Raw genomic sequence first — 142073 nt, 5'->3', positions numbered from 1 at the left:
CTCATGGAGCCTTATTCAGTGAGACTCAAGCCACTGCCATATCCGACCCAGTGCTGAGACCAACACAGTAACTATTGTTTGAATCAACTTTATACCTGGAGGAAGTTTCAGGAGGAACACGTGAACCCCAAAAAAGAAGTAGAGAAAGAAAGCTGACGTAAGAAGGTGGGTGAGTCCCACTGAGACATCGCAGGGAGGCAAAGGCCACCCACCGGACCCAGAACTGGCCCGCGGGAAAGGCTCCATTTCAGCCCATTACCTGCAGGTGAGTGTTTAAGAAACCAAAGAAAAACAAAACACCACTTTCACTGGGGTTCATAATAAATCTAAACGCTTCGCTAATTGCCTGTCACCACTACAAATAATTCATGTTTTCGGGGAGTTTTTATTTTTTTAAAGCCCTGGAAATAAAACAGAACTTTTAATTCATTTGAAGACATGGAGAAAACAGAGGGGGCAGTGCTCAAGGATAACCGGGAGATCTGGAGCTTTATCTGAAAAGTGCAACTGAGAGAGGTAAAGACGAAAGCACAATGGAAAGCCAGCCAGAAACAAGCCTCCCAGACGATGGAAGTGCTGATCGTTTACGTACCATCTCTTCTAATCTGAAGATCCGGGGTAGCACTTGGGCTGAGGGAAGGGAGGTTGGAGGATGAGACAAGGGGTCGGGGGCAGCGGTTCCCAGAAGGAGTGGAGGTGAGACACCCCACCTTCTCTGCAGGCCTGTGGGACCTGCAGGTGTATGTTTACACGCTGGTTTCTTCAGCACCTCCAGATGTCACTTGTGGCTTCATGACACTTCTGTTTTTTCTCAAATGTAGAATTTAATACAGTATCAAATTACATCACTCACTGTGCCTGGAAATCACCTCTTAACTTCCACCAACCGACCAACAGAGACGGCGTGGCATCACAGGGGACGTGTCGCCAGAACATGTTTGCTGCCAGTGCACTGCTGACTTCTTCCAAGAACGGTCGTATTCAAATAAAATGTTAGGAAATGTGAATGCAGAGCTTTGATCCATGTACCGATAATAATTATCACAGCAAACTTGCTGTGGTGAATCCCCTTAGGGTTTTAACAAGAAAAATATCAAACTGAGATATAAAGTTTTAGGCTAGAAATCTAGAGCAAATTATTAGGGATGACTAGATGGAGCATAGAGGATTTTTAGGGTGGAAAAAACACCCTGTGTGACACTATAATGATGAATACATGTCACTAAACATTTGTCCAATCCCACAGAACCAAGAGGGATCCCTGATGTCAGTGTGGACTCTGATGATGATGCATCCATGTAGGTTCATCAGTTGTAACACAGGGACCACCTGGTGGGGATGTTGATGGTGGGGAAGAAAGTAAAGGGAGGGGGCAGACAGAAACCTCTGCTCCTTCTGCTCAATTTTGCTGTGAATCCAAAACAGTTCTAAGAAATTATTGTGGTTATTGCTCAGTAAGTCAGACTAAGTCGTGTCTGACTCTGTGACCCCGTGGACTGCAGCATGCCAGGCTTCCCTGTCCATCACCAGCTCCCGAAGCTTGCTCAAACTCATGTCCATGGAGTTGGTGATGCCATCCAACCATTTATCCTAAAAAATAAAGTATATTAAAAAAAATCTATAGCAAATTATTGATCAAGGCTATTAAACTTCATTCAGAATCAAACTGAGACATTCTTTTTTTTTTTTTTCCAATGCGACTGTGAATTGCTTTAAACTAGAAGACCTTGTATGTTTACCTGAGAAGGAAAAAGGACGTGCAAGTCCCTGCCACGGGGAGAGAGTTCGAGAGGAAGAGGTGGAGGAAGTCTGAGTCTGCCCCAGACTGCATGTCCAGCCCTTACAGAGCGGGAAGCAGACTTCCTGCTGCCTCCCACTCCGGGGCCATAGGGACCCTGTCTCAGCTTCCCCTGGCTTTCCCACCCTCTCCTCCACCAGGTCACCACAATCAAATCTTGGTGGTGGAGGACTTCTGGGGTCAAGGACCACACTCAGCCACACGGCCATCTGGATGCTGACAGGCACAGGCATCGAATCAGGACTTCGCTGATCCTGGAGCTCTCAGATGGTATTTTTGAAACATGTCAAAGCCATGCCTTCCTGGGAACTGCAGAGAGAAATACCAGGGTCTCGAACTTGGCCCACCCCCTCTCATTCATTCCTGGATTAACAGTGTTGACGTTTTTCCACAAAGCCAAAGCCTGGAGGATTTGGGACCTTAATTATTTGTCGGTGAAAATAATTAAAGGAAGGTGACATTGCATCCTGCTGTTTCATTTACAACGTGGTTTTCCAGGATCGCTGCATCAACCCTCGCAACCACACTACCCCATAAGCAGTGCTATTACTTCCTTTATATACGAGGAGACAAAGGCTCAGAAAAGCTGAGTAACACTTGAGGTCACAGGGATAAGGGGGAGGGGGAAGGTGGGGGCCTCAGATTCGACTCCCAGGGCCTTTCTTTGGCACTAAGAGCACCCCTGTTACTCTCTTCTGTTCTAGGAGCTCTGACTGCTGGAAAACGGGAATCATCTTGTTCGTAATAGGAAAACTTTTGTTTACGTATATATATAAATATATAACACATATATATAAATATATATATAAATATATAACATATATTTTAGAAAGCTTATGCATTTTTGAATAGCTAAAAAATTTGTGACATTTTAATTCCACTTGTTTGACTTAGTATGAATAGAATGCTAGATTTCTAATTTATAATCATTCAAAATTGTGATATAGTTGAATGTATTTTGGCATCTAGGATTATTGCCAAAAGTCTAGAAAATTTATTATCTTTGTGAGTAAAAAAAAATTTGAATAAGCCTTGAAATTTCTAATCCAATTCTGAGAACACAAATAAATATTATGTTTAACAAAAACAGGAAATTAACATGATATAGTATTATTAATTAAAGTAAAATTTTAAAAAGGAATGTTGGCTCCAGGTAACTAAAGTAACATCACCAATATCACAATTAAAATGAAAAGAAGCATAAAAAAAAGAATCGTCTCTTTTCTAGATCCAATCACATCCCACAACTGAAGAACCCGTGGGACAGCACAGTCATTCCAGTATTTGAGTCCTCATTAGAGCCAATACAGGTTTAGGTTTAGCTAATAACATAATAATCAGCAGTTAACAGGCTTCCGGGGCTGATTGACCACATGTGAGTGAGTGTAACACAGATCCAGTCTGAGATTGTGTTTGTAGGTTTTGCTTACACCCACAGCCAAAAACAAAATTAATTCTCTCTTGTTATTTATTATGGAAGCATGGTAGTCATGTAAAAAAACAATAGGAAGACAGGCGGAGGCAGCAAATTTGTGGAAATAGAATTGAGGATCCACTGCCTGCATGGAAATAAAAGCCTTTCGAGCAAAACGGTGTATAAATAAAAGACAAGTAACTAGCACATGTTATAAACGATGCCTTTCCTGCCCTGTGTGTCGTAAAATGCTTCCTGAAATTTTAGAAAGTCCAGCCTGGCTAGAATGTAATGAGGAGGAAAGTAACCAGCATCAGGGGGACGTGGGGATCATGTGGCCACTGGAAATGACCAGGCTTCTGGCCTCGTGGCAGCCCTTGATCCTTAATAAATAGCATGGTAGTAAACCCAGTTAGGATATAATCTGTGCAGCAGGACGAAAATTAGTACCATGCCATCTCTCACTGCTGATTTCATCACACTGTGTATGGTGGGGGGGTGACTTTCTTACATGAGGATGAGTTTTTATGAAATATGTACTTTTCCTGACATTTTAAGGGGAGAAAAAGATGTGCCGTGAGAGGCAACGTATTTATTTAAGGAGTAAATGCCTGAATTTTTCAGTGAGATGGAGCTAAATGAGAGAAGGCTGGAGCAAGCGGGCCATTAATATGACAAGCAGCTGGGTGTCCACAACCTGAGCACCCATCGCCCGGCAGCAGCGCAGAAAGAGGAGCCTTACAGGTAGGGCCTGGGACTCACTTCTGTTCACGCTTGATGGATTTACTGATAATTCACATTAAGACTCAGGCTTCCCAAGAAAGCAGAAAAGAAAAGGAAAAGGCTTTGCCGCATTTCAATAAAGATAAATGATTCGGAGGTCAAAAAACTGGCAGAAATGGGAAATGAGAAAGCTGCTCTGTGAATTACTGGGAGACCTCTTTTAAGTACCTCCTAACTGTGTTCTCAATTTAGCCCCCATTCATTTGTCTTCCTTTCGAAAATACTGTAACAAATGCAGAATTCCTTAGGAGAATGCTTTCAACTAGAAATACAAGCAAGCACATTGGAAATTTTTAATTTTCTAAAGCACGTTGCAAAGGTAAAAGAAAACAATGAAAATAATTTTGATAACATATTTTATGTGGGTATTTTAGTTTGGGTAAACTCTGGGAGTTGGTGATATGCAGGGAGGCCTGGTGTGTGGCAGTCCATGGGGTCGAAAAGAGTCAGACACGACGGAGCAACTGAACTGAACTGAACTGATTTTATGTGGCCCAATACAACTAGAATTTTAATTCAACCAGCCATTGATACAAAAATGATGTTGATGAGGTCATCACACTCTTTTTGTGACACAGAGTCCTCAAATCCAGTGTGTGTTCCACCACACGGTGTGTGGGCCACATTCCAAGCCTCCGGTGGTTTTATGTGGCCAGGAGCTGCCCTGCTGGACAGCAGAGACTCCAGATATCTGGCTTAACCAGGTTCTAGAAATTGGATGCTCTAAATAGAATTCTAATTTTGTTATAAAACATATTCGATGCTACAGCATGATTTTCTTGGCAATTAAGACGGTTTTGAAAAGAGAACAATGTTGTGGGCATTAAGTCAGATTTAAGCATATTTAAAGAGACATTCCGTGTTCCTACGTGTCTTGACTGGATGACCTCCTACAGATGAAGTGAGTCGTAGTTTTCATCATTTAGGAGTTTGGGAAGAGCTGAAGGATTATTAGTGCAATAATTCCAATCTGCTTTTAACAAGAAATGGAAGCTTTTAAAAAGCTGAAATTCATAGTATTAATAAGACAATAATTAGTGAATATAATAAAATAAAAACAGACTCACGGACATGGAGAACAGACTAGTGGTTTCCAGTAGAGAGAGACAAGGTAAAGGTAGGGGATACAAACTACTATGTTTAAAACAAATAAGCTACAAGGATGTATTTACAGCACAGGGAATACAACCTACATTTCATGATGACTTTAAATAGAGTGTAACCTTTAAAAATTGGGAATCACTGTGGTATACACCTGAAACATATAATATTGTACATCAACTACACCACAACAAAAAGTAAGATCTAAAAAAATAATAACAACAGCATAGAGCAGACCCTAGATGTTAAATCCATGGTTGTACAGTCCTCAAAAGTCTATGAAATGAGTACTATTACTAACCTTATTTTAATACTTTTTTAATTGACCCTTGGAGAAATAAATACTCTACTTAAGGTCACAGAGTAGGAGCTGTGTGGAACCTGCAGCCCCTCGACCCCCTCAGTGGGCACATGGGGGGCCCGGGCCACCTCTAGGGCAATGCCCCAACACACTGGTGGCCACATCCCCTCCCTCCAATGTCTCCGAGGCTGTGCTGTTGCCTGGGATGTGATTCCAGGTTGCCTGTGCATCCTGATGACCTCAGAGGGAAGCATTTTCTGGCAGAACAAAGAATTCAAGAAACGTAGAAAGGAAACAAAGCTCCTAAGAATCACTTTTGATCAACTTACTAAATGTTTCCAATGGTATTCAGGTATTCACGAACCAAAACCAGCCACTGCGATTAGAATATGTAATTTGGGTCCATCATGGTGAAAGTGGGCTTGCTCCCTGAATCTCTTTGTTCCCTGGATTCACAAAGCAGGAATTCTCTTAGGAACATTTAGGAAGATTGCCAAGATGAGGGAAGATGATGCACCAGAGAGACATAGGCAAGGAGGAAGGAAGAGGCGGGAAAGGGAGAAAAAAAACAGAAGGAATCAAAAAAGGACAGGATCACAGAGAAGCTTTCGGTTTTGTGTTTGCTGTTTTCCCTCTTGCTCAAGACCTGAGGAGGCTTAGTTCAGTCCGGTGCTTCCCTCTCGTGACTGAAAGGCAGAATGCACTCGTCATGCTCTGAAAAAGATTCGAAAGTCATAAACTCAGACCCTTCCGCCTGACCTGCACAGAAGTGGGTTCTTCCTCCATCCTGTGCTAGGAGTCCAGCCCCTGGACAGCCAGGCCAGGTTCTGCTCCTTCCCTGAACCAAAGACCCCCCATTGCTTCTGAAATTCCTCAAAACAAATTATCACAAAGATCCTTGAATGCAGAATCCTTCCAGACTTTTTAAAATTTCTCAGTCATATATGGGCATCTCCATGCATCAGATTCAACCGTGTGTTTTACTCTTTTTTAAAATATATTCAAGCAAAGCTTCCTGGAGAGAAGACGTCTCACCCATTCTTTCTGATCTCATGTTTCATGGGTTTACCTACTATTTAGTGAGATGACAGCATTTTCTACTATTTAGAAACTAGGCCTTATCTAATATTTAGTAAAACTTTGAAATTGTGGATTACCTAATCCTTAGCTAAATTTTGAAATGATATCAAAACAGAAGACACCAACTTGGAACCAAGTAGTAATGAATACATTGGTTGAGGCAGCATCAATGGGTGCCCAGCGAGCCATGAGCATCGGTCAGTGCAGCTTGGGCCCTGGTTGGTGCGTCTGTGCTAAGTTGCTTCAGTTGTATTCCGACTCTTTGCAACCCCATGGACCGTAGCCCACCAGGATTCTCTGCCCATGGGATTTTCCAGGTAAGAATACTTCAGTGGGTTGCCTTGCCCTCCTCCAGGGATCTTCCCAACCCAGGGATCAAACCTGTGTCTCCCATGTCTCCTGCATTGGCAGGTGGTTCTTTACCACTGCGCCACCAGGGAAGCCCCTGACAAGTGCAGCCTATCACATAGGCAGAATCTGAGAAGACAAGGTCCCCCAGGGTCTGTTGGTACTGCCTCACCCCTCCGCCAACCCTGCAGTTCAAAGGGCCTAATGCTGCTGCTGCTGCTGCTGCTGCTGCTAAGTCGCTTCAGTTGTGTCAGACTCTGTGCGACCCCATAGACGGCAGCCCACCAGGCTCCCCCATCCCTGGGATTCTCCAGGCAAGAATACTGGAGTAGGTTGCCATTTCCTTCTCCAATGCATGAAAGTGAAAAGTGAAAGTGAAGTTGCTCAGTAGTGTCCGACCCTCAGCTACCCCCATGGACTGCAGCCTTCCAGGCTCCTCCGTCCATGGGATTTTCCAGGCAAGAGTACTGGAGTGGGGTGCCATTGCCTCCTCTGAAGAGCCTAATGGGAACCTGGCTATTAATAGTCGTGTTAACCTATGATATCCCATGACCTTACCCAGGTGAACGTTCAGGAGATGGCCATTTGAATAATAATGTTATGAATAATAATGTTAATAACCCTGAACCTCTTCCTGAGTAATGGGCAGCCCATCAGATGAATCGGAGAAGGCAATGGTACCCCACTCCAGTACTCCTGCCTGGAGAATCCCATAGATGGAGAAGCCTGGTGGGCTGCAATCCATGGGGTCGCTGAGGGTCGGACACGACTTGAGCAACTTCACTTTCACTTTTCCCTTTCATGCATTGGAGAAGGAAATTGCAACCCACTCCAGTGTTCTTGCCTGGAGAATCCCAGGGACGGGGGGAGCCTGGTGGGCCGCCATCTATGGGGTCACACAGAGTCGGACACGACTGAAGTGACTTAGCAGCAGCAGCAGCATCAGATAAATGCTCTTTTTCAAGATAGAAATAGACAGGGTTGTTTCTCACTGTGTCTTATGTCCACTGAACTTGTCAGAGTATCAGGGGAATCCACAAAATATTGAACCTCTGCTTTAGAAAAAGCAAAGATGATAGATTTCCTGAATTTCAGGAGGCAGAAGCCACAAAATAACCAGCGTTTGCCAGTTCTCAGTACCAATCATTCTACGGGCTTTTGGTCTGCACGAGGTAATATCTTCACAAGGTCCTTAGCTTAATCACCCTATGTCTACATGTTTTTATGCTGAAGACTGTTTTCAAGTGTTTGAGCATCCAGTTGAAAAAGGACTCTGAGATACATTTAATGAGCTTCAGGTTTTGCCCCGTCATTATATAAATAATAACTCTTGTTATTTTTAAAATCAACTTGGGAATAAGGATGGGAGATTCTAATCCTTTATTATTTGTTGCTGTGTCATCTCACCACATCTGCTGTCAGGCCGCCAGCCCGAGGCAATGCTTGTCACAGGACTTGGGTGTGGGGTGAAGGAATTCCTTTTCGCTGATTGCCTTTTCATCAGGAGGGCTGGCCTGGCCAAGGACACCTATGACGTCCTGGCCTCCAGGGAGCAGGGTGCAGGCTCTTCCCTTTGGGGGTGGCCTGCTGGGCAAGGAGGCGGGTCTCCTGGTGACTGGTCCTGTGTTCCAGCTCCAGGCCTTGAGCCACACCACCCACTGCCCTTCCTGGGCCCCCAGCTCGCAGATGGCAGGGCAGGGCAGGGCAGGGCAGCTCAGGGCCTGCCCAGCCTCCATGACAGCCTGCCGGCCACTCACAGTAAACCTGCCTCTGCCTCCTGTCAGTCTGTTTCTCCTGCCCCTCCCTCCTCCCAAACCCCTACCTCCCACCCCAGCCCCTTCTTGGAGTAAGAGGCTCTCAGAGCCCCTAATGTTGGAAAATTGAGCCCCTCTCTAATGTCCACCTTCTCTTTTCTCTCCTCTGACTGGTTTCACATCTAGTGTTTAATTTGCACTGTTCTCACCAACCTGTGGGGCTTCCCTGAAAGCTCAGCTGGTAAAGAATCTGCCTGCAATGCGGGAGACCTGGGTTCAATCCCTGGGTTGGGAAGATCCCCTGGAGAAGGAAAGGGCTACCCACTTCAGTATTCTGGCCTGGAGAATTCCACGGACTGTGTAATCCATGGGGTCACAAGGAGCCAGACACGACTGAGCGACTTTCACTTTCACTTTTCCCACCTCCCTGGAAAAACAAGTCATGCCACAATAGTAAAAAATAAAACCAGTAGTGGCAATTAAAAATAAAATGACCATGATCATGAAATCTCTACATTGTCACTCATTATTGCCAGGCCTTAATGGTAACTGAAGTCAGGAAACAGAAAACACATTATTACAGGTTTCTACATCTTTGCCAAGATGAAACTTGCTCTTTAAATATTGACAAAGAGCTGGTTTCCTGTGTTTAAAGACTTCTCGTGTTCTCTGAAAGGGAACTAAAATAGGGAAAGGGTAACAGAAGAGGAGGAGCGGACCTTGTAACGTGAATTACCCCCAGACCCCCTTGCGTCTGTCTCCAGCCCTCAGACGTGAAGCGGACAACTCCTCTCTGCCCATGGGGAGTGTCAGCCATTCCTAGAAGCCTTGTGTTCCTGTGTCTTCCTGGTCACAGTGTTGCTTTTGCTCTATTTTCCCTGCCGGTCCTCACCCTCCTGTGATTTTATTTTCTCCTTCCTTTTCCGGTGTCCTTTATCCTCTTCTGTAAAGTTCACCTTCGCTTTCAAGGGTAAATCCTTTTGTATGAGAAACACACACGGTAGGTTAAATGGAGCTCAGGAAGACTCCCAGCACCACTGACTAACTTCAGATTCTTCCACAACTCATCGGGACACAAAGCAGGGGGCCGCCGTCCCAGGCCCCATCATTCTGAGACGTGCACAAGCTGAGGATAGTTGTTTCCCTTTGGGATCACTACCTTTCCCGTCCCCTATCTTTCCCACCAAGTGAAGCCCACCTACCTAAAGATGAGGCAGAACCCAGAGACGGAAGGGCCGGAAGCTCTGATAGCATCAGCCCGGATCAGCTGAGCTGCATCGGAGCCACCCTGGACTTCTGGGTAGGAGTCAAAAAAAATAAACAATCAACCACCACCGTGTGTTCATCGACCTAGTTCACTGCGTTTCTGTGATGCTTGTTAAAGAGCCTTTACTAATACAGTGACACAGCCTCCTCATCCTTCCTAATTTCCTTCCTGCCATATTTCAGATGGGAACAGGCTACGTGTGGTTTATGCAACCAAGAAATCAATCGATTGCACGCAAAACTAAGTCAGTACACAACAACACTTCTCATCATGATACTTTAAAATAAAATACTGATGAAGATTTCAACCTGTATTACAGAGGACAGCAGATGCTGTATTAAAATATCTTAAATATATTTACATATTGAATTAGCTTGCTGACTCTAAATGCTATGTACATAACCTAAGGAATAGACTATGTGTAATGTTTTATTTAAAAACTATGTGATTTCAAGTCATTAAGAATATATCTAAAAAAAAAAAAAGAAAATGTCTAAACTTATCATCAATACCAGAGGTTTTTTAGACAGAGTATCATATTTCTTTAGAATTCCACTGCCAAATTGTCTAACCTTAACATGTGCATGTGAGCTCAACCACTCAGTTATGTCCAACTCTTTGTGACCCCATGGACTGTAGCCCAACCAGGGTTCTCTGTCCATGGAATTCTTCAGGCAAGAATATTGGAGCTGTTGCCATGCCCTTCTCCAGGTGATCTTACCAACCCAGAGACTGAACCCACATCTCCTGCACCTCCTTCATTGGTAGGCAGATTCTTTACCACTGAGCCAGGAAACCTTAATATGCCTTGATATACATCTGAGGGAGGCAGAGAGAGAAAGAGAGAAATTGGAACAGAAACAAACAGACAAAACATGTCACTGAGAAATACGTATCTATACAGAGGGTAAATGTTTTAATAGTTTTCATTACAATGAACATATATGGGACATACAGACTGTGAGGAAAACATAATATGTACTGAACAACAATATCAAACTTAAAAATGAAACTCTCAATATAATTTTTAATTAGCCCATCTGTATACAGGTCACCAAAACACATCTCTGTTTGGAAGAATAGCCCTCTATCACTTTCCTATGGGCTAAGAGGTGCTCCTTTCCACTAGCCTGCTGATTTCCCAGAAGAAATCAGACGCAGTCTGGGGAGTGTGATCTCATTCTAGAAATTACATTTAAGAAAACACTCGGGTTTGCCTGGGACCACCAGTCTTGCAGCTGCCAGGATGAGTGTTTACACGGAATGCGTCCTCGAGTGCCATCTGAAGCGCGCATGGCCTCCGAGTCAAACACGCTGCCTGTGGTGTCGTGGGGGAGTATTTCCTACATCCGGCAGGTGCATTTCAGTGAGTGGAGGGGGCCATTCCTAAATTTTCTGCATGCATGTAAGGCTCTCCAGGGTCCAGTGTGGCTTGCAAATGTTGATTCCAGCACAAAACAGAGCTGTTTCTACCCCAAAACAGGTTTCCATTCCTGAAATGCATCGAAAATCATGAGAAGCTCTTTAGAGTCTGTTCTGATAGATGTGTTGTTTTATCATTTGCCAAAGAGAGGCTCCTTTGTATGCTGTGAATTTTATTTGTTAAATCTTTTGAGTGATTCTGCCTTCTCTTCTCTGTTCTGTTAAAATAAAAAGAGTGGTACAGAACACTTCTGAAAGCTTATATTTTATCTACTTATCAGTTAAATGCTGCCTAGAGACTTCACATTTAAAAAAGAATTATTGGAGAATAGTTGTTTTGCCACATTTTTAAAAATCCCAATTTCTCATGAAAACTGGAAGTGGTCAGACTCGGACCCTGGTCGTCTGGACTTGAATCTGTCCCCATCTCTCTCCCTGTATTCACTGCAGATCCCAATAGCTCTGTTTTCCCAAGCTGCAAAACTGAGTCAGTGTCACGTTTATAAAAATCAGCTCGCTGTGTTTGTGAAAATCCACTTAGAGACCCTCAGTTCTAGTCTACTGATCAACCCTCGTGTCAATACTACAGTGTTCAGTCACCATTGCTTTTAAGTATGTTTTAAAATCAGGAAATGTGAATCCCCTAAATTTGTTCTTCTTCAGGATTTTTTTGGCTATTCTGGGTCCTTTGCAATTTTCATATAAATTTTAGAATCAGCCTGTCGATTTCTATAGGGCAGAGAGCTGGGGTTCTGATAGAGATTGCATTGAATCTGTAGATCATTTGCGAGTGTACTGCAGTTTCATAAAAATATGAAAATTATATTTCCATCCATTGACTGTTCTTGAAAACATGAAGAAAGTGAAAGTGTTAGCTGCTTGGTCTTATCTGACTCTTTTCGACCCCATGGACAGTAGCCCACCAGACTCCTCTGTCCATGGAGTCCTCCAGGCAAGAATACTGGAGTGTTGCCATGTCCTTCTCCAGCGGATCTTCCTGACCCAGGGATTGAACCCAGGTCTCCTGCATTATAAGTAGTTTCTTTACCGTCTGAGTCATCAGGGAAGCCCAATAAAGTAAGTCATAAAAAATGTGGGGCTTCCTAGTGCATATAAAAGTCTAGTTTATACTGTAGTCTATTAAGTGTACAATACCATTATGTCAAAAAAATAACATACATGCCTTAAACAATACGTTATTACTCAAAAAATGCTAAACATCATCTGAGACTTCAGCAAGTCACAGGAGTAACATCAAAGACCACAGATCACAGATCCCATAGCAAATACAAAAACAGTTGAAACATTGTAAGAACCACCAAAACGTGACACAGAAATATGAAGTGAGCAAATGCTGTTGGGAAAACGCTACCATTAGACTTGCTGGATGCAGAGCTGACACAAACCTTCAGTTTGTGAAAAACACAATGAAGCAAAGCTGGATAAAATGAGATATGTCCATACTTAGATTTTCTGGAGTTTCTTTCAACATTGGTAGTTTTCAAAGCACCTGCCTTGTACATCTTTTGTTAAATTTATTCCTAGTATTTTATTCTTTTTCAGGCTATTGTGAGTGGAGTTGTTTCCTTAATTTCATTTTCAGGATGTTCATTACAAGTTCATAGAAACACAATTGATTTTTAAATATTGATCTTCTATCCTGCAACCTGGCTGAACTCATTTATTACTTCTCACAATTTTTAGTGGATTCTTTGGGATTTTCAATATACAGGTCATTGATTTTCATTATTTTCTACATTGAGTAAACCTTTCTATTGTGTATACTGCTTGCCAGCCACTGTTTTAAGCCCTCTGCAAATATGAACTCACCTAATCCTCGTAACAGCTTCTGAGGTGGGATGGTTTATAGTCCCCTTGGCAGATGGGGACGCGATCCCCGGGCCATCTGAAATCAGGGCAGGGACCGTGACGATCATTCCCAGCTCATCCTACCCTCCACCCTCTGCTCACCGGGCAGCACACAGACCCTACTCCCTTTTGGTCATGATGCCGAAAGCTTGGCTTGTCTGTACAGATGCCAAATCAAATCTCAGGAACAGAGTTTTGGGTGAAGTAGGAAAGGATAGCTTTACTGCTTTGCCAGGCACAGGGAGACAGGGTGGGCTCAGGCCTTCAAAACCAAATATCCCAACTTGGGGAGATAGCAAGAAGTTTTATAGTAATTGTTTAAAGACGGCATGACCAGTCCACGGACATTCTTCTGACGGGTGGGTGGTGAGGGGGGTCAGCATGGTCAACCTTCAGGTCAGCTGCTCTGGGGTCTCCGTGCTTGTGGGCAGCCATACCATCATTAATCATTAATTTCTCCCACCTAGAGGGTTTTCAGTCTTGAGCAAAAGAGCTCAAAGACGTGGTTGTATGTATCCATTGATGGGAAACCAGGACCCTGCCCAAGGCTGCTCTTGACTGCTTCTACCTGGTCTCACCTCCCCTCCCTTTCCTAGTTAACAACTGCTTGAATCTCCCCACTGGGACTCAGGGAAGGTCGTGGAGGCTGAATAAAGGCTGTTCGCTGTAATCACAGAAAGGGGGGACACAGAGGCCTTGTGCCAGGAGCTCCGCTGGGCCCGGCTTGTTGTCAGTCACTCCATCCAGGCTTTGCTGCCCCCACCCCGCCCTCTCATGGGTGAAGCTTCTGCTCTCTGGCACCGCAGTGTTCTTGCTCCTCCAGTTTTCTCAGAGTTAGGTACCTGAGTGCTACATCATTTCTCTGGGGGTCAGCGTCAGGCAGCTCCCCGCCATCTATTGGATGCAGAAGGACACAGGCAATCCCAGGAAATCAGTGCTACCGACCACGTGGATTTGAGTCCCCAGCCTGCCCTGGAGTCCCTGTGTCGCTCAGGAAAGGCTCTAAGCTTTCCGGAGGAGATGCTAGGAGAACCCATGTGGGCAAGGAAAGAGCCACCCTCCTGCTAGACCGTCCTAGAGAAGACCCAAGAGTGTCCTCCAGAGTCCAGGAGTCCACTGGATCCCAGCCCCTTGTTTGTATAGGTTTTCTGACACATGATATCCTTATTTTTTATTCTTCTCTTTTTTTAAGCAGATAATCACCTTTCAGAGAGAGTGGTTTAGCCTGTGGGATCTAAAAAAAAAGAAAATCAAAATTCATTTTGATATTTGGCAAAACTAATACAATTTGTAAAGTTTAAAAATAAAATAAAATTAAAAAAAAAAAGAAAAGAAAATCAAACTCCAAGAGTAGAGAGTGGAGGGGTGGCGGTCAAAGGGCACTCACTTCCATCATCGGGTGCATAAGCCCCGGGGTTGAGCCACAGTTGAGACTCTAGTTAATACACTACTGATTGGAGACATATTAGCTCACAGGTTTTGGTTTCTGCAAAAATCCCATGGTCAATAGTATGCTAGCAGTAGTGCATTGTATACTTGAAATTTTCTAAAAGAGTGGAAGAGTGGATCTTAAGTGTTCTCATCACAAAAAGAAAATAAAACCATAATTATGGAAGGTTATGGATGTGTTAATGTGTGTTAATTAGCTTGATTGTGGCGATCATTTCACAATGTACGTGTATCAAGCCACCACATCATACACCTTAAATAGGCACAATTCTTACCTATCAAAAATAAATAAATAAGTAAAATTTGGAAGACAAAGAATTACACTTGGACCCAGAGAGCAAGTGACTGTGAGCGAGAGGCAGTTGGAAAGATGCCGTTTAGGGTTATGAAGACAGGGCAGGTCCAGGGCTGCCCGGCTCCGCATCCTGCCTGTGGAAGGGGGTTTCTTCCTAACCAATAACTAAACTAAGTCCCAGACTGAGTAAGAAACTTGGGAGGGTGACCCAGCCAGGGCTTCGTCCCTTGGTACTCTCAGCCCGGCTCTGTGCCCCGCTCCTGGCGAGGCCCTGACCTGCTCAGTCTGGGCTCTGTCTGAGCCCTCTTGTGTGGCTGGCATGTGGGAGGGGATGGCCTGCCCACTCAGCTCTCAGCAGGACTCACTCCGCACAGAACACATGTCCTGCGTGTCGCCCGGCCAAGGTGGGGGGACCCTCAGGGCCATGATGGACCCAACCAGCTGAGACCCAGCCAGACCTGGGTACCCAGGCTTGGGATGAGGGGAGCCATGTTCTCACTGGACCAGGTCAAGGGGTGGTAACAGGTCAGAGGAGGTCTGGTGACCCAGCGATTCCCAGCGATTCCCTGGGTGAACCCTGCGATTCCCAGCAGTGGGCAGTGGGTATGCCGTTCTCCACCCTGGGCAGCATCAACCACTGCTTCCAGGCGAGAAAAGTTTGCATTTCCATAACAATTCATGGTGTTGGTCTCTTTTGCTTCCTTGGAGAAAAGAACAATCTGTTGCTGGTGCTCCTGATTTGTGCTGGCCTGAGGGATGCTGTCAGCCCAGGAGCCTGCCCGCTTCTGTCCCTCGTTCATTTGCATTTTTCTGATTAGCCCTTCATGCTGGACACAGCTGGTGGGGTCAGAGGCTGAGCCGTGGGCATCCTCCTGTGGAGGACGGGATGAATGGGACCAGGCTGTGCGTGCGTGCGTGTGTGGTCCAGCGCCATGCTCCCTCTGGTGGTCTCGTGCAAGTCTGCGCATCCAGGAAGTGTCAGGGTGACACAAGCAGAAGTGCCCAAGGTACATTATTTATCCAACAACACTGGACATGAGGAGGCCTTCACCACAGCACGTGATTCCCTGTGCTACAGGAGTGACACGGAATAAAAGGATGCAAGGGGTCATAGTTTGCCTCCAGAGCTGCCTGCCCTCTAGCGTGAAAGGGCAAGGTCTGTATTCAGCTCAATTCAGTTTCGGTTGCTCAGTCAGGTCCAACTCTTTGCGACCCCATGGACTGCAGCACGCCAGGCTTCCCTGTCTATCACCAACTCCCAGAGCTTACTCAAACTCATGTCCACCAAGTCAGTAATGCCATCCAACCATCTCATCCTCTGTCGTCCCCTTCTCCTCCTGCCTTCGATCTTTCCCAGCATCAGGGTCTTTTCCAATGAGTCAGTTCTTCATATCAGGTGGCCAGAGTATTAGAGTTTTCGCTTCAGCATCAGTCCTTCCAATGGATATTCAGGACCGATTTCCTTTAGGATGGACTCCTTGCAGTCCAAGGGACTCTCAAGAGTTTTCTCCAACACCGCAGTTCAAAAGCATCAGTTCTTCGGCTCAGCTTTCTCTATGGTTCAACTCTCACATCCATACGTGACTACTGGTTTGCATTAGTGTGAGACTTTTAAAAGTCAACGTGGATCATATGAACCAGTTATAACCACCAATGCTACAGAGTTTCATCTACATCGGTACAAAGGGTCACAGTGCATGGAGCTCAGTACCCAGAAGGAGCTCGGGTGGGTCCAGGGCTGCACAGGGCAGGTGCTACTGGAAATCACCTCATTTGATGGAGTGAGAAGCTCACGAAGGAGCAAACTCTAGTGTTCGTCCCTCTTACCGACCGGCTGAGGGAGGTTGGGCCATGGAAAATGTGGCAGTGCCTGGGTTCCGAGCAGCCTGCTGTGACAGAACGCCGACTGGGAGGCTTACAAACTACAGACATAGACTTCTCCAGCTCTGGAGGCCGGATTCCAAGATCAAGGCTCCACCTGGAGCCTCGAGGGCTAAGCTGCCAGCCCTCTGGGGTAAGGCTGGAGTCACCAGGTCCCAGCACACAGCCCAGAAGTGCAACAGAACACAGATTCAGTATCTGAACACAGATATCAGTGAGGACCCAGAACACGGATTCAGTATCCGAAAGAAAGGATTTAATGTCTCCAAGATTAATCCACCCAGAAGTGAAGTGGAAAAGACATTCAATAACTTATTCACCAAAAATTGATTTTAGGCTTCCAAGGGTACATGAGAGTAAATAAGAGAGCCTTGCGCCCTCATGTTTAGGGTATGTGGGCAGCGTAGCGGCCAGGGCTCATGGTTCAAAACCCTAAAGCCATGCACACAGGGCTAAATGCTCAATGCTGCCTCCCTGAAACTCTGAATAAGGCCAGTATTTCTCAGGGACCATAAAACGCAACTTCGATCTAGGATTCTTAAACTTCCTGGAAAACATTCCCAGTGCACAGCTGTATTTTTAGCAGAGATAATTAACACGTTGGGAAATCGTTCTGTATAGTCAATTTATGAAGCTGCTTTCAGGAACTGAAAGTATGACGTTGTCAGAGTCTAAAAAAAAACACAACATCAGGATAAGGAGGTTAAGATTGAAAGAAATGATGTCTTTTTATTATCTTGGTAAAATATACATAACATAAAGTTTACCATTTAATCAATTTTAAGTGTGCACTCAGTGGCGTTAATTCACATTGTAAACCATCACCACTGTCATCACCAGAGCTTTCTCAGCTTCCCAAACTGAAAGTCTGTCCGTCTTACTCAATAACTCCCTGTTCCCCCTTATCCCCAGACCCTGGCTCCCACCATCCTACTTTCTGTCTCTATTTACTTGATTCTCTAGGGACCTCATGTAATGATTCCTCATGGATTCATACAGTATTTGTCTTTTTGTGACTGGCTTTTTTCACTTAACATAAAGTCTTCATCTGTGTTGTAACATGTGTCAGAATTTCCTTCTTTTTCAAAGCCGGATAATATTCCACTGTATGTTTCTACCCAGTTTTGCTTCTCTATTCATCTGCCAGTAGACACGGGGTGGCTTCCATGTTTTAGCAGGCTTCCCTGGTGGCTCAGTCAGTAAAGAATCTGCCTGCAATGCAGGAGATACAAGAGACTCAAGTTCAGTCCCTGGGTTGGAAAGATCCCCTGGAGAAGGGCATACCAATCCACTGCAGTATTCTTGTCTGGGAAATCCCATGGACAGAGGAGCCTGGTGGGTTACAGTCCATGGGACTGGAAGAGTTGGACACGGCTTAGCCACTAAACCATCCTTGTTTCAGCTATTGTGAGTAGTGCTATGAACATCTGCTTGAGTCTCCGCTTAACATTGCTTTGGATAAATACCCATAAGTGGACTTGCTGGATCATATAGTAATTGTATATTTAATTCTTGAGAAGCTATCATTCTGTCTTTATGGTGGCTGTACCCACCAAGAGTATAACTGTTCCAATCTCCACATCTTCACAACACTTGTTATTTTCTGTTTTAAGTTTTTTGTTGTTGTTGTTTGTTTTTGGTAATAGACATTCTGACATGTGTAAGTGGTATCTCACTGTGGGTTTGATTTACATTTCCCCGGTGATTAGAGATGTCCAGCATCTCTTCATGGCCTTTTTGGCCACTTGTGTCTCTTTTTTAGAGAAATGTCATCAGCTCCTTTTCCTATTTTTTATTTGGATTTATTTTTTGTGTTGAGTTAGTAATGTTAATCTCTTAACATACATTGAGACCCTATGGTAACATTCCAAGTATTCATTCATGAAAGATTTTTATTTAAAGATGTCTCTAAGGGGATTCCCTGGGAGTCCAGTGGTTAGGACTCTGTGCTCCCACTGCATGGGGCATGGATTGGATTGCTGGTTGGAAAGCCAAGATCCCACATGCCACACAGCATGCCCAAAATTAAATAAAAAGAAGTTTAATAAAATAAAAAATTCTCCAAAAAACATCTCAGCTGTGAATTATGAAAGCTTACCTTTATCCAGGAAGAATTATGAAACCTCAAGCAAGTTCACACGAGGTAATGTAACATCCAGTCCATTAAATGCTTAATTCCCTGTGTATAAGGTCAAACCTATTAAACAATTTTTTGTGACCAGAAATGCTCCTTTTTGCAATACAGTCAAGACAGGGACATTTCTACAGTGGTCTCTCCCGATTCCTCACAAAGGAATTGTGAGGAAGGAAATCACAATTCACAAAGGAACTCACAGAGGAATTCCAGCACACTTTCTAGAGCAAAGCCTGGCTGACTTTTTCCTAATTATCCTCATCATGGTGCATCTACCCAGCCGTACCTATGGTACCATGCTTGAAACAGCTCACACCACTTCACAGAGTCTGTCACACGAGCCACACACGCCCATCCAGGTGGGAAGTGACAGAGTGGACACAGCCTGGCCACCTGGCAGGAGGTCCTCTGCCCCACCCCCCACTCATCACAGCGCAGAGCCCAGTACTGACTCTGTGCTCGTCATTCCTGCCCTTCCCAGCTCAGAATGGGCCACCCCGTCCCGTCTTCAAAAGCAGGTTAAATGTTTGAGAAAAAGGCCAGGGTTCTCCAGAGAAACAGAACCAAAGAGAACCAACAGAATCTCCAATATATATATATATATATATAGAAAGAGAGATTTATTTCAAGAAATTGACTCATTTGTGATTGTGGAGTCTTGGTAAACCCCCTCAGGTTGGGGGAGGCCAGTGGGCTGGAGGCCACGGCAGCTGGAGCTCAAGGATGTCTACTGGACAATTCCCTCTTGGTCCAGGGAGCTCAGTCACTGCTCTATCCAGGCCTTCAACTGACTGGATGAGGCCCACCACATTTGGGGGGCGGAAACCTGCTTTACTCAGGGTCTGACCATTTCAACATTACCCTCACCCATAAACAGTTTCACAGAAACATCAAAAACAGTGTTTGAGCATGTTTCTGGGCACATTTATTCCATCTGTCACAGAAACTGTGACACATGGAATAAACCATCATAGCCGGCTAGGAGAACAGTTCTATCAGAGAAATCACCTGCATGAAGGGGAAAATGGGACATAAAAGCAATAGCCATACAAACATGGACACACTGAGTTGTCTTTATTTATTCACCTATTTCTGTGGCCTCTGGTTTTCTTAGCTGGACTGAATGATCACAAGGAAACAAGCAGGCAGGCATTTGAAAGGAAAGAAAGACTTGGGGTTGAGAACCACCCAAAGCCACATCCTCCAAAGTGTGAACCAAGTTGTTTTTCCATCTCGGAAATGTGTCTTCCCCCAACACACACACACAGTTCTAATGTAATTTTCCATAGACTCAGGAAGGCGGAATGAGGAAGAGAAGACAGCGCTGGCCCCTCATTCCAGCAGTGTGGGAGGAGACAGGAGAGAAACTCAGTTCTGTTCCTGAGTGCAGTGAGAAGCTGTGTGGGGACAAGAGGAACTGAGGAGTCCAGGACTGAAGGAGATGCTCCCCTAGCACGGGGTGAGGATGTCCATCTGACTTAGCGCTCATTCTTTGTGTGGCATCACTGACGGAGCAGGTGGGGTGCAGGCAGAGCAGGGAGCGAGGGGGAGCTGCTCACATGACTCTCTTCAGCCACAGAATCCACACAGCGAACCTGCATCTCACCTGTGTGAAACTTGGAAATGAGAGAAAGTCATATTCTGCCCCTCTATGGGGTGGGGCTGCCCAGAGCTGGCCAGGCTATTCTTCTGGGTGCATATCTTGGGGGCAAAGACACCCAAGCTCAGCTATTAATATATCTCACTTGAATATTTACTTTTTTAATTTCTTTCATTCTCCATCAGCTGCTCTAGCAGGAGAGGAAAATAAGAACTTAAAGTCAAAAACATAAAGCCAAAAAAAAAAAAAAACACAAGGAAATTGTGTATGAACCAACCTTGCAGAGCCTTGTAGATTTTGTGTGGACCTAAGTTACATACAAGGGCTTCCCAGGTGGTGCTGTGGTAAAGAACATGCCTGCCAGTGCAGGAGACATAAGAGATGCAGGTTCGATTCCTAGGTCGAGAAGATCCCCTGGAGGAAGGCGTGGCAGGCCCACTCCAGGATTCTTGCCTGGAGAATCCCAGGGACAGAGGAGCCTGGTGGGCTACAGTCTATGGGCTCGCAGAGTCAGACATGACTGAAGCGACTCCGAACGCTCACTCCTACACACCTTACAATGAGCAGAGTCATGCCCCGGCCCTGATCCCTGGAGCCTGTGAGCGTGAACCTAATGGCAGAAAGGACTGCATCAGCGTGATCATATTAAGGGTGGTGAGATGGCGAGGTTGTCCTGAGAAGCAGTGTGACTACAGGGGCCCTCAGGGGAGAGAAACCAGAGAGAAGGGGCTACATCCCAGCTGTGGAGAGAGAGGGGCCCGGAGCGGAGGGGAACGGGAAGGACCAGGTTCTCCAGGACCCTCAGCAGGAACCAGCCCTGCCAAGCCCTTGGTTTTAGCCCTGTAAGACCCACTCTGATGTCTAATCCCAGAACTGCAAGACTGAAATGTGTGCTGTTTGGGTTTTTTAATATTTGTTTATTTTTATTTATTTGTCTGTGCCGGGTCTTAGTTGAGGCATGTGGGATCTAGTTCCCTGACTGGGGATCAGGTCCCCTGCATTGGAAGTGCAGAGTTTTAGCCACTGGCCCACCAGGAAGTCCTTGTGTGCTGTTTTGAGGCACTGAGTTTGTGGTCATTTGTTACACTAGCAATTAGGAAACTGAGGCTCCTCTGTCCACGGGGTTCTCCAGGCAAGAATCCTGGAGTGGGTGGCCATGCCCTCCTCCAGAGGTAGCATGCTCACTCACTCACTCACTCGCCTGAGACCAGGGAGGAGTTAAACAGCTTCCCACAATCACCTGGACAAAAAACTAGACCAGAGCGAGGACCTTGAGCACTTTGGAGCAAACCTGGTGGGGACCTCCAACCACAGCAAGTGCTGCAGGTGACCTCGGGCCGGGAGTAGACTGGACACAGTCCTAGCTCCACCAGCTGCGGCGTCACAGTACCTGTAATACCTGTGCTTACCTGCCTCACTTCTGCCTGAGAGGCAATACTGTGCTGCAGTTGACATGACCAATCCAGGACCAGATCTGAGCCCAGGTGCAGCTCTTCTAGCTGTGCAACCTAGAGGCTTGTTACACAACCTCTCTGTGCCATGATTTCACCTTCTGCAAAATGAGGAAATCAGTGTGGTCTGTTGTGGGGTCCAGCTCTTAGCCAAGTGCCTGCACAAGACAGAAGGCCCGTGGGAGCTAGGTTTTATGATGACTGAGATGATGACAGAAATGTTTCAAGGAAAAGCAGTGCTATATTGATTTAGGATCTGCTGTGAGCGTTGAATGAAATCAATGGACAACTTCTCTATTTTCAAAATCAAAGTTCACTCTTTTTCGTGATTAGAGCCTAACATTCTGGTTTCGTTTCTGATAAAGAGCATGATTTACTGCATGACCTACTTTGTGTGTGTGTGTGACTCAGTTAAACAATCTCAAGAAGAAACTTACCAGGCACCCGGTTGCTTCCAAGTCAGTATTCCCAGGAACAGATTTACTGAAGACGCAAAGGCAAGTTTCCTTTTCTATCAGTCCTCCAGGACTGGGGATGTGGCCAAAGGCATCCTGGAAGCTTCCACCTCCCAGGCACCGGAAACAAAACGCAGAGTGAATGTGACACTCCTCAGATGGTGGCTTCTCTCGAAGGAACGTCTACGACCCCAGTTACGAGCTCCCCATGTCCAAACTACACCATCCCACCGTCCCACCCCCGACCAGGACCCAGGAGTGGCCAGGGTCAAAAATAATTGTAATAAAGGAAACAAAGATTTTGTTCTTGCTATCAGATCTTAGTTGGCTCTACATTGCCACTGTATTACATTTAAAGTATAAAAATGGTAAATTGTTAGAGTCAATCCAAAAAGAACCCCCTTCACATGCTTGCCATTAAGCCAGACATGTAAGGTTTAACAGGCTTCACTGTCACATTAGAACATCAGATAATACCAGTGAACAATAATGACTCAGAACACCACCATTTAAATAATTTAAAACCTAAGGGATTGTTTACAGAAGGGATAATGGTATTGATTCTTTATAGACATAAAAGAACTGCTTCTTGACTTAAAACATAATCACTGCTTTGACTCCCTTGGCGTCTTAACCATCAATTTTGAGAAGCAACGAGGACATTTACCTTACTGATTAGTTTAGAAGGACAATTCAAATTACTGAGCACACATCCTGTGGTTTGTACCAAAAAGCTAAAGACACAACCAATAAACCATTAGTACCTAAAACTCTGTGCTGGGTGATGGCAGAAAATCAAGTTTGCAATGGCCCCAACCTTAGAAAGCAACTAACAAACTAGTATCAAATATGACATGTACATGTTACAAAGTAGAATATAAAATATAACATCGAAAATGCTGCATAGATGTGAATGTAGTTCAGGAGGGGAAAAAAAGTTATGACCAACCTAGATAGCATATTGAAAAGCAGTGACATTACTTTGCCAACAAAAGTCCATCTAGTCAAGGCTATGGTTTATCCAGTGACCATGTATGGATGTGAGAGTTGGACTGTGAAGAAAGCTGAGCACCAAAGAATTGATGCTTTTGAACTGTGGAGTTGGAGAAGACTCTTGAGAGTCCCTTGGACTGCAAGGAGATCCAACCAGTCCATTCTAAAGGAGCTCAGTCCTGGGTGTTCTTTGGAAGGAATGATGCTAAAGCTGAAACTCCAGTACTTTGGCCACCTCATGCAAAGAGTTGACTCATTGGAAAAGACTCTGATGCTGGGAGGGATTGGGGGCAAGAGGAGAAGGGGACGACAGAGGATGAGATGGCTGGATGGCATCACTGACTCGATGGACATGAGTTTGAGTGAACTCCGGGAGTTGGTAATGGACAGGGAGGCCTGGCGTGCTGTGATTCATGGGATTGCAAAGAGTCGGACACGACTGAGCGACTGAACTAACTAACTAACTAAGGGGGAAGTTATTAGACTTATGTTAACTTCTAGGACTCAAGATGCAGTGTTCTTTCCTTTGAACCTGTCAGAGAGAGAAAAGATAAAATTTCTGCATCAATAGTGTATTATTCCACAAATACCTTGGAATATACTTTGAACCTGATCAAGAATATGGGACTTCCCTGATGGTACAGTGGGTGAACATCTACCTGCCAATGCAGAGGACACAGGTTCAATCCCTGGTCCAGGAAGATCCCATGTGCCGTGGAGCAACTAAGCCTGTGCACCACAGCTGCTAGGCCCATGTGCAGCAGCTACTGAAGCCTGCATGCCTAGACACGTGCTCCACAAGAGAAGCCTCGGCAAGAAGAAGCCCGCACACTGCAACTAGAGAGGAGACCCTGTTCTCTGTAACTAGATAAAACCCATGTGCAGCAATGAAGACCCAGTGCAACCATAAATAAATAAATATATACATAAATAAAAAAGTATAGGGACTGAACTTAAAAAAAAATAAAGATGTATCTGGGGAGGAAGAGGAGACCGTCAATATGGTACCATTCCTGCTCACCCACACCCGAGAGGCCTGGTACCCAGAGATGCTGCCTCTGTAACATACAAAGGCTGGTGGACTGGAAGAATGGAGATTTTGTGGCTTGATTATTTGTGTTCACAAAGGTAGTTTCCAAAATTCTTTGTTATTCAGTTCAGTTCAGTCGCTCAGTCATGTCCAACTCTTTGCGACCCCATGAATCACAGCACGCCAGGCCTCCCTGTCCATCACCAATTCCTGGAGTTCACCCAAACTCATGTCCATCGAGTCAGTGATGCCATCCAGCCATCTCATCCTCTGTTGTTCCCTTTTCCTCCTGCCCCCAATCCCTCCCAGCATCAGAGTCTTTTCCAATGAGTCAACTCTTTGCATGAGGTGGCCAAAATTTTGGAGTTTCAGCTTTAGCATCATTCCTTCCAAAGAACACCCAGGACTGAGCTCCTTTAGAATGGACTGGTTGGATCTCCTTGCAGTCCAAGGGACTCTCAAGAGTCTTCTCCAACTCCACAGTTCAAAAGCATCAATTCTTTGGCGCTCAGCTTTTTTCACAGTCCAACTCTCACATCCATACATGACCACTGGAAAAACCATAGCCTTGACTAGATGGACGTTTGTTGGCAAAGTAATGTCTCTGCTTTTCAATATGCTATCTAGGTTGGTCATAACTTTCCTTCCAAGGAGTGTCTGTTAATTTCATGGCTGCAGTCACCATCTGCAGTGATTCTGTAGCCCCCCCAAAAATAAAGTCTGACACTGTTTCCACTGTTTCCCCGTCTGTTTCCCATGAAGTGATGGGACCAGATGCCATGATCTTAGTTTTCTGAATGTTGAGCTTAGGCCAACTTTTTCACTCTCCTCTTTCACTGTCATCAAGAGGCTTCACTTTCTGCCATAGGGGTTAGCTGTACTTTTTCTATGCTTTTATGCCTTGTTGTTAATATTTAATCAATTGTTATTAATAGCTCCTTCTAAAGGGCCCAAGTGCCAGGCTGGCTGGTTAGTGCCCTATCTCTAATCAAGTCAGTAGCCTGACAGGTTGGCTTATTCTTGCTTCATAGATAAGAAGACACAGAGCAAAGGCTCACCTTGCTAGCAAGCGGCTCAGCTAGATGCCAAGCAAAGTCTGACTCCAAAGCCCAAGCTCGTTATCTGTGAATTACTGTTATATTTAAAGGTGGGTCACTGTTGTGTGAGGAGGGCCTCAAGAGCAGTGGCAGAGCGTGTGGCTGGCACTTGGGCCACACTGCCCACACCAGCCTGTCCCGGAGGTGGTCTTGAGCAAGGTCACGGATTTCCGTCACTCAGTGCCCTTGCCCGGTTAACGGGAACGAACAGGACTTTGCTCACAAGGTTATGAGGATGGTCATAGGAATCAGACATGCCTAAAGGGCTTGGCTAGCACTTGGCCTTGAGCCCCAGGATCATTGGGAAACTGATCAGCTTGATGCGCCCATTGCCAAAGAAACACTCAAGTTGACAACTTGTGACTGAGACCCAGCCCTGCTGTGCTGAGCTTCTTCAACAAAAGCTCCCCAATGGGGGCAATGCCAATCTGACTTGTATCATATTAGTATCTGCACAGTATTTGTTGGCTGTGATTTATAATCATAACCAACACAGGGGAGGGGGAAGAAAGTTTGCAAAAGACTAAACCCATGAGTTTGTTGTCTACCCTCAATGATGGATAGCCTGTGTCTCCCAGGGTTGCAGTGAAAAGGAAAAAAGAGGAATGAGTCTTCTTTTCCTGAAAACAAAGAAAATAAAGAGGACAATCAGCAGGCCTGATCGCTCCTACGTTTTACTTTAACTGAGCCTCATCTGTAGTCTGTAACAAAGTTTGCTATCGTCCTTTAGCTCTATGTTAATTACATCCTGTATCTCGTGCTCACCTTTACAGCTCTCTTCAAAGACCACCCCTCAGAGTTCTTCTCTTTTTGCATTACAGAAAGAGGGAAGCAGTACCATACACAAAAGACAATGGATCCAATTATTGGGCTACCTGACATCAGCCTATGGCCATTTTTTCTGAAACAACACAAGAGAAGAATATAAGGTCCTTATACCTTTCTTCCTCATCACCTCCCCCTGACTGTGAGGCCTCATCTTATATAATCCCCGAGACTCCTCAAGGTATGAGGGGAGGGGTGGGGAGGAGGGAAGGGAGTAGGGGGGAAGTGGGGAGGGGGGAAGGAGGGGCAGTTGAGCCAGGAGCTTGCTGTATGTCCCCCCTCTGCCGGCTGAGTATTAAAACCACCTTTTTCTTTCCTCCAAACTCTGTTTCCATAATTTTTTATTTGGCTTCAGTGGGCAAAGAAAGCCAAGATAGGGCACAGCAACACCAGCACAACATGCAGCCCTTGTGAAGACACTTTTAAGCATACAAATACTTTCCTGGGTCAGATAAGTAGAACAGATACTTAGGAAAAAAATCTCAAAGATCTCAAGGTCAAATGTATGAGGCATTAATTCTTGTTCCACAGAGTAGAAAAAAATAAGACACAGTAAAGAGTTGTAGTTGTAAGTTCCTCTTTGTTGCTGGGTAATTTTAAAATAGCTTTATTTGTTTTGATAAGAGAATTTGAGGAACCCAGAGGCATCAAGTGAGTCAAAATGACCCTTTCCCCAAGGATTAGGAAAACCAGTCCTTTGTGTATAACTCGGAATTCCATTTGGTCCCTGTGACTAAGAGAGGTGAAGCTGAGAACAAGACCTATCAGTGTGGACATTCTTAGCTTCCCCTTCTAAAAAAAATTTAAAAACTTGAAATTAATAAATCACAAAATTCCCAATGTTTTCAATGATCACATCAGAACCCAATCACTCCTGTAACCATAAGATTAATTGTTCCTAAGCCTTGGGGTGTTCTCTGTGTGTAGTAAAGTCAAGTCTTTCTTTTAGGAATCTTTCCCCTCTTCCCATTTTAATATTTAATGAATCAATTTTTCTATAAACATGGGAACTTCAGGTCCAGAAGGAGAGCTCAGCTCCAAGATGCATTCATCATGACTCAGCATCATCTTAAAAGAGACTCCACAGAGGACTCAGAGCCATAATTAATTCATGTCTCTCCAAGGCAAATATTGCTTTCATTAGGCCCAGAGAAACACTTACGGCTGAGTAATGATGCAGCATGTACACACTGCTGTATTTTAAATGGGTAGCCAACACGGACCTGCCGTGTACCACAGGGAACCCTGCTCCGTGTTATGTGGCAGCCTGGATGGGAGGGGAGTTTGGGAGAGAACAGATACATGTGTATGTATGGCTGAGTCCCTTCCCTGTTCACCTGGAATTATCACAACATTGTTAACTGGCTATACCCCAGTACAAAATAGAAAGTTCTCTTTAAAAAACAAAAAAAGAACACAGTATACTTATATAACACAACAGTCTCAGTCTGAAACCATCTTCCTAAAGCCCAGGTTCTGTGCAGGGGGATATTAGCACAATGTTCTACATTCCTTAGCACCAGATTCTTCATTGCCAACAGCCAGTGTCAACCCAGGGCATCTAGAGCAGTTTATTCAAGTGGGAGTTCCTGAAAACAAAAAGCAGCAAATCGTTCATAGTACTCAGTGGAATATGAACCATGGAGATAAGAAAGGGATTTCGGTTCTAGTCACTCACAACTTCTCAATAATTGATGATCACGTTTATCTTCCATTATTCAGGAACATTCTCTCCTGGTCAAGGACCTGGATCTCACTTAATTCTCAGACCCCATCACACTGAGATGTCTACTTCTCCTTCCAAGGCTTCTATTCCAAAATGTAGTCTGTGCCTATAAACTTGTCCAAAGTACAGTTTGTCTATCCAGTTGATTTATGCTAAACCGTGCTTCTCTCTGGCACGCTCTGGAAGACTTGGCTCATGGCTTTAGGAATGATACAGCTCTCATCGGAGTGTGTCTTCGCTTCCCGTAAGAGGATTTGTTTTCCTCTTTCCGCTATGGCAATGGGGGTGGGGTTTTAAGCTCATTTTATTAGGAAACCACTTTTTACTTAGAAGAGGGATTGAGACTGAGCCCTTTGTTTGAGTAGCACTGTGACATGTCCTGGCTTCCCAAGTGGTATATGATTAATAACTGCCTGTCAATGCAGGGAATGTCAAGAGATGTGGGTTCAATCCCTGGGTTGGGAAGATCCCCTGGAGAAGGAAATGGCAACCACTCCAGTACTCTTGCCTGGGAAATCCATGGACAGAGGAGCCTGGCAGGCTACAGTCCATGGGGTCGCAAAGAGTCGGGTGTGACTGAGGGACAGAACACACACGTGATGAGTCCTACATGTAGGACTAACACTAGACTCTCTTTCTCTCTCACACACACACTCACACCAGTACTATTCAAAAACATTGCTGTTTATTTCGAGCTCAATGTCATGCAGGTTAAACACAATTATAAAGCATCTGAGACTTGATGATTATATTTACATTTTGGCTGACCAGATGTATAATGAGAACCACCCATTCACTAGAGGACCCCATGCAACATTATTGCTTCAGCATTACAAAAGAGAGCTGCAACCTAACCATGATGAATAACTACTTTTTTAAACAGGACAACACCATCTGTGCTGAAAAGCAGTTGACTTCTGAGTCAGGGAGATTTTTCAGCAAATTTGAAATTTAAGAATCTGAAATAAAATAGTTTATCTACATTTACAAGTGACTAATGTTCTGCATTTACTATAATAAATGCATGTCTGTGTGCATTATATGCTGCTAAGGGAAAATATTTTGTACAGATACATTATCTTATAAACATTGAAGCAATAATGAGCCATTTCATCCTCAAAGCAAATCTGTTGGAGCGTAAGACACAGAATTCCATAGCTTCAGCCTAAACTGTTTCTGTTTGAATATAACACAGGATCCATATTTTCACATTGTACAGAACATATCCCTCTCTCTCTAGGCTCATTTGCACGTATTTCCCTTGGGGAGAAAGATAATTTCTGTAGAAGTGTTTTAAAATTCAGGTTTTATTATTATTCAGGGATGGTGGGGCCAACAGGTCAGGAGACATTGTCCTTGACAAGACGGTTTGCTCCTCATGGCTCCAAGAGGAGGGGGCCCCTGCCACACCATGCAGGCTCTGAGGGTTTGGCCACAGAGGGGCCAAGAGCGGGGACTGGGGAGGCAGAGGGAGTAGGGGTACATAGGTAAGAGCCTGCAGTGGAAGGGCACGTAGATTTAGGATTGGTACTTTGAATAATTTCTGTGGGTTCCGGGGGAAAGAGGCTGGTTGTCAGATGCCTGGCCCCGTAATTAAGGCAGGGGGAGAGAGACCAGGCATATAAAAGCTCAAGAAAGAGGCGGTTTGCAGGGTGGGCTCTGAGTTGATTGGTTTGCATACAAAAAGGCATACCCTCAGACAAGTCCTTCAGAGTGTCCAGGGACAGCTACCCCTGGCCAGGCCTGGGGTAGTGGTCAGTTCCTACAGGACCCTAAGGCCCCAGATGTCAACGGATCAGGAAAAAAAGGCTTGTTTAACACACTAAGAAAGCATGAGTGTCTGAATCAATGCCTGTTAAGGACTGCATGATTTCAGAGCCTTGGGGAATAAGACTTCCAGGGATTTTAGTGAAAAGCAAATGGAAACAGAATACAAGCCCACAGCCAGGGAGGTACTGGAGGGGAACACAGAACAAACTGGCACTTCAGGACAGTATGCATGCATGCATGCATGCTTAGTCCCTTCAGTCGTGTCTGACTGTTTGCAACCCCAAAGACTGTAGCCCACCAGGCTCCTCTGTCCATGGGATTTCCCATGCAAGAATACTGGAGTGGGTTGCCATTAAGTGTCCCTCTAATGGGACAGTCTAGAATCTCTTAGACTCAAGAATATTCATGTAGATTCATACCAAAGGTCAGTGCATCAGAAGCCAGAAAAATATCAAATACTGGGGAATAAAAAATTTCATTTTCTATCACTGTCTCCTAACAATAAAAGAAGTAAAGATGGGTCATGAATAAAAGACGGTAATCCAACTTGCTGTTGTCATTGTTTAGTTGCAAAGACATGTCCAACTCTTTGCAACCCCATGGACTGCAGCCCACTAAGGTCCTTTGTCCATGGGATTCTCCAGGCAAGAATACTGGAGTGGGCTGCCATTTCCTTCTCCAGGGGAAATTCCTAACCCAGGGATTGAACCCAGGTCTCCTGCTTGGCAGGAGGATTCTTTACCACTGAGCCATGAGGGAAGGACTGGTGATCAAATACCATCTGTTCAAATACAGATAACTCTGAAATTGATTTTAAGGCTTTCTTCATCAGAAACTAAATAGTGGGGAAGGACTTTTTTAGAATTGCAGCTAGACTTGTGTGGCCCAGTAACCAGCGTCAGGAAGGAGGGGCCTGGGTGGGATGGAGGGTGGAGGACGCCTGGCAGGTGAGGCCCAGCTCTTCTGTCAGACTGTGTAGACTCTGGTTCTGACTCCTGAACAGCTCCAACCTGAAAGTTGGGAGCAGCTCTGACCTTCAACTTCCACAGCAATGAAATATGGGTCCTGAGAGCCCTGCTTTATAAGACGGTGATGAGGAAAATCATACACATGCATTGCTGAAAGCAGTGTCTCGCACACATCACATGCTAAATAAGCTTCAGCTCCCTTTATACGACAATAACATAATTCTAAAACCCTGAGGAGATTGCCTGTGTCTCTCTAGCTGTCCATCTGGTGATTCTGTCCTGTGATGAGCAGATTAACTAATGAGGAAGGGGCCACGGTGAAGGTTAATGAACTGTCCCAATGTCCCAATGTCCCAATGCTGCAGGATCTGAACTAGAAAGGGGAGATCCCAGCAAGTCCGTGCCCACCGGCCCAGCAGAGCACATGGGATCTCCTCTAATGGTTCCTTCCCGCTGAAAAAAGCTGAGTATCTCCAAGAACAAGGAAGAAAAGAAAAAAGTGAAAGCTAGTCCCAAGGGCCATCTATGGATCTGGCATATAAAGGCACATTTCCTAGTTTTCATAGAGAAGCAGAAGCGGTCAGTTTCGGGGGAAGAAATTCTGTTTGTTCATGAGTTTGAGACAACTTCTGCCGTCCTGGGGAGCGTGCTGCCACCGTGAACCATCCCTTTTTGCTATCTTTCTAACAATTACTCTTTTCCCTTAGTACCATGAAGTTATTTAACATTTTACTATCTCCAAGTAGGATCTGTAGTATAACTTAAGGCTTTTCTGTTTGTTTCTGTCAGTATACAAAACGGTGCCTCATCGTAGAGCAGGTGGAATGTAACTTTCAGTGAAATGTAATTTGACTGGTGTGACCCATAAATGAACAAAACCAGTTTATGAAACTAGGAAGCTGGAACTTCCGCCAAATGTCCCCTGAAAACTTGTATCATGATGGCTTCACAACATGCTACCAGGGCTTCTCCAGTGGGTCAGTGGTTAAAGATCTGCCTGCCAATGCAGGGGACACAGGTTCAATCCTTGGTCCAGGAAGATTCAACATACTTTGGGGCAACGAAGCCTGGGTACCACGACTACTGAAGCCCCCACGCCTTGGAGTCTGGCTCTGCAATGAGAGAAGCCTGAGCCTCTCAGCTGGAGAGTAGCCTCTGCTAGTGGCAATTAGGGAAAGTCTGTGTCAGCAACAGAGACCCAAGGCAGGCAAAAAAATATAGTCTTTTAATTTAAAAAAAAGTCAACAGCTTTGATCTTCAAAGTAAAGGTTGGAAAAAATTAAGTGTGAAACATATATCTGACAAAGGACTTATACCTATAGTTGACAAACAACTCACAATGCAATAATAATAAGAAAAAAAAAAACAACCCAATTGAAAAGTGGGCAAAAGATTTGAACAGACCCTTCGCTAGAAGTGATACACAGATGGCAGATAAACAAATGAAAAGGTCCTGAAGATTATTGGTGGTTAGGGAGATGCAATTCAATACCAGTATGAGATTCCTCCACATACCCCCAGAAGGGTTACAATGTAAAAGGCTGACTCTGCCAAGTGTTGGCAAGGATGTGAGCAACTGACACTTCCCAGGCTGCTGGCAGGGATGTAAAATGGTAAAATGCGGCCAGTTGGGCAAACAATTTGGTGGTCTATTTTAAAATTAAACATACATGTCATATCCTCCCTGGTAATGACCCAAAAGAAATGATAGCAGACTCTTACACAAAGGCTTGAACACCATTGCCTATGGCAGTTTTATTTACTAACCAAAGCCTGGGAACAACCCAACACCCATCAACAAGTGATGCCCATACAACGGAAAATTGCTCAGTAATAAAAGGGAGAATTTTCAATACATGCTAAGACGTGGTTGAATCTCAAAATCAGAATGCTCAGTAAGAAAAGCCAGCAAAAATAGTGTACATAGCTCATTACTTCATTTGTATAAAATTCTAGAAAATGTAAACAAGAAAAGGCTGTTCTTTCTGTTAGGTAGGCGGGGGGAGGGGGGAAGGAGAGAGGGCTCAGGAAAAGTCTTGGGGTGATGGACACCCCACTGAGTTCTTGCTGCACACAGACCAGAACTCATCAGTACACAGTATCAATAAGTGCAGTTTGCTGTGCTTCAATTACGCCTTAATAAGGCTTAAGAAAGAAAAAAAAAGAGAGTGCTAACAGAATGGCAAAAAATCAAACATACTTTGTCCTATTTAAGCCTTAAATATTTATGATAAAGCATTACAACATTCAAATTTAAGGTAGAGTCATTTGAAATACTGAGCTCAGAGGTACTTCTATAAATTTTGGTGTCCTAAAGAAAAAGAATAAATTTATTTCAAATCTACCCTATGTCTAAGCAAGCCTTTTTATTGAATGGAGAAAGGCCATGTGATCTAACTGGAATCTATTAATCCCTGACTACATGGGGAAAAAAATCCTGGGAAATGTATCGATTTCAAGTCTATTCTTTAGGGAAATTAGTCATTCTCTTCTAACCTTTTATTGAGGTATAACTGATGCACAGTAGTAAGAAGAATACATTCTGGGGACCTAGTGTAGCGTATGGTGGCTGCAGGTAATACTGCATTGTGCACTTGAAATTTATTGAGTAGAATTAATGTGTTCTCCTAATGTTTTAATCAGGGAATCAGTATGAGGTAGGAAGGTTGGCTTAAGTCTCTGCATCTAGGGCTCTGGGGCCGTCATGTGGCGAGGAGGGTGAGGAGATGTCAGAGGCTCATGTATCTGTTCCAGGAAGAGCACGATGAAGACAGAGAATGCTGTGGGGAATGGCGGGCATCCAAAGCTTGGGGGTCTTCTGTAAGACTGGGTGGCTTCCCAGGTGGCACAGTGGCAAAGAACCCGCCTGCAGGTGCAGCAGACCAAAGAGATGCGGGTTCAATCCCTGGGCAGACCAAAGAGATGCGGGTTCAATCCCTGGGTTGGGAAGCTCCCCCGGAGGATGGCATGACAACCCACTCCAATATGCTTGCCTGGACAATCCCATGGACAGAGGAGCTTGGTGGGCAACAGTCCATGGGGTTGCAAACAGTCGGACACGATTGAGCACACACATACAAAAAATAAATAAAAGCTTAGTGATGATGCATAAAATCACTTGAAGAATGAGGTCTTAGAACCTACATCTCTATCAGGCCCTGAGGTGTGGATTCCTGGGGCACAGATCGTGCTTTGAGCAGGGGTGCAGAGGCAGTGAAGAGAGATGGAAACAAATCCCAAAGGGTTGTTTTTAATATCTTGAGACAAATCCGAAGAAGAATGTAGTATTGCATTACATCACAGGCGCGCGCCCACACACACACACACACACACACAGTTTCTCTGACTTCAGTGAACAGCTTTGGCTAAGTTTAGATCTCAGGGTTCCCAGACAGGCTGAGCTGGAGGAGGGGAAAGACTCTTGCCAATGAAATCCCGTCTGCTTGGTCAGGATTTTACCTTCTCAATATTCCAGCATGGTAACACTTATACAAAGCTTGTTTGAAATTGCTTTTCAGGTACATATATATTCTCTAAATTCCAACCTGAGCTAGGGGATGGAGCAAAGAGGGCGTGTCTAGATTCCCATTTTTCATCACAGTAAAGATGGAAATGCACAGGTAGCTCAGCTCACACTCCGGAAGGATAGTCCAAGTCCAGCACACATGGGGACCAGGGCCCTGGGACACTGAGCACTTAGGTTCCCATCCTCAAACTCCCTGTCCCCAGGCTGGGTGGAGGCCGTGAGGATGAAGGGGCATTTCCCCTGTGGACATGGATGTCCTGTCATTGTGTTCCTTGTCCTACTAAGTGGCCCTTTGGGGCCTGCCCCCAGCCTTCAGGGAGGATCAGGAAGACTTGGAGCGGGAGCGAAGGGGAGGGAGAAAGAAGATCTGCACTGTGCCCCAGATCAGCGCGCGGCTTTCAAATGATTAACAAGTCCACTGACCCAGAACACGCTCAAACCACAACCGCCAAAATCTTGGCTTTCTCTGCCCACCGCTGCCCAATAAAACATACAGAGACAGGGTTTGGAGGAAATAGAAAGAGGGCTTTAATCCTTTAAAGAAAGGGGGGCAGGCTAGCACCTCAAGAACTGTGCCCTCTCCCCACCTAGGGGAACTGGGGTCTGATGATCTTAGGGTAAATGATAAGGCTCAAAGTAAAGAAGGTCTTGCATTTTTCATGGCATCAGGCAGCCGGTAATTGGGCCCATTTGTCTCTGGGGGGTTATCTTCTTTCTGCAATGCAGACAGCTACTAGGGGTGATTTGCTGGGAGAGTGCAGGAGAGCAAATACGGGGACAGGATGTAATTTACATAGTATTAGGGAGTGCTAGGTTGGCTCCTCCTAACTGACTCTGCAAATCAGCAACAGTTAAAGCAAAAGTAGGAGTGATTAACTCTTTCAGGCCTGCTCCGTTTCTTCTTTGGCCTGTTCACTGTTCCCTTTACTTTCCTGGTTCTCAGGAGAGGAATACTGCATTTCTGCTTGTACTACAACAAAGCCATGTTTGCAAACCATGAGTCATGCCAAGAAAGGAGCCTCATCTGACCAACACACCTCTGGAAGGGTTTCACAAAGCAGCAGCTACTCTTACTAAAGGCAGAGCATTCGCGTGTCTGTCCTCCTTTGCATTAAAGGAAATACTCTGGTCACCACCACCCTCCCTCCCGCTGCCCGCCTCAAGCTGATTCCACCATCCCCTCCTCACCCCTGACACCCAGGCCCTGCCACCTGCAGCCCCTCCCCACTGCCTAAAGAGAGGCCTGAGGGACCCAGCTTTGTGACTGCAGAGACTGCAGCCCCGCCTTTTAAGAGTTCTCCTCCCGCCCACCCTGGCTCTGGAATCTGCCAACCCAACCCCAGATAGACTCCTCTGAAGGGGTCCAAGTTGCTGGCTCACAGCTCCGGGTTTGGCCCTCCTACAAGGCAGGCAGGACCGCACCCCCCCCCACCCCGGGAGGGGAGCTGGGAGGAAGCAGCAGACACAGCCTCCTTGGCAGCACTTCGCATTTTGCTCTGATGTGTTTTTCGGTGGAAAGTCACAGGCCCTCACTGAGTGACAGCCCCTATCTGCCCTGAAAAGAGTACAGGAACCCCAAGGTCTGGAAGGAGGACAGGGTGTATTAATTTCAGCACCTCACGCCCAGTACTTGCAGACCTGACAGCCCAGGTCTGTCCTGGCCCTGAGGGCAACCAGCAGGGGTGTGTGGGAACAGTTCCAGCCTTGCCAAGAAGCCCTGACTCCAGGGCACCCAGCCTAGCACAAGGACAGTCCCTCCTGTCTCCAAGGGAACCCCAGGGGCAGTTCCCTGAAGTCTAGATGCTCAGGGTCCCTCCAGGGCCAGCACCTGCCCAGTTGCCAGCCACTCTCCCTGCCTGCCCCCTCCATTTGCCCTCCCCCATCTGTCCCCCCCACCTGCTAGCTGCCTTTCCCCCAGCTCCCCGACACCCTTCCAGGCCTCCCCCTAGCACAGCACCCACACAAACCTCACTCACTTTGTTCACACTCACATCCTTCCTTCCCATGGCGTCCATCTGGCTAGAGCGTCCCCAGCCCTTACCTGTCCCCTAGTCACAGGTCACATCACCCTCCTGGGAGCCAGCTTGAAGCCCCAGAGCCCCAGCTGGACCCCCAAACTCACTACCGCTCAGCATGGTCCTCTTCCGGAGCTGCAGACCCAGAGGTGGCGGCAGAGACCAGGCAACACAGACACGGCAGGTGAGCAGGAGGCGAAGGAGGCCAAGGCCCAGGTAGAGGCCTGAGGCCAACACCTTGAACAAGGTCCCCCGATCCCAGAAAACAGGATGGAACATGGCTGGGAACAGAACAAGGGGCGACAGCTCCCCTCGTTTCAGCACCTGAAAGCTGGGGACGCAGGAAGCTTGTCGACCCTCCTGGGGGGGGGGGGGGTGTGCACGCACGTATACGTGTGTCTGCACACGCTTACACAGTACTGAAGAGTCAGGAGTCAGGAAACAGTGAACCTGAAGGAGCTCTCAGGGAACTCATAAACACAGCCTAGAACCAGCCTCCTCCAGGGAAGACTTCCAGGAGCCTGTCTCAGGGAAAGAGATCTGAGGGCCCCCTTGCTAATAAGACTGGAGTCATTCCTGGAACGTCACCAGGACATAGCTAACAAAATACGAAAACAATCTCCCGTCACAGGGCTTGCTTTCAAAATGGAGAGCGAAGAGCGGATCAATTACAGCCCGAAGGTGGAAAGTTCTAGAAAAAGAGCTGCAGCACCAGCTACACCAGCCTCTCCCCAGAATGCTGGTGGTGGGGAGGGAGTGGGGTTTGGGGGCGTCTGGTCAATCGGCCAGGGTCTCTGGGGCGGAGTGATAAATTGCTGTTTCTCTCTCCCCGCCCCACTTGTCCCTTTTCCATTTCATATTTCGGTAGAAAATTCTGCTTAGATAATCCATCATCCTTCGTACTCATTTCATTTATACCAAACAGGCTCCTAATTCTCCTGCCCACCTGGGAAAGCCCACACTGCTCACAAGAGGTCCTGTTGTCTTACTTCTATGACTCCCAGTCTCTAGAAGAAAGTCTATACACTGTTGTATGGCAGAAACCAACAAAACATTGTAAAGCAATTATCCTGCAATTAAAAATAAATATAAATAAAAAAGAAAAAGAAAGTCTGTAAGACGCATTTATCATAAAGTAGGAGCTGACAGAGAATCCTAGCATTTCCTTGTTGTTTACATTTATTTTGTTTGAGTGGTTCTCGGCGGGGAAGCTCACTGCCCTGCAAGCCCCAAGCATGTTTGTCCACGTGCATATTTCATCACCTGAAATTCCCACTCGCATCTGACTCACCTTACTTTAGATGTGTCCTTTTTTTCTTTTTTTCTAGTTGCCTGATTTAAGAAAAAAAAAAATCTGAGGATAAGTTTTAAAAAGCAAGTTTCTGAACACTACACTGAGGTTGGACTCTTAGAGGCAGAGTGGGACACTGAAGCAGGGCACCTCCTGCCCCAGAAGCGACAGCCGTAGGAACAAAGGTTTCTGTGTGCGGCTCCGGTGCAGGAACCTCGGGAAGTAAGCGTGTTCCAGCCTGAGAGTCCAGGTCAGGTGAGGCTCACTCCCGCCCACTGGGGACTGGGCGTGGGGCCCTCAGGCCCGGAAGTGAGAGCTGGGATCCCCAGGATCCCCTTCCTGGGAGGATCTGAAGCTCTGACAACTGGAGCAGGGGGGACCCTGCCCTTCACCTCTGTTCCATGAGTGCTGGCTTATTGAAGACGCTGTTTTGGGGTTATTTTAACTTTTTATTTTGTACGGGGGTACACCCAATTAATAAAGACTGTTGTGATAGTTTCAAGTGAACAGCAAGGGGACTCAGCCGTACATATACACGCATCCATTCTCCCCGCTCCCACCAGGCTGCCACCTGACATTGAGCAGAGTTCCCTGTGCTACACAGTAGGCCCTTGTTGGTTATCTATTTTAAATATGGCAGGGTGTACATGCTCTCCCCAGATGCCCTACCTAACTGTCCCTTCCTCCCAGAAGATGCTATTTTGAATACTGGTACTTAATCAAGTCCTCAGCAACCTGCAATGCAGGAGACGCCGGTTCAATTCCTGGGTCGGGAAGATCTGCTGGGGAAGGGATAGGGTATGCACTCCAGTATTCTTGGGCTTCCCTTGTGGCTCAGCTGGTAAAAGAATCCGCCCACAATGCGGGAGACCTGGGTTCGATCCCTGGGGAGGGAAGATCCCCTGGAGAAAAGAAAGGTACCCACTGCAGTATTCTGGCCTGGAGAATTCCATGGACTGTATAGTCCATGGGGTTGCAAAGAGTTGGACACAACTGAGTGACTTTAAAAAAAAAAAAATTAAAACCGAGTCCTCAGCAATGCCCCACGGCTAGATGAACTATCTTCATGTTTCTAGTGACTAGAAAAATTTTGCCTTCTTTGCTAAGGGATTCCACCTTCAGGCTGTTTTCTGCCCTTCCTTCTGGGTCTAAACTGTGAGCTGGCAGGTATTCTCAGCACCTCAGAACTTGGCAGGACAAGGAGCATCCTTGAGGGGGCCTCAAGTCCTGTGAGTCAATAATTCTGAGTCAGAATATGCTAAAGGGCATGGAACAGATTGCATGGGACTAACCAGAGTTCCCAAAGTTTCTTCCTTCCAGAATCTCTGGGACAGAGGACATAGAAGGCACCAAACCAGTATAATAAAAATTTGAAAAATGGGCCATTTGGATCCAAGGAGAAACCTTGAAATACATGCTTATCATCTGGCATTTTATCTGCCACAAAGAAAGTCTAAATGCTAAGGTCCTCGTTGTAACTGTGAGGAAAGGAGCCCCAACACTCTCCATAGGAGGAGCCCTGGAGGACAGAAATCAGTTCTACGAACAAAACATTCCTGAAGGGCTTCATCTTCTCTTCATTTACATTCACCATTGTTATCTGTGTTCTCTGTTCGAAACCAAGAAAACCCAATTTACAGAGGGTATTAGGAGGCAGTGTTAGGAAATACCACCATAGAGTTCAGAAAAATATCAAGAAAAAGTCGAGTAATTGGTTTCACAAGCTGTTTTATTCGCTGGTTGTTTGGACCGACAGTTGATGACATTCAAAAGTTTCAGAGGCGGACCTGAGGGAACGGCGACTATTTTAAACATTTTTGGTGGTTGTCACAAGCAAACACAAAGAATGTTGTATTTTTGCTTTCTCTCTCTGCCTTTCCGTATGTCTCTCTGCCTGCATCTCTCAGCTCCTTTGTCTTCACAGCACAAACTCTCTCCCCCTGATGACTCAATGACTCCAGAAAAGGTCCTTCCAAAGGGCTCCGGGGTTAAAGGCTGGAGTTGGGGAGTCTTGAGGGCTAGGCTGTGTCCTCTGCCCTCCGGTGACCTGGACAGAGGGAAGGGGTGAGCTCCCTACACGACGTGGAGCACAGCTCCTGTGACCAGCTCCCCACCAGGCCCTGGGGCGGAGGGAGGAACAGAAAAGTGGACCGCAGGGCAGAAGGGACTCAGAACAAGCCAGATGAGAAATGATCAGCCCTGTCTGCTGCAGAGGTGCCTCATTTGCTGAAATATGGCCCTAAATGGATGGCCCATTCTGGTAATAATGTTTTATAGACTCAGTAACAGTCTGCCCCAGGCAGGATCACAGGATCACATCATCAGTGGAGGGAGAGCTGGCGCTCTGAATGATGCTTTCCAAACAGCATCGTGGGATGAGGGGTGCAGGAAGACTCCTCCAGATGCAGGACTGAGACCCCAGGAACTGGTACTCAGTCCCTATCTGGCCTGGGTTTGGCTTAGGCTCTGAGATCAGATGGGGCCCAGGGCTGAACAGGGAGCTGCCAGAGGGAGCCGCTCAGGAGGACTCAACTTTCCGTCCCTGGGACCTGAGGCCAGACTCCATCCTCTGCCCTCTGTCCGCCTGAGTCACCAGGCTTGCATAAACTGTATGCAACATGCAGGGGTTGTGTGTGTACATGTGTATGCCTGGATGGAGGAAGAGGTGTGTAGTTTATATGGGAATCTCAGACGTTTTATTCACCAAAAAAGGTCAAAACCCCTGCTACAAGCCGGCACTGCCATTGACACATGCATGGTCCTTGTGGGCCCGTCTGCAAACTGAAAAAGCACTATAGTTCATAGCTGTGTTTCTGGGTTTTTTGGCATGTTTGCCCTTGACTGCTGGCCATGAACCGCTTCAGTTCCGATGCGGGAGGAAGGGCGCTGTAAGATCTGTTGTTACAAACTTGAACATGTAAAATGCCACTGGGGACACAGGCCTGTGTGTGGACAACAGCATTTCACAACTATAACACACAACGAATGTATTTAAGCTGACTGACTTGCCAGGATTCTCCAGTGAAGCAGAACCAGCAGGACTTGTATATCTGATAACATCTGATAACATCTAGGGAGAAAGACCACAAGCTCACCTTTACTCAGATCCTCGATGGGCAGGCTGAGGCCCTCCTCCACCCCCACATGCAGAGGGGATCGATTAACTCAGTTCACTTATTCAAAATGTTAATCTCATTGGAAAGATTCAAATGTTAATCTCATTGGAAAGATCTTCACACTTACATTCAGACACAATGTTTTGCCAACTACCTGGGCACCCGATGATCCGGCCAAGTTAACACATAAAATTAACCATCACATGGCAACACTGCCAAAATCATAATTTGCTTTCCTAACTGGGAAATCCCTATGTAACTTATTTTTCAAAAGAACCATCCATCTCTCCTTTCCTCTGTTTCCTGAAGTAACTCAGCATTTACAATTACGAAGATCAGTTTATTCCGCCTTATCAGAACCTGTGCTTTCCTATTGCAGGAAAAGTGGTGGAAGTATGAGGAAGTCTCCGTGAACCAGCTTTCAACACCGCATGGAGAAGGAAATAGTTGTTCTCTGAGAGGGTCCAGTTCACATCACCAGTGACATTTCCTGGAGGGGTTAAACTCTTAATGGCCACACACTCTGCAGAAATAATGAGTCTGGCTTTCTTTCCATTTTTTTTCCCCAGTGTCTGGATATTGACTCTAATTGGTCCAGGACAACAAGGTTCTGCGTCAAGGTCTTGGAAAGCATCCAACTGTTTTATATATAATTTAAAGTTTATCTGTTGGACATAAAGCAGAATTATTTTTAAGTTTGGACAAGGACACTGAAAGACAACTGTAGGGCGGGGGAGGGACAGGGGTTGAAGGCAGCATATCCTTGTTAAGCAAAGTCTAGGGGAGAAGGGGAGAGAAGATGAGGCACCAGGAAAATGGCAGGTGGTGGTGGAGCTGTGGTTGTAGATTAGCTCGAAATTGGCTCAGGGGCTGGGACAGAAGGGAGTTGCTAAGATGAGGGATCAGAGGAGAATCGGGAGCCCGGGGACACCTCTGCAGCCTCTGAGACCTCAAGCAGAAGGCCTGGCAAAACCCGCCTGCACGCCCTCTCTGGGATGATAAACCTGTGATATAAGTGGTCATATAAGCCACAGAAGCTCGGGGTAATTTTTTAGGCAGCAGTGGAGAACCAACACATTGGAGGTAAGCTGTGACCTCAACATGGCATGTGATTCTCCCTCTTGTATCAGAGAAGCCGCTTCTAAGGCCAAACAACAACAAAAAACCCACCACCAGCTGAAGAAATACTAAAATAAACACAATGCAAAAGAAAAAGAAGGGAGAGATGGCTGTGTCTTTCCATAGACTCTGTGCATGCTAAATTGCTTCAGTCATGTCTGGCTCTTTGCAACCCTATGGACTGCAGCCCACCAGACTCCTGTCTGTGGGATTCTCCAGGTAAAAATACTGGAGAGGGTGCCATGCCCTTCTCCAGGGGATCTTCCCAACCCAGGGATGGAACTAGAGTCTCTTATGTCTCCTGCATTGGCAGAGGGGTTCTTTACCACTGCACAGTGTGGGAAGTCCCATAATAAGCAGAAGAAAGGAAAATAAAATATCTAAATTTACATATGTGTGTGTGCACATGCATACACACAGCTTAATGGTATTTCTGACTCTCCTTCATTTATTAACATATCCTAAATACACTTCCATGTAAATGGAGATTTGTCTTCATAATCATACCAGCAATAGAAGGCTATGTGTATATTTGCATCAAAATGTACTTAACCCATTGTTTGGACTCTTAGTTTGTATCTATTATTTTTTACTGGGTTGGCCAAAAAGTTCATTCAGGTTTTTCCATACCATCTTACAAACTGGCCAAACTCAGTACATTACAGACAACTCAATGACAAATGGCCAATCCTCTAAATTACAAAAATGCCAATTTTATAAGAATATAAACACTTTGGGGCTAAAATTCAAAGTGCAGAATGCTCCAGAAAGGGATGGATGATTCTGGAGCACAAACAGGAACCTGGCTCTGCTCTCTGGGCCAGGACAGTGAAGGGCAGTCTCCCGATGCCCAGTATCTTCTCAGCATCGCTGCTCAGTTTCACTCTGTGGAGCAGGTGCGCTCAGACTCCGCAGTCATCAGAATGTGCTTCGACTTGTTGAAAATACATTTTTCCAGGCAGCATTCCCAGAAACTGGGCTTCTGTGGTTCTGGTGGAGCGGGAAAAACCAGGCCAGGTGATTCAAATGACCACGAGGGGTTTAGAAGATGCTCCATCACTTCTGGTCCAGGGTAGAGATCAGAAGTCTGGCCTTGTTCATGTCAGGTGTTTGTATCTTTTCTGCAAAAAAATTGTGATGCTCAGAGAGAGGACAGGAGGATAAGGCAAGTGCCAGATAGAAGTGAGCGCACACACCGCTCTGTCCAGGGCTACTACTACTACCACTAAGTCACTTCAGTCGTGTCCGACTCTGTGCAACCCCATAGACGGCAGCCCACCAGGCTCCCCCATCCCTAGGATTCTCCAGGCAAGAACACTGGAGTGGGTTGCCATTTCCTTCTTCAATGCATGAAAGTGAAACGTGAAAGTGAAAGTGAAGTCGCTCAGTTGTGTCTGACTCTTCAGGACCCCATGGACTGCAGCCTGCCAGGCTCCTCCATCCATGGGATTTTCCAGGCAAGAATACTGGAGTGGGTTGCCATTGCCTTCTGTCCAGGGCAGCCAGGAGTAAACCACTGTCAGGCTGCTCAGGGTGTACGGGACGGCCTTGACTTAACCTCTTTTCCCTGTGTCCACTCGACGCACATCTGCTGCGCAAGTAGTAAGGGGATCCTGTGCGGTCCCCACAAGGGACTGATGATGCGGCCGCTTATGAAACTCTTTTCTAGGGGTGACCGTACCCCAAGCTCAGCGCTGTGCGCTCCGAAAGACTGCGCATCCGTCTGCACCCGCGGCAGGAACCGACGGGGACCAAGCTCCCTGTTCATTCATCACCCAGCAGACCAGACACTAGCGCCTCGGTCCGGGAGTGCCCGCCCGGCAGGGCAGCGAACATCCGGCCGGCGACCCCGAATACCGCGGCTTCCAGGGTCTTATCGCCTCGCCAGGACCTTCCTGCCCTTCCCCCGCCCCTTCCCTTCCAGCGCCCAGCCCGGCGCCAGCGGTCGCCCAGAGTCCCCGCGTGTCCTCCACGACCGCAGTCCGCCTCCTTGTCGTGCGGCCAGAGCCCCTGTGGGGACGGAACCGGCGCTTCGTCCTCGCCCGCAGGCGACGCCCACCGACTCGACGGTCCGCAGGCCAGAGGAAAGGCTGGGGCGCCCGGGCCCCGAGAGCCACCCGGGCAGGAACCCTGCGGGAACGGGCGCGCGCCTCGGCGACGGTTCGGGCCCCCCAACCGCCAGTGACCCGGCGCCCCACGTGCGGCATCCCCGCACCCCAACCCCGCCTCCTGGGCTCCCCGCGCGGGATGCTCTAGCCCACCTCCCGCGTTCCTGCGACTACGGTGACCCCGCCCACCTATAGTTCCGCCTTGCCCCCAGCACCTTCCAGTCGCCGGGACGCCCCCTCCCCGTCCCCCCCACCTCCGTGGCCTACACTCCGGCGGTGCCCTCCCCGCAGCCTACCGGGGATGCTCCGCCCACCTATGGGGCTGTCCCCTCCCACCTGCGGGGTGTCCCCTCCCTCCGAGGTGCTTCCGGCTCGTAAAGCTCCTCCCATCTGCGATGCACACCGCGCCCCCCAACCATGTGGCTCACCCCGGAGTGGTCCTTCCTGCCGACCAGGCTCCCCTGCCCCGGGAGCTCCCCTCAATCCGGCGCCCCCAGCCCCGCCCGCGCCATCTCCCCCGCGTCCCCGCGCCCGCCCCAGGCCGCCCATTGGCGCGCGGCGCGCGGGCGTGGCCGGCGGTTCCCGTGGCGGCGGCGCGGGCGGGGCTCAGTGCCTACTGAGCGCCCTCCAGAGCGCGGCCTCCGGCCTGTTCACGATGGACGGCCACGACAGCCCCCAGACCCCCAAGGGCTCCCTCCGAAAATTCCTGGAGCAACTCTCCGGGGCCGGCAAAGCCATCGGCGTGCTGACCAGCGGCGGGGATGCCCAAGGTGCGCCACCGGGTCCCTGGTCCCGGGCGGGGTCTCAGGGAGGGGACCAATGAGGGGGGGTGCCGGGGAGAAAGGATGGGGGTGCCGGGGAGAAGGGACGCCAGAGAAAGGATAAGGTACCAGGCAGAAGGGATGGGGGGCCCGAGAGGAGCAAGGAGGAGAGGGGTACCAGGGGTAAGTGACGGTGGGGAGAAGCCCGGCGCCCAGGAACCTCGGAGGTGCATTCCCGGGGCGGGAGCCGGTGCAGCCTCGGAAGGAGCCACTGCGGGACCCGCTCGGAGGGCGCGGGGGTCCCTTACCCGGAAGGTCAGTTTTCCACCTCCACGTTTATTTCCTAAATTACGACTGGCGACAGGGTCGCCTGGACTTCGTTCCGAGGTCCCTCCGCTTCCGCGAGGCGGGATGAAGCCGGACGCCCCTCCAGGGCTTGGCTACAGCGCGGCCACTTCCGATGCCGCTGCGGCCGCCCTGGCTCCGTCCCAGACTCCTCACACCGGTGCGTCCCCGCGACGCGTCTGCAGCCCCGCTACCCCCGCGCGGCGCGGGCGGGGTCCCCGCTGCTGTCCCGCGGCGCGCGGCAGCGAACGCACGGGATCCCCGCCCGGGTAGCCGGGCCGCCCGGCACCGCCTCGCGTTTCCGCTGGGAGATTTTAAAAACGGTTTTCCGCCGCCCTCATCTCCTGTCTCCTTCCGGCTCGTCACTAAACCGAAAACCGAAGCGGGTCGCTAGGCCCTCCCCGCCGGCCTCCCCTGGATGGGAAGGACCAGGAAGCGGGGACTCCGGGGTGTCGCCAGCTCCGGGAGCGCGGACTCGGGCGCCGCCCTCGACCCGCGAGCCTGGAAGCTGGTCTCGGGAAAATGGGGCCCCAAGGTTGGGGCCCGCGGACAACCGAAGCGGAGATGACACGGCTGGGCCCCTAGCGCCGGGCGCACGTGGGGGCCCGGGGATTCCTGATCCTCTTAGATTCCCTGGTGGGGCGAGCCAACCGCTAGAAAGGAGCGGGGCGCTGCCCATGCGTTCGGAACCTAGAGGACTGCAGGCCAGAGACGCCTCCCACGCCAGCTTCTGGCGTTTCTTTTACCCCCTTCCTCCTGTCCAGATGAGCTGAAAGGCCCCGATGCCTCGTTCTCACCTCATCTCACCATACGCGGTGCAGGGATGCTTAAGCGGCTGGCTCGCGCCCTAGCCTCCGCCCACGCTGCTGGTGACCTTCTCTTCGCCCTTGAGAGGGGCGGGCCGGGAGCGGGGGCTGCAGGTGGGGAGCTGTGGCCGCGGCCCCGCCTGCCCCGCGCGCGTACGTGATGCCGGGCCCGTCGCCGCCCGTGCGCCCCGCGCCCCCGACCCCGGACACCCAGCGCACGGCCGGCAGGAGGCCAGGGGACCCTGGGTCCCTGGAGAGCCCCTCCCTGTCCTGTTGAAGGTGGTGCACGCCTTATCTGTCACCGCCCCCGCCCCACAAGTCCGCTGAGCCCGAACAGGCTGGTCTAATTTGGTATTCTAGTAAAGTGGCCCCAGTGAAGAGAGAAAACGTGATACAGTGAAGACTGGGGGCGGGGAAATGGCAGAGTGAAATTGATGACAGATCCCACGTTACTTACCTGATGTGCTGGATTGGTCGATGCTGAGCTAATAGGGGCTTCCCGGTCAACGCGCTTCAAAAAGCACCTGCGTCTCGAGACGTGGGCTACCCAAGTTAGGAAGCATCCTGAGTGACTCTTAACGTGGGCTTGGAAAAAGAATAAAATGCTGGCACAGAAAAAGAAACTGGTCTCTTAATCCTCCAGCTTTCAAGGTCAGAGTTGCAAAGTCATTTAGAATTAAGGTGCTGTGTCTGTTAAAAAAAAAAAAAAGTAGGTCATTCACTTGAATCCTTTTCCATAAATTTGCTCAGCTACCTGGTAGCTGGTGTAAAGGCAGTTGAGGTGATGACGCAATAGACAGAATCAGCATTTTCTCTGCTACTTACCTGCTACTTATCTCTGTCACCTGTGAGCAGTTATGAATAATAGAGGTCAGTAAGTCCACACCTCTTCTCAGTGAAAAGCATACTTTGAGAATCAGAATTATATGACAACGTCAGACGGCTTGGTAGGTGTATGGTCAGGTTGATGGGAGTTGTCCTGATGCCCTGAACCAGCTGCTCTGGGTGGTCCCTGCTGGAGAGCCCCTGGTGGCCCGGCGTTTGGGCATCTTCCCTTAGGGAGAGCTGAGACTGTTATCTGTTTCTTCTTGGACTTCATGCCAAGTGCCACCTCCTGCTGAGACTGTTATCTGTTTCTTCTTGGACTTCATGCCAAGTGCCACCTCCTGTTCGATCCTATCTGGGACCTGACTGAACAGGGGCATGCATTTCCTTCTGAGAAAGCTCGCCTCGCTACGTGCACCAGGGGGCTGGTCTCCGCAGCAGCGGACTTAAGCTCCTTGAGGAGGTGATTCCTAGAGATGATTTTACTCCTCCATGCTCTGCCATTTTGTCTTGACTCTGTGTGATATCCATACTTGATTTTCCCTAAGATAAGAGAGGTTTGCTCACAGCTAAAGACCAAGGAGAATAACCACAAGTCTTAGTTTCAGGATAGTTTTCTATTCAGATGTGAAACAAAGATAAAATTCCATGTGGAGAAGGCTACAGCTGCTGGTTCCTGGGCACAGTTCATGTCCTAGGAGCTTTGTGGTTTTCATCTCCTGGCCTGATTACCGTCTTGGTTTTGGAGGTGGGGAGAGAAGTAACCTTGTTAAGGTGACAGGCTCTTAGGTGGCCCTTGGAAGGATTTAAACCAAGTTCAGCCTCAATCCCAAATGTTTTCCAGTAAGCCCTGCTCTTAAGGTTGTAACATCTAATTAATACTCAGAAGCCAAGTTTGCTGAAAATTACACAGGTGATTTTTTTTTTTTCATAACACCAAACTTTTCATTAGTAAGGCAAGTGGCATTTTTCTTTCTATTTTGCAGATTAGGAAGAAGTAATTAATTTGCCACAAGTAAAAATATTTTCCCTCAAATTATAAAGAAGTATTTTTTAAAAAATTTCCCTCAGATTAGAAGCAAAAGAAGTTAAAAATTTTTAAAGACTCAAATGGAGTTTAAGACTGTGCTTTAACAAAGTACATTGGAAGATAGGATCACTGTGTGAAATTTCTCTTACTAAAATATATAAACTGCTTAATTGGTATAAAATGTCTTAATGATTTCCTCATGAAATTAATGAAGAAGTAAACTGTAATCATCTAAAGGAAATAACCTAAAATTTCAGATAGATACTTAAACATGAGACAAACTGCCCTACTTACCAGTCAAAAGAGAAAGAAGATATTATATAGATGATGCAGATGATTTTTAAGCAGCTTTGCAAGTAGAACATAAAATACGTGTGTACAATGATAGCATCTGGGTGGCTAAATTGACGTCACACCTGAGACTAAAGTGTGAAGCGCTTATTTCCAATGGAATTTATATTATATGATTGTTCAACAAAACGAAAATCCTCCAGCTATATTCCTGACTCCCCCAGCCCTGGCCACAGAGGAAGACTATTTCTAAGGCTAATTATTATTTTCATTCTTTGGATTGCTTTCATTGTCACAAGGAATGTCTGTAAATTTCAGCTGGTTTTCACTTTAACCTACAATAAGTTTCAGGCCAGTGCACAGACTTACCTTAACAAGGTACCCACCCCCAAAGCAAGACTGTGTCATATGCCGAAAATGCTCCTTGCCTTAGACTCAAATTGAGGGCTTCTGCAGGGCCCGGTACAGATCAAAGTGTAGAGAAATGGACCTCTACAGGGTAGACTGAACAGAAAAACTGAGTCCTTTTTGACCTATAGCAAAGTAAGCCAGTGTTTACAGAAAGCTGATGCAAATCAACCCTGAATATGTATTGGAAGGACTGATGCTGAAGCTGAAACTCCAGTACTTTGGCCACCTGATGCAAAGAGCTGACTCATTGGAAAAGACCCTGATGCTGGGAAAGATTGAGGGCAGGAGGAGAAGAGAGTGGCAGGATGAGATGGTTGGATGGCATCACTGACTCAGTGGACATGAGTGTGAGCAATCTCTGAGATAGTGAAGGACAGGAAGCCTGTGTGCTGCAGTCCATGGAGTGGGAAAGAGTTGGAAAGGACTCAGTGACTGAACAACAACAACATGTAGATGGAGTCTGTATAAGCCTTTCTGCTAATAGGAAGGGTTAGCCATAAAAAAAAGAACAAAATAATGCCATTTGCAGCGCAACAGATGGACCTGGAGATTATCATACTAAGCACGGCTTTGTGACTGAACAAGTCAGACAGAGAAAGACAAATACACAATATTACTTGTGTGGAATCTGATTTAAAAAAAAATACATAAATTAACTTATTTACAAAACAGAAACAGACCCACAGATTTCAAAAACAAATTTATGGTGCCCAAAGGGGAAACGAGGGGGGCGGGTAATAAATTAGGAGTTTGGGATTAACATACACACAGTACTATATATAAAATAGATGACCAACAAGAACCTGCTCTATAGCACAGGGAACTTTACTCAATATTCTGTACTAATCTTTAAGGAAACAAAGTCTGAAAAGGAGTGGATATATGTATATGTGTAACTGAATCACTTTGCTGTGCACCTGAAATGAAACACTGTAAGTCAACTATACTCCAATAAAATTAAAAAAAGAGTAACTAACATTTAGTGATCATTTGCTTAGCAGTAGCCACCAATGTTTCCATGCAGTAACTCATATGTTTCACACACGAGCAAGTGGGCTCTGAGATGAGCTGGCTGGGCCACGTGGTTATAGTGGGAAGCGGTGGTCCAGGACGTGTGTCCATTCACCAGGGTGCAGTGCTGGGGGCACCTGGCAGGTACCCAGATGTTTGCTGAATCTCCCTCCTGGAACCTCACCTAGAATGGACTGCTTCCTTCTGCAAGATGGAGGTGACTAGTCTGTCTTCTGGCTGTCTTTTCTCATGAAGTCATTTTGATGAATTAAGCCTTCACTAATCAAATGCACTTTTTTTTTTTTTTTTTTTGGTGCCTTGCCACATGGCTTGTGGGGTCTCAGTTCAACCTGGGATTGAACCCAGGTCCTGCACAGTGAAAACCTGGGATCCTAACCACTAGGCTACCACGTGCGTGCTAAGTCACTTCAGTCATGTCTGACTCTTTGTGACTCCGTAGACTGTAGCCCGCCAGGCTCCTTTGTCCATGGGATTCTCCAGTCAAGTACTGGAGTGGGTTGCCATGCCCGCCTTCAGGTGATCTTCCTGACCCAGGGATTGAACCGGTGTCTCCTGCAGCTCCTGCATTGTAGGCAGATTCTTTACTGCTGAGCCACGGGGGAAGCCCACTAGGCTAGCAGGTCCACCATGGTGTCAGTGGATTGCCCAGCAGTGCCGGCAGAGAGAAACACCCATTCAGGTGTCCTGGATGGACAGACAGTCGACACCCCTCAGGGACTGGTCTCACCGGTGTCTGACACAGGGCTTGGTGATTGGACATGGCAGGGTGCTGAGAAGGTGAGGTTGGTAATTGGTCACAGGGACGCCTTCTGAGGACTGTTTGTCCTTCCCACACCTGATTTACTAAAACAGGGAAGCTTTGTGGAGGGCTGTAGTAGCAAAAGCAAGATAAACTTCATTTTAAATTTGTTTTCTGACCTGTGCTGACGTCCTCCCTTTGGTACAAAGGTGAAAACCCCGTGGTATCAGGGAGAAGCCAGTAAGATTAAGCACTGCATCTTATTTTTCAAAAGAGAATTTAAATGTTGAAGTTAGTCAGGGAGTGGTTGTAGGCCCTGAGAAATATGCAGGGGAAACGGCTCAACATGGTCCAGAAGGGCCGAGCAAGGATGTTTATTAGGCTTTTCAGACCATGGGGAAATAAAGCAGCCCCAATTATTTTATTAGAAGCAACACAATCCTCATTTCTTACAAATTGCTCCAAGTTTAAATTTTATCAGAACAGAATCTTAGAAGCCTCCCTTAGAGGTCACTGGCCTCCCCAATCAGAAAGAAGTTATCCTAATGACTGTCTTACATGCACCATGCTTTTAGTAAGCTACTTGAGGATCTGTCACGGCAGGAAGACAGTCTAACAATCCCTTCTTTCTATCACACCTAATTTGCTCACATTTCCCTCTTAGCTGCTCCCTGGGTTTTTCAAGGTTTATTTTTGGTTCCTGTAACAAGTCCAGTCATTCCCTGAGGACCAGGGTTCTAATTTTTGCGAGGGATGAAGAGGTTACTCTCCAAAGACTAAGGCACTTTCTTGGTAGCAGGATGATGGTTCCCATGGAAACAGTTATGGAGGCTGTTTGAATTATGGGGCCTGGCTGCCAAAACAAAACCAAAAGGAAAAGGAAGGAAACTGACTGTGTCTGAAGGTTTACTAAAAACAGCTGTTGGAGTGCCCTGGAACCTGGGGCTGCTCACCCAGGAGACCTCAGACAGCAAACCCAGCCTGGACCCCACTCGTGTGTCACAGAGACGGCCGGTGGAAACTGGCCTTTCCTGTTGCCTTCTGCTTCTGTCCTTTGGACACTTTCTGGAAGGCACCCACCTTTGGGGCCAGTGCCAGGTAGCAGCTCTGCCCTGTGGGCCCCAAGTTCAAGCGGACAGTTGGCCTCTCCACAAACATTTACACAAGAAACCGGGCCCAATGGGCGTTTTTTCCTCTAAGTTTCCTTCCTTCTAGAAGCAGTTATCAGTACAATGGTTTTTAAGTTACAATAAGGGGAAGAGTAGGGCTTACACCCCAGCTTTGCCTTTTACTCGCTTTGTTCCCTTGGCTATTAATATGTTCACTCAGGGGCTAACTCCCTCCCTGGGCTCCCAGGAGGATCAGGTCCCTAAGGCATGGTGGGCACACCCGCCCAGGTGTGCAGAGCACTCAGCCCTGGTCATCACTGAGCCCCAGGCAGCATGGCTCCGCTCAGGGCCCAGTCAGAAGGGGCCACTGGGGCTGCTGAGAAAAGCCCGCCTTGCAGCAGATTAACTGCCCTCGAATAAAAGCCCTGGGGGCTGGGCACTGAGCCTCTCAGACGCCAGGGCTTCCTCTCCCAGGAGCTTGCTAGAAATGGGTGCTCAGGACCTTCCCCAGACCCTGCCCCACGGGGCCTGCTGCAGGCTGAGGGGACAGGTCGGGTTCCCAGGTGATCCTGGGTCAGCCCCTCGGGGCGGGGCTAGCATGAAGGTGGTCCAGCCTCGCGGGCAGGGGTCACCCCAGCTTGTGTTTATTTCACTTGGGGGCCCCCAGGGTCACCTCTGATGGTCTCCCGCTTGCCATTCATCCTGCCCTGTCTCCCCCACTTGCATGTTTTAAAATCTCCCATGTCCTCTTTATTCCTGCCTTTAGAACCCCCGCCACCAGCATCAAGAGGTCTTCAGAAGTGATGGCACTGGGGGGGTGGGCAGGAGTCCGTGTCATTCGTGCTGGCGTCCCGGTGAAGGGCTGGCGGGGCCCCAGCATTTGGCGGTCAGGCTCGATTCCAGGGCCACAGAATGAAGTTCTGGAATCACAGGGTCTGTGGGGAGGGAACAAGGAGGCGCGCTTGTCTGTGGGGTCGAGGCCTGAGGCTGGTGAGATGGGCGGGTGTGAGCGCCCAGCCGGGAGCAGTGGGGCAGCCACATTTAGTGTGCATTTATTTATTTAACATGCATTTATTTGTTTAACATGCATGTATTTGTTTAATGTGGATTTATTTCCAGCGGTTTCAGCTCCATGAACCTGGTAACCTTTCAAAATGGTCACCTTTCAGAGGCAGCAGTCTTATTCCACATTTCCAGACCTGGTTCAAAGAAGTTTGAAAATTTGTAATCGTCTTCTGAGCCAGTTTACCCTCCAAATACATACAAACTTAGTCTCCTTGTCTGTGGAGCGTATCCCTGGGACCCCAGCTGCCTTCACTTGTTGCTTTGTTTACCTACAGCACCGCTTACTCTATGGGCCACCTTCTCCAACACCTTTAGTCCTGATGTTTGACTCTGAAATTTAAATTTACGAAGGATTCAGATTGAAACCTTCGGGGGCCCAGGGGATATGAGTTTTCTGAGACTCAGGGTTCCCTCCTTTCAGAGAGGAATGGTCCTCCTTTCTCACTGTCCTCCTGATGGCTTCACTCATCACCTGGGGTGATGAGACACGAAATCCTGACCTGTTCACGTAGGTCTAGATTATGGTCCATTTCACAGATGGCTGCCCAGAAACGGGGCTTCAGTGGAAAGCAGAATGTGGTTCTGTTGTTCAGTTGCTAAGTCATGTCTGACTCTTTGTGACCCCACGGACTGCAGCACACCAGGCTTCCCTGTCCTTCACCATCTCCCGTAGTTTGCTCAAACTCATGTCCATTGAGTCGATGATGCCATCCAAATGGAGTGTAGCAGTTTTATACAAGGATACTTTGCACTTTTAATTTCCTTTCAGGCTCAGGGGAAATATGAAAAATGGCCTAGATTTTATCTTGGTTAGGTATTACTTATAGTATACTGGTTTAACTTGAGCTTTCTTTTAATAGGATTGTGTGATTTGTTTTGTGTTTAAGGCCACTGATTAAAATTTTATTCGTTAACACTGGCAGTGGGTGATAGTTTCTCCTCCGCAGACCAATGGGCCTCTTCAGGCCTGTTTTCTTTGAATTTGACTACCTATAAGAAAGCATCTCTCCTCTCTGTCGTTCTGCAATTGGATGGAATCACCTGCAGATTCATATCAGATTGAGGTCGCCCATGTCCCGAGTGTGTTTGCAGCAAAATTCAAAACAACCATCCCGGCTCCGTTGTGATGCTCCCTGCAGTCCAGCCTGCGACACAGTGGTCTCTGTACTCCTGTCCCCCACTCCCTTCACTAGTCCTGGGGGTTCACGTCGGGACCACTGTTCACAAGAGGAGCCTTCCGAAGGGGTGCCCAGTTTTCCCACCGTCATGGTTAGTTAACTAGGGCCTCATCAGTAACGACTGTCTGCCTTCCTCTGCAGGCATGAATGCTGCTGTCCGGGCCGTCGTGCGCATGGGGATATACGTGGGGGCCAAGGTGTACTTCATCTATGAGGTCAGTGTCACGTCTTTTCCCACTTTCTCTGCGGGCCTCATGCCTGCCCGGGGCTGCCGACCACAGGCAAGGGGTGACGGGCACACAGGGTACCAGCAGGGCAGCCCAGGTACCAGGAGAGCCTGCTGGGGATGTTGGGGTCACACCCTCTAGTCTAGATGCACGTCTGTGAGATTTGTCTTAGGGAGCAGGGCTCCTAATAAATAAATGAAATAGGGCTCAAAATGCCATTCTGACATCAACTTAGTAGAATAAGGATCTCAAGCTGGTTGTATTTATTCGTAGTTCCCATCCCTATAGATATATTCACTGAAAATACAGCCTGAATGTGAATAGACATTAAGGTAAATGGGAGAAAGCTGCCTCTTTGAACTTTTCATCATAAATGTAAAACCCAGGCTACCTCCCTAGTGTCTGTTTATGCCTTGACTTCAAAACGGAGCTTCTGAAAGCAAACAGCAGGGATGGTTGATTATCCTGCTTTTGAGGTCCTGGCAGCTTAGAAGTAAGTTGTATTTGTCGGGAAGGCAAACCTGTAGCTTCGACCACATGGTTTATTTCAAAAACTATTAGAAAAAATAGCTTATCATTAGTTTTTAAACTTTAAAAATGGAAATTAGAGAATGGTTTTTTAAAATTGCTTAATTCTTCCCAAATCACTGTTAGCATTTTATTCTGATTCCTCCTAGTATTATGTATGTTAAAGACTGGAAGGAAACATTTACATTATTAACATCATAGCAAATGTATTTTTGTGTACTGTATGTTTTATCTGCCACTACGTTGTAACAGTTTTCTGTGTCTATAAAATTCCATCAACCTGATGTCTCATCATTTACCTCGTGTTCTCATGGCACTGAAATACATGTAGATCACCACCCATTTCTCAGCTCTCCTAACACACTGGAGATCCAACCAGTCTTTTCTAAAGGAGATCAGCCCTGGGTGTTCTTTGGAAGGAATGATGCTAAAACTGAAACTCCAGTACTTTGGCCACCTCATGTGAAGAGTTGACTCATTGGAAAAGACTGTGATGCTGGGAGGGATTGGGGGCAGGAGGAGAAGGGGACGACAGAAGATGAGATGGCTGGATGGCATCACCGACTCGATGGACATGACTTTGAGTGAACTCTGGGAGTTGGTGATGGACAGGGAAGCCTGGCGTGCTGTGATTCATGGGGTCGCAAAGAGTCGGACACAACTGAGCAATTGAACTGAACTGAACTGAACTGAACACAGCAAGCCCTAGATTAGTATTTGAAGTCGCTCTATACTTTAAATCATTGCTGTGATCCCAAGATACAGCATCCGGCCAAATTAAAAGGGATGGTTCTCCTACGGGTCCTGCCAAAGTGTTCCTTTGTTCCCGCTCGTACCCACTGACCTTTTGTTTTATTTCGCTTTGGGGTGGGGTTGTGTGCCTTAGAACTTGAGTGTGGGCCCCGCAGCCTGGGCTGACGGTTAAATGTGTCCCGGGGGCAGAGCCCCCTCAGATCTGGCTTTTCTGTTACATGTAATAATGTTGTTTCAGACTCACTGGAGATGAACAGTCCTCCAGCTTCCGGTTCCAGCATGTTCCCCAGGAAGCCTTTGATTGCCTGGCCAGCTGGCCTCCTTGTTTCCTACCTTGGTGGGTGGTAGAGGGGTGCAGTTCCGTCCCTCCTGGCATCTTTAAGACTGCCTTGCCGGGAGGTGAGGGAAGTCAGTTGAGTTACTTCATTGAAGAACCCGAGGGGTTGTGGGCAGTGCACTTCCTCTGTGTCACTTCTCAGTCCCTGGCGGGCCTGGGACAGGAGCTGGTGTGCACGGCAAAGCAGTGATGGGGGGCGAGTCTCACCCCCAGGCTTTGTTGCCTTGGAGATGGTTTTGGGTCCGCCTAGGTCGAGGGGCATCTCGTGAGCCAGGGACGCTGCTCAACATCCCGCGTCCGCAGGGCTTGATCCTGAGGGCCAGTGACACCCTGCCTTCAGCTAGGGGCCGCACTGTGTCTGGTGTCACTGGGATGGTGGGCAGGGGGTGTGTGGATACTGGAACCCACACTGTAACTGGTCAACTTGAAGTCGCCCTTCTCAGGCTAACGGTTTTCGTTGTGTGTTTGTTTCTAATTGGCACCATGTCCCGCGGCTGTGTCTGTATTCAGGGGATATTTTGGTGTATCCAGACGTACACCCACCAGACTTTGCACTTTGCTTAATGAAGGAATTGAGGTACATCAGGTGGCCTGGGGCTCCACACACCTGGGCTTCCTTCAAAGAATGTGTGGAGTCTCTCTGGAGGGGTCTCAACACCCAGAATCCGTGTTCCTCATGGGTAACGGGGTCCTCCTGATGTCGCCCTTGGGCTGAGCTCTTCATGACCTCTCGGGGTCTGGGTGAGGGGGCGCAAGGGCATGGTGGGCCCCTGGGAGCTCAGCATCCTGCCCTCCCTTGGGAGGGCTGTAAGGCCTCCTGAGTCTGAACAGACCCCCTTCACAGGACCAGGGCATTCTGCAGTTCCTCACTCAGGAAGAAGTCAGAGAGAACCCTGGGCAGAGCTGCACTGGTGACTCTGATTCTCATAATAATCACTTTATGGGCATCTCGTCCAGCTGAGTGCTGCCTTTCAGGGTCGGCACTGTGAATGACCAGAACTTGAGGGCCTTACATTCTGGGAGAAAATAGAGAAATAAATAGAAATAGGTGGGTGTGGATGAACCAAAATCTCCTCTTTGGAAGTGATGCCATGCTTCTCATGCCACCCCTCCCCCACCCCAAAAGGAGAGCAATTCTGGTGAACGAGGCCTGTTCTTTCCAGCCCTGTGGAAGGGAGTCCTTGGGGTCAGCCTCCCCTCAGGGCCCACTTGAGACCGGAGTTCTCAGTTGGCCTTGATCCAGGGCCTGGGCACAAATGGTATCAATACCATTCCCCTGAATCCAGTCATCCCTCACTGCAGGTGTGAGGACTGTGCACCTGTAATTCTGAATTCAAAAATCTCTCAAGTTTGCCTGAGTTCATTTGGGCAGCAGTCCTTGATGGGGCTGCCTGTGACAGTGCCCGCTGCCTAGCTTGACTGTCCCAGGATGCGGGTGAGGCCTGTTCATGCTGCCAACAGCACCAGGTGACTGGGACATTTGTACTGCTGCTGAAAACCCCAGCTTCTGAGTCCCGCACATCTCTGACCTGCAGGCTAGGGGGAGCGGTTGAGGGCCCACGTCCGTAGCCAAGTGACGGGAGATCCACATGCTCACCTTCCGGGCCTGTTTCCTCATCCATCACCTTCTGCGCTTGGAAGGACTTTCTGCACAAATCAGGCAGGGGTCATCATGTTCCAGGTGCCACTGACTCTGCTGGTTGTGGCCGGTGCAGAATTGGGGGCTCGGGTGACTCACCTCATGGACCGTCTCAGGACTGTGGACATCCACTGTCTGGGTCATGTCCTGACAGACATGGCTTCCTTCCTGGCTGTAGTACTGTGGGCACCTGCAGGATCCAGGTGTGGGGAGCATGGCTGGGCTGTGTATGGTGGTTAGAGCATCCCTGCCTTAGCCCCCTGGAAGCCAGGACCACCCCCAGTCCACAGCAGTGATAGCCAGAAATGTCTCCAGAAGTCAGCAGTTGTGCCCTGGTTGGGGACCACCGTCCTGTACCCAATGGGGCTCAAATTTAGAGAATGAGTTTGTTTTTTAAAGCATCATTTGGTAACTTATCCAACATATTTTTCCATCCCTAGTTGAGTTTCTAAGTTTAGCTGGAACTTTGGTGGTTGCCAACATCAAAACAGTTAAACAGGTCCACATCAATTATTGAAATGAAGGTGCTTTGGCTTTTTCTTGGGCAGAAAGCATGTGGGAAGTGTATTGACCAGAAAACACTGGTATTTCTGCTGAGGGTCTGGCATGGACATGTTCTGTCTGGCTGCCACCGAGCTTGCTATAAGTCTGAGATGTGTCTACGTGTGGTGCATGCCAGCCCTTGAGCGCTTTCTGGGAGGGATGGGGCGGGGTGTGGATTAACTCATTCTCTCCACCTAGCCCGCTGTAGATTTGTTTGCGTGTTTTCCTTCTTAAGATAGGACTTTTCCTTAGAAACATACAGGTGCCTTCAGCTTCTTGGAGGCAGTGAGGTGCTCAGGGTGGACCGTCCCAGGTCCAGATGGATAAGAAGTGGAGCAGGGAGAGTCCGTATGTTGCCTGCTGCTCTGGTTTTGGCTGTGGAAATGGTCTAGTTGTGTTTCATTTAATATATGAGCTCAAAACAAGATGCTCGTTTTCTCGAAGATGGCTTCCCTGATAGCTCAGTTGGTAAAGAATTCGCCTGCGATGCAGGAGACCCTGGTTCGATTCCTGGGTCAGGAAGACCTGCTGGAGAAGGGATAGGCTACCCATTCCAGTATTCTTGGGCTTCCCTTGTGGCTCAGCTGGTAAAGAATCCACCTGCAATGTGGGAGACCTAGGTTCGATCCCTGGGTTGAGAATATCCCCTGGAGAAGGGAACCCATTGCAGTATTCTGGCCTGGAGAATTCCATGGACTGTATAGTCCAAGGTGTTGCAAAGAGTCAGACTCGACTGAGTGACTTTCACTTTTCCCAAAGATTTCCTGGTGGCTCAGATGGTAAAGAATCAGCCTGCAATTCAGGAGACCTGGGTTTGATCCCTGGGTCGGGAAGGTCCCCTGAAGAAGGGAATGCCTATCCCCTCGTGTATTCTTGCCTGGAGAGTCCCAGAGGAGATGGACAGAGGAGCCTAGAGAGCTATATACAAGGTCACAAGGAGTCAGACATGACTGAGGGACTAACACTTTACCGAAGATTAAAAAAAGTCACCATTCTGGTTATAGCTCTTTAACTATGACTAACGCAAGAGTCTTCCTCTTTAAAGGAACTCTGAGCGGCTTGCCCTGCTCAAGCCCAGCATTTGTGAATATCAGGGTTCACCCATCATCCTCCACATATTGAAGACAAGCTGAAAGTGGAGCTTCACTTAAAGTGGCTAATCTTATTATTACAGACAATACATTCTAAGTGCATTAGGTGAGTCAGGATTTTGGACTAGAAAAGAACAGTGACATCGGAGCAAGACCAGGAATTAATGTTCTCGTCTTGCCGGCCGTCAGAGGAGGTCCAGTGATGACTTTCTCACCAGAGCTCGAGGCCCCTCAGACCAGCTTGGAGTCTGAACTGCACTCACCTGGGGCCTGAGCTTCCCAGCCAGATGTTGTAGGAGCATGAACAAGCTTTAGAGGAGCCTTGTCTCCCTTCCTTGCCTCCCTTTGACACTTTATTTTCTTCTTGGATATGAGAAACTGTCCACTTTCACAGTTTTTCAAGTGAGAATTGTCACGTTGTGACCAAACAGCAACAAAGCTTACTATCCCAGGGGGGACAGGGTGGGCCGACCTGCCCAGAAGCCCAGGCTGAGCTCTGAGCTGGGGGCTCACCCCAAAGGGGATTCGAAGCTGGAGGGAGGGGGACACAGGTGGCTGTGATGGTGTCCCGTGGTCCCGGGCCATGTGGGCACGGCGGATGGTGACGCCGCCACCCGCACAGAGAGCAGGTTAGAAGCTCAGCTTTGGGGACACGCCTGTCCTTTTCTCTCATCCGTGGTCTCTGCCTCTGCCTGCCCCCTCAACAGTTCCCTGAAGGCCAAGGAGGTGACCAGAGTCCCACTGTCTCGTCTCCTTGAGGTTTTTACACTTCCGGTTTCTGCATTTTAACTTCCTTAAAGACAGAACTCCTTAACCACTAACTAAAAACAGCCACAGTGGTGCTGGGAGGAAGGCAGAAGCTTCTTTGGGTGGCTGAGAGGGAGGCAGTGCCGCCTGGCCCTTCGGCCAACGTGCCCCGTGCCAGTTGGTCCAGCTGGCCGGTGACCTGGGGAATGCAGCTGGAAACCCACCTTTTCGGCAGGAGGCTGACTTGTGTCCACCTGGAGTCATGACCCATCACAGCCCTGAGCGTGAAAGGGTTAGTCGCTCGGTCGTCTCCGACTCTTTGTGACCCCATGGACCGTAGCCCACCAGGCTCCTCTGTCCTTGGGATTCTCCAGGCAAGAGTACTGAGTGGGTAGCCATGCCCTCCTCCAGGGGACCTTCCCGACCTGGGGATCGAACTCGGGTGTCCTGCAACGGCAGGCAGATTCTTCACCGTCTGAGCCACGAGGGGCACCTCTGTAACCACATGCTGCTCCCTGCCAGGCTCGAGCAGAATCCTTCGTGTATGACCTGGCTTGAGCGCTGTTGGCATCGCTCCCGCGGCCTCGGACCACCGAGGGCTAGCTCTCATTTTAGTGCTCAAGTTGCAAAAATGATCATGTCTCCCGCTGCTTCCGCCCCACCCACTGATATCACTAATTAAGCATGGAAGTCACTGAGATAAGAGGGCTGGCTTCATCCTGCCATGACTTTTGGTTTACCAGGAACTGTGTATTACGAGCTTTGGCTTAGAAATCTAATATTGAGCCAGAGGGCTCAATAAATCATGTTGGTTTATTATCGGGTTTCAAAAGCACAAAGTGCAGGGCTGTGCCGTGACTGTCGCGTTCCAAGCTGCTGAGAATTTTGGAGTTGATCACATCTCACCGAGGACAAAGCCAAGGGCGTTTTCCCTGAAGCCATGAAGTCAGCAAGCAGGGGTGATGGCTGGTCCTCTGGACTGGAGTGTCCGTGCCTTTAGGACCTGGTGGGGCCTCTCAGGCCCCGGGCCTGGGTGTGGGGAGTGTGTGGTCTCAGGTTCGGCACTGACTCTCCTGTGGATGAATAGAACCGTCGTTCCTGTACCTCTAAAGCCGTCCGCGTGGAGAGCTGTCCCTGCCCACCTCTTTGGCACCCACAGCTGGTCCAGCACCATGGACTTGCTGGCTCTTGAGCAGTTCAGAGCCGACCTGTGTGCTGGCTTTCAAATGCTATACACGAAAAGCTTTATTAACGACGAACTGACTTGGGAAAGCTTCATTCTGTGGGAAACAAACGTGGGTGTTTGCTCGGGACCCCTGGAGAAGCCTCTGAATGTAGGTGGTTACAGTATCTAGGAAATACTTTGAAGCCCGGTAAGCTTTTTAGCAGTTGTTTCCTCTGGTCCTTGAAAGGCTTGCCATTCAAACTGTGTTGCTCCCCAAAGAATCTAGGATTTAGGAAAAGCACTGCCAAGTTGAGAAGACATGAGGACCCACGCAACACTTTTCTTTTAGAAAAGAAGCAGCCTAGCCTGAACAGAACAGAGCATCTTACCTGGCTTCAGTGCAGAATTGGTCTCAAATCTTATGTATAAAAGAAATCAGCTAATTCAGTGGACTACATCACTTCATGGGAAATAGATGGGGAAACAGTGGAAACAGTGTCAGACTTTATTTTTTTGGGCTCCAAAATCACTGCAGATGGTGACTGCAGCCATGAAATTAAAAGACACTTACTCCTTGGGAGGAAAGTTATGACCAACCTAGATAGCATATTGAAAAGCAGAGATATTAGTTTGCCAACAAAGGGTCCGTCTAGTTAAGGCTATGGTTTTTCCTGTGGTCATGTATGGATGTGAGAGTTGGACTGTGAAGAAAGCTGAGCGCTGAAGAATTGATGCTTTTGAACTGTGGTGTTAACAAGACTCTTGAGAATCCCTTGGACTGCAAGGACATCCAACCAGTCCATTCTGAAGGCGATCAGCCCTGGGATTTCTTTGGAAGGAATGATGCTAAAGCTGAAACTCCAGTACTTTGGCCACTTCATGCGAAGAGTTGACTCATTGGAAAAGACTCTGATGCTGGGAGGGATTGGGGGCAGGAGGAGAAGGGGAGGACAGAGGATGGTGGGAAGGCATCACCGACTCTATGGACATGAGTTTGGGTGAACTCTGGGAGTTGGTGATGGACAGGGAGACCTGGCGTGCTGTGATTCATGGGGTCGCAAAGAGTCGGACATGACTGAGCAACTGAACTGAGTGACTGACAAATAGAAGGGACTATTAGACATCTTCTCTTTAAGAGTAGTCAGAAAAATGAAGGCCAAGTTGCCACCAGGTAGAGTTAAAATACCAGTAACTTTCCTTCACCTTCATCTTTGTCTTCAATTTGTATACTTATTGCAAATAGCTTTTCTTTTTTTTTTTTTTAAGTTTTATTAAGGTGCAATCAATACACAAAAGACTCTAGATAGTAAATATCTAAAATTTGAGTCTGGGCTTATGCAAACACAAGTGATACCATCCCCACACCAAAGAAATTATACCTTCAAGAAAATAAGATAAATTAAAAATACACTTTTAGGGACTTCCTTAGCAGTCCAGTGGTTAGGACTCTGCCCTTCCACTGCAGGGGGCACAGGTTCAAGCCCTGGTCAGAGAACCAAAATCTGGCAAGCATACAGGCATGACCAAAAAATAACTTTTTTAAAAGCCAACTTTGTGGTAGCCCAAGACTGGAATTTCGCTCCGGGTCTTTAAACAGCACTCATGAGATTTCTTTTAAGAGAAAACCACCCAGGTGACCAGCTCTTACACTATGAGAACAGATTTAACAGATGCTTACAAATACTCCTATGTGTAGGACCATCTCCTGCAGACTGTGCCTGTTTTGTTGAAACTGATCTGACAGTGAGTTAAGGTGGCTTCAGAGCCTCGGACGTGATTGGTGTGGGACTGGATCAGACAGCTGAGGGTCTCCTGGGTCATCTTATGACCAGCACCAACGAGATGGTGTTACTTTTGGTCCAAAACTAAGCGAGCTTCAAAGGTTTTACAGTTTGTTTTTCTTGTGTGAGTCAGAGAACTGGCTCGGAAAGGCAGATTCCAAAAGAGAGTTGTAGAAAATATTTCGGGCTCTGGCTACGTTGGAATAAGTATTCAACGTTGTAAGGAGACTTGAAAAAGCTCATCAGAACTGATAAATTAGAGTAACGTCTGTGTAAAACTAGTCCTCCTGTCTCAGTAACATCTTCCATGTTAGCAAAAGACAATTTAAAACCGCAGTAGGTAGTTCTTCTTCAGATGTTCCACGGGCCTAACAAGTTTGCAGTTAACAGGGTGAGTCACTTCCTACGGCCCAGCCCATGGGCGCAGTGAGAGGGTTGGAGAGCAACACTTGCAAGCTCATCCCCTATTCCTTAGTCACTTTCTTTCTTGTGTGTATCTAGGCTGCACAAAATAACCAGACTCTTTCTGGAGAACATTTTACGTCTCAGAATAAGTGTTATGGTCTGTAGAACGGTTTTCCATGTTCTTACTCTAGGAGCAGAAGGATTTGCAGATTTTTTTAAAAATTAAATCTGTATTTAAATTCTCAGAAATCATCAACTCCCAACAGGGTAGTTTTCAGCAGCACATTACCAAAGTGTTGGAGCTTCAGCTTTAGCATCAGTCCTTCCAATGAATATTCAGGACTGATTTCCTTTAGGATTGACTGGTTAGATCTCCTTGCAGTCCAGGGGACTCTCAAGAGTCTTCTCCAGCACCACAGTTAGAAAGCATCAGTTCTTCAGCACTCAGCCTTCTTTGTGGTCCAGCTCTCACATCCATACATGACTACTGGAAAAACCAAACCATAGCCTTTTACCGACCTTTCCCATCTATCACCTATCAATTACCTCCTACCTAGCTCGCCTGTCACCTGCCGTCTGTAATCTATCCACCATCTGCTAGCTGCCTGTCTGTCCTCTGTTTTTCATATTCTGTGGAAACAAGCTCCCTGGAGTCCCTTAGAAGGGGAGAGGGCCTGGTTTTTCATCTGCTCCTGGAGCAGCAGGGTGCCCTGCAGGACAGCGCCTGCCTCAGGTAGCTGACATACCAGGACACAACTGAAATAGCACCTCTGATAAGCACTCCCTCTCCTTGAGAAGGCCTGGATCACATCACACTCAGGCTTATCACCCTCGCCTTCCAGGGTGACAGCTGCCCTGGGCTCAGGGCTTTCAATGGAGCAGGCTAAAAATGTACACCCTCTGTGGTTTCCAGAAAGAAAGAAGGGAGATGGGGACAAAAAGATAAAAGTGATCCTTGGAGTTGGCCCGAGATGTGTCTGGAGGAAATGCCACTTCTTCAGCGTGAAGGCAGGGCTGTGGGTACCCCTGACCCAGCCTGTCCTGAGGCCGAGGGAGCATCGTCGTGTGTGTAACCCTAGACTAGAAACATACGTGGAGGTGTATGTGTATTTATGTACAGTATTGATGTATAATGTGCTATATATAATGTGTGTAATTATACTGTCTATGATGAAATGAAAGTGTTAGTCGCTCAGTCGTGTCCGACTCTTTGCGACCCCATGGACTGTGGCCCACAGGCTCCTCTGTCCATGGAATTCTCCAAGCACAGATACTGGAGTGGGTTGCCATTCTTTCTCCAGGGGATAGAAATCCACAACAATAATTATTATAAACTTTTCTAAACAGCCAATACCTTTTCCTTTTCAGGGGTAAAATGCCCTGGAAAGTGAGTCACGTAGACAGAGGTGCACGTGAACATTTCCATCGTGGTTGATCTTATATATTCTGTGGGGAAAATGGGCTGCATTTAGAGTTGAAAAGTCACTGTCTCTGGTCTTCCGGCCAAACGTTCATGGCTGTCCAGACCTGCTTGCGGCCTCCCTCGGGGTCGTGAGCTGGCACCAGCCCCAAGGTGAGGCGGATGGGGGTGGGTGGCATTAGCTGTGCCTTCAGACCCTGTTCCCGTGCCTGGAGAGTTGCGGGTTATCCGGTGGCTGGAGGCCCTCCCGGGTTACCGAGCGGATGTGTTCCTGTACTCCGTGTGGTCGACACCACTGTTCTCAGCAAGTGTGTGTGGAATCACCAGTGGTGTTGGGGTCATTCCGTCCCTTTTCAATGTCTCGGGAGCCAGCGGACAGCAGGCAGAATGCCCTGTCTCTGCAGCAGCCTGGATTAGTCTGGGCAGCATTCTCGTTACTGGAGATGACATTTGAGGGGCCCTCTCACAGTTCTGCACCTGGGAAGGGCATTAGCAGCCTGGATTAGTCTGGGCAGCATCCTCGTTACTGGAGATGACATTTGAGGGGCCCTCTCACAGTTCTGCACCTGGGAAGAGCATTTGAGGGGCCGTCTCACAGTTCTGCACCTGGGAAGGGCATTAGCATCACCCCTGTAACTCAGGTCACGCTGTCTCCTGAGCTCCAGGCCCCTAGAGACTCGGCTCCATTGTCGCTGGCGTTTCTGTTTTACATCACTCATGGATCGGTTAATGTGTCAACTCAGTTGAACCTGGCCTTAACGCTGTCCTTTCCTCCTCAGGGCTACCAGGGCATGGTGGACGGTGGCAGCAACATTGTGGAAGCCGACTGGGAGAGCGTGTCCAGCATCCTGCAAGTGGTACGTGCTGCGCTCGTCCCGCTCGGTTCTCTGAGTTCCCTCTGGTCTGAAACCTCTCCTGCTTGTGTTCCAGGAGCACTTAAAACAGGTGAATGTGCTGCCTGGCATCATGGAAAGAATATGTTCTTAATTTTCCATTTAATTTTTTTTTGACAAAAGCTTTGCACACTGAGGAATTATTCTTACAAGAACAAGTTGTGTTTGATGGCGAGTGGTACTTATGGGGGATCTTTTTTTTTTTTTAAGAGCAGATCAGTGTTGAGACAGTTTTGGTTTGTTGGTGCTGCGTGTTTAGTGGTGCATCTCTTTGCCTGTTGGGTTTGGGGTGCCATTTGGCATCAGTGACCGTGGCCTGGGAAGGCCCCTGACCAGCAGCCTCTGAGGGCTTTGGCTTTAGTGGGGACACAGCATCTCCCCTGACTCAGGGCTGACTTCTTTGGCATGTGCAACGATGAGGTAATTCCGACTGCAGGCGAAACAGCTCTTACACGGAATTGTAAAGAAGCCTGCCCGAATATGTCACGCCCAATAAATTCCAGGAACAATGCAGCTCAGTGAAGGCTCCAAGTCTTTTAAGAAATAAAGAGATTATGTGGAAAGAATGGGCTTCATGGCAAGTGTTTTACTTGCGGTTTGATCTTTTGAAATGTTTGTGTTAATATTAATCTGTGTCTTGAGTTTTTTAGAATTTTTATTGGCACACAGTTGTTCTACAGTGTTGTGCTTCTGCTGTGCAAAGTGAATCAGTTATAGTATGTATACACGGACCCCCTCTCTTTGGGGTTTCCTTCTCATTCAGGTCACCAAGAGCACTGAGTAGAGTTCTCTGTGTTATACAGTAGGTTCTCAATAGTTACTTTAAACATGGTATCAGTATCGTATATGTGTCAATCCCAGTCTCCCAGTTCATCTCCCCCTCCCTCACCGTAATCATAAGTTTGTTCACCACACCTTGTCCTATTTCTGCCTTGCAAATAAGTTCATCTGTATCATTTTTCTAGATTCCTTGTATAAGCAATACTGTATTTGTTTTTCTCTTTCTGACCTCACTCTGTAATACAATCTCTAGGTCCATCCACTTGTCTGCAGATCACATTATTTCATTGCAGCTTATGGCTGACTATATTCCATTGTATATATGTACCACATCTTTATCCATTCTTCTGTAGATGGACATTTAGGTTGCTGCAATGAAAATCAGGCATGTGTCTCTTTGTGAATTAATATCTTTTCCCCAAATAACGCCTAGTTGTGGGATTGCCCTATCGCACGGAAACTCTGTTTTTCATTTCTTCAGAAACGTCCAGAATGCTTTCCACGGTGGCTGCACCCGCTTACACCCCACCGGGAGTGTAGACAGACCCCCATCCCCCAGGCCCTCTGCAGCACTTATTCTCTGTAGATCTCTTTGGTGCCGGCAGTCCTGAAAGGTGTGAATGGCACCTCACTGTAGTTTCCATTTGCGGATGTGGAGTATCTTACCATGCTCTTTTTATTTGGTGAGTATCATTGGCTTCCTTCTCCTTCTCCAGGAGAAGGAAATGGCAACCCACTCCAGTGTTCTTGCCTGGAGAATCCCAGGGACGGGGGAGCCTGGTGGGCTGCCGTCTATGGCGTTGCACAGAGTCGGACATGACTGAAGCAACGTATCAGCAGCAGCAGCATTGGCTTATTGGAAGTCAGCCCTGTTGTGATCTTTTCTGATGATTTTCTCCAGGAAATATATTGAACACAGGTCTCATTTCCAGCCTCGATGATTCTTGAACATGGAGACCCCAGCAGTGCCTATTTTCAAGGTGTTGTTACAAACAGCGGTCACAAGGCGGCAGCATTTCTCCACGCCCAACGCTGGTTTCTCAGGAAGCTGACCTTAGGGAAACTCCTGTTCCTGGCCTTCCCTTAGAGTGAATATGTCAGAGGAAACACCCAAGGCTGTGTCTCCTGACTTCTCTCCCTTACCCTTTGTCCCCTGAACACCTCCCCATTCCTGCAACAGCAGTCTGGGGAGGGTGCTGTCATCCGTGGGTTGGGGGGGCCCTCAGGAAGGAGGCTGGAGGTGGGAACCCCACCGGCAGAGCCATGGAGCCCAGGGGACTGTCCAGAGCACCTGCAGCCCTGAGGCCGCCCCTTCCTGTGGGGGCAGGAGGCCTGGACTCTGCAGGAGGGACCGCCCCCCGCATCTGAGACTGCAGCTCGTGCAGAGTGTCCACTGGGGAGGGCTTATGGGCCAGCATGTCGTCATGTCGTCCCGCTCCCTCAGCCCAGGACGGTCCAGCCTGGGGACCCAAGTGCTCGGGCTCCAGGGGTGTGACCCCAGCCCGGGTCACCAAGGCCTGAGGGGGCAGAGCCTGCGTTTCTCTTTTTTTTCCTTTTTTCATGTTAATGTTTGTTCTGAATGGGGGTATATAGGTGATCTACAATGTTGTATGGCTTGTTTTTTAAGGTGTACAGTAACTTGATTCACTTGTACACAGTTATGTACGTATTATTCTGGGTCTCTTCCCATGTCTGTTATTACAGACTGTTGAGTAGGGTTACTTGTACTGATCAGTCGGTTTTTGCTGACTAACATAAACACACTAGTATTTATAAAATGATCTCAACCTAACTTCTTCCTGGCCAGCACCTTTTCCTTTTAGCAGCCATAGGTTGCTTTTGTAAGTCTGTGAGGCTGCTTCTGTTTTGTGAAGAAGTCACTTGTGTCTGAGTTTTGATGTAACCGGGAGTGTACACGGCGTATGACTTTCCCTGTCTCTGTGACTTCACTTAGTGTGATCAGCTCTACTTCCTTTCTCGTGGCTGGGCGTGGCAATATTTCATCTCTTCCTTGGGGCTGAGTACATTGCATTCTGTATCTGTACCCCATCTCGTGTGTCTGTTCGTCTGTCCTTCGGCACTTAGGTTGCTTCCCTTACTTGGCTGTCGTACATAGTGCTGCCATGATCACTGGGGCCCAGGTGCCTTGGTCTGGATCTCGCCCCAGCCTGGGAAAGCTGGATCACAAAGGACTTCGGTGCTCAGCTTTCTAAAGACCTTCCCTGCGGTCCCCGAAGTACAGGCACTGATTTACCTTCCCACCAGCAGTGTAGAAGGGTTTCCCTAATCCACACCCTCTTTTGCAGATTTTTTGTGATAGCCGTTCTGACAGGTGTAAAGTGATACCTCATTGGACTTTTGACTTGCATTTCTCGAATAATCAGTGATGCTGACCGTCTTTTCCCCGCCTTTATGGCCATCTGTGTGCCTTCTTGGCAGAAATGTCCCTTTAGATCTTTGGTCCATTTGTCTTTGCATATTGTTTTTGTTGTTACTGAGTTGCATCAACTGTTTGTATGTGCTGGAGACAAATTCTTTGGGGGTAATATCCTTTTGCAAATATTTTTTTCCCAGTTTGATGGTTGTCTTTCTTATGGTTTCCTTCCTGTGCAAACTCTTTGAAGGGTAATTAGGTCCTGTATGTTGATTTTTGTTTTATTTTCATGATTCTGAGTTGTGGATCCATAAAGAACTTGCTGCCATAAATTTCAAAGTGTGTGCTGCCTGTATTTTTCTCAAGACTTCTTATCGGATCCTTACATTTAGATCTTTCATCTATTCCAAGTTAATTATCGCATGCAGCATTAAGGGATCCTCGCATTTCATCCTGTTTGTAACTGTTTAAGGACCTGCACACTGTCCGCCCTTTGGCGCTTCCCAGTGTAGGTTCCCAGCTTCCTCGTAGATGGGCTCTGTTTCCTCCACACCTTCTGCAGCAGCTCTTCTTGGCAGGCTTTTTGCCAATGGCCATTCTGACCCGTGTGAGGTGATGCCTTGTTGTAATTTTGATGTGCGTTTCTCAAAAATTTTAAACGATGTTGAAATCTTTTCTTGTGATTTTTTTTTTAAACAGTGTGAGTGGCCCTTACCTCTTGTGGTTGGCGTCTTGAAGGTTTGCCCTGTGTGAATTCTATTTCGGTGACTACCCCCAGGACGTTTGTGGAGGGCAGGTGGTATTTTTTTTAACTAACAGCCCCTTGAGGTAAAAGTAACTCAGTGGTGTCTGACTGTTTGCAAGCCCATGGACCGTAGCCTGCCAGGTTCCTCTGTCCATGGAATTCTAAAGGCAAGAATACTGAGTGGCTTGCCATTTGCTTCTCCAGGGGATCTTCCCGACCCAGGGATCCAACGTGGATCTCCTGCTTTGCAGGCAGATTCTTCACCATCTGAGCCATCAGGGAAGCCTACTATTAACAGACATTTCTAAGTATAAAGACAGGTCAACTTAAAAAGTATCAGCAGATACATGCTTGACTTTATCTTATCATCAATAGTACATTAGAATATGTAATAAATCCATGCACCTTTTCCAAAGGAATACCCGAGACAGAAGTAGCAATAAAGTTATGACAGTCATTAATCAGGTGAAATAATTTGGATGAAGCATCTCTCTCTCTGAGAGATGGGGACTGGGCAAGCCCCTCAGGCCTCACTAAGAGCCCATCTGCACGGGTTTTGAAGTTGTTGTTACCAGGTGGCAGTATCTTCATTTTTATATTCTGTTAGAGTAGGGTTGATTTCCAATGTAGTGTTGGTTTTAGGTGGTACAGGACCTTCATTTAGTAATCATAGATAGACCTGTGTCTAGTACTCTTGCCTGGAGAATCCCATGGATGGAGGAGCCTGGTGGGCTGCAGTCCATGGGGTCGCTAAGAGTCGGACGCGACTGAGTGACTTAGCTTTCACTTTTCACTTTCATGCATTGGAGAAGGCAGTGGCAACTCAATCCAGTGTTCTTGCCTGGAGAATCCCAGGGATGGTAGAGCCTGGTGGCCTGCCGTCTATGGGGTTGCACGGAGTCGGACACGACTGAAGCGCCTTAGCAGCAGCGGCAGCAGCAGCAGACCTGTGTCTGTTCTCTATGGGGTTCTTTTCCCATGTAGGTTGTATTGTGTTTAGTACAGTTCCCTGTGCTCTGCAGTAGGTCGTCTTTGATCATCTATTTGATACATAGTATGTGTATGTGTGAATCTTAACCTCCTAGTTTATCCCTGCACCTAGGTTTTTATTAATAACCATAAGTCTGTTTTCTAATGCTGTCTTTCTGTGTAAGTTAGTGCTCTTGCGTGGATTTATTCATTTCCCCTGTAAAAGACAGGATGCTTGTCCTGCTCTGGGTCACATCAGCTCACATGGACATATGTACATGTACTCATCCCTCAGTTGATTCTTGCTTCTGCTAATGGCATTTTCCTCATTTATATGACTAAGCGTACTCTATGGTGCAGAGGTTGCACTTAGACTTCATTTTTCCGTTGCTGGACCTGTTGGTGGATTCAGTGTCTTGGCTCTTGTAAAGAGTGCTGCCCTGAAGACAGGGTGCACGTGTCATTTTGCATGGCAATTTCTTGTATCTAAGCCCAGGGCTGGGATTACTGGCTCCTGTAGGTTTTCTTAAGGAACCTACATGCTGTTCTCATAAAGGCTGCACGTGTTTACACCCCACGAAGAGTGGAGGTGGATTCTCCGTTCCCCCAGGCCCTCTGCAGCATTTGTTCTCTGTAGATCTTTTTAGTGATGGCCCTTCTGACAGATGTGAGGTGAATCCTCATTGTGGTTTTCAGTTGCATTTCTGTGTTGATAACTGAGGGGGGTGGAATCTTACCATGCTCTTTTTATTTGTGTGAGCACAGTTTACCTCTTGACATTGGCTTCTTGAAAACCAGCCCTGTTGTGAAATCTTTTCTGATAATTTACCCAGGGCATTTGTTGAGGGCAGGTGTTCTTTCCAGCCCCAAGGCCTCTAGAACATTAAGAGCCCAGCAGGGCCTATTTTCCAGAGAAGGCAATGGCACCCCACTCCACTACTCTTGCCTGGAGAATCCCATGGGCAGAGGAGCCTGGTGGGCTGCAGTCCATGGGGTCACCAAGAGTCGGACACGACTGAGCAACTTCACTTTCACTTTTCACTTTTATGCATTAGAGAAGGAAATGGCAACCCACTCCAGTGTTCTTGCCTTGAGAATACCAGGGACGGGGGAGCCTGGTGGGCTGCCATCTATGGGGTCTCACGGGGTCGGACACGACTGAAGTGACTTAGCAGCAGCCCCAGCAGCAGGGCCTATTTTCAAGGTGTTGTTACAAAAAGGGCCACAAGGCGGCAGCATTTCTCCATGCCCAACTCTGGTTTCTCAGGAAGCTGACCCGGTCAGTTTAGAGTTGAATGTGTCAGAGGAAACAGCCAAGGCTGTGTCTCCTCACTTCTCCCCCTTACCTTTTGTCCCCTGAAAACCTCCCCATTCCTGCAACAGCAGTCTGGAGAGGGTTCTGTCATCTGTGGGTTGCGGGGGGGCCCTCAAGAAGGAGGCTGGAGGTGGGAACCCCACCAGCAGAGCCATGGAGCCCAGGGGACTGTCCAGAGCTCCTGCAACCCTGAGCCCACCCCTTCCTGTGGGGGCAGGAGGCCTGGACTCTGCAGCTCATGCAGAGGGTCCATTGGGGAGGGCTTGTGGGCCAGCATGTTGTCCCGCTCCCTCAGCCCAGGACGGTCCAGCCTGGGGACCCAAGTGTTTGGACTCCAGGGGTGTGACCCCAGCCTGGGTCACCAAGGCCTGAGGGGGACAGAGCCAGCATTTATTTCTTCTTTTACTGTTAGTTTGAATGGGAGTATATAGGTGATTTACCATGTGGTGTGGTTTTTTCAGATGTACAGCCACTTGATTCACTTGTACTTAGTTTTATATATATATATATGTTTTTCTGGTTCTCTTCCCATATCAGTTATTGCTGAGTGTTTTATAGGGTTCCTGCACTATACAGTTGGGTTTTTTTGATTAATACATACACACCATTATTTATCAAATAACATTCACCTGCTAGTTTCTCCCTGCCCACCACCTTTCCTTCTTGATAACCATACGTCTGTGAGGCTGGTTCTGCTTTCTGAAGGAGTTCATTTGTCACCGTTTTAGAGTCCACTTGGTCGTGGTACCTTGGAGTTTTGTCTTTCTGATTCTCACTTCACTTAGTACGATGATCCTGAGATTGCACGTGCTCCTGCAGATGGCATGCTTTCGCTCTTTTTCATGGCTGAGTCATGTTCCGTTATGTACATGTATCACTTGTTTTTATCTCCTCATCCGTTCATGGAAGTTTGTTTACTTCCCTGTCTTCACTGTTGTAAAGCTGCTGCTGTGCCTGTCTGGGTGTATGGTTTTCTCCAAGTCTGGTTTTTTCCTCATATGCTCTTAAGAGTGGGACAGCCAGATCACAGGGCAGCTCTGTTTGTTTATATTAATGCCTTCTAAATGCACTTCCATATTGCTGTTACCAGCTACATCCACCAGCATCATTGAAGGGTCCGCTGTTCTTATCCGACAGTGTACTTCTGCGGATTTTTAATAGTGTCCTTTTCCATTTCTCTGAGGTGATACCTCATTGTCGTTTTGATCTTCTCATCTCTGATAATTTCCCATATCGAGCCATTCCTCATGTGCTTTAACATTGGGAACTGTATGTAGCTGATATTTTTTTCTTGACAGTTTGCCCTGTTTTTAATTATTTTTGATCAGTTACCCCTGGATTTTTTGAGGGCAGGTGTTACTTAGAGCACAGCAGTCCTTCTTTGTGGATATTAAGTGTCCCTAAGCAGTAATTTTTTGGTTGCTCCTGTGGGGAATGGCCAGAACTCAGATTTCTATCTCTCTGGCACTTGTGGTGAGCCCAACTAAGAAGGGGAGCCTTGTTACCTAGGGCTGCTGGACACGGGGTTTCTCTGGCCATGGCTTGTGACTGGCCCTGGCCCACCTTAGGCTCAGAGAGTGTGCAGGGTCCCCCCCGCCCCCCACGGGATGGCCGTCATCTTCTTGTGGACTTCTCTCTGCTCCGTGCGTTTAGCTCATGGCTGCATCCTTGTTTCCCTGCCTCACTCTGTCCCCCGTGGGAGTGGTCCTCCATCTTTAGCCATTTAATTCCAGTTCGGAGCTAAAAATGGAAAGACTCCAAACTTCCACGGTTGGTCAACTGAAAAGATGAAAGGTGGGAAATCTACACCAAGTCCTGTGTTTATACCCAGCACGCACGTGTTCAGGGGTCTGTACAGTTGGGAGGAGACAGATAAACAGGTTGTTTTCTCTTCCAGGGAGGGACCATCATTGGCAGTGCCCGCTGCCAGGACTTCCGTACTCGGGAAGGCCGCCTGAAGGCCGCATGTAACTTGGTTCAGCTGGGCATCACCAGCCTGTGTGTGATCGGCGGGGACGGCAGTCTCACCGGGGCCCACATCTTCCAGACGGAGTGGAGCGGGCTGCTGGAGGAGCTGGCCCGCGACGGTGCGTCTCTGCCGCCCACCCCTCCCCATCAGCGCTCCCACTGCTGACATCCTGCCCCATGAACTGTCTGCACGTGCTTGTTGCTGGCGGTGCTGCAGACCTCAAAGCTGCCACCGCAGGACTCAGATTTGTGGCTCAGACAATAACAAAAGTGATTATAAGAATAACATTTATTCCAACATCCTACGTGCCAGGCACGGCTCCACTTTGACCCTGGTGGTTTTGTGCCCGCTCAGGATAACCATCTGGAGCTTCTGTGCCGATTCCCGCTTTACAGAGGAGGGTCAGGGGCTCACGGTGAAGCCACCTGGCCACGAGAGTGGCCCCGCTCACACCAGCCCTCAGACACCTGCGGCTGCCCCTGCCAGCTCCCCTGGGGTCCCTCCAGCCACTGGTACGAGACTTGGTCCTTTATCACCTCCAAAGCTGTGTAGGAAAGGATTTTTAAGAATCCTATATATCCTGTGATTTTTATCTTTTAAATGTGTTTTATATAATTCCAATTTAATGTAAAATATGACCAGTGGAAGCAAACTGAAGTAATATTAATAGCAACCTTGTGAAAGGCGTAAGCTTGAACTAGAGCGACGACCCACACGTTCCGTGAAGTCAGGGGAATGGAGGGTGGCTCTCACGCCAGATGACCCACATGTTCCGTGAAGTCTGGGGAACGGAGGGTGGCTCTCATGCCAGACGACTCACACGTTCTGTGAAGTCTGGGGAACGGAGGGTGGCTCTCACGCTAGACGACCCACACGTTCCGTGAAGTCTGTCTGGGGAATGGAGGGTGGCTCTCACGCCAGCACCAGGGGCCTCGTGATGCTTCTGCACCACGTCTGGTGTGAGGCAGGTGGGCACGGTGGTGCCTTGGGTGGGGGAGCATCGCTGCCCCTGCCTTGACCTTTGTGGTCCATTTAAGTAGCTCTACCAACCCCGGTGGTCTTTCCTGAGAGCGCCAAGTACATCTGTGAAATAATAGGGCCCCACAGGCCTGTCAGGAGTCAGGGTACCAGTTGTACCACATCCTGGAGGACGGGCTTCTGGCGTGGTGACCCGCCACAGTCAGAGCCAGGCCGCTGTCAGACAGAAGTCACATCTTTCCCCGCCGTCTCTGTGCGCTCCTTCCCTCCTCCAGCTTCTGTTCCTGGGTTGGTGCTCCTGTCTGGGCGTCGGGTGACTGCTCCCCTCTGTGTCCTCGCCTCCACCTCCGTCTGGCTCTTACGTCCGTCAGCATGCAGGGTTAGGTCCCGTGGTCGTGACGCTGTGGGTAGGAGATGCATGTAGGAGCACGCGCTCCCCCACGTCATCCCGGGCGTGCGGCTTGTCCCCACACAGGCAAGATCAGCACGGAGCAGGTACAGAAGCACGGGCACCTCAACGTGGTGGGAATGGTGGGCTCCATCGACAATGACTTCTGCGGCACGGACATGACCATCGGCACGGACTCGGCCCTACACCGCATCATCGAGGTGGTGGACGCCATCATGACGACCGCCCAGAGGTGGGGACGCAGGGACCAGCAGGAGGGGGCTGTGTAGACCTCAGAGCCAGCTCTGGAAAGTTCCACAAGCCTTGTCGCTTGATATTAGAAACAATTTTGTATTGGTGCAATCAGTGGTTGTCCTCGTTTACTCTTTATTTTCAATTTTTAAGAGTCACTGCTTTCTGATTGTCAAAGAAAATGTTTATTGCACAGAATTTAGAAAAACGAAAAAAATTAGTCATCATTACGTCAAGTCCTGCACAAAGCTCCCCTGCAGGAGTGGCAGACCGTAGAGCCCCAGGTTTGCACGGCCCTGGTCAGAGCTGGGCAAGGCCCCGCCCTGCGCCCTCCTCACCTGGGGTTCCCGCCGATGGATGAGGAGTGACCCCACGTCCCGGGTTGTAGGCTCAGGGCTGAACCTTTCCCATCACGCCCTCCCTGGCTCCCTCAGGCTTCCAAAGCACCTTCACGAAAGTCAAGTGAGTGAGACAGTGGAACACGTGCCTCCTTCGTGGACGAGCCCTTGCCACCGTCTCAGGGCCACGCCCGGGGAACCGTGGCTGGAGACAAACCTCAGCCCCCATTTGGGTTCCCAGGGTTACTGGTGGCAGTTAGTTTCCTGTTTGTGGAAAGGCCATGGTCCCGGGCACAGACCTGACTCCTTCGCTCTCGTCTCCTGAACTGATGCGGGGACATCCAGCCTATGATTCTGGCTGGAGAAGCTTGACTCTGCCCAGTGGAACCCTCATCCTGGGAAGACCATACACGCATGTCCTGGTGGTGTGAGCGTGCCTGGCACAAGAACACAACCAGAGGCGTTCACTGCTGCAGCCCCTTCGCTCAGAAGAGCCTGAAACACACTCCCCATAGTGTTTGCTTGTGTGCAGAGTGGGTCGTCTGAGGGGGATAGCTGGGGCCCTGCCGTCTGCCCGGCCATGCTAAGTGGACGCTCCTCTGTCTCTCTCCAGCCACCAGCGGACCTTCGTCCTGGAGGTGATGGGGAGACACTGCGGGTATGGACACACGGACGCAGTCGGGGTGGGAGGTCCCCAGGGATCCCCATACCCCTGCTCAAGCATCCCAGGAGGGGCATGTCTCGTCTGTGGGCCTGTCCTGGGCGAGGGCACCCAGCCCCGACGCCTCGTGAAACCCTCGCTCTCTGCCTGCAGGTACCTGGCCCTGGTGAGCGCTCTGGCTTGTGGGGCCGACTGGGTCTTCCTTCCCGAGTCCCCACCTGAGGAAGGCTGGCAGGAAAACATGTGCATCAAGCTCTCAGAGGTAACTCGCTTTCTGCCCCCTGTGGCTGCCGGCCTCTGGTCACGCTGCCTGGCCTGCCGTGTGGTGGCCGTGGGCATGTTCCATGTCAAGGAGCTTTTAGCCTGTGGAGGCTCTCTGCTCAGAGTGGCTTCAGGCTTGTGGCTGTGACCTGGGGGCGTCCCGTCCGTCCACCTCCCACTGCAAGAAGCTGCTGAGCTCTTGAGCCACTTGTGCAAAGCGGGCACTCAGCCATCCCTGGAGGAGGCCACGTAAGAGCAGGGTCTAAGGAACACAGTGCCGCTGTCCTCTCGGAAAAGAGGCGGGAGGCCTGGGAGTCGACTCCTCCCCGAGCCCCCCAGCTCTCAGCAGGCCAGGCCCTGACAGCTTGTTCCCCAGAGGGCGTCCCCCTCCCAGCGCTCGCCTCGCTGTGGGTTTGGCTCAGGCCTTTCCTTTCTTTTCTCTGTGGACTGTGCTCGTCTCACACTGTGGGTCACTGGTGTCAGGCAGATTTCATCTGTGAGGCCTCGCAGAAAACAAGAGTGGCTTTCAGGACAGAAATCCCACCCCAGTGTGTGGACTTTCTCTTATTTTCATGACCATCTCATCACTGTTCTGTAGGCAAAAAATGGAAACCTATGGCAGAGGCCAGTTATCATATTCAGCAAGCACATGCATGCAGCCAGGACCCACGATCCATGAGGCATGGCCGTCACCTTCAAGGTGATGGTTTCCAAGAGCAGATTCCCAGCAACTAATGTAAGACGCTTTGACTCAAAAACCTGTATAAGAGACTTGGTAAAGCCGTCCCTTGGCTGGGAAGTTGATCCCTAGGTCGGGAAGATCCCCTGGAGAAGGGAAGACTATAATCCTAAGATACATTTTTTGTAATACTCTAAAGTCTGCACTGGCTCTTGAATTATAGCATTGGTTGGGAAGATGCCCTGGAGGAGGGATAAGGTACACACTCCAGGATTCTTGCCTGGAGAATCCCATGGACAGAGGAGCCTGGCAGGCTACAGTCCATGGGGCCGCAGAGTTGGATATGACTGAGCAATTTGGCACGCATGCACATGGAACTGGGAGGAATCACCCCTTTGAGGCTGAAGTCAGCCGCACAGGTCCCGGGGTGACCGTGAGCACGGAAGTAAGCCATGAGTTCACTGTCCCTTGCTTCTGGCCTGGGGACATGGGCGGTTCTCTGCTTCATGAAGGCCAGGCTGGGGCCCGGTTCCCAGGGAGATGGCAGAAAGCTGTCCTCTGGGGGAGCCAGCAGGCCTTGTCTGCAGGAGAGACCCGGGAGCCCAGCCTCAGGGCTCACCACTGTCTGGGGGTCCGGGTCAGAGGCAGTGGAGGCTTTTGATCTCCTGCGTCTGCCGGCCTGTCCCACCTTCTCACCCCGGGCGCCTGGACCTGCTCGTGTCCTTAGGAAGTGCTGCTGATGAAACCGGGTGACCGCGTGTCCCTGGAGACAGCCCAGTCAGTTGGGCAGAGGCCCCCGTTCAGAGTGGTTTAGGCATCTGAGGGTTTCTTCTTCCATCTCCTAGAACCGTGCCCGGAAGAAAAGGTTGAACATCATCATTGTGGCCGAAGGGGCCATCGACACCCAGAACAAGCCCATCACCTCGGAGCAGATCAAGGAGGTGAGTATGCTCCACGCCGTGCCTGCCTGACAGTGGGCTGTTCCAACACTTGGGCGAGGTGAGGTTTGGAGTGGGGTGCTGTTAGGTAAGTATTCCTGTTCTTCTTGATGGTTGAAAATAGTTTCATGACGACCGTGGCTTCACTGGCATAAGGATCTCACAGCTCCTGACTTCTAGGGAGCCCATGCCTCTGGAATACTGTCAGGAATATTCCTGAAGGCCCCAGGCTCTCCTGAGACAGAGGACATGAGATTGGGCAGGGTTAGAAGGTTCCAGGAGCCGGGGGGGTCAGCACAGTCATCCTCTCTCCTGCTGGAGCATCAGCTGAGCCTTGCTCATGGAAGAAGTGCTCTGCTGGCCTTAGTGACCGCCCCTCCACCCTGTGGGGGGGCCGGCCCCATGCTCCGGCTGCAGGGCTGCTTGTCTGGTGCTGGCTTGTCCAGCCTGGGAGGGACTGACTGGGCTCCCGGTCACCCAGGTAACTGGGCAGGTTCTGGACACAGTGCTGGGGAAACGCCCACGGGGTCTGGTGGAAACTGCCCATCAGGGGAGACACGTTCTCAGCGTGGCTTTGCAAGTTGGCATCTCCGCCTTTTCTGCGCCCCCGACCAGCTGTTCACCTGGTGATTAAAATATCAAGAGATCTGTGACAGTTGTCTGCTGGTATTTACAGAAATAATGAGTACGATCAGAGCAAAGATTTTCTTACCCACTTAACTGAAGTTGATATTTGACTGTGGAGGATGAGAGCCGGAGGGGGACCATGGGATTCCCACACCCCAGCCCCGACGTTTTCATAGAGTAAATGAGGGCCACTGGGGACACAGGACCTGGCCTGGCCACCCGGCTGGTTCTCGTGGCCCTGGCCATAGGGGATGCCTGGAGTTACTGTGTTGTGCTTTTCAAATACAGCCTTACAAATTTAAGGTGATTCATGGGAAAATTTACATTTTTATAAAGTATCCATGCTTTTAAATACAAGCTATAGAAATAGTATCTTTAAAAACCTGTTTTAGTTATGTTCACTGGCAAAGTAGGAGAGACAATGGTTTTACCTGCAGTTAAAGCATTTTTTTTTTTTTAAAAAGTGATTTTGGCAAGCTGTTGAACATTCTTTCAGGAAATAAAATTAAGAAGCTAGGACATTCTTGCATGTAGATACGCATACGGGTAGAGCCCTTCCCCGATTCCTAGCCCCCTGTGCTGGACAAGATGACATGCCCGGCCGTGTCCTGTTTCCCCTCAGCTTGTGGTCACGCAGCTGGGCTACGACACGCGAGTGACCATCCTTGGACACGTGCAGAGAGGTGGGACGCCATCAGCCTTTGACAGGATTCTGGTGAGTGAGGCTGGAGCTGGCCAGGCATGTCCCAAGGCAAGGAAAGCTTCTGGGATCGCAAAGGGACCAGGTTGCTCCAAAGACTGGGTGACATGGTGGAGCCATCAGTGAAGGGCGTCTCTGCCTACAGTGCTGGGTGGCTTTTCCCTGAAGTCCCTGGGAGACCTGCTCACCAAGGGGGTTCCTTGGCCCCCAGCCACCCACTGGGAGACCCCACCAAACATGGGGGACAACACCCAGAAGGTGGACAGGCAGTGTTCGTGTGCAGGTTTCTAGAAATGGACCCAGGGACCACAGAGACCCAGAGTGCAGTCTCTGTTTCCTGCTTTGCACGCCTCTGAACCCCCAGCCCCAGTGGCTGGTTCTTACTGGATTCGAGCTCTTTGTTGGCGGGGGGTTAGAAGTAAGCAGGAAGGACTGAGTGACTAACAGAGACTCGGGGCAGGAGAAGCTGGGGGGAAGCTGAGGATGCAGCTGGTCTTGCCTGAACCAGGCAGGCCTCTGCCTAGGACAGCAAGCTGGGCTTCAGGCAGGCGGAGGGCCGGCTCTGAGCGTCGTGATGTTGTTTCCAGGCCAGCCGCATGGGGGTGGAGGCTGTGGTCGCCCTCCTGCAGGCCACTCCCGAGACCCCGGCTTGCGTGGTGTCACTGAGTGGGAACCAGGCAGTGCGGCTGCCGCTGATGGAGTGTGTACAGATGGTGAGTGCGGGCGCGGGCTGGGTTCACTGCACGAGTGAATGACCTTCCCCAGGAGCCCCCATTCCCGGGGAGTGGACGGCAGAATGGGGGTGTTGGCTCCCGTCTCGGTCCTGTGACACGAGCAAGCCGCCTCCATGGCGAGTCTAGCCTATCCTATGGGGGGCATCCTCTGAGCGCCTGTGTGCTTCCTACCAGGCCAAAGATAGCCCTGCAGGGACCAGGATCTTCACAGGGCAGGAGGGACAGTCTAGCCTCTCCAGGGTCAGCCTCTCCCACCCTCCTGTCCCTGAGACCCTCGCATCTGTGATGTGACATAGGTGGGGGGCCTGTCTCAGGTGACACCCTGACGTGCAGCACCTCCTCAGGCCCATTTCCTGGTGGACTGTCCACTAGGTGAGGCGGCCGTGGAGTTGCATTAGAAATTGTTACCATTTATTTTTCAAAGTCTCTTCATGACTATCGATTTATTTCATCTTCTCAGTGGCTCTGAGGTGTGTGGATTTTATGTGTACAGAGCGGTGATTAAGTCAAGGGACTTGTTGAAAGAAACCTTAGAAACGTACTTTCCAAAAGCCTGTGGCAGTAAATGAATCCTGTGTGTGTGCACGTGTGTGCATCTGTGTCTGAGTGTGTACACGTATCATTCATGTGCGTCTGTGTGTGCATGTGTGTGTGTGCAGGCGTCATGCATGTTTGAGTGTGCACATGTCACGTGTGCTTATGAGTGTGCACGTCATCCATGTGTGTGCATATGAGGATGTGCACGTTTGTGTCTGTGTGCATATGTCATGCCTGTGTATGAACGTGCGTGTGTCATGCATGTGTATGAGTGTGCACCTGTCGTGTGTATGAGTGTGCACGTGTGTGCACGTGTGAGTGCATGTGTCATGTATATGTGTGCATGCCTGTGTACATGTGTCCTGCATATTTCTGTGTACACGTGCTATGCCTTTATGTATGAGTGTGCATGTGTCATGTCTGTGCACATGTGCATGTGGGAATGTATGTGCATGTGTCGGTGTACACGTCATGCATATGTATGAGTGTGCACATCATGCGTGTGTATGAGTGCACATGTGTGTGTGCACGTCATCTGTGTGCATGTCTGTGTACACATCATGCCTGTGTGTGTATGAGTGTGCATGTCGTGTGCGTGTATGAGCGTGTGCACGTGTTATGCATGTGTGTGCGCGTGTCGTGTGTGGAGTGTGAGGCTGTGGCTCAGAAGAACAGAACATGGAACGACGTGCAGTGGTTTACTGTGAGCACATTTCTTCTGTCCAGGCTCTCTCTGTTTGGAGACAGAGGCGGCTGGTACCACTGGCTTGTCCTCCAATGACCGGGCGTCATGGTGTCTCAGCCTGACGGTCGCAAGGCCACAGCCGGCCCCTCCCTGACCAGCTGCTGCTTGCTGGGTCTCTTCCCAAGGGCCAGGCATGTGGTCATTACTACAGACGACAGCAGAAGTAGGGGGCATTTTTCTTACCGCACAGCTGAGGAAACTGACGTTCAGAGAGAGGGGTGACTCGCCTGGGATCCTGGGGCTGAAAGGGGGAGTTGGTGCTGGACCCCAAGTGCTCTGGCTCCAGGACCGCCTGCCCCCAGCCCCGCCCCTCTGCCCCTGTCCCCGGGAGCCAGGTGGTTTCTGTTTGCTCTTTCCTCACCAGAGTCAAAGGGGATCCTTCGGAGCCTGGCCTGGGAGACTCACCTCCTGGCCTTGCTCTCGGGGGCAGGATCCCTGAGATCTCAGGACCCACTTACCCTGCGGTGCCTCTAGTCCTTTTCTACGAAGCAGTCTGTGTGGCGGTCGGGTGGTGTGGGCTCGCTTACCCCAGCTGCCGGCTGCAATGTCCAATTTGAACCAACCCGGGATGGAAGGGCCCAGCTGGTTCTGTGTCCCCGGCCCAGATCCGGGGACACACTAAGTCCTGACACGTTCTTTCTTCCTTACAGACCCAGGAGGTACAAAAAGCGATGGATGAGAGGAGATTTAAGGATGCCGTGCGACTCCGAGGAAGGTGACTGTTCTGAAAACTGTTTCCCTGAAGCCTCTGTTTGTCAGCGTGTGCCCAGGTTGCGCTGCTTCTGTCTCAACATAAGAAGCCAGAAGTGAGACAGGAGGCACTGCTTCTGCTGGTGGATGGTCTGGGTGGCTAATTAGAGGGAAATGTGTTTGTTTTTTTGTTGAGGTGGAGGGGTGTTCAGAAGCTGAGATGACAGAGAGCCTGACATGTGGGTTGCTAGCATTCCAGGAAAGAAACTAGCTGCATTCTGGACGCAGCCCCCTCAGCCCCCTCACACAGCGTCCATCCCAGACTCTGGGACCGCCTGGGGCTCCTTTCCAGATCGAAAGCCCGCACCGCAGCCGCCCGCGCCCCGCGCAGGCATCGTCTGAGGCCCCTTCTCCCCGGGAGAGCCCATCTGCTCTGTCCTACTCTCTAGCCTGTGGTCCGACTCCAGCCTTTTCTTCCAGGAGCTTCGAGAACAACCTCAATACCTACAAGCGGCTGGCCATCAAGCTGCCGGACTCCGAAATCCCAAAGGTAGGAGACCCTGCCCCCTGTCCTCTCCCCTGCTTCCGGCCCGGCTTGGTCCTTGCTTCGTGGAGGCCACCCTGCGCCCCTCCAGTGCGTCCCTCCCACCCCCGCCCAGCCGGACCTCGCGGCCCGAGTCCCCGCGCCAGCCTCTCACTTGCGCATGGGCTTGGGGGGTGCGCCTAGCCAGTGACCTGCCCCGCCCCCTGACTTGCAGAGCAACTGCAATGTGGGCGTCGTGAACGTGGGTGCGCCCGCGGCCGGCATGAACGCGGCCGTGCGCGCTGCCGTGCGCGTGGGCATCTCTGAGGGACACAAGATGTTTGCCGTGTACGACGGCTTCGAGGGCTTCGCCAAAGGCCAGGTGAGTCCTGGGGGCGCCCGCGGGGAAGAGCTTCGGTGAAAGGCAGGTTCTGGATTTCTGAGGTGGTGGGTACTGCGTCTCTGGGATCCCAGAACTGGGACATTAGGTGGGAAGGGGAGCAGATGCACGCGAAGTAGTGGGGAGGTGCGCTTGGGATGCTGGTGCCCCTGACTATGGGACCTTGGGGTCCAGCTCAGGCCCTGGCTCCTCCTGCCTCTCAGGGAAAGCTGTTTCTTCATGTTTGGCAAATCCTTACAGACATGCCGCCTGTCAGAGGGGCAGACTCTGAGCTGTTTGTAAAGCCTTCTCCTTCCCTTTACTTGTCACCTCAGCTGTTTCTCTATGTGTTTGCACCTTAGATAAAGGAAATCGGCTGGGGGGACGTTGGAGGCTGGACGGGCCAAGGCGGCTCCATCCTTGGGACAAAACGGTAATTCTCCCATCTTGATCCTGACCTGCTCTCGGGGAGCAGGGTGCCACGTTGCAGGGAGAGGAACTGTGCGGCATTCATGTCCCGTCCGGGATCCGGGAGGGAAGGGATTGGCACTAGCTCGCGTCTGGGCCACACTCTGGGAGAGACCCAGGCCAGGTGTGGGGAGCGGTGAGATGCGGCCTCAAAGGGACACCAAGCGGAGGGCCTGGGAGGGCCTCCCCGCTGGTTCCTTGTTTCCTTCGTTGGAACAAGCCGGTGGTGGCAGAAAGCCCTCATCCCATGTGGGGCAGTGCAGACGCAGGCACGTGGGCTGCAGTGACTGTGCCCTGTAGAGGAGCTAGATGTGGCTCAGCGTCCAGGGAGCCCAGCCACTAGGTCACCACCACCCAAGGGAGGACCCGAGGGGCTCCGCACAAAACCGCAGGTTTCTGAACCGTGGATGCTCCTGTTGCGGTTACAGCGGGGCCCGGATGTGTTCCCGCCGAGGCGCTGATTTAACACGAGGCTGTTTGCTCTCTCATCTCTGGGCGCAGCCATTACTGTGTGTCTCATATTATATGGAAGGACAGTGTGGGTACCTGGGCTCAGAGGGGCGTTGGATTCCGCACGAGTGGTAGCCTGTTGTCCAAAGGAATCATCCCAGCTTCTGCCCTGCCCTGAAGCTGGGCACCCTGCCACCAGTGCTTCGCGGAGCTGACCTAGGTGTCCAGAGCTCTTGTGGTCCTGTCCCCCAGCACCCTTGGGGATGGTGGTGTGATGGCGGAGCTCCATGCAGGGGATAGTGCCCCCTGGCTGCCTCCTGGGCCTCTTTGACCAACTGTGACTCTGTTTCATGAGCCCCACCCTCCCGGAGGCTGCTCTGGGGGTGGCGGGGCTGGAGGGGTGGCTGGCAGCACCTTCTCACGATGCTTAGATGCTGGGGAACCCTCTAGTCGACTCCGCGTGCACTCGTGTGTCCTGAGCACCCAGCCCTACAACCTCTCTACAGCTTCCCCTAGTGGAGCCCATCCCAATTGTGAAGCCTTGATGCCCAGGGGACACAGCGGAAAGGTTGGGGTGGGCGCTGGGTGGGCTCTCTCAACGGCTGGGTATCCTTTGCCTCCTCCACTTGCAGCCGTGTGTGGACAGAGGGTGAAATGGGTTAAGGTGAGCAGGTGTGTGTGGAGGTGACTTTGAGTGAGATTACTCCAGACGAGGTGTGTGTAGTCTGTACGTGACTTGAAAACTGGACATTTCCATCCAGACGATTACCGCTGTGAACGTGTGATAGCTTCCATGGTTCACCATGTCCCTAACCCAGGAGGTGGGATTTTCTGAGGTCCAGCTGTGAGGCAGCTGCAAAGTTTCTTTCCGTTTCCTTTTGAAAAGACCCTCTTTTGAGACCTGACTCCTGGCTGTGCCCACCATGGGTGGCTCCCCAGCCATGCTGTCCCCCAGACACGTGGCCCGGGACGCCTCCTGCCCCTGAGTGTCATGCCGCTTGGCCTCAGAGGGTGGGGCACAGAGGGGGCCCTGCCTGAGCTCGCCCCCTTGAACCTCCCCAGCACCCTCCCTGGGAAGTACCTGGAGGACATCGCGGCGCAGATGCGAACCCATGGCATCAGTGCGCTCTTGATCATCGGTGGATTCGAGGTATGTCTGCTCACCTGCTGGCCGGTGCTGCACGTTTGAGAGGGGACCCCGTGTCAGCGCCTGTGAGCACCCTGCCGTCTGCTCCTTGTCGGGACCGGGGGCTGTGGTGCCACGGGCCCAGCTGCCACTGAGCACCGGCGATGCAGGACTTGGGGCCACTTGCGCCCCTGACCCCGTGGCTGGGCTGTCTGCTCAGTGAGTCCTCACATCTGCCGGGTCTGTGGCGGTGACCCTCTCTCTTGAGTTGGAAGCCCATTGGTTACTCAGAGAGGAGGGCAGTTATGGGGCCAGATTATTATCTTTTAACTACCTGTTGGATTGTCCACCTTCGTTTTTAATATCAGCCTCATTATGACCTTGACGTTTCCTTTAAAGAAAACGGGAGAACCTGAAACAGTCGCTCGCTCTGGGCCGACGCCCAGATGGCAATGCATGGCCACCCACCACCCAACCACCCCCCCACCTCACACACTCACCCGCAGGCCTACCTGGGGCTGCTGGAGCTGTTGGCCGCCCGGCAGAAGCACGAGGAGTTCTGTGTCCCCATGGTCATGGTCCCCGCCACCGTCTCCAACAACGTGCCCGGCTCCGACTTCAGCATCGGGGCGGATACTGCCCTCAACACCATCACCGATGTGAGTGTGGGCAGCAGGGCAGGGGCTGCGGAACTAACCTGGGGCTCCGGCCCGCTTTTATGTACCGTGTGCTCGAGACAGACTGGGCTGGGGGTCTGCTGAAAAGTTTTTCTTTTTTAAAATAAAGGGACTTTCCTGGCAGCCCAGTGGCTAAAACTCCACGCTCCCGAGGCAGTGGGTGCAGGTTTGATCCCTGATTGGGGGGAACTACAGTCCTGCATGCTGACACAGCCAAAAACGAGAAAAAAAAAAAAAGCCTGACAATCTACAATTCGACCCCAAAGCTTTCCACCTCCGTTTCCCTTCACTGCAGCTGGGGTGACACCATCTGTAGTTCAGCTGGTTTTGGGTCACAGTGATGTGGATATTCGATTAAACCCACCCCTGTTTTCTGGCTAAATTTCCCCCAAGCCCATAACACGTTATTGTGTTATTGTGATGAAACCTGGGTCCAGGGGCCCGTGCTGTGGTGTGTGAAGGTAGAAGCTGGACTGAAGATTTTGTGAGTTCATTCCCTGACCTGGATCCTTTTAAACAATTGTCCTCCTCCTCCTGCTTGTGGACTGGGGACGATAAACCATGTGTGAAAGAATACTGATGGTACTTGAATGTTTTTTTATCCCCCCTAAAGTCCATACATGGAGAAGGCAGTGGCCACCCACTCCAGTACTCTTGCCTGGAGAATCCCATGGACGGAGGAGCCTGGTGGGCTGCAGTCCATGGGGTCGCTAAGAGTCGGACACGACTGAGCGACTTCACTTTCACTTTTCACTTTCCTGCATTGGAGAAGGAAATGGCAACCCACTCCAGTACTCTTGCCTGGAGAATCCCAGGGACAGAGGAGCCTGGTGGGCCTGCCGTCTATGGGGTCGCGCAGAGTCGGACACGACTGAAGCAACTTAGCTGCAGCAGCAGCAAAGTCCGTACAAAGCATAGAAATACATTTTAATTATCATAAATTTAAATCACACTTGGGAAATCACTTGGGCTTTTGAAGATCAGTGAGGATCAGAATGCATAACTCCTTTATTTTTTTTCAATTCAGTGTCTAGAATTTTCTGGTAAATTCTCACATTTTATTTTCCTTGGGAGACACAGGCCTCGTGGCTGTATTTCTAGCTTTTTTCCCTTAAACCAATGGGCATCAAATCTGTCTCCAGTGCCGGTAAATAAAAGAAAAGCTTTTAAAGTAGGATGTATGCGGTAAGCAGTGCTTGGTGCTGGTTCCTTGCTTTCCTGAACCTCTTCAACTTTCTGCAGTTTCTGTATTAAAAAGCCTCCGGCGTGGCCTTGGCTGGTGTCCGCGTGCTGGACCTCCTCACCCGCGCGCCCGCCCCTCGTGCCCCCGGGGATGCCGTCTGTGCTTCCGCTGCTGTGGGACTAACTCAGCCTCTGGCCGCTCGCTGCTCAAGGTCTGAGTTGAAAGGTCGTGTGTCATTACTGCTCCCGTGTAGCTGGGTCTGAGTCTGCTCTCGCCACGCTTGCAGTACAAGCAGCCGGAATTCGTTTTCTGATTGTCGCCTAACGAGACCCCGGGGGTGGCAGGAACTCCGGGGGCGGTCGTCGGTGGGTCCTGACCAGGGTCGTGTGTGTCCCCTGTGGCCTTTCCCACTCTTAGCAGGACAGGGTGCTCCCACTCCTTAATCCCAGGCTCCTCTGCTACCAAGAATTACTTTTCCAAGTGACAGAGATTCCCTACATGTGGATTGTTGAAAATCCGAAAACCAGGACAGGTCTGGGGAAATTCCACATGGTCCATCCTGCTTCCCTTCAAGGGGTTTTGAGATTTATTACATGGCCCTTAACATGCAGGCTTTTCTTTACTGGAGCTTCTCGGAGCTGGGGTCACCATTGGTAACGGGCCAGAGCTGCCCCACAAATTGGGGATGCTGCTCTGCTGCTAAGTTCGTGCCCAGTGGTCAGGCGGTGGTTGGGATGACTCTGAGCTGGGCCTGCTCAGTGGGTCCTGGAGCTGGGGGACGGGAGACCGACTGGTTCCGCAGCTTGTGTGTGTCGAGCCGCAGTGCAATTGAGTCTCTCAAGAGGCCTGGGTTTGGTTGGCCCTTGGCTGGGCCGGGCACATTCAAGGGGGCGGCAGGCAGGACCGTGCTGGGGGAGGGCCCGAGGGTCATCATTCTCGAGCCTTCCCGGGAGGCAGGAGGCTCTTGGGCTTCCAGAGCCAGCTCAGCGTCTGTTCGTCTGTCCGGTCAGTTCAGGACAGGCCTCCGTGGCCTGGGATCTGGGGTCTGGATGCCGATGGTGGCAGTGCCACCTCCCGGCCTTGGGGACAGCCCCGGGTACCAGCTGCTGTCTTCCACTCAGAGGCCAGAGTGGTCTGGCGGTGACTTTGTCCCCAGTGGACATCTGCGACGTTGGGGGACACCCTTGCCGTCAGAACTGGGTGGCCGGGGGTGGGGAGGTGGGGCATGGTGTCTGGTGAGTATCGGCCTGGATGCTGCTGACCGCGTGATGTCAGGATGACCCCGCAGCCCGGGGTCTTCAGCTGGAATATCCCAGGGGGCCGAGGGGGTGAACCCCGAGGTGCCTAGTGTCGTCAGGTGGCACATCCTCTGGACACTTAACCCCTTGTCCTCACGTCCCCTCCTTCATCAGTCTGTGTGCTGAGCTTACGGATGCGTTCCTGGAAACAGATCCCTGGGGACTTACTCCATCACAAGGTCCCGGGGTTCCGGGGAGGCACTGGCTCTCAGGGCTCGGGTTCAGAGTCTGAAGCCAAAGTGGGGGCTGCGTCTTCTCCTCTGGGCCGCACGGCTGGTCCCCTTCAGAGCTGCAGCTGATGTGAGCTTGGTGCTGCCCAGGCGGCTGGCTCGCTCAGCATTGCCCCCAGGGCCCCGGGCTCGTGTCCTGGGCAGGGTTCTCCTGGCTCTGAGTGTCCGTCTCATTTTCCAGAGATCAGAGGAAAAGCAGGGAGTGATGAGGGTCAGAGGGAGGGTGGGAAGAATGTACAGGTGTAGAACTGCCATCAGATTTCAAGGTGCTGGTGCCCCGCCCGCCCCCTATGCCGGGTGACCCCACCTAGAGCGTCCTGGGGGGTGCAGACAGTCTGGGAGCCCATCTAAGCACGGCGCTCATGACCCCTCCATCCAGCAGGCATTCAGGCAGCCCCACGGTGGCCCTGAGTTGCACTGGGGCTGGGGAGGTTCCCCTTGGGGATCTGGGCTGGACTGGGTGGGGTGGTGATTGAGGACGGTGGTGGGGCATGGGGCAGGTGAGCAACCCCCTGATCTTCCTCACGGCCGCTCCCTGGACTCACCCAGCGTGGGCTCACCGTCCACACATCCTAGGGCCGTAGCCCCCAGAACCCAGCCTGTCTGGGAGTCTGGGGACGGAAGAGGCAGGGCCGGCAGAGAGCCATGCTCTCCGGAAAGCCCGGGTCGTCCTGCCGGGAATTTCCCCGCACAAGGCATTGGAAGTGGCTTCAAGCGTGAGGACTAAAGACGGGACAGAGGCCGGGTCCTGCGAGCGTCTGGCCATGGGGCGCTGTGGCCTCAGGGCAGGTGGTGGACCGGGACACTAACAACCTACTTGCACTAACGTGGAGGCGGGAGATCTGGTCCCCGGTCATGTGCTTAAGAGCAGCCCGCTTTTCTGACATCAGAGCCCAGTGGTTTCCTGGGGATCCCGAACCCCCCAAGGGCTCTCTGTGAGGGTCACACGGCCTGGGCAGAGGGGGCTCCACGGGCGTCTGCCTCCCCAGCCATCCGGCACTACCTCTCTGAGGGGTCCCAGCAGCCTGGCCCCTAAGGTCCCGCCAAATGGCTGCCCGCATCTCCTCCTGAAGATGCCAGAAAGGCCTGGCTGCTCGTCCACCACTAACCTTCGCGCCGCCTTGGCCCTGCTCTGCTGCCCACCTGCCCAGGCCTGTGTGCTCTGGGCCTGCACCCTGAGTCCCAGTGCTGGTCTCCTCCTGCACCCTGAGTCCCAGTGCTGGTCTCCTCCTGCACCCCGAGTCCCAGTGCTGGTCTCCTCCTGCACCCCGAGTCCCCCTGCTGGTCTCCCCCTGCACCCTGAGTCCCAGGCTGGGTCTCCCCCACATCCCTGGTCCCCCTGCTGGTCTCCCCCTGCCACCCCAGGTCCCCCACTTCTGGTTCCCCTGCACCCCAGGTCCCCCACTTCTGGTCTCCCCTGCACCCCGAGTCCCCCTGCTGGTCTCCCCTGCCACCTGAGTGCCCATTGCTGGTCTCCCCCTATACTCCAAGTTCCCCTGCTGGTCTCCCCTGCACCCCGAGTCCCCACTACTGGTCTCCCCTTGCACCCTGAGCCCCCCTGCTGTTCTCCCCTGCACCCCGAATCCCCACTGCTGGTCTTCCTCTATACCCCAAGTTCCCCTGCTGGTCTCCCCTGCACTCCGGGTCCCCACTACTGGTCTCCCCCTGCACCCTGAGCCCCCCCAGGTCTCTCCCCTGCAGCTTCCTCCCCATTGGCCATTATGGATGTGGGTTCCCTGCTGACCCGCCCCCGCTTCGCTCAGGCTTTCCGGAGCTTGCTGGAGCTGTCGAAGAAACGCGACAGCCACCCCGAGTTTTGCATCCCTGTTTGTATGGTGCCCGCCACCATTAGCAACAACGTCCCAGGCACAGACCTGAGCATAGGCTGTGACACGGGCCTGAACGTGATTGTGGAGGTAAGATCTTCTCATTTGCTCAAGGAGATGGCCCGTCAGGGGTCCCGCAGGGTCTGTCTTTCCCACTCAAGGAGAATCGGAACGGGGACCTGCTGGATCTTTCAGGGCGAAGGATCCCTGCTTCTCATCAGCTCGGGTTAGCACAGTTTCCGCCCAGCCTATCTTGGGGAGCCCACCTGTGCCGACTCTCAGTGGGCTGTTCCCTCGGGGGCCCTGGGTGAGCCTGCTCCTGCCTACCAGGACAAAAGCCCCGAGGTGCCCCCAGGTGACCAGTGGCAGTATGGTGTTGGAGGAGACAGGACGCAGAGCAAGGGGGTGGGCAGAGGGACGCAGTGCTGGGCGTATGAGAGTCCAGTGGAGCCAGGGTCACAGGGAGGCGGGGAGGAGATGCCCTTCCTTGGGGGCTTCACCCACAGTCCCTCCCAGCCCCATCCAAGTGGGGCCCCAGCAGGCTGGTGTCACCCAGGCTCCGAGGGACCAGCGTTTCCAAGCCCTGACCACCTGGCGTCCATCAGCACTGACCCTCACCCATCGGCACCCTGCTTGCCTGGCCTGTGCTGTGGGCAGTGGGACCCGTGTCCTCCCCAAGTGGGGACCCCCAGAGGTGCAGAGCCCCCTGTGCTGGAAGGTTCCCGTCTCAGCTGGGCAGAGCCCTGGTAAACGGCAGTTGAGCACAGGTTCTGAGCTGATGGTTAGATAGGAAGGCTGTAACCAGGACCTCTGCCGTCGAGGCCAACAGGCACGTCTGGGTAGGGCTGAGACTTGGGTGCTTGGGCCTCATAGGAGAGGGGCTTTGCCGGCTGGTGATGATAGCTGCTGTTCTGGGTCAGGAGGGGAGCCCATGAGACCTGCAGCCGAGGGGGCCTGTGCATCCCCCATCCTGAATTCCTGAGACAGAGGCCAGGCAGGCAGGTTTTAGTGCTCAAACGCCACGTGAAGGACCTGTGGACACCATGGCCCACCCGGCCGGGCATCCCCAGGCCTGAGCACCAGGAGGATGAGACGGGCGTGTTGATGTGGTTTCTTTTCCTGTCTGGGCTCCTGGAGAACGCGGAGCTGCCCGGCCGCTGAAGTGCACCCTGAGTTTGGATGAGATCAGTCCGTTTTGGGGGAGGGTGGTGATCCGTCACAGATGCTGGAGGGGTCATCAGGGGTGATGGAATGGGACCCGTCTGGTGATCACGTGCTTGTTCACATTTAACCCAAAGTCTTGGAGCGAAGGTCTCCCCGCTGGTGGTGGTACACTTTGGTGCACAAAGCCTTCTTCCCCCAGCGTGTCCCCGGAGTGTTTCAGGAGAGAACAGAGCAGGGACATGCCTGCTGATGAGCCCTAAGAGGCCAGGGCCCAGGGCCCAGCGCACCGCCCAAGGTCAGGGCCGGCCGCAGGGCAGTGTCCGCGTCTCCTGACCGTGTCTCCTCGTGCAGACGTGTGACCGCATCAAGCAGTCAGCCAGCGGGACCAAGCGGCGCGTGTTCATCATTGAGACCATGGGGGGCTTCTGTGGCTACCTGGCCAACATGGGAGGACTGGCGGCTGGCGCAGACGCTGCCTACATCTTCGAGGAGCCCTTCGACATCCGGGACCTGCAGGTGCGTGGACGCAGGGAACCCAGGGGTCGCTGACCGACAGGTCCAGGGTCTCAGGAACCACTCCCATCCCCCGCCACATCACAAACACGAGTGAGGCACTAGAGCTCCATGTGCAAGGACAGGCCAACCCCTGGAACAGGTTCCGGGGCACCTGCTGCTCGTACCCCGAGCTTGTAACTGTGTCTCTTACACACTCACCTGGGAAGCAGTTAATGCCCTCCCTGGAGGCCCTACACTTGCAGGGACACGGATGTGCTAGGCGCCTGGGGCCTTGCTGGGTCATGGCCACCACGTCCAGGCCTCGGGTGCGCAGGCGGCCAGAGCTTGGGGTCCCTGTGGGTCTGAGCCGGGGGACTGCAGCAGTGGAGGACAGACCCCCGCCTGCAGGAGCCCCTGGTCCCTGTGGCCAGGACATGGGGAGGACGACACGGGGAGGGCTGCCCAGTGCCCCCGGGGAGGCTTGCCCCAGCCAGGACGCAGCCCAGGGGAGCGTCGCCCCCAAAATCAGGACTGGAAACTCACGGTCCACCTGCTCTTCTGCAGCCGGCTTCCTCTGGAACCTGTGCTCTTGTGTCCTTGCTGGAATTCTCCTGCCTGAACGTGCCTGTTAGGCATGGTCAGGAGTCTCTGTGTAAAGCCAGGTGACAGCCGTGTTCCTCTGAGACAGCAGGTGCGGGCGCTGGCAGAGCAGCCTGGGGAGCAGCCTTAGCGAGCACACAGAGCACACAGTGACGTGTCCACGGGCGGCTCACCTCTCAGGCATCGCCTGCGGACACTGAGCAGTGCACTGACGCCATGACCCCCCCGCCCCGCCCCGGCTGTGGTCTCCATGTGCTGCTGTCCCCAGTGGGTGTCACTAGCCGACACATCACTGTCCACTGTCCCCTCTGCCACGAGGTCAGCTCACAGCAGCCACACCGGCCACACTTGGGGCAGTGCCCGGCACACAGCACGCGCCTAATCACAGTGTCCTGACTTTCCTAGTCCAACGTGGAGCACCTGACGGAGAAGATGAAGACCAGCATCCAGAGGGGGCTGGTGCTCAGGTAACAGCCCATGGTCCCCAAGCGCGGCTGCTCCTCCTCCGCGTGGTCTCGCTCTGCTCCATGTTCAGACCAGCGGGCGTTTAAATGACTCAAGGGCCATTTTTAGAAATCCAATTTTGCTTGGTCGTCAGTTTCCATTTTTAAGATTCTTCAGTGGTTTCTGTCACGATGCCGCCGCGGTGATAAGGAGGGAGGGTGGCATGGTTGCAGGGGCAGGACGACCCTGGGCTTGTGTGTTGCAGGAACGAGAGCTGCAGCGAGAACTACACCACCGACTTCATCTACCAGCTCTACTCCGAGGAGGGCAAGGGCGTGTTCGACTGCAGGAAGAATGTGCTGGGCCACATGCAGCAGGTGGGCCGCGGGCGGGGCATGGCCTCATGCCTTATCTCACGTAGATGGCCTGTGTTAGCTGTTTTGCAAAAAGGAAGTGTATTTCTAAGTCAGTTCCACAGTGATTAGAATCAGCATCTGAACTATGTATGTTGTCACACCGGCTATCATCAGCCTCAGGAACACTTTCTGTTCTGACAGTTGAGCGGATAGGCTTTGTCAGAAAACCGTCCACTTCCATATACATAGTGACACCAGTTAAGTGGAAAGACGCGTTCAAGTTAAGTACTTGATTCAGTGAGTTCAGTCGCTCAGTCATGTCTGACTCTTTGCCACCCCATGGACTGCAGCATGCCAGGCCTCCCTGTCCATCACCACCTTCTGGAGCTTACTCAAACTCGTGTCCATTGAGTCGGTGATGCCATCCAACTATCTCATCCTCTGTTGTCCCCTTCTCCTCCTGCCTTCAATCTTTCCCAGTATCAGGGTCTTTTCTAATGAGTTGGTTCTTCGCATCAGGTGGCCAAAGTATTGGAGCTTCAGCTTCAGCATCAGTCCTTCCAATGAACATTCAGGACTGATTTCCTTTAGGATGGACTGGTTGGAGCTCCTTGCAGTACAAGGGACTCTCGAGAGTCTTCTCCAACACCACAATTCAAAAGCATCAAATCTTCGGCGCTCAGCTTCCTTTAGAGTTTAACTCTCACGTCCATACATGACAACTGGAAAAACCATAGCTTTGACTGAGATGGACCTTTGTTGGCAAAGTGATGTCCCTGCTTTTTAATATGTTGTCTAGGTTGGTCATAACTTTTCTTCAGTATCTTTGATTCAGTATCAGGCCTTCATACCCATTTAAACTGGAGTGTCAGACAGATGACAGTTCTTTGAGATCTGCGTGAAATCAGAGCAATTTGACAGAATCTTGGGGTATGCATGTCAGTGCACCCCAGACAGGGCAAGCAGTTGGAGTGGAGTCGTGGGACCTGGTCCCCTGACAGCAGGCCCTCCCATCACCACGTCTCAGTCCTTGTCTCAGGAGCTTGTAGTTCAGGGTCCACAAACTCAGTGACTGCCCTGAAGTTACACGATGGCATATGTGGTAGGCGTGTGTAGGTCTTTCTGAAAGCGAGCCCACAGAGTGGACCAGCCTCTTAAGAGAACTGTGACCCTTCCCCACGGCCTCCCCAAAACAAGTTGAAGGAGTCCTGACGAAGATGCTGACGTAAGGACGATGCTCAGGGTCTGGTTGATTAAAAGCCGCCTCCTCGGGAAGCAGCGACACCTGACCGGGGGTTTTGGCTGCAGGAGTGACAGGCTTTCTTGTGGTTTGTTTGTTCCCAGTCACGTACAAGGAGATAGAAACAGACCCCCATATTTCTTAGAAATAGGACGTGAATTTTGTTCGTCATTATAACTTCTGTTCCATTTTAAAAGCTAACAGTCAGGAAGGTGCTGGTGTCTAACTCTCATGTTAACTCTGACCAACCACAGGGTGGGGCGCCTTCTCCGTTCGACAGAAACTTTGGAACCAAAATTTCCGCCAGAGCCATGCAGTGGATCAGCTCGAAGCTGAGGGAGTCCGTGGGGAAAGGTACCAATCGGTGGCAGGCGGCGTGGGTTGGGAGGGCCGTGCTCTGTGCAGGCACATTTCTGCCCCATGTCTGTCTGGCTTTGGGCTGCATGTGACTTCTGCAGCTACTGTCTGTGACTTAGGTTATAACTAGGAATAAATGTACTTAAGGAAACAGAACGCTAATTACTGCAGGAGGCACTCCGCTCATGTAGGAAGAAACTGCCCGCTCTGAGGGCCCCGGAGCCGCCGTGACCTTCCCTGTTTCTCTGCTGTGCTGACGCCGAGTTGGCTTTTACCTAAGACACTTGGCACCTTCCATTATTCCTTTATGGCCTCTTTTTTGGGAAGACAGCAAGGGATGGGGAGGCACCTGGACGGCTTCCTCCCTGGCGGGTTTTCCCTCCAACTCTGAGCCCCTCCCCAGGGCAGCAGCCCTGCGATCCTTCCTTCAGGGTCTGACTTTGCAGGATTAAACCTTCAAAGGCTCTGGTTTTGTGGTTTACATGAGGGGAGCTGGTCTCTGCTATGGCCTGGAACCCACCTGGCCCTGAGCAAGTGGTTCCGGGGTCACAGCCACTGCCCAGGCCCAGCGAGGCCAGTTCCCCAGATCAGCCTCGCCCACCACACGCTCACTGGTGGGACCCCGCCCTCCCTGGGACTCACCCATCCATGTCACCTCTGAGCTGTTGCTGTGATGGTGGGTATCCGGTCCCCCTGTGGCTGCCGGAGGCTGACCCTCCAGGTCAGCAGGGAGACGGCCAGGCCCCTCCTGCTGGTCCAGCACTCATTTATTCTGTTACTGCTTCATGTTATCTGATTGTTTGGGCTGTGTTATTTCCTAGAATTTAAAAACATTTTAAGAATTTTTGATATTGTATGTTAGAGAAGGTCCAGGTTTTATATTCTGTAAGTCACAGGCTGCAGACATGTATCTCCCATTTGGCAAACCCAGTCGTTTTCTGTTAGGGTTATTTTTTAATGAAGAACTCAATTTAGTAATGTAGTCAGTTTTTTTAACTTTGTCCTTGAAGATTAGAAATTTTTGTTACTAAAAATTCACCTTTTACATTTGGTTTTTAGCCCATTTGAACTGGTATTAACATTTAAGGTCTAATTTTTTTCCATGTGAATAATTACTTGGGTGCTAGCCACTGAAAAATCCATTCCCCTCAATCTGCAGTACAGTTAATCTCCATCCAAGAACAGGAAGCCAGAAACTTAAGGGACTGTTTCTGGATTGTTCGGTTCTTTTTTTGGCAGTTAGCAATCTTGCCAGTGAACAATTACTGTTATCAGGTAGTCCTACCTGGGCTTTCTTCATTTCAGCTATTCCTGACTCTTTGTGTCCATCAGTTCTGTTGGATTTTTGGAGGTGGGGATTACATGTAAATAACAAATTACACAAATAACAAATAATTGGAATAAGAATTGATATTTTTAAAATATTTATCTTCTAATCCATGAACAATTTAATCTCCATATATTTAGACTGTTTGTTACTACAGCATTGTTTTCCATAAAGCTACTGACTATAAGTTTATTCCTGACTTAGTGATTTTAAAAATATATTACTGTGAAGGGTATTACAATTTCTTACTGCTGGTGTACAGAAATACAACTTATTTTTATACACTGATGTAAATTGTAGTAATCGTGTAAATGCATCTTTTCTTGGTTTTCTCACAGCATCTGCATGGATGTGTCTTTTCTTGGTTTTCTTACACACAGCATCTGCATGCAGATCTTTTTTTTTCCTTGACTTTTTGTGGATGAGTTTCCTCCAGAGAAACCCCAACAGACGTAGTGACAGAACTCCTGTCTTGTCTCCTGGATAATACAGGGAACACATCAGTGCTTCATGACTCAGAATTCTCACTAATATTTAAGCGAAGTCTTTCTGCACCTTATTTGTTGACGGTCTTTGGTGGATACTGTATGCTCTGATGTTCGCTAAGAATTGTTTCAGTCATGAAGGTTAGGACACACTTGTATTGAATGAGATGGATGGTCCCTTGAATTTTCTTTAGCTGACTTGCTCATGTTACACTCACCTTGCCTCTCCTGGGTATACCCGCAACGCCCCTAGGCTGCATCCCCTCTGTTCCCCTCTGTGTAGAGGGTAGGCTTGGTCTAGCATCCAGGAGGCCTGGGGGTTCCCTGGGGAGAGCATTTCTAAGAGTCCTGATTTGGGATGTTTGATAAACCTCTGCCTGTGTCCCGGCTGCGCTTCTGCTGTAGGGAGAGCTGACGGCTACATGTCTTCCACATTTACAGACCTGCTTTTGTTTGAATCTCAAGTTTGGCATGAAAATACACAATTTACCCTCTTCTCTGCAGTGCCTACAGCTCTCCGTGCCTCTTGCTCTCCAGACCTTGGTAATTTGTGCCAATATCTAGACCTCACCTCTCATTTTCTGACATCATCTTTCTACCTTTCATAGGAAAAAAATTTTTAAGTGAGGACTGTGTGTGTGTGCTGGGAATCAGCAAGAGAACACTGCTGTTCCAGCCCGTGGCGGAGCTGAAGAAGGAGACAGACTTCGAGTAAGCGCCTGAGGTCAGGGGCGGGGGAGGCCCCCTGGGTGAGCCCCACCCCGCTCAGCCTGGTCCCCCCCGCAGGCACCGGATCCCCAAGGAGCAGTGGTGGTTGAAGCTGCGGCCCCTCATGAAGATCCTGGCCAAGTACAAGGTCAGCTTCGAGGTGTCGGATGCCAGCCAGCTGGAGCCTGTGCAGCCCCGTGGCCCCGAGGAGCCGGCTGCCATCTAGCGGCCGCCCGCCTGCTGTCATGGTCCAGTTATTTATGAGCACTTTACGCGAGCATCGTCCACGTGAAGCCTGACCCCAGGCCCTGGTGCACGGGCCGCCTGTGCTGTCCTGTCTCCTGCTTCACAACCTGCGGGTCCCGCAGAATTAAACGTTTGCTACAACCCCAGCCACTGTGCTGTCTTTATTTTACGTGAGAGTTGAAGACCTCGGGGTGTGCGGGTGGCGGTCAGGGTTCTGTTGGCAGAAACAGGTATTTTCTAGGGAATCGGGGCTGGCCACAGGCAAGGGCAGAGTCACTGGAGGAAAAAGGCAGTGCTCTGACCTGCAACACGTGGGTGATGCCCCGCGCACAGATGGCCCTGGACCAGGGAAGGTGGTGCTGCCAAGGGGGAACGAGGGCATGCACCCCAGAGTCTGCAGAGAAGGGGCCCCAGCCCCCGCCGTGTGTACCCAGAGGAGGGGGATGGGGGAGAGTCAGTGTCCTTCGGAGCAGAGCCTGACTGGACACGGTTGTCCCACAGCCAGTGAGTGGAGGCCAGCGTTGGGACACCTCATGCGTTTCCCCGTAAAGTCCCTAAAAGCTACTTCAGCAAATAGTCATTTAAAATAATGTCTAAAGCACAGGTAGGTCAGGGTCACCTTTTTGTTTTAAAAGGCATGCACTAGGACAGTACGGTAAAACAGCACTTAAAGCTTTAGAAAGTCTCAAGACTATATACTCTGTGCACCTCTGGCATTTAGTGAGCGAATGATTTCAGTTAATTTCTTTGTCATCACTATTTCCTTCTTCAAGACAGAAGAGTGTTCATCTGACTTGCCAGGCAAGACCTCATGCAAAATTCTAAGAATGATATCAAATGACATCGTGTATATACGATCATATGTATTTGATATACAGATAACATATACAGATGATCAAGAGTTTTGTTAAAAAAAAATAACTTAAAAGGTGAGGAAAGCAAGGCACTCGGCGTCAGGAGGCAGGGTCACCGCTGTCTTATGACCACGACGGGTCCTTGGTGATGCTCGCATCGTCTAGTCACCGCTGTCTTATGACCCATGACGGGTCCTTGGCGATGCTCGCGTTGTCTGGTCCGAGCAGAGCCACGCCGTGTGTGCTTCTCCTGGCGCCCAAGTACCTGGAGGCAGGGGGGCAGCGGTCACTCAGGTGCCATGGGGTCACAGGGACTGGACGCTAAGCACCCGGCTTCCACTCACCTGTTGCTCACGTCAACCAGGTCTTCGTGGCAGACGGTGAAGAGCTGCTCACGGTGTACCTGCTTCATCTCATCCGAGAGGCCGTACAGGAAGTGGTCCAGGCCTGAGAGTGAGCGCAGGGGATGGGATGGGGTGGTTGTCGGGACACGCAGCCACCCCCAGCCTTCAAGCCCCGCTTCCACCACAGGTCTCAGCACTGCCCCTCATGCCCACTCCTCCTGACTCGGCTGAGATGTTGTCTCGGGAGGACGAGCTCGGGCACCGTGGCTTTAGGTGTGTCTGCTACACCACACACCTTTATCTGAAGGTGCCACCGGAGCATCCACAGCAGAGAAGACTGAGAGCTTTGCCTCGTCGATGTCCTGCTGGGTGAACCTCCCAGCCTTGGCCCAGTCGATGGCCTTCATGAAGGACTGCAGTGTTTCCGTGGAACGTGGATCCCTGGAGACCAAAGGGTCAGACACTGACGTTTATCAATAAGGAACAACCAAGTATGACACAGTTTGTCCACACTTTGGGGTCATCAGCGGCTGTTTTCACACGGTACAGACACCCCAGTGCTCTGGACACTGACGAGTGGCCGCACAAGCCACCAACACTGCCCCTGGTGAGCCAGCGTGTCCACCCCACTAACTACACCTCTGCCACCAGGACAGGCACTGGCCAGAGGAAACAGAAGACACACGTGAGATGCCCCAGATGCAACAATGGCCCCTGCTGAGGCCGATCTCCTGCATCTTCCCTGAGCACAGAATCCTCCAAGGTCCTCACTCACACAGGCACGTGTCCCCAGGGCATCTGTGAAAAACGCTTGGTTTCTGTCCTGGAGACCCACGGCCCCCGCACGACTACAACCACGTCCAGCCCGTGAGGAGCAGAGGGAAGCCCCTCCTTCCCTGGGGTGTCAGTCCTGCCCTCGGGCAGCGGGGCCGCAGGACAGAGATGTGAGCAGGCAGGACAGTCTGTGGCCTCGTGGACCCAGCCCGGCCCCGAGAGTTTCCAGGTCGTCTCCCACGTACCCTGGTCACCAACCCCAGAGCTGTTTCAGGCCCAGGGTTCCCAGGATTGTCTGTCCCCACGGTTGGTGTGGTGAGAACAGGGGAACGTCTTTCTGAAGTGTGCAGTGCGCTCAGACCCACCTGTACGAGTATAGTGTGAACATCCCGCCGTAGCTGAGCCGGGCGCCTCCGCCATAAGCACCACCTTTTTCTCGAATTTCCGTGTGTAAGAATTTAGCAGTCATCAACCGTGCCAGGATCTTGAGGCTGAAAAGATAAAAAGATGCACATTAACAACAGCACGGCTGGCAGAGCAGGACTGAACATAACACAGCGTGATCCACGAGGGCAAGAAAAATGCCAGCAAGGTGAGGCCTGGGTGACGGGAGCGATAGGGGCGGGCCTACTCCCTCCTGCCCTGCCGCAGCACTCGGGCGTCTTAGGGGAGTGGCCTCCACTGTGAGCACGTCCCTCCCTTAGAAAACATGCTCCAACAGGGAAAGTCTACTAGGCCCCTGCGTCCCCATGACGTCCACCATGAGCAATGACAGCGTGCTGCCCCGCCCTGGGTCTTCTCTATGGCAGGGGGGGCATGTGGAGGGTGAGCCCGAGCTGGGAGAGGTGGCGGCCCGCACAGGGCTCTGCTCCCTGGCAGGGATGGGGGTGTGGAGAGGGGGAGACCCGTCCACACGTCTTTTTTCAGGAACTTTTACTTGTGTGACATACGGGAAGTTAAGTCCTCACACCCAGGGAAGGTGGTCCCTGTCTGTTTCTAAACCCACATCTTGCTACTCAGCAGAGCCATACGCAGTCCTGCTCCTGAGGGCCCAGCCCCATGCACCTGGCGTGGTCCGGGGCTGTATACGGGGCAGTCCTGATGCACTCGGCAACGTAGTTCACGGGGAACGGAAGCAGGAAGTGCGTCTTCATCTGGCAGGGCTCAAAGGTGGGGTCCTGGGGCAGAGGCCAGGTGGTGTCAGCGCCACGTGGCCAGGACCCTCGAGGACCCAGAGCCCTGACCGTGATGCCCTGGTCGGCAGCAGCAACCCCGTCCACACACAACAGCATTGGCAAGCTCGCCCCACACGACCTCCGCAGGGTGGAGGTGACACATCCCAGCCCGCCCAGAGACCTTGGCTCACCTCACCCCACTCCCTCCCGGGCCCTGAACATGTGGCCTCGTCTGGTCACTTTCCTGGGATAAGCGCCTTTGCCTTTCCTAGGATCATCGGGGTGGGGTGGGGGTGGGAGGTGAAGTGATCCCGGTACAGCAGTGATGTTTGAACAGAGGTGGACTGAACACAAGGCATCCACAGACAGCACCTGGTGGCCTCAGACACAGGCTGGCCGTGGAAGGGGCGGCGAAGTGGGCAGGGTGCAAGAGGAAGGGACTCACCGTCACCAGCCTCCTTATGACTAGGCAGCTCCCGCTGGATGCCTTGGGTGCAGGTTTCTGGAAATGAAATGTTTCACAGAGAAATGAGTAAACCCTGAAACGCACGTGATGGGTCAGGTACATTCCGGAAACAGCCTGGATGCTGAGGGTTCAGGCAGTATAGGCTCTGTGGCCTGAGTATTCTTCCATCGTGAAGCTTGGGGAGCAGAAGTCCCCTCGTCCTTGGGCCCCAGGGCGGGCCCCCAGCCTCACCTCCACCACGTGTGGGCACATGGACCTCTGCTCCTTCTCAGTCCGGCTGAGGCTCCTCAGGAAGGCCTCCACCGCGCCCTCCACCTGCAACATCTGTTGGGCAGTCGCATTCACAGAACATCTGTTTAAAACAGTGTGTGCACGGAACCATTACTGTGAAAAGATTACTGAAGTGTAAAAACATGTACATGTAAATGTACAAACAAAAGCTGAGTAAACCAAAAGCCAAACATCACAGCTGTCTTCTTTCACCGCATGCTTTCTGGGTACAAAAAAGCCTGACCCTCCTCTCGGCCGGCTCAGAGCTCTGTGTCCCTGAGGACGAGGAGGTGCAACCCGCCCACAGTGCCTTCGGGGCCATGGTCTCAGAACACACACTGTCCAGAGGAAGATAAACCTTCATTCGAGTAGCACTGTTAAGTAGTCAGAGGGTGGTGGTAGTTCTCCACCCTCTCAGAAAATGTTTCTTTGTGGTTCCTCCAACCTCCACTGAATCAGACACTATCATAAAAAAGCATCTGACAAACACTGAGAAGACCTGGGCTCTTCTCTGCATGCCGTGGCTGCTCCCAAGTGCTCCCTCTGAAAAGCCTCTCTACACCACTCTCAGCAACATGAAGGTTAAGTGCAGCTGGGAGGCCAGCGTGGCCCTACCTCAGGCTGTCACAGCTCAGCAGGTGTTTCCAGATGCGCAGGAGCTTCCCCAGGACGGGTTGCAGGTCAGTCATCTCCGCAATTCTCTTCATCAGCAGCACCTGAGTCAGAGAGCCCACAGGGAGAGCCTGGACCAGACGTCCTGACACAGGGACACGGGTGTATGGGTATGTATGGTTCTGTGCACGCATGGGATTCGCACTTGCCCAGCCGTGGGCAAGGGAGCTGAGGGAAGGGAGCTGTGGACTTGAGAAAATAAGGTGAGAGAGAACATTCCCCCCACCCTCCCCCTGAAACCTGGCCAGTTCATGTTGGCCAATCTGTTAAGAGCCCTGGAGAGCCAGCCAGCCTGAGCACCTCACCTGGTCCATCCCCCCGAAGGTCTCCTGCAGGTCCCCCGCAGGTGCCAGCGTCCTGCCCGCTCTGATGGACGCATAGAGGTGGCCTGAGTCGGGGACCCCATTGGATAGCTCCTGGGCGGCCATCCTCACCAGCACACGGAAGTGCTCCTCCTCCTCAAAGCGGGGGCTGCAGTGGAGAAAGCCGTGATGAGCCCCCCGGGACACAGCCATGCCCCCTTCCCCAGTGGGAAACCTGCAGAGGGCAAGTTCTCAGGGGAGGGAAATGCTGAGATTCGACCAAGGGACCGCAGGACCAGGCCTGCAACCAATCACAACAGGGCAAGGTGCTCACAGGACTGGGTCTCCGGTGTGTCTGGGGTCATGTCTTGGCAAATACTTACTTATTCAGTATCTCACTCCACAGATGCATCATGTCTGCTAGGTTTCTATCGAGGCAGAAAGAGGAGAACAGCACACCCTAAACCAGGAGGGAAGAAAGAATTCTGACCTTCTGAAAAAGAAAAAAAGACACGGGGAAAACCAACCCCCACCAGCCTGCACCCGAGGAAATGGTCACCTGCTCGTAGGTGTTGAGGTGTGAGTCGTCGGGGAGCACCTGGGGGGCGGCAGCCAGGCCACCTGTCTTCAGCTCCACCTGCTGGGCCAGCTCCCGGTAGTCGAGGCTGCCACAGCCCAGCCTGTGCAAAGAGAGCACGGAGTCACAGGGCGGAGGGTCCTCTGGGGAGGGAGTCCCCTGACTTGGGCCCCCCGCCCACCAGAAGCTGGGCTCCCCCACCCCAAGCTTTGTAGCCCATCAGGTACAGGCAGTCTCGGGGTGGGGGACCTGAAAAACAAGCTTTTCTGCACTCTCAAGAAGTCACTTCAACGTGGATGACACCTTGGGAGGGAACACCCTCATCGCTGCCCCGAGTGCAATATTAACTAACTGTCCCAAATAAAAGAATAACTAACTGAAGCCAAGGAGACGACCGGGCTCTCCTGGAACCCTCTGCCGTGGAAGGCAGGCAGCGGGAGCCATACTAATGAAGGGTGGGGAGCAGTGGTCAGGTTCTGTGGGTGACCTCAGGCCTACATGTCATGTTTAAAGCTCAAAGCCTCTGAGAGGAATTATCCTCTTCATCATCTTAAAAAGAACCTAGTCAAGATAGCTGTGTATTACGTTCACAGTTTATGTGTTTTAATGTACTACGTTAGTACGACGTCCAAGAGGAAAATTCTCAACAAATACACCACCCACCTTTCTGTAACAGCACTGTGAGATTTGGAAAGTAAAACCGCTCACTGACAAGTGACACTGATGCACTGAAACAGGACACAGTGAACGCCCCCGAGCAACCAGGGAAGACGCGCGGGCTCTAGAGGCGCGCGTCCGCCCCACACAGCCTTACTTGGTGAGGACGCTGCAGAAGAGCGGCACGTAGGGCCGCAGCTCCTCGGGCAGGGCGTTGAGGCTGGAGAAGGCTCTGAAGTAGACCACGCCGTTGGTGGGCTGCGCGCAGTACTGGACTGGCGTGTCCCTGGCTGCGGGAACAAGGGTACTTCTTCACATTCTTACCAGCAAAGTTTTACCCATGTAACCACCATGTAATATCTGTAAAACACTAAAGCTTTTCAAGGATAGAATTTTAAATTTTATATTAGCAAAAAAACGCTATTCATTCGCCATACATCATCAGACAACCTTCCTTGCTGTACTTTTGTTACGGCAAAACCCGCAAGTCTTGAGTTGCTCTGTGAGGAACAAGAGCAGAGCAGGGACACTCTTGGGGTGTCTGACCACCCGCAGTCCAGCACCGCCACCCGCACTCCAATCCTGGGCGTGGGGGGACGCTGGCGGCCCCTGCCACAACACACCCCACATGCCACTCACCCCCAGCCCCTCGGGCACTACCCTGTGTTCTCATTTTCACATCCCGAGCGCAGTGCCTGACCTGCAGCGGAGCTGAGCACCACTGACGATGAATCACAGCACTGACTCAATGACCTTCACTGATAAACCAGACCTGAGGGGGCGCTGACCCGGCTTCCCAGAAGCCTGGGCCAGAGGAGGGGCTTTGCCGACACACACACATGAGTAACAACAGACACATCATGAGTCAGGGGTGCTCACGCACAGCCAGAACCCTGACTAGACATGGGCACCGTGAAGGCCAGCGCTGGGGTCAGACCTGCTTGGGCAGGAGGGGCTGTCACGTCACGGCCACGGGGAGCAGCATCAGCACCACGGGCGAGGGTCCTGTGTCCAGGGGAAGCGAGCAACAGGGAGCAGCAGCGACCCCTCTGCATCCCACAAGGCAACACCCAGCGCTGTGGGCCTCCGGACCCCATGCCCTTGAGAGCCATGTGTACACACACAGTGGAACCCAGAAGCAGGGCGCTGAGCACTGCCGGACCCAGGACTAGAAACGGGGGCTCAAACGTCCTCTGAGGACATCCACCGGTCACTTTCCTCCCAGGGACACCGGTACCCGCCACTGACCTGCCTGCACCACCTCCAGCTCCGTGACCGGGATGCGGGGCTCGATGTCCGACACCCTGAGCGCTGGCAGACACGATGCGTCTGGAGGTCGACTCTGCTGAGCCTGCAGTTCCAAACCTATGGGGGGCAGGGGCGGCAGTGAGCATCCAGGCCGGCCCTTAGAAGGCCCTGCTCAGCCCCTCTCCTGTCCCTTAGTTTCTGTAGTCTCCCCTGGGCACAGGGAGCCCCGCAACACTGGGGTCGGAGGTTGCCAGAACCAGAGAAGGCAGCACAGTAAGCACCCAGCAGCAGTCGTCTCCCCAGCTCATCCTCAGTGATTTCAGAGGATAGGTTTGCTGGGGGAGGGAGTCTGCAAGCAGTTCCCACCCTCGCTTTATACCACAGACTGAGCTTGTGGGCTGAAGTGCACTAACTCTGTACTCATTTACTTATACTTCATTTTCACTCATCTTGGCAATATGCTGTGTGATCACATAAAGTTCACAAATAAAGAAATGGGTGAACACACTTTCAGGGGCTGATCCTACATTGATGTGATGGAGGGGTGACGGGGGATGGACGGACACCCTCTCCTCGAGTTCCTGCTCAGACCAGGCAGCCCGTGGGGACGAGGTGTCACAGGGTGAAGTCCTGTCAGCCTGAGTCACCTCACCCCCACCCTGAGTCTCCAGCACCGGGTTCCCCACCTGGCCCCACGCAGGCCCAGGGAGCCAGCTCCACATACTTCTTGGAGCCCCAACACCTTCAAGACCCCCACCCGGCTGTTTCCCCCCAGTCAAGTGGAGCACCCCAACCGCTGCGCCTCAGACCTGTCCTCACGTCCTGAGAAAGCCCCCTCGTGCCCTCTGTCCTGGCGAGCACGGAGCAAAGGCCGCAGGCACCTGCTCCACCACGGGCCCCGGTGGCCCAGCCACGCCCCTGCGCACGGCACACACGACACAGGCCCTGAACCGGAAGACTGATTTTCCCAACAAACTAACTCCCATTCCCACTTCTCACTGGTGCTCATCTGCAGACTGGACCCCGATTCACAGATTCTTTGCACTGAGTCCACACTCAAGTGACTTGTAACATGTGACCTGAGTCCATACTTACTGACTCTGACGCAATGGTAAACGCACTAGGCTGTGTCCTATGTCTCCAGACCACTCTGCCGTGATCTTGTAACCAGGGCCGCCATCCCTCCACAGGCAGGCGTGGGCTGGAACATATGAGTTTTCTTAACACAAGACACCTCCACGGCCAGGCCAGGCACCTGATAACTCAGGGAACACACGACTCTGTGCTTGGTTGTAGAATTACCTTCTGTGCCACAAACAGCTTGGAAAATGGATGGACCACATCAAACAACATGAAGAGGCTGCCTACACAGCAGGAAAGTGTTTACAAATCTAACGTTACTGGTAAGATATCCAAAACAGCCGAAGAACTCAGTAGCAAAAACCATCCAAGTAAAAAATGGGCTGAGGACTGAACAGGCATTTTTCCAAAGACAAAGATGGCCAACAGGTATAGGAAAAGGTGCCCAAAACCACTCACCAGGGAAATGCCTATCAAAGCACATGAGCCATCACCTCACAGCTGTCAGAAGGGCAGACAAGGGATGCAGCAACTGCTGGCGAGTCTGGAGGAAAGGTACCCTTGTGCACGGTGCATGGAAATGGGACCTGGTGCAGCCACCACGGGAAGCAGTGTGGTGGCTCCTCAAAGTAGTGAAACCAGAACCACCATACGGCCCAGCAACCCTGCTCCTGGTTATCTATCTGAAGAAAATAAAACACTAACTGCAAAGGAGACACAGCCGCAACGTCCATGGCAGCACCGCACTGTTTACAATAGTCAGGATGTGCAAATGACAACCTAAGCGCCCACCGATGATGAATGGGTAAAAGTGCCCACACACACACAACCACGCCGCTCCACACACCCCAGAATACCACACTCAGTCATGAGACAGGAGGAAAAATTGCCATTTGCAACAATGTGGATGAAGCTTGAGGGTTACACTCAGTGAAATAAGTCAGAGAAATATCTATAATCTCACTGATATGGGGAATCTAAACAATAAAAACACAAAAAAGCAAGCTCATATAAACAGAGAACAGACTGTGGCTGTTGGGTGGGTGGTGGGAGAAATGGATGAAAGGGGTCAGAGCTACAAGCCTGCAGCTCTAAGTTCTAGGCACATCATGCATGGCATGGTTACTGAAGCTAATTATACTGAACTTAGATTTGAAAATTGCTAAGGGAATTTAAAAGTTCTCATCACAAGACAAAAAATTCTAGGCATGATGATAGAGGTTACCGTGTGTCTGTTACTGTGCCCACAATAAAAGACAAAAACGGCAAAGAACTAGTAGAAGCAGAAGAGATCAAGAAGAGATGGCAACAAAACACAGAAGACCTATACAAAAAAAGATCTTCATGACCCGGATGACCATAATGGTGTGATTACTCATCCAGAGCCAGACATCCTGGACTGCGAAGTCAAGTGGGCCTTAGGAAGCATCACTACGAACAAAGCTACTGGAGGTGATGGAATTCCAGCTGAGCCATTTCAAATCCTAAAAGATGATGCTTATGAAAGTGCTGCACTCATATGCCAGCAAATTTAGAAAACCCAGCAGTGGCCACAGGACTGGAAAAGGTCAATCTTCAACCCAGTTACCAAGAAGGGTAGTACTGAAGAATGTTCCAACTACTGGACAATTGCACTCACTTCCCACGCTAGTAAAGTTATGCTCAAAATCCTTCAAGCTAGGCTTCAGCACTACGTGAACCGAGAACTTTCAGATGCTCAAGCTAGTTTAGAAAAGGCAGAGGAACAAGAGATCAAATTGCTAGCATTCGCTGGATCACAGAGAAACCAAGGGAATTCCAGAAAAACATCTACTTCTGTTTCATTGAGGGGTAGCTTTGACTCCTTTTATCCATTTCTCCCACCATCCACCCATCCACAGCCTTTGATTCTGTGTATCATAACAAACTGGAAAACTCTTAAAGAGATATGAATACTAGACCACCTCACCTGTCTCCTAAGAAACCTGTATGCAGGTCAAGAAGCAACAGTTAGAACCTTATATGGAACAAATTACTGATTCAAAATTGAGAAACAAGCATAAAGCTGTATATTGTCACCCTGTTTATTTAACTTCTATGCAGGATACTGCATTTTAAATGCCAGACTGGATGAGGCACAAGCTGGAATGAAGATTGCTTGGAGAAATATCAACAATCTCAGATATGCAGATGATACCACTTTAATGGCAGAAAGGGAAGAGGAGCTAAAGAGCCTCTTGATTGAGGGTGCAAGAGCAGAGTGGAAAAGCTGCCTTAAAACTCAATATTAAAAAAAAAGCTAAGATCATGGCATCTGGTCCCATCACTTCACGGCAAATAGAAGGGGGAAAGGTGGAAACAGTGACAGATTTCCTCTTCTTGGGCTCCAAAATCACTGTGGATGGTGACTGCAGCCAAGAAATTAGAATAGGATTGCTTCTTGGAAAGAAAACTATGATGAACCTAGACAGTGTATTAAAAAGCAAAAACATCACTATGCCAACAAAGGTCCATATAGTCAAAGCTACGGTCTTTCCAGTAGTCACATATGGATGTGAGAGTTGAACCATAAAGAAGGCTGAGCACTGAAGAATTGATGCTTTTGAACTGTGGTGTTGGAAAAGACTCTTGAGAGTCCCTTGGACTGCAAGGAGATCCAACCAGTCAATCCTAAAGGAAATCAGTCCTGAATATTCATTGGAAAGACTGATGCTGAAGCTGAAGCTCCAACAGTTTGGTCTCCTGATGTAGAGAGCCAACTCACTGGAAAACACCCTGATACTGGGAAACACTGAAGGCAGAAGAGGGAGGCAGAAGATGAGATGGTTGGATGGCATCACCAATTCAACGAACATGAACTTGGGCAACTCCGGGAGATGGTGAGGGACAGGGAAGCCTGGTGTGCTGCAGTTTATGGGCTTGCAAAGAGCTGGCGACGACTGAGCGACTGAACAATGACAATAGAGATTAACTGGACAAACTGTGGTAATCATCTCACAATATATAAATACATCAAATCATGTTATACATCTGGAACTAATATGATGTTATGCCAGCTACTCCTCAATTAAAAAAAAAAAATTAAGAGGCTTTCCTGGTGGCTCAGCAGTAAAGAATCCACCTGCCAATGCAGAAGACACAGGTTTGATCCCTGATGAGGGAAGATCCCACATGCCACAGAGCAACTGAGCCTGTGCTCCAACGCCTGAGGGCCACAATGACTAAGTCCACATGCCCCAGAGCCCACGCTCTGTGACAGAAGATGCCACCACAGTGAGAAGTCTGAGCACAACTAGAGAGCAGCCCCTGCTTGCTGCAACTGGAGAAAAGCCCTTGCAGCAACAAAGACCCAGCACGGTCAGAAATAAATAAAATTATTTTAAAAAATAATAAACTTATGGTTACCAAAGGGCAAAGGGAGGTGGGGAGGGATAAATTAGGAGATTGGAATCAACATATACACACTACTGAAGTGCATAACCAACAAGGACCTACTGTAATAGCACAGAGAACTATATTCAATAGTCTGTGATAAACTACAATGGAAAAGAATCTGAAAAAGGAACGGAACCACTCTGCTGTACACCAGAAACTAATACAACATTGTAAATCAACTATACTTCATTTACACTTTAATTAAGAACAAACTTATGGAAGAGCTTAAAGTAACTCTCTGCATATGTAAAGAATTCAGAGATTAAACAGGTTACACATTGACATTAACTCTGTCTTTACAAAGTCAAATCACCTCAAACTCAGTATGATCAAGTCACGCTAGAGTCAGCTCCACCTGCTGACATGCCTGATAAATCCTTCGTGTAATCCCAGCCAACTTTTCAGGGGTGGGGGGCGGGTGGTTGTGTATGTGTTCCTGTGTACTGTGTACATATGTAAACGTCATACGCTACAACCTGCAACTGCTGCATAGAACCCAGTGGCTCTGACAAATGCACAGCGTGAGCAGCACACCACCATCGACAGCGGGTGCCACCACCCCAGAAGGCAGCCCCACCCGCTCTGGCCTCACGGCCTGTGAGACTCACAGATCCTGCGTGTCCAGTGTTCTGGCCCTTGTTATAGCTGAGCAGAATCCCACCGTGTGGACACCTCAGTTACCTCTCTGTGTGGACACATGTGGGGCATGTCAAGTCCCGTGTGGACAGACACTTTCACTTCTCTTGGGTGAACGCTCAGGAGTAGGACCGCTGGGCTTTATAGGCAGTGCAGTTTTCCACGTAAGAAACCACAGACCTGTTTCTGTGTTCACAGTGCCTGCACCACAGGCACCCGTGGGGGCTCTGTGAAGAATGCGAGGCTTGCATCCCCCCGAGACCTGCCACCCCTGAGCCCACAGCGCACTCCATCCCCAAGACCCGTCTGCAGTCAGCTACAGACTGCCATGCAGCACGCACCCAGTGGCCTATACAGCCTTGGTAAGGAGAAGGCGTCTGCGAAGTGCGTAAATGCATAAACCCTGTGAAGCCACCTCTCTCCCAGAATTCCTGCCTCTCCTGCTGAATCACAGGGTGTAGTTTCTGAGGAGAAGGTCAGTCTTGCTGGGGTTAACACAGAACCCTGCAGGCAGCCGGCAGAGACCTACTGGCTGAAACCAGCCGCCTCCTTACGCTGGAAGCTCGGTGGGACTGGGTGATGGGGAGGCAGCTGCCAGACCTGACCTTTCTCATAGATCTGCTGCTTCTCTTCCGGGGAAAGAGAAGTGACCTTTTGCTGCAGTTTTTCTGTTTCCATCTGTGCTTGCTTCTCGGAATACTTGTCGTCTGGTTTCATGGATAAAGTCAGCTTGTGCCGATTATTCTGCAACAACCAGAGCAAGAGAAAAGTCAATTAAAAACACGGTCTTATGGAATCCAGCATTGAGCCGGCCTCCAGCAGGGTGCACTTAGCCCCACAGTTCCGTTTTCCCATTTCTCACGGTGATGACAACAGAACTTGCCCCACGAGGCTGTGCATGCAGAGCCTGGGAGCCACAAACAATCCTTGAGGCCACCTGCTCTGCAGGGACCATGTCGTCCATACGCTGTTACCATCTGGAGCGCAGTCACTGTAGTTCCTACGTCTTAACCACAAACGCGTCGACATTCAACAGTGCCTTTACACCTTGGTTGTACAAAGAAACCACCTGCACCTTTTAATACCATAATAAACCTTTGGCTTTAGTCTAAGTTGAAGATAACAGAATAAAATAATTTTTTACCAAGTCTTCATCGTACTACTAACTTCTCAAACCAAAACTAAACTCTCCACTCAGTATTTTATAAACCATGAGGACAATATAGATGCTGATCTAACATAACTTAGGTGACACTGGGCCCCTTGACTTAATGCAGCCACTAGACACACACCCACAGAAAGCTCGTGTGACACCACAGAGCGGGAGGACCACAGCACATCAAGCACCGTGTACAGAATGGCTTGTGATTAGAGATGCAGGATGAACGGCCACAGCAGGTGCCCCACCCCCAGCGCGGGTGCCCAGGACCACGACCCCACTCACCACGGGACAGTCCTCCCCACCCCCACCCACCCAGGGCAACGGGGGAGATGACATTCCCCTCCATCAGTGACGGTCCAGCAGGGAACACACACAAAGCACAAAAGCCCACAAGTCTGTGGAGACAAATGAGTACCAAAGAGTCCTTGGTAAAAACAACCAGAACATTCACACACTTGGGCAACTCGTCTCATGTTCTCTACAATCTATTAGCAAAACAGAACAAAAATATAGGGCGACCCCCTGGGGTCCAGGTTGAATCCCTGGTCTGGGAGCCAAGATCCCGCAAGCCAAGAAGCGCCCTCCTCACCAAAGCAATACATGCAGATGCTCCGATAAACAGCTCCCCCCATACACACACTCATACACAAAAACCCACCTGCATGAATATCTGGAAAACAGAATCTTTAAAGCTAATATGACCATTTACATTTTTAATCAACAATTAAAAAATTAAATCTCATATTGTCAAAACTCGACTTACACAATGCAGAGAATATTCCTAATGTTCCCTTCATTATTATAAAACTCAACTTCAAAATTACAGACATATATTCTCAACTTTCTTACCTTAAAATACTGTTTTACTTTTTCTTGCAAAAACCTTGGATTTTCCTCCAGGCACTTTCGGAACTGAGCCACCTGACTTCCGAGCTTCAGGAGCTCTACGGGGTCCCCGTCGTGGTTCCAGCAGGAAGCAATGTACTATTGAGGGGGCAGGTAGGAGAGTCACAACAAGCCACCGTAACCTGCAAACCCTGTGTCTGCCCAGCAAACGTCCAAGCCTGCCTTTGTATCAGGACTCAGCTTCTAGACTTAAAAAACCACAGACAACTGCTCATGAAGAAAATTAAATCATTTTTTTTTGGCTAGAAGAACTAAACTCGTGATTTTTTCCCCCTAACAAAGTAGAAAGCACAGATTTAAAAATTACTTTTTGGAAAATATAATTATGAAGTCATGCTAAATCCCTATCCATTTAAAGCACTCTCTAAATCTATTAAAAAATAAGATATCAGAAAGCTAATGAAGTAAGCAAATAAAAACAGGAACGATGTATTACAAAATTAAATTAACAGTAATTTTATATCAGATCCAAACACCATAACTTCCCCAGTTCAAATGAAAGGTGCTGTGAATGACAATCTGTATTTTCAAGAACCACTAACTGGGCTTCCCTGGTGATGCAGCAGATAAGAATCTGCCTGCCAGTGCAAGAAACACAGGTTTGATCCCCGATCCGGGAGGATCCCACATGCCGTGAAGCAACTAAGCCTGAGTCTGACAATTACTGAGCCACATGCTGCAGCTACTGAAGCCCAAGCACCTAGAGCCCATGCTCTGCAATAAGAGAAGCTACCACAATGAGAAGCCTGCACATCACAACTAGAGAAAAGCCCACACGGCAATGAAGACCCAGCACAGCCAAAAATAAATTTTAAAAAACAACGAACTAACAAAAAAAGAGATTGAGGAGTTTAAAAACACGCACAGATGTCAGGGTGAGTCCAAAGCTGACGGACTGGTGCTTCATCTGTATTTCAATTTTATGAAGTAATGCTTCAATGTGATCCTCTTCAAATCCTTTCCTACAGAAACATCAAGAACTCAGACGCTGAAAAATCCATATGTCTGAACAACAAGGCCACAAAGGTGATATTCAAACAGCTGCCATGAAGGAGTGCGTGTGATGTGAGCCTGTGTTCGGGAATGAGGACCCAGCCCAGCCCTGCGGACGCCACACGTACTCGATGACGTCATCTAGCGTCCGGTCCACGATGTCCCGGACTGTCTGGACGTCCTTCTCTGCAATGCCCTGCAGGCCCACGCTGAAGTAGGCCTCCCGAGTGCAGCCATTGTACCTGGTATGAAAGCAGGTGACACGTCAGAATCTGCACGCCCCTCCATCGCTGGTTGAGAACACTCTTCACTGAGATCAGAGCGCCTACAGGACTCAGCCAGGAGAAGCCAGGAGGGCAGATCCTCAGGTACCCGCTGCTCAGATACGATGGCTCACACTCACATCCTTTTAGTTTTTCCAAAATCCACCATAATTAAAATTCCAGAGCAAAACAAATCTAGAGAGTTTTACCAAATGCTATGATTTCAAAGGACTTCTAATGGCCTCACTTTTCAAGCAAGCAGCAACATGCCACTCTTGGAAGAGTTACCTTGTTGGTTTTTTTTGTCAATTGCCCACTACAGAGGACATCCACAGCTTGTGCTGGAAGCACAGCTGGGGCAGGAAGAGGGCCCTCCCCTAACCACAGGGTATGGAGCCGCCTACACCACTGACCCCTCCTCCATACCCCAAGAGCGGCTAGTAACCCCTGCCCTGCAGTGACCAGCCCAGAATGTGTCCAGACAGTATCAGGTGTCAGAAGTGCCCCTCACCGCGGAGTAACGATCTGATCTGACAGTGACACGCACCCAACGTCAGGAGAGAAGTCGGTGCCAAGTCCAGATTCAATGAGGGCTTTGTAGAAGGGGGCGTTGGGGCCACTGATCAGGAGTGAAGACAGAAGGCTCAGCGTGAAGGCTTCAAACGTGTCAGTTATTCTTCATTTATAAAGGCGGGGGAAGAGAGGGAAATGGTTGGCCCATGGAAATGTTTTCAAAACTATCAAAACCAAAATAAACACTTTTATTTTCCAAAGCAGCTGAAATTCTACTAGAAATTCCTCCATTTCAACCTCTATTTTAATAGTTACATGGGCAAAAGAGCATTCCTTGACTTGCCGAACTCTTGCACTGTGGGACCTTGGGGGTCTCACGCCACGAGCAGACAGTGACAGTGCGGCAGGACCCTCCCTGCCCACACGCCTCGTGCCAGGCCGCTGGGGTCAGTCTTGAGAGCAAAGGTTCTCAAGGTCAGAGTTCACAGGGCTCTTTTCACATGCAGAGGCACTGTGACCCCAATACCAAACCATTCCGATGCTGTTAGACACCCCACATCTAATAATACCACTGGAGGCCCAAATCCCCCCATGCACGTGCTCCCAGGGGCGCTCCCCACAGGGTGGGCCGCGTGAGTCTCACACACTCACTCTGGCAGGAGAAAGCTGACACTGATGGTCGTCTGCCCCGAGGGGCCCTCAGCCAGCGAGTCCGGGGCACACGTGATCTGGAACTCCCTCTGCAAGGGCACAGGCGTGCATCAGCAGGTGCAGATGGGCAAGGGCACTGACGTGAAGGACATTCCCCGTGCTTCTTGTCAGGGCAACTGTGCTTTTGCAGAGACCGCCGCTCTTCCGGCTGGAGAACCCTCACACCCATGGCACGCCCACAGCACTGGAAACACTAGGAACACGCACCCCACCTGCATGTCACATGCTCACAGGCCTGCTGACCTGTGGCTTGGACCCAGCTCTTACCGGCTCATCCCAGGGCTTCTGGGCTGGCACCGACGTCCGTGGCTCAATTCTCTGAAATTTACTCAGGGCCTCTTCGTGAATTTGCTTCAGATGCTGCTCCAGTGGAAAGTTACCATAAGTGAAGAACCTGAAGTTTGAGAGAGCACCTTAGTCTACATCAGGCTTTGTCTGAACCAGAGGGTGTACAGGATCTAAGGGCCAGAACATGCCAGTCCCCAGGCTGATGTCAACTTCGCACAGAACACCTGTTTCACTTAATTTAACCACAACACTGAATAGAGAGGCTTCTGCTCTTTTCTCAAGATGTGGTTCAAACAAAGCACAGATTGTACAAAAAGAATTAAATAAAATCTGGCAAAAACTGCTCTTCATTTTGAATTTACTATAAATGTGTTATAAAAAACAAATAAACTACACATTAAAATATTTAAAACCTAAGCTACAGCACCACAATAATCCATCTAAGACTAACAACAAAATTTAAAACGTCACAAACATCAAATCTGGGTTACAAATCTCAGCTCGCCCATGTTTTTAGGACAACACATTACTTACGGGGGTAAAGAGCATAGTGCAGACCTCATCTTTCTAGCAGAATGCAGTGTCTGAGCTATGATTAAGGGCCTGGGAGCTAGTATCCTACAGATCCCGTCAGCTCCCACTCAGAGCTTAGACAGTGCAAAGCCGGCAGTGAAGAGCACCTGGCTGTGCCCACTGGTCCCCGCACGCCCGACTGGTTCAGCCCCAGGACCCCTGGAGGAATGACCACGGGTCTGGAGCAGGAGGAGGCCTGCCTTTGGGGCCAGGGCAGAAATCAGAAGTCACCAAAGATGTCAAGGATAACTATCAAGGAACTTCCTTAGGCCACCGTGGGGACAATGTGAGCACTAAAAAGTTTTAAAATTTCATCTGGTGATCACATGGTCTTAAATATATACACATATGAAAATATTTCCATGAGGTCATTATGGTCCATGAGGGGGCACCGTCCCACCAGAAAGGGTGCTTAAGGGACACAGCAAGGAAAGGCTGCCTGTGGGCCTCGACTTATCAAACATCTCAGGGACAACTGGAAATCAATCTCGGTCAAGGCATAGGTGGTTTTATTCAATCATTTATTCTGTTAAATGTGAAAACGGTGTTATCTCACATACGAGAACATCCTTGTAAACATCTATGTGTATCCATGTATGTCTATACACGTATACATGTCTGTGTGTATCTATACATGTCTAGTTGCCTGTTTCTACATGTATCTACTTGTCTATGTGTGTCTACCTGTGTCTATGTACACACCCAGAGGACGGAGCTACAGGCTGAGCACATGGGGTTCACTGATCTACTCCCTACACTCTCCTGGATGATTAGGAGTTTTCATAATTAAATTTTTAAAATTTTACAGCTAAAATAGTTTTGCAAATGACTTTACATGACTGCTTAAAGTATCTGTAAACTACTGTTGTTTAGTCACTAAGTCATGTCTCTTCGCAACCCCATGGACTGTAGCCTGCCAGGCTCCTCTATCCATGGGATTTCCCAAGAAAGCATACTGGAGTGGGTTGCCATTTCCTTGTTCAGGGGATCTTCCTGACCCAGGGAACAAACCTACATCTCCCACCCTGCAGGTGGATTCTTTACCACTGAGCCACCAGAGAAGTCCTTGCAAACTGTCAGCGTTTTACTATTAATCATACTTGAAACAAGCAATTGATCAGAGGTTGAATGACACAGCTGCCTCTCTGGGGGCACCTCTCCAGGACTGCGTCAGCCCTGAGAGGAGGACCACAACCTCCTGTTATACCATCAGCCTGAGGCTGAGCTGCATGCAGAGGCAGCAGGCAGGGGCCTCGCCTTGTGGGTCTGAGGGCACGTCCACGCACAGCAGGCTCCCGTCCACTGCCCGTGGTCGTGAAGCAAGCTTCCCAAGCCCAACTCAAGAGAAGCAGGACACTGGGGGAAAGCAACCTGGCACCAGGCTTCCCAGGCAGCGTCACCTGGCGTTGCTGGGGTGGTAGTGCATGGCGTGGAACCGTCTGAGCTGCTCCCACGTGAGGTCGGGGATGCACAGGGGGTCCCCTCCGGAGACCACCGAGTACGTGTGGTCAGGAAGCAGGCGATTCTGAAGGTGCTGTGAGAATATCCTCTCATTATCTGTCTTCAAGTAAAAATACACATGTATGTGAAAACCAGCACACACACTGTTCACACAATTCAACAAAGTAGCCGCATCCTGGGAGTCCCCCTGCTGACACCCCCAAGTACCCACCCAGATGCTCCTTTCAGCCATGAAATGCTAATTAAGACGTGTACATTGTTTTTTTAGACATGGTGCCACTGCACACTTGAACTCCAGAGTAGTGTCGGGAAACAAAAACTCCCTATGATCTGCTTTCCTGCAACATTCACTGCGTGTGGTCATCTTTACCATAACTTGAGAGACACTGTATCTGTGAACCCCACCCTACACCAGGGCAGGAAAGAGCAGAAAACCAAGGTCTCAGGATTGTCAGGAACACGGTTTTCATCTGGCCGAGCCCCAAAGACCAGAGGTCACCGTGATCCCCACACCCCCGCTGAGAATTGCCATCTAGCTCATTGCCCAGCGGTGCCAGCTCACTGCACTGCCCACGCTAACGCAGATTCTCACAGTGAGGATATTAAGTGACATAACAAGATGGCAGCCATCTGCAAAGACTGTTTGTACTCCAACATTTTATACAGTAGGATAGTTTAACACAGCATGAGCAAGGGAAACACTCACAAATGCTCCCTTCATTTCATTGAAGACAACACCTTTAAAGACCAAAGGAGTCTGGGGGTCATTCGGGTCCTCGTGTTCCAGTCGCCATCCTTCCTGCCTGAAGAGTGACAGATGATTACATGGTAACAGTGACTCTATCGCTGAACTAAAGATCAATGAACCAATTGCTACATACCAGAAGTCCAGTTCCCGCAAGCATGGAAAAAAGGCTGCGTCCAAATACACGGACAGGAGGTTCTGGAAGTCCTTGGGGTTTTGTGTGGAAAACGGGTACAGGGTGTAATCACTAGCTAGACACAAAGAAGAGCAGGGTTTTAAACACAGCGGTTCCCCCACGTTCGCGCCAGCAATGTCTGTTTCAGCCTCACAACAGGTCCACACTGTCAGGGACACAGAGACAGCAGCACCCGCTGGGGGACGGGGGGTGGGATTGCCCACAGGGTGCCTGCCACCAGCCCATACCCACTGCTTCCTGCAGCCACAACCCAGACACCAGCCCTGCTAACCGACCTTTACAGCATTATTTCCCAAAGAAAACAGTGGTCACCTTTCCCAGAAAACTCAGGTGCATTTTCTCTAAAATTCCAGGTTTTATAATCAACCCCAGTGTGGTTTTCCTAAGGGATTATGCAATAAACGGCCTCCAGACAGAGATTGGGAACTCAACCCCAGCCTCCAGGCTGCCACCCCCTCATAGGAATCCAGGCAGCCCTGGCCGGGCCCACGTCTCACCTGTGAAGGCATTCATGAATGTGGACAGCGACCGGTTCAGCATCTTGAAGAAGGGGTCTCGGCAGGGGTACCTCTGAGAGCCGCACAGGACCGTGTGCTCCAGGATGTGGGGGGCACCGCTGCTGTCGGTGGGGGTGGTGCGGAACTGCACGCTGGGGACATAGCCGCACAGTCAGAGCCCCTTGGGGTAAGGGCCAGCCGCGTCCCCGCCACACCCACGGGAGCCGGGGGGGAGACTCCCCTCCCCCGATTCCTGCTGAACCACTGCAGGTGTGGCAGACGCCCCTGCAGGGAATCAGACCCTGAGCCCAGAACACAGACACACCTGAACAAGTTGTTTCCGTCCTCGCGGGCCAGGTGCAAGTACTGTGCTCCCGTGCCGTCATGGCTGAGCTTCACAGCTGTCAGCGACAGCTCGGGGACAGGCGTCACCTGAACCAATGAGGAAATGGGGGCGCTCGACTCGGTTGGAAAGGCATGCAGCATAGGGACGCTGCGTCTGTGGGACCCGGTGGACCTGGCAGGAAACTCCAAGTCGAGTCCACGGACCAAGAAGGCAAGACCTGGGGCTGATGACAGCACCATGGTTCCCCCTGAGCGCCCACTGTCTGCTAGCATCTCCTGAGTGTGCCACAGGTGACTCCAGGAGGGAGGCATCCCACCCCACTTAAAGATGAAAACTGAGCCTGGGGCTGACGGTACAATTTGCCAAGATCACAGAGCCTAGAGTCAGACCCCTTGTGTAGCACCAGGCTGCCCTGGAAGAGAGTGGACTCACCTGGAACGCTCCACAATGAAGAAGAGCCCCGCTCAATACAAATAGAGAAAGCCCACACAAAGCAGACTCAGGACAGTCAAATAAATGAAAAGAACTATTCTATTATTTAAAAACAGCAAACTCTTGCTCACCCCCTGGGGGAGGTCTTGTCTGTGAGCACTGAGTAACTTCCACTGTCCTTGGTACTGAAGCAACTGCGTCAAGGCCCCACCCATAACCTCAGCACCTTGTCACCATGACCACCACGGGGTGTGACAGGGACCTGTCTTTACTGATGCAACTTCCTAGCAGGGCAGAGGTGAAAGTTCTGCTGTCCTCAGCCTGCTCTGGGGGCCCTGCTACAAAAACTATGTGCTCCAAGTGGCCTACTGATGCCCACATAAGTTACAGCAATGAAACTGTTTACACCTGGGAGTTCACAACTGTACTTCTGTCAGATGTGATCAATGTATTAGGTTGGTGCAAAAATAATCGCGGTTTTGCAATGTTGAACTTCGCCACTTGTTATTAGAACACATTCTTAAATGCGATTATGTCATACATCATTTTAATGTGCATTTCTTGCTTCATGTTTTTTGCTAATGACTTATTACTTACTGCGTACTTTATATTTAGACTATGCAAATGATGTTAGACAAAAAGCAGATCTGAGCGATTTTCTTATTCAAGTTCAAAACAGGCATAAAGCAGCTGAGACAACTCACAACATCAACAACGCATTTGGCCCAGGAACCGGTAGTGAATGTACACAGTGCAGTGGAGGCTGAAGAAGTTTTGCAAAGGAGATGAGAGCCTTGAAGATGAGGAGCACAGTGGCCGGTCACTGGAAGTTGACAATGACCAACTGAGAGCAATCACCAAAGTTGATCCTTTTACAACTACACAAGAAGTTGCCAAAGAACTCAACGTTGACCTTTCTATAGTCATTATGCATTTGAAGTAAATTGGAAAGGTGAAAAGCCTTGATAAGTGGGTGCCTCATGAGCTGACTGCAAATAAAAAAAAAAAATCCTTGTTTTGAAGTGTCATCTTCTCTTGGTCCACACAACAACGACAAATCATTTCTCAATCAGATTGAGACACGTGACGAAAAGTGGATTTTATACGACAACCAGCTCAGTGGTTGGATGGAGAAGAAACTCCAAAGCACTTTCCAAAGCCAACCCTGCACCAAAAAAAGGTCATGGTCATTGTGTGGTGGTCTGCTGTGCGTCTGACCCACTATAGCTTTCTGAATCCCAGAGAAATCATCACATCTGAGAAGCAAGCTCAGCAAATCAATGAGATGCACTGAAAACTGCAAGCCTGCAGCAGGCAGTGGTCAACAGAAAGCCCAAGTCTTCTCCATGACAATGCCCGACCGCAAGCTGCACAATCAATGCTTCAAAAGTTGAACGCACTGGGCTACAAAGTTCTGCCTCGTCTGTCATACTCACCTGACCTCTCGCCAACCGATAACCACTTCTTCAAGCATCGAGACAAATCTTTTGCAAGGAAAATGCTTCCACAACCAACAGGATGCAGAAAATGCTTCCCAAGAGTTCACTGAATCCTGAAGCACGGATTTTTATGTGACAGGAATAAACAAACTTATGTCTTGTTGGCAAAAAAGTGTTTATTGTAATTGTTCCGATTTTAATACATAAAGATGTATTTGAGCCTCGTTATAATGATTTAAATTCCATGGTCCCAAACCGCAATTATGTTTGCACCAACCTAATATTTAAAACCAGTCTGCCTCTGGACTTCCCTAGTGGTCCTGTGGTTTAGAACCCGCCTGCCAAGAAAGGGGACATGGGTTCAATCCCTGGTCCGGGAAGATTCCACAGGGCAACTAAGGGCACGTGATACAACTACTGAAGCCTGTGCGCTAAAGCGTGGAAGCCACAACCACTGAATCCGAGTGCTGCAACTACTGAAGCCCTTGTGCCCTGAGCCCATCCTCCGCAACAAGAGAAGCCACCGAAATAAGAAGCCTGCACATTTCAACTAGAGTAGCCCATGCTCGCCACAACTAGAGAAAGCCCAAGCATGTGTGCTAAGTCGCTTCAGTCGCGTCTGACTTTTTGCAACTCCATGAACTGCAGCCTGCCAGGCTCCCTGTCCATGGGATTCTCCAGGCAAGAATACTGGAGTGGGTTGCCGTGCCCTCCTCCAGGGGATCTTACTGACCCAGGGATTGAACTGGTGTCTCTTAACTCTAACCTGCATTGGCAGACAGGTTCTTTATCACTAGCGCCACCTGAGAAAGCCCATACACAGCAACAAAAATCCAGTGCAGCCAAAAATAAGTTAATTAAAAGTAAAAATAAAACCAGTTTACCTCACAAACAGCTCTCACAGTAATTGTTTCTCAAAAAGGACCATGGTTTATTATAAACTAAGTTTCCACAAAACTTGAAACATACAGGAAAAGAATCATGCCTCTGAAAAAGGTATTATTAACCAGAACTATACAGAAATCCCAAGTCTCTTGAGACTTCTTTAGGGGCCCCACAACCATGAACCCTTTTAAGTGGTTCGGAGACCCTGAGCTGAATACCCCCTGCCCCTGTTCCTGGAGACAGATGGTGGCTCTCCTTTACTTCTCCACAAATCCATCCCCACCCTGCCTGTGCCCAGCAGACCCTCCTGTGTCTTCCTGTTGCAAACCCGAGTCCTTCTGACTGTGAGGTGCCTGCCTCTGTTTTTTTTAGTGTAAAGTACAGTGTGAAACCAACATCCAGTGGACTATGTCATGTACATCGCTGTCAATTATAGCATTAAAGAAAAAAAAAGTTTAAGCCAAACAAAACAAGATATTTTAACATAAACTAAGTACCTATAAGCCCACACAATCTCTTTTCTATAATCCTGAAACCCAAATGGCTCAAAACCAGGAAGATTTTGCCCAACTTTGGAGCAAACTTGGTTGATGGTAGGAACTTCACCTGAGTAGATGTGGGGCCTTCAGTCTTCAACACAGGTCATCAGCAATGCAGAAACAAAACCGTGTTTATTTGCTCCCTAAGCTCTGCAAAGAAGTGAGGCCTCAGGCACTCAGGGAAGGGGTCAGGGGGTCTGCTTTCATCTGAGAGTCAGGAAACCCTTTCACTTGCAAAGTCTGCTCCTTTAAGCACCTGCTGTGAAACTGAAGGAAGCGGGGCTGGGGACACAGATGATCAAGCCCACCCCCCACATCTCTGCTCTGAGCTGACACCGGAGGCACCCCCAGGCCCACCTGGTTGACGGTGAAGCCGTGGATCCTCTCTCCAATGCGGTACTGCAGTGCTCGCTCACAGGCCTTGGTGCTCCCCCATCTCCAGGCTCCGAGGTGGGCACTGCTACATTTAAGAAAAGGAGTCAGATGATCTGCTGGAAGACTGGCTAACATAATTCAGCAACATAACAAAAACACTGCCATGTGACAAAGAGTTCTAAGAAAAATGAAAACCTGCATCTTCTAAACGCATTTCAGAAAATCGGTTTCCATTAAAGTCCTTTCAATTGTATTTCAACTCACCTAAGCCTCATAATATCAAACACATAACATTGAAAACCTTTTATTTCTACATGTCCATAAATAACTGTAATACAATCATGTCACCAATTTCCCTTGATTCTGGGGAAAAAATACAATTCTCATGTCAAGATCACGGTATTCCAATGAGCTCAGACTACAATAAAGTTTCATCCCACACCTGCCAAATTAGTGAGAATTAACAATCTAATGTTGTCAGGGTCTCACATGGCCACTGGGTGTGCACACTGAAGGGAGACTTCAGAACAGCCCTGTCCTTATTAGATAAGCAGTTCATTCCCCTCAACGTATGTGCCCGTGACCTGCACTCACTCCCTGGTGCACAAACACACAACAACGTGCACACCATTCCCAAGGGCCCCAAAACCAGCAGCCCAAATGTCCAGTAACAGAGAACAGATAAACTCAACTATTCAGTTGACAAACTTAGCCCTAAGAATGAATGGACAACTACATGTATCAAAGATGTGGGCACATGAAGCAAAGAAAAAAAGGTGCCATCTAACCAGGTAATACCATAGTGTAAGACTATACAAGGATGGTAAAAATTCAGAGGAAAGCAAAATTATTTTTGTAAACTAGAAGAGCAATTTCATTTGAGAGAGAGGGAGAGTTATCATGGGTAAAGGGTAAGCTTAACCTGGGTAACAGGGACACAATTTGTAGTATTTTCTACATTAATATTAAATCTCACAAAAATATTCTTTACAGAAAGTACGGGCTGAAAACACTTGACTCATTCAACATCATGCAATAGTATTCTATAAACAACCAACATTTCCGTTCTGGATTAGCCAATTCTAGAATTATGGGATAGAAGATTTTAACCCAAATACCCAATAAAGACAGCCCAACGACAGACACCCCCGTTTCCTCCCCTGAGCTAACAGCAGCTAAACTCCACCATAAACTAATTCTCTGAATCAGCATGAAGCTAAACAACTTATGTTTCTTTAGAAAGTAAAAAGTTACATTTTACAAAGTCAAAATGAATGATGCTGATTCAGTCTGAAACTAAATGCTTTCTTTTCCCATAAATCCACTCATTAAACACGAAGTTGGAGGCTCAGACAGGGAAGAATTCATCTGCCAATGCAGAAGACCCGGGTTCGATCCCTGGGTCAAGAAGATCCCCTGGAGGAGGGCATGGCAATCCACCCCAGTGTTCTCGCCTGGAGAATCCCGTGGACAGAGGAGCCCGGCGGGCTGCGGTTCAGGGGTCGCGAAGAGTCGGACACGCCCGAGCGATCAGCCCTCCACCCCGGAGACCCCACTCTCCAGGCCGCAGAGGCGCTCAAGCCCCCCGCCCACAACCGCGGGGAAAAGAGCAAACGCCTATGGAGAGCCCTGCCCGCCGCCCCCTAGTGTCGCTCATGTCAGCCCACTTCAGGGGTTCTCCGCCTCGGAGGCCCGACCACCGGTCCGTGCTGGGTCCTGGCCGGCTTCACCCTGCCTTCGCTGGCAGCAGCTCCCCAGCCTCGGTAACCGGGACAGGCTCCCTCTCTCCGGGATGAAGGCCACCGCGGGGCCCGCTCTGCCGTTCTCGCACCGCGGCCTGCGAGGGCGCCCCGGCTGGGGGCCAGGCTCTCGCAGCCGGAGCCCAGCGCTAGGGGTCCCGGGTCGGGGAGCCACGCCACCCCACCCCCTCCCCGCATCACCGTCCGCTCGCTCCCTTGCCCCCAGCCCCACCCTCTCACCCGCCGCTCAGCCTCCGGAGCACGCCCCGCGCCCGCCAGCCGCCGCGCCACATGCCGCCAGACTAGCTCGTCGCCGGCGTGACCCCGTGCAACCCGACGTACGCCGTGGGGCGGGATCAGCCAGCCGCCTCTCAATTGGCCAGCGCCCGGAGCTACGGTCTCTCCGATAGACTGGCGGGAAGGGGGTGGGGCCTGGTAGGGGAGAGAAGGGCTGAGCGCGGGAGGGGTGGGCTTACCCCGAGCCAGGTGACTTGCCTGGTTCTCAGGCCACAGGTAACCCCGGTCTCTGTGACAGACGTTTGGGCTCCGGCACTCTACCAGCTCAGGCGTCCATCAGCAGCTCTAGGGCAGTGGACCGAGTAGGGCTTCACCTGTCGGGTGCCTTAGCCCTGGGGTGTGTGGCTTCGTGGATGGGGTCCGAGGCATTGCCTGCTTTCCAGGGCCAGGATTCCGTGATGTCACGCTTTTAGGAATGGTCCCAACAAGAATGTCCCCAGCCAGAATGGATGCATATATATGTATGGCTGAGTCCCTCTGCTGTCCACCTGAAACCTATCACAGCATTGTTAATCAGTACCAATATAAAATTGTTTTTCAGTCGCTCAGTCGTGTCCAACTGTTTGCAACGCCATGGACTGCAGCATGCCAGGCTTCCCTGTCCTTCACCATCTTCCAGAGCTTGCTCAAATTCACGTCCATTGAGTTGGTGATGCCATCAAACCATCTTATCCTCTGTCATTCCCTTCTCCTCTTGCCCTCAAACTTTCCCAGCATCAGGGTCTTTTCCAGTGAGTTGGCTCTTTGCATCAGGAGGCTGAACTATTGAAGCTTCAGCTTCAGCACCAGTCCTTCCAATGAATATTCAGAACTGATTTCCTTTAGGATGGACTGGTTGGATCTCTTTGCAGTCCATGGGACTCTCAAGAGTCTGCTCCAACACCGCAGTTCAAAAGAATCAGTTATTCAGTGCTCAGCTTTCTTTATGATCCAACTCTCATATCCATACATAACTACTGGAAAGACCATAGCTTTAACTATATAGACCTTGTCAGCAAAGTAACGTCTCTGCTTTTTAACATGCTATCGAAGTGTGTCATGCTATCCAATATGAAATAAAAAGGTTTAAAAAAAAAACTACAAAAAAAAAAAAAAAGTCCCAGCAAACTTCAGGGCAGCTCCCCACCTGTATTTGTGCCTGGAGAGACAACACAGGTAGCCTTCTGGAACCTAGGGGACTGGCCCCAAGAGGGCGGAGCATGAGTGGGTGGGCCAGGTAGGTGGCGCAGGCTGGTGGGAACACTGGGGGCTGGGGTTGGGGGCACTTGGAAGAAGGCAGGACCCAAGTCTGGCCTCGGTTTCTCAAAGCTTTGGCTTCCTCCCTTCTCTCAACTTCCTCTTTCCTCCCAACCCCATCCCCTGCCTACCCACTACTTCAAAGGGACTCAAATCCCATGGCCCTTTTTTCCAGGCTCTAAAGAAAGAATGCTAAGTAGACAGGTGCAGTTGGTCTGAACACATGATGCTTTTCCAGCATCCTAGAAGATAGAAAAGTCTTCAGAACCTCTCTGCAGCACAGAGGATTCTGCAGTTAACCACAGCACCTCTTTGTTCAGAGGGGACACTCGTGGGTCCAGGACAAGCAAGGGTGATGGTGAGATGCTGCAACATGAACACTCTCTGTGCAGATACCTTTCCTCTGATGAGAATCTGGCTGATGAGTGTCACTGAGTCACCACAACTTCTCTGTGATCTTGAGGGACACAGCTGGGCATTGTTAACCCTGTAGTGATTGTGCAGGAAACTGAGGCACTGAAGGTTCTAGTATTTTGATCTCTGAAGAATAAATGCTACATAAACCCAGTAATTGCCACTTAGTAGAATGTTCCCACAGGATAAACCTCATTGATAGCAAACCTGCACATACACACTCAGTCAGTTCAGTTCAGTTGCTCAGTCGTGTCCGACTCTTTGCGACCCCATGAATCGCAGCATGTCAGGCCTCCCTGTCCATCACCAACTCCCAGAGTTCATTCAAACTCATGTGCATCAAGTTGGTAATGCCATCCAAACATCTCATCCTCTGTCATCCCCTTCTCCTCCTGCCCCCAGTCCCTCCCAGCATCAGGCTCTTTTCCAATGAGTCAACTCTTCGCATGAGGTGGCCAAAGTACTGGAGTTTCAGCTTTAGCGTCATTCCTTCCAAAGAACACCCAGGACTCATCTCCTTTAGAATGGACTGTTTGGGTCTCCTAGCAGGCCAAGGGACTCTCAAGAGTCTTCTCCAGCACCACAGTTCAAAAGCATCAATTCTTCGGCGCTCAGCTTTCTTCACAGTCCAACTCTCACATCCATACATGACCACTGGAAAAACCATAGCCTTGACTAGACAGACCTTTGTTGGCAAACTAATATCTCTGCTTTTCAATATGCTATCTAGGTTGCTCATAACTTTTCTTCCAAGGAGTAAGCGTCTTTTAATTTCATGGCTGCAGTCACCATCTGCAGTGATTTTGGAGCCCCAAAAAATAAAGTCTGACACTGTTTCCACTGTTTCCCCATCTATTTCCCATGAAGTGATGGGACCAGATGCCGTGATCTTCGTTTTATGAATGTTGAGCTTTAAGCCAACTTTTTCACCCTCCTCTTTCACTTTCATCAAGAGGCTTTTTAGTTCCTCTTCACTTTCTGCCATAAGGGTGGTGTCATCTGCATATCTGAGGTTATTGATAATTTTCCTGGCAATCTTGATTCCAGCTTGTGCTTCTTCCAGCCCAGAGTTTCTCATGATGTACTCTGCATATAAGTTAAATAAGCAGGGTGACAATATACAGCCTTGACGTACTCCTTTTCCTATTTGGAACCAGTCTGTTGTTCCATGTCCAGTTCTAACTGTTGCTTCCTGACCTGCATATAGGTTTCTCAAGAGGCAGGTCAGGTGGTCTGGTATTCCCATCTCTTTCAGAATTTTCCACTAAGAATTTATAAACCATTACTTTGAGACACACCAACATAATATTAGTATTCATATGTAATCTCAATTTACATTAACACAAATCACTAATGTTCAAACTACCGCACAGTTGCACTTATCTCACACGCTAGTAAAATAATGCTCAAAATTCTCCAAGCCAGGCTTCAGCAGTATGTGGACCGTGAACTTCCAGATGTTCAAGCTGGTTTTAGAAAAGGCAGAGGAACCAGAGATCAAATTGTCAACATCCACTGGATCATCGAAAAAGCAAGAGAGTTCCAAAAAAACATATATTTCTGCTTTACTGACTATGTCAAAGCCTTTGACTGTGTGGATCACAATAAACTGTGGAAAATTCTGAAAGAGATGGGAATACCAGACCACCTGACCTGCCTCTTGAGAAACCTATATGCAGGTCACAGGCAACAGTTAGAACTGGACATGGAACAACAGACTGGTTCCAAATAGTAAAACGAGTATGTCAAGGCTGTGTATTGTCACCCTGCTTATTTAAAGCAGAGTACATCATGAGAAACTCTGGGCTGGAAGAAGCACAAGCTGGAATCAAGATTGCCTGGAGAATTATCAATAACCTCAGATATGCAGATGACACCACCCTTATGGCAGAAAGTGAAGAGGAACTAAAAAGCCTCTTGATGAAAGTGAAAGAGGAGGGTGAAAAAGTTGGCTTAAAGCTCAACATTCATAAAACGAAGATCACGGCACCTGGTCCCATCACTTCATGGGAAATAGATGGGGAAACAGTGGAAACAGTGTCAGACTTTATTTTTTGGGGCTCCAAAATCACTGCAGATGGTGACTGCAGCCATGAAATTAAAAGACGCTTACTCCTTGGAAGAAAAGTTATGAGCAACCTAGATAGCATATTGAAAAGCAGAGATATTAGTTTGCCAACAAAGGTCCTTCTAGTCAAGGCTATGGTTTTTCCAGTGGTCATGTATGGATGTGAGAGTTGGACTGTGAAGAAAGCTGAGCGCCGAAGAATTGATGCTTTTGAACTGTGGTGCTGGAGAAGACTCTTGAGAGTCCCTTGGCCTGCTAGGAGATCCAAACAGTCCATTCTAAAGGAGATGAGTCCTGGGTGTTCTTTGGAAGGAATGACGCTAAAGCTGAAACTCCAGTACTTTGGCCACCTCATGCGAAGAGTTGACTCGTTGGAAAAGAGCCTGATGCTGGAAAGGACTGGGGGCAGGAGGAAAGGGGGACGACAGAGGACAAAATGGCTGGGTGGCATCACCGACTTGATGGACATGAGTTTGAATGAACTCTGGGAGTTGGTGATGGACAGGGAGGCCTGACATGCTGCGATTCATGGGGTCACAAAGAGTCGGACACGACTGAGCAACTCAACTCAACTGAACTAAACTGCCATGTAGAAAAGAAAGATCAAAAATTGTCTATGCAATATCCTTTGTTACAATGATACATTGTGTTAGATTAGCAACTGGGCATTCTCAGGAAAGTGTGCCTGGGACTTAGAAAGACAATCAAGTTAACACTGGAGTGTCAGGTGTAGAATTGCATCTCCCCGTAAAGATATGCTGATGTCCTAAAAAACCTCAGAATGTGACCTCATTCAGAAAAACTGTCTGTGCAGAGGTAATCAAGTTAAAATGATAACCCAGTATGACTGGTGTCCTTATCATGGGGGGACAGTTGGCCACACTGAGACAGACACAGAATAGCACATGAAACTGAAGGCAAAGATGGGGGTGATGGGTGAAGATGAAGGCGAAGTGCAGGTGATGAAGATGAAGACTGAGATTGGGGTGATGATGAAGTTGATGGCAAAGATTGGGGTGATGATGAAGAAGATGAAGGCAGTGATGCTTCTACAAACCAAGGTGCCCAAGGATTTTGACAACACCAGAAGGCGGGGGAAGAGCTAATAGAACAGACTGGCCCTCACAACCTCAGGATGAACCAATCTGCAGATACCATGAGCCCTGAGTTCTGGCCTCAAGGACTATGAAACAATAAGTTTTTGTTGTGCTAACTCACCCAGTTTGTGGTACTTTGTGACGAAGTCCTAGCAAACGAATACCAAGATGTCAAGGTTATTTTACCTCCAGAAGAAAAACAGACAGTGGTTTAACTGACTATGTTGTTTTCCAGGATTGCATGTCATTGACAAAATGCATGCTTTTGCAAATCCTTTATTTCTGAAACTATCATAAACAGCAGTCAAGTGAGACTGCTGGAAATGCAAAGTGCCTCCGAAGTTGGCATGATTGAAAGGGATAAAATATCAACAGAACCCAATGCTAATAATACGCAACCAGGGGAAGAGCCTCAGAGTGATACATGAGGTTTACCCTAGGACTGCAATGCCAGCGCTCTTTCACTTTGTCACTCAGTGTTTATTCCATGTCGCTTGTTTGCCAATCACTGGACATTTCATCCAAAAAGTCTGTGTAAACCATTTCATCTTTTGTTGGGTTTGTAAAAATGGGCCCATCTGTAAAGAGAAAGAGGCCCTGATTTCCTCCCAGTTGACTTTCAACCCTAAGGTTCCATAGTTTTATCATTGTGGGTCTTAATTTTGACATTGGTCACACACTGACTTCAGCTGTGTTTTATTTTGTCTGTTTAAAATGACCCATTCAGAAATTCGGGTTAATTTGGCAGATTTTATTTCATTTCTGCTTCCAGGTACATTCCCTGACATTCATCCTGATGCATTGAGCTTGGTTTAACTCTGGATGTCTTAAGTAGTTGTTTTAGAAAGCCTAAGATGTTGTTGAGATTCCTCTCGGCTAATGTCTTTAAGAATAATAATACTTATAAAAACTTTACAAATATAGATAGAACTATGAAAAAGGGCCAGGATTAATGATTTAGAAAAGGTATATTAAAATAACAATGGGACATTATCAAATGTAACAGTTTGATAAAACTCAAGGCTAGTGAGTTCTGTGAATTTAAAGGGATCAAGTATTTTTATGCTCTGGGAGCTATGTGGTACTATATATATTTTTTACCTTTTGGAAAGCACTTTGGCATCATTTATACAAATGTTAAATGCACATCACTTTGCCCACAAGGATCTATGTAGTCAAAGCTATGGTTTTTCCAGTAGTCATCTATGGATGTGAGAATTGGACCATAAAGAAGGCTGAGCACCAAAGAATTCCTTCGAACTGTCATTATGGAGAAGACTCTTGAGAGTCCCTTTGACAGCAAGGAGACCAAACCAGTCAATCCTAAAGGAAATCAACCCTGGATATTCATTGGAAGGACCAAAGCTGAAGCTCCAATACTCTGGCCACCTGATGCGAAGAGCTGACTCACTGGAAAAAGCCCCTGATGCTAGGAAAGATTGAGAGCAGGAGAAGGGGGCAACAGAGGGCGGGAGACAACTCTTTCACCAGAAATTTCCCTTTATGAAAATTAACCTATAGCTATAGTCTCTCAAGGGCACAGTGATGTATGGATGTACAGGGAGACAGATACTCCTTGCAGCACTTTTTGACTATAACAAATACTAAACAATGTACAAGTCTACCAAGAGGAGTTTTCTTAAATTATAACACATTTATATAATTAGACACTTGTTGCTGTTGTTCAGTTGCTAAGTTGGGTCTGACTCTTTGTGACCCCATAGGCTGCAGCTCGATAGGCTCCTCTGTCCTTCACTGTATCCCTCAGTTTGCTCAAATTCATGTCCACTGAGTCGGTGATGCTCTCTATCTCATTCTCTGCTGCCCCCTTCTTTTGATAGTTAAAAATAGTGATATACATCATCTTTCACATATCTATATAAATATCTACATCTGTCTGTCTACCTACCTACCTACCTATCACAGACTAGTAAGAAAAAAAATTCAGGGGACCCTCTGGTGGTCCAGTTAGGACCCTGGGCTACCATAGGAAGGAACACAGGTTTGATCCCTGGTCAGGGAACTGGTGCAGCATGGCCCCTTCTCCCAAAAAAAAAAAAAAAAAAAAAAAAGGAAGAAATCCAGATGCATACTGAAGCTCTCACTTGAGTAGGAAAAATATATTTGCATTTGAGTGGAATTAGTCAAAAAGGAGATTTTAGTTGTGAATCAAATATAACACTTTAACGAAAGGCATTTGATAAAGACCTAAATAAAGGGCAAAATGTTCTATTTCCATAGATAGGCACTCAGTGGGATAAGAATGTCATTTCTCTGCAAAAATGCAGTGGGAATCTAGTAAAGATCCCGACAGGTGAGGAGCACACAGCAATCCTAAGACACAGGTGAGGAGAAAAGACTCAAGAGGAGGCAAAGCAATTCTAAAGGACAGTGTGGGAAACTTACTTTAGCAGGAATTTTTTTAAAAAGTTTTTTATTAAGGACTTTTAGACTTAAGTCAACAAAGCTATAGCAAATAAGACAATGTGCATTAAGCACATAGGGAGAGAAAAGCAAACAGGCTGAAGGAATCTATAAAAAAGCCAGGAATAGACACCTAGAAGTAGGTCACTGGAGAACAATTTCAAAAAATCTCGTAATTTATATGGGGGAGGGGAATTGAATTGCTATTTCAGCTCTGCACCTACCCCAACGCCATAGTGATATTATACTTCTTCTAAGGGCTTAAAAGTTTTACTTTTCTCATTTATGCTTGTCTCTGCTTTCTGTAATAGAAAAATCCTGAAGATTAAAATGCCCTCAGAATAAGTCACTCATAGGGTGCAATTTTCAGAAGAAGTTGAGGCAGAGAAAGGACCTCCCCTACACATCACGCCCAGCGTTCACTCACTGATACCTGAACTACTCTGGTGGGAGATAGAATTACACTTCCAAGTCAGGAAAAGGCTTAAAATGCAAATACTCATCTTCTCAAAATTTTTCTGTGAGAGTGAATGACTTGGAGAAACCAGCCCCGCCGACAGCCTGATCTTGAATTCCCAGCCTCCAGGACTGGGAGACAACAAATGTCTGTTGTTTAAGGCCTCAGGTGAGATATGTGCCCCCTTTTGGCCCTAACAAACCAGCACAGAAGGCCACTGCTCAAGAGGGAAGAAACAGACTGACCTCAGAAACCCAGTCTGTCCAGAAACAGACCCAGAACTTATGGAATTTCATGTGCAATAAAAAGCATTTTAAATCATTGAGGAAAAGATTATTTAAGAAATGATGTTGAGATTAAATTAGCTTAACACTGACCCATTCTTTATACTCTAGAAGAGATTCCAGATGGATCAATGAGTATAATGTAAAATGACCTCATAAAAACATAAAAGATAGGCATATGCAAAACATAACTTAGGATTTATAAGTATGGTATAAAACGGGAACAAGATTTAATGGTATAAAATGGGAACAAGCTAATGGAAACAATATTTAGGGGGTCTTAGTGTGCTAATGGGCTTCCCAGGTGGCTCAGTGGGTAAAGAAACTACCTGCAATGTAGGAGATACTGGAGATATGGATTCGATTCCTGGGCTGGGAGGATCCCCTGGACGAGGGCACAGCAACCCACTCCAGTATTCTTGCCTGGAGAATCCCGTGGACAGAGGAGCATGACAGGCTACAGTCCATAGGTCTCAAAGAGTTAGACACAACTGAAGCGACTGAGCACAGCATGTAGTACAAAAACCCAGAATTCATAAAGGGAAAACCTGGCACATTGGTCAGTATAAAATTTTAAAGTATATGTGCAAACAAAAGTATCAATATAAAGTCAAAAGACCGACAAGCCATAAAAATTTTTTTGCAAACATCATGACAGAAAGAGCCCTTAGTATATAAATACATCCCATAAATCTTATAGGAAAATACCAACAATCAAAAGCTTCGGGGGACTTCCTGGTGATCCAGTGGTTATGAATCTGCCTGGCAATGCAGGCGACACAGGTTCAGTCTCCGGCCCGAGAAGATGCCACACGGCATGGGGGCAACTAGAGCCTGTGCTCTACAGCAGGAGAAGCCACCACAATGAGAGGCCCGGGCGCCACATCTAGAGAGTAGCCCCCACTTGCCACAGCCAGAGAAAGCCAACGCCCAGCAATGAAGACCCAGTGCAGCCAAAAATAAATAACTACAAATTCTTTAAAATTGGGGAAGTTGGCTCAAAAATAGAATTACAAATGACCAAAAAAAAAGAAAGACCCTCAAACTGACAACTAATAAAATTAAAATTGAAGTGGGAAACCATTTTTAGCCAATCCAGTTGGCAAAGACGTAGTGTCTGAGAATGGTTGGGTGTCTCTGGGAACTCCTCCCACATAAATTGTGGGAGTATTAACCACCTAGGACACTTTAGAGCCGCACTCAGCAATTGATCAGATGATAAAATAATTCACATTCCTGACAGTGGGCGTTTTACCTCGCATGGCTTACCATGTGCACATATTCACGAATGAATAAAGTAGAATTTCCATCGGATTGCCCTTTATGTGGAAAAAAACTGCTGTACTGAATAAAACTTTGTAGTTAGAAATGTCTGGGGCTTCCCTGGCGGTCCAGTGGTTAAGAACGTGCCTGGCAATGCAGGGGACAGGGGTTTGGTCCCCAGCCTGGGAAGATCCCACGTGTCACGGGGCCACCAGGCACAGGTGGCACAGCTAGGGAGTCCGTGGTCTGGAGCCCGTGAGCTGCAACTACTGAGCTCCACGTCCTGCCTCACAGGGAGTCTGCGAGGTAGCGATTTGGAGGTGTGATTCTGGTCCAGCGAGAGACACGTTTTCTGGGGTCCCTCAGCCCCTAGCAATGACTGTCATCTACAGGAAAGAAAATGATTTCCTCTCCAACAGAGCTGTCTTCGCAAAGCCCTCAATTTGATTTTCAGTAACAGCCACTAGATGGTGCCTTTTCCTTAAATTTCACTATTTCCATGGCAAGGATTCTGCTTTTGCATAAATATGTCCTTTACACGGTTTATTTATTTTCACTGAAATTGCTTTCATGACAGTTATTCACACCTACGACCACTTCAGCCTGCTTGGCTGGCACTGTAAAAAGGACAAGTGAGACAAAGCCATGGTCGCTGTAAATAAATCAAAAGTAACAGGGAGTTTAGAACTGCTGAGGATTTCTTTTTTTTTTTTTAAGTTTTTTATTGTTTTGTTCTTTGATCATTTCTCCAAGCAAACCTGTCAACACAGGGACTTCCTGGCTGTCCAGTGGCTAAGATTCCATGCACCCAATGCAGGGGAACTAGATCCCACATGCTGCAACTAGAAGTTCAAAGGTCACAAATAAGACCCAGCACAGCCTAAATAGATCAATATTAAAAAATAAAAAGTAAGGCCCAATTATCAAAAAAATAACCTGTGAACATTAAAAAGGACTTTTTGGAGAAGGCAATGAATATAAAGTCTATCATTTGAATGACTGTATTGTAACATATAACTTAAGACATATTTCCCAACTTTATTTATGTTTTTATTGCATCTCGGTTCTATGACAATTCTTGTTTCATAACATTAATTTCCTCCTCTTGTGTCCAAAAGTGGGTCAGAAGCTGCTTATTCCCTAGATCCATCCTCCTTTCCTGTTCCGTCACTATGAAAGTATAAAGTGGGTCTCCATCATTATTCTTTTGGGGAATCTATCCTGAGAAAAAATCCAAAATTAAAAAAAAAATTAAGACTCCTCAAGAAAAAATGGGGAGAGGATTCAAATAATAAGAAATGAAGGAGAAATTACAACTGACATCGCAGAAATACAAAGGATCATAAGAAACTATTACAAGAGACTATTAATACTATGCCAATAAAATGAATAACCTGGAAGAAAAGGAAAAATTCTTAGAAAGGTACAACCTTTCAAGACTGAACCTGGAAGAAATAGAAAATATGAAGAAACCAATCACAAGTAATGAAACTGAAAGAGTGATTAAAAATCTTCCAACAGAAGTCTCAGACCAGATGGCTTCACGGGTGAATTTTATTAAACATTTAGAGACGAGCTAATGCCCATCTTTCCCACATTCTTCTGAAAAACCGCAGAGGAAGGAACACTTCTGACCTCATTCTACAAGGCCGCCATCCCCCAGACACCCAAACGAGACAACTGCTAAGTCACTTCAGTCGTATCTGACTCTATGCGACCCCATAGATGGCAGCCCACCAGGCTCCCTTGTCCCTGGGATTCTGCAGGCAAGAACACTGGAGTGGGTTGCCATTTCCTTCTCCAATGCATGAAAGTGAAAAGTGAAAGTGAAGTTGCTCAGTCGTGTCCGACTCTTCGCGACCCCATGGACTGCAGCCTACCAGGCTCCTCCATCCATGGGATTTTCCAGGTAAAAGTACTGGAGTGGGGTGCCATTGCCTTCTCTGAAACGAGACAAAGACATCACCAAAAAGAAAATCATGGGCCAGTTTCACTGAGGAAAATAGACGCAAAATCCTCAACAAAGCACTATCGCACTTTTACAATAAACACATTGATAGCAGTGCTTTGTGGAGGAGAAGGGAGTCCGAGGTGGAGAAGGGAGTGGGAGGTGCACGAGGGCTTTCTGTCTCCACAGCGTCCGTGAACGTCCCTCCTGGTCCCAGTCCTGCACACACCCTCCAGCCCTCTCCAAGTGAACGGTCCATCCACTCACCCTGCGGGCCAGAGCGCTTGTGCCTCCACTGACAGGAATTGGTTCAGGAGCGGAGCAAAGACTCAAGCAACCAACTCCTTTCCGAGGAAGTTCTTGGGCCCCATAGCAGGGCATCTCCCCTCTTCAGCTGGGAAAGCTGGCAGACAGTCCCTCCAGGAAGCTGAGCAGCGGAGCAGACGGTCAGCCTTCGTGCCCAAGCTCTCTTCGCTCTTGGGTTTTGACCATTTCCCATTTTAAGCCATTTCCTTTTCCAGGCAGCCCAAAGTCCTGGGGCCACAAAATCCAAAACCATTGCTGATTTTCTGGCTGTGGGGGTGGAAAAGCCCCCTCCCATCCTTCACACACTCTGTGTTTCTGGGGTTCCCTGGCCAGTCCTGGGCGAGAGGACCTGGTGCCTTCCTGTTCGGATGACAGCTTCTCGTTAGACGTTGTGGACACAGGTCCACCTGCATCTCAGGAACGAGCAGGCCCATCACTCAGACCCAAGGGCGTGAGGACTCAGGTTGCTTGTGGCAGTGCCCCTTCCCACCACCCTGACAGCTCAACATTCCACGAGAATCAGGGGTTACAGAGGCTGAAATTCATCCTCCACACGTGGGCGTGGATCTCCTTGTGTCTTTACCTCATGAGCCCTTGACTGTCAACTGAGTGCTGCCCGAAAGCCACCCTCTGTGCCTGGACTTCTTGGTGCCAGCCCAGGTCTCCAGAATGACCTGACAAGCTGATCCATGTTCCCGCCCGGTCCTCCCTGCGTCAGGGCCTGTACCTGCGGTGCCCTCACCCAGAATGCTCTTCTCCCAACACCACACCACACATACTTACGGGGCTCCCACGGCCCCTGGTGTGAAACAACCCCTAAGCCTGACCCTTCTCCCACTACCCATATGTTCAGCGTTTCTCCATGTACGTGTTTGTAGAGATGCGGTCAGACTCACTACTTCCGTGCTCTTTCAGCTCCTGCAGCTTCAGAAACTTGAATGGCTCTGCAGCATCATTCCTATGACCAGACTCAACCCTCCGCAGCCTGCCTGCCTTCCTGCCACCACCACGGCCACCGCTCGCCTACATCAAGTTGTCTCTTAGCATACCCTCATCCAGAGACCCAAACTTCAAATTGCCATCATTTTGAGGAGAAACTATTTCAACAGGGAATCGCCAAGGGACTGAGGACTTTGGCAACGAGTTAACCACACCTGCAGACAGAAGCAGTTCCCACGCTCCCTCCCCTGTAGGCAGCTCCTCCATCCAGAGCAGGAGGCTGACAAGGCAGCTTCGTGGGTCAGAGGGCATTAATTCATTTCTCGGTTCACTTCTCCATTTGTCATGGGTAATTCATGTGAAGCACTTACATTAATCTGAGATTGGATTTTGTCTTGACTATTTTGGTGAATTGTGAATAGTTTCACAGTATCATACTTGGGAAACCATTCCTGGGAGACTGGTTTGGAGAAAGATTATAACAAGGATTGAATATTAGGTGATTAAAATTCATGAATTAACCTTTTGGTACTTAAGAGTCCCAATTAATGAAAATACCATAGCGAGTTCTGTCTCCCAGAACTTATTACACTTATAAGTGTAATAAGACTCTTATTACAGTAGAAAGTGGAGTCTGACAACACTTCTGTTTTTGTTAGCCCAGGATGACTGCTATCTCTTTTTTTCCTTAGTTATGTCTCTTCTTTTTTAAAAACACACATCAGTCCCATTAACCCACGATGGACCCTTCTACTTGAATCCGCATATTCCCACACTTGCCTGTACCCTCATTTCAAAGCTGAATTTTATTCCACAAGCAGGCAGAATATCCTAGCTCAGTCTCGGACAGTTTTAACAAATGTCTCCCCAAATCACAATAAAGTCTCTCTTGAAGTGATTTTATGAAAGCTTCCCACTTCTTCCACCTGTTCTCTCAAGCTGTTTTCCCTCCACTCACTGACTTTTCCTGAATCAATCTACATTTCCTTCAAGAAGGCATGAAATATACAGGAAGGAGGTAACATTGAGTCCCTTCGATGCGATTGCTTTGAGAGGCAAACATAAAGCAATTAATAAATATTTATGGAACACGGGCCATCTGCCTGGGCCTACACAAAGGTATTGGAGAAGGCAATGGCACCCCACTCCAGTACTCTTGCCTGGAAAATCCCATGGATGGTAGAGCCTGGTAGGCTGCAGTCCATGGGGTCGCTAAGAGTTGTACACGACACAACTGAGTGACTTCACTTTCACTTTTCCCTTCCATGCATTGGAGAAGGAAATGGCGGCCCACTGCAGTGTTCTTGCCTAGAGAATCCCAGGGACGGGGGAGCCTGGTGGGCTTCCGTCTATGGGGTCGCACAGAGTCAGACACGACTGAAGCGACTTAGCAGCAGTAGCAGCAGCAACACAAAGGTATGACAGCATCTTCATGTAGAGGAAGTTCACAAGAGGACGGTCAAGTTCACACGACCAAGTGCCAAACATGTTCCTATATTTCATACAGGAAATACGTAGTTGTGGACATAAAAATTAATAAAACTCTTAGAAGCCTAGTTGATTCTTGCTTTGGAAAATTAAAACCTGTCAACATGACAGTTTTCTCTTCTGAGAAACAGGGCGAGAATCACGATCCTTAAGGGTTGTGAAGGTCAGCGAGTGGATTCACGTGGAGTCCCTGCACAGAGCAGGTGTGACTGGACACGTCTGCTCCTCCTACTGCTATCCTCATCTCTGCAGCTGGCTCAGAGACCGCCACGTCCCTGAGGATCTGAGAGTGGTCCGTGTGTTCCTGTCTATCATCAGTATTTCCTGAGACTCTCCCCCAAGCACCTCGCCTGGACATCCCCATCACAAGGGTGCTCCTCTGCTGCTCCTGGCAGTCATCTCTGTGAAATAATAATTCCAGTGGAACCAAGAATAGGCTCTGCTCACCTGGCCCCTGGCTATGAATCCAGAAATGGGCCAACCCACCAAAAATCTGTTCATGGCTGACCCGTTCCTAGAATGTCCAGTTTACCAGACATCCATTTGCTGAGTGTGATTCCCATTCTGGCCTCTGTCACATTTCCGCCATTCAGTGAACTGTGTGTGAGCGATTCCAACCTCAGCGTGGCTTCTGTCACCTTCTCTGACTTTCTGGGGTTTCCCAAGACCCAGGCCAGCAAGCATGGGGACACTTCTGTGCAGTGACCACAGCTGCACCATGTCTGTGGTGATGGGGGCCCTGGCCGCAGGGCCTGTGGGCCTGTCATCCATGAAGGGCAGGTCCTGATCCCAGAGGCCCGGGGTGCAGGTGTCCCAGAGGCCCAGGGTGCAGGCGCCCCTGATCCCTGACTCCCGGGGTGCAGGCGTCCCCTGATCCCAGAGGCCCGGGTTGCAAGCGTCTCTTGATCCCTGACTCTCGGGGTGCAGGCATCCCCCGATCCCAGAGGCCTGGGGTGCAGGTGTCCCAGAGGCCCAGGGTGCAGGCGTCCTCTGATCCCTGACTCCCGGGGTGCAGGCGTCCCCTGATCCCAGAGGACCAGGGTGCAGGCGTCTCCTGATCCCTGACTCCCGGGGTGCAGGCATCCCCCGGTCCCAGAGGCCCGGGGTGCAGGCGTCCCCTGGTGTTTCTCCTGGAAGGCCCCGCCCCCTCCCCAGGTCGGAGGAGCAGGAGAGCTGAGAACAAAGGACTTCCAGGGCTTCCATTTGGAGCCTCCCACCTTGAAGGCTGACTTTTGGGTTCATTTCATCTGATTTCACCACAAAAGAAAAGAGCCTGGCGGAGGGAGGACCGGAGATGGATGGCTCAGTGGCTCCCGTGAACCATCTTCATCCTGGGGTTGCGAGGCCCCCCACCCCCGGGCCTGGCAGCTCTGACCAGGCCCTGGCCCACCCCTCCACCTGGCGGCGAGGGACCCTGTGTGGCTGCAGAGGCCAAGATGAACGGCGGGACGCGTGGGAAGGCGCTCGGGTGGGCCTCAGCTGCTCCAAGGCCAGCTCCAGCGGTTCCCCCAACAGCCGCAGTCAGCAGGGCATGAGATGGCTCAGCCCACGAAGAAGCAGCAGAAAGGCTGTGCAGGGGGTGGAGGGCGGGGGACAGAGCCAGAGCCCCAGACCCTCTGCGGAGCCCAGATACACTCCTGCTCGCTCTGTTTAGTTTTAACAGAAACCAGAGTGACCCTCCCAGAGGCAGGCAGGTGACACAGGACAGAACAGGTGGTCACCTGTGTGCCATGAGGGCAAAGTGAGGCAGAGACAGGAAGGTCGGCCTGGGGTCCTCCCCTGCACTTCAGGCAAGAACAGAGACCCCTTCCCCACCTCGGCCCCCTCCCCATGGACACGAGGCCCCCGTGGCCCACCTCTGCTCTCAGCTGAGCTCCAGAAGCAGCCCTCCAACCGCAGGGACGCTCTGTCCAGCCCGGGGCCTCCCGCTGCTCCAGCCCAGGACACCTCCTGGAGCACGTGGGTCCCCCACCGGGTCAGGCTCTGGTTCCCCAGGAACCCAGAGTCAGGCAGGAAGAAATGCTGTCACCTTGTGGCTATTTCCTATAATAACTTTAAAACTGGCTCTTAATAGTCACAAGGCCCAAGGGGCTGTAAATGACCCCTGCCTGCAAGCACTGTCCTGGGGTAGATAACTGAAAGAGAAAGGGCAGACCTTCAAGAAGCCAGTTTCAAGAGGTAAGTTTTACTCACAGTGTTTTAAACAAAAGCTCACAGGAAAAGATGCTTGACATTGCTTATTAGCAGAGAAATGCAAATCAAAAGTACAATGAGGTATCACCTTGCATTGGTCAGAATGACCCTCATAAAAAGGCTACAAGCAATAAATTCTGCAGTTGGTGGGAATGTACATTGCTAACAGCCACTCCGAAGAACAGCACAGAGGCTCCTTAAGAAAGTGAAATCAGGGCTTCCCAGGTGGCTCAGTGGTAAAGAATCCTGCCAACACAGAAGACATGGGTTCAATCCTGGGTCTGGGAGGATCTCACCAGCTGTAAAGCAGCTAAGCCCGAGCACCCCAAATAGAGCATACCCCCACTCCCCGCAGCTAGAGACACTAGAAGGTACCCCCACTCCACACAACTAGAGCAAGCTGGTGCACAAATGTGGCCCAGCATGGCCACAAATGAGTAAATAAAATTATTTTTAAAAGAAGGTAGAATGAGAGCTCCCAGAGGTCCCCTGGTCGGCACCTGTCCCTGTGCCTCACTGAGGCCTCTCAGAATCAAGCAGCTGCCTGGGGCCCTGGGCCATGTGACTGTGGGCTGACGGACGCCTGCAGACCTTAGAGACCTGCACCGCCCTGTGTGGGGGCGTGCTGGGGTTAGGAGGGGAAACGCAGGTGGCACACTGACTCACACCCGCAGAGCTTTCCTCCCTTGAGTGACAACCTCAACACAACTCGACTTGTCAACAGACAACTCGACAGCAGCCCTAAGTTCTGGAGTGCCCCTGAACCCCACAGCTGCTCTTGGGGGGCACCGAGGTGGGGCCCCAGATGCCAGGGCCTGCAGTTTGCTGAGGCCCCAAGCCTGCCTTCCATGTGAACAGGACTGAGCCAGCGAGGGCTGTTTGGAGGCCCAGGGTCCCAGGCACTCTGTTCCTGGTGAGGCCGTCCACCCAGGGAGGGGCCTGTGTCAGCAGGGACCTTGCCTGTGGCTCCTGCTGCTTCCCGTCTTCTCCCAGCTGTGCCCCCCGCACCCCCATGGAGGTTCTCTCATCTTTACCACCTGCAGTGTCCAGCACCTCAGGACGCCTCAACACAAATTTGATAGAGAATGAAACAGACAAGTCCAAGAATTTAGGTCCTGAGATCCAGAGTGGGGAGCACCTGGCCTGGGGCTGGGGCCTGGAGTCTAGCGTGGACCCAGCCCTGGGAAAACCACAAGGGGACAGTCCTCGACGTCCCTGAGGATGGAGAACCCAGACCTACCAACACGCCACGGGGAGCCCTCACTTCCCCAGCAGCAGGCAGCTCCTTCCCGGCCTCGAGGGGAACCTTCCGAAGGGCAGGGGTGTAGGGAGCAAGCCAGGAAAGACTGACTCAGAGGTCGGGGTGGGATCTACAGACAAATCTGGTCCCACTTGGCAGTGGTCTTCCAGGCAGGTGAACATGCGGAGCCTCGTGACCACGTGAAGCGCATCTGGACCGTCTGCTGTGAACCTCAGGCCAGCAGGTGACAGCTCAGAGCGGGCTGAGTGGTTGGTGACCTTAGGGCAGAGCTGGTGCCGGGGCCAGTGGTACTTGGCCGGGGGGTGAAGAGGTGGGGACGGGAGGACACGGGTCAGGGACCTGCAGCACCACGAACTGCTCAAATATGTGGATGAGGAAGGGCCCCAAACACTTGGGATGGGGATGGTGGCGAGGGTTCTTTCAGACTTCAGCCTGGCCAGGGCACAGGGCACAGCAAAGGGTGGAAGAGTAATAACTGCCTGTGGGCTGCTCCCACC

General features: G+C 49.7%; 2 protein-coding genes and 1 long non-coding RNA gene across 9 annotated transcripts; 1 reads left to right on the top strand and 2 right to left on the bottom strand.

Moving 5' to 3' along the window:
• Positions 1-17459: 17459 nt before the first annotated feature.
• LOC101904633 (uncharacterized) lies at positions 17460-23774 on the bottom strand. Its single transcript, XR_810666.4, has 3 exons — positions 22385-23774; positions 21906-22105; positions 17460-20512 (listed from the first exon to the last, which is right to left on the bottom strand). It is a non-coding gene; the product is annotated as an uncharacterized lncRNA (long non-coding RNA).
• Positions 23775-44588: 20814 nt separating this feature from the next.
• Positions 44589-97515, top strand: PFKP (phosphofructokinase, platelet). Of its 4 annotated transcripts, XM_025000416.2 has the most exons (23): positions 44595-44756; positions 53720-53793; positions 64994-65071; positions 73188-73377; positions 74713-74878; positions 75829-75873; positions 76030-76138; positions 77662-77757; positions 79004-79096; positions 79669-79794; positions 81748-81812; positions 82268-82337; positions 82546-82692; positions 83052-83122; positions 84670-84757; positions 85240-85392; positions 89885-90037; positions 91463-91627; positions 92612-92673; positions 92916-93027; positions 94501-94600; positions 97024-97126; positions 97202-97515. In XM_025000416.2, the coding sequence occupies exons 1-23, from the start codon at positions 44642-44644 to the stop codon at positions 97347-97349; spliced, it is 2529 nt and encodes an 842-aa protein (XP_024856184.1). In that variant the 5' UTR covers positions 44595-44641; the 3' UTR covers positions 97350-97515. The 4 variants fall into 4 exon arrangements, with proteins under 4 accessions (NP_001180149.2, XP_024856184.1, XP_024856185.1 ...); NM_001193220.3 differs by lacking the exon at positions 89885-90037 and having other exon boundaries at positions 44589-44756; XM_025000417.2 differs by lacking the exon at positions 85240-85392.
• A 702-nt stretch (positions 97516-98217) lies between these two features.
• On the bottom strand, positions 98218-124205 carry PITRM1 (pitrilysin metallopeptidase 1). 4 transcript variants are annotated; one of them, XM_025001068.2, is made up of 27 exons: positions 123830-124205; positions 122145-122247; positions 118472-118578; positions 118147-118298; positions 117590-117704; positions 117415-117511; positions 116648-116808; positions 114654-114780; positions 114327-114415; positions 113710-113838; positions 113028-113141; positions 112772-112868; positions 111850-111984; positions 110444-110582; positions 104709-104825; positions 103618-103750; positions 102786-102906; positions 102610-102686; positions 102230-102395; positions 101868-101968; positions 101214-101334; positions 100962-101018; positions 100407-100519; positions 99707-99832; positions 98863-99008; positions 98568-98670; positions 98218-98488 (listed from the first exon to the last, which is right to left on the bottom strand). In XM_025001068.2, the coding sequence occupies exons 4-27, from the start codon at positions 118187-118189 to the stop codon at positions 98389-98391; spliced, it is 2727 nt and encodes a 908-aa protein (XP_024856836.1). In that variant the 5' UTR covers positions 118190-118298; positions 118472-118578; positions 122145-122247; positions 123830-124205; the 3' UTR covers positions 98218-98388. The 4 variants fall into 4 exon arrangements, with proteins under 4 accessions (XP_024856836.1, XP_024856837.1, XP_005214527.1 ...); XM_025001069.2 differs by having other exon boundaries at positions 122145-122244; XM_005214470.4 differs by having other exon boundaries at positions 124142-124205.
• Between the last annotated feature and the right edge of the window lie 17868 nt (positions 124206-142073).

This window comes from Bos taurus, chromosome 13 (assembly GCF_002263795.3).
Source record: "Bos taurus isolate L1 Dominette 01449 registration number 42190680 breed Hereford chromosome 13, ARS-UCD2.0, whole genome shotgun sequence".
In the NCBI taxonomy this organism is placed as follows: domain Eukaryota; kingdom Metazoa; phylum Chordata; class Mammalia; order Artiodactyla; family Bovidae; genus Bos; species Bos taurus.
This window is presented reverse-complemented; position numbering and strand designations above follow the sequence as displayed.

What these genes read in the sequence shown, in the direction of transcription:
- PFKP (XM_025000416.2), top strand. Translation starts at nt 44,642, where the DNA reads ATGGACGGCCACGACAGCCCCCAGACCCCCAAGGGCTCCCTCCGAAAA. An exon ending in TGTCCAGCATCCTGCAAGTG is followed by an intron (nt 65,072 to 73,187) that starts GTACGTGCTGCG and finishes TTTCTCTTCCAG; the next exon opens with GGAGGGACCATCATTGGCAG. An exon ending in CAGAGGGGGCTGGTGCTCAG is followed by an intron (nt 92,674 to 92,915) that starts GTAACAGCCCAT and finishes TGTGTGTTGCAG; the next exon opens with GAACGAGAGCTGCAGCGAGA.
- PITRM1 (XM_005214470.4), bottom strand. Translation starts at nt 124,194, where the DNA reads ATGTGGCGCGGCGGCTGGCGGGCGCGGGGCGTGCTCCGGAGGCTGAGC. An exon ending in TACCACCCCAGCAACGCCAG is followed by an intron (nt 114,781 to 116,647) that starts GTGACGCTGCCT and finishes CTCAAACTTCAG; the next exon opens with GTTCTTCACTTATGGTAACT. An exon ending in ACAGCCCCGGACCACGCCAG is followed by an intron (nt 99,833 to 100,406) that starts GTGCATGGGGCT and finishes TTATCTTTTCAG; the next exon opens with CCTCAAGATCCTGGCACGGT.